We start from the raw sequence: 144,179 nt of genomic DNA on the forward strand, positions 1-144,179 counted from the left end.
CTCACTCTCAAACCATTCCAAACTCTCACAAACCATTCACTAAGCTTTCACAATATCTCATTCTTCATCAATCTATACTCCATCCCTCCTTACAGAAGACAATCAGAACAAAACAGACCAAAACAAAACAAAACAGACCAAAACAGAACAAAACAGAAGGTCTACAGAACCATTCAGAACCTATCAGAACATCACAAAACCATCAACAAACATCATGATCTTCCAAAACACAATCATTATCATCTAAAACACTCTCAAACCACTTCCAAATCAATCAATCATCCCTTAAAATCAACCATTCAGCTCTCAAAAACAACAAAAATCAGCCAAAAAACAAGTCATTTCAACACTCAACATATTCCCTATCAAAAAAGAATTGGATCTTGGAGCCTTCTTGAGGTGTGATGAACCTATCAATGTCTAGTGGGTTCCTTTGATGACTTTATCATCATTGTCTAGTGGGATTCCCCTTTCTCCTCCCCTTGCCTAAAAGAGTGCACTTCGTCCTAGGATTATGGAGGATGAACTATGAATTTGTTGATTCACTAGTGTGTATTTTTTGCATTTGATGTGTGTAATGACTTACTTATGCACAAGGGAATATGGTGCACACCTATTTCTATAGCAACCAATCATAAAAGCAATGGTCATATTCAAACACCATGTAGTGATTCATGTCATGTCGGCATATACCAACATGTATCGTGTAGGTAGAACATGGTCCAAATGTGGGTGGAGCATTATGTTCTCCTCTAATGGTCGATTCCAAGTCAAGATGGACACTCAAAATGACATAGAGAAAATGTAGGTAGGGTCATACTCATTTTTTATTTAATGTAAGATGTTGTATGTAAGATGTTTTTAGCATTGGTCACTATCTAATTGTTGAGGCTTTCTCGTTGCGTATATAGGCTTAACCATTTTTGTGAGAAGATAGACTCAGATAGATGATCAAGATCTGCTAAGTCCTCCAATGTTATTTCTAGCTGACAACTTTGTTTGAAAGACGTAATGAAGCATCCCTTCAGAGCTCCTCTCACAAGTATGATAGAGGCTTCACATATTTGATTGTACACTCATCCAAGAGACCTAGATCTAGCCTTCCATAGCTATGCTGGATTCCATGATGTTTTGTGATGGATTCCGTAAAACTATATTTATTTTGCCGAGGCTTGTACATAAGGTGGACTCCTTGTGCGAGAAGTTGACGGGGATGCCTGTCCTTTTCGAGTGTTAGATTAATTTAATGTGCACTTGGGTGATTCCACAACAGGTGATTCCACAAAATACATATTTAAATTAATGGACGTTTATGAGTTTAGAGTGCACTCATATTAAATTAAGGTTAGGACAGAGTTCCAACCTATTTATTTATTTTGTAGTTGATGACTGTTAGGTATTCACTTTTGTCAGTTTAATTTTATTATTTTATAACAATTGTGAATACTTCAATTGATGTGTAGACCAGGCAGCGGTGGTGTTGGGAAGCACTAGGCGATTGCGTGTATTCAAATTAACTAGAAGAAATTATCATTTTTTATAGGCGCGCGTCTTATCATTAAAGGCATGGTGCTGCTATTTATTTAGGTGTGCCTATTTATTGAAGCACTTGACATACATTTATTATTTTGTATGCACATAGGTGCTCGGTTAAATATTTCATTATTGGACATTGTAAATAAAAGCCATGAGTTTTAAAGTTGATGATTATGTTTGGTTACGCATTGAAAAGAGAAGATTACAAAGTGTTGAGAAACACCCTATTGTTAAGTTAGCCCCTAGATTTTATGGACCTTTCAAAATCATTCACAAAATCAATGACAATGCATTTAAATTAGAACTACCCCAACACTAGAAATTCATAATACTTTTCATATCAGTTTGTTATTACCTTTTAGAGGCCAATTACCTATTCACCCTCTCTATGAAAACCCTCCTTTGTTAGAAGAAGAAACTGAAATACTTGAACCTGAAACTATTCTAGGTACAAACTTCATGACCACCAAAACTGTTGGCCGTAGATACATTATTGGTGCCTCTATTTTAGTCAACATGAAGCAGATTTCCATGTTCATTTAACACGAGTAGCCTATGTGTTTTTGCAGTCAACTTTGGGAATCCACTTTTTGACGGGTTGTGGTTGGTTTGGTCAACATGCTCACTAGTTCTTGTTGGTATGCATGTGCTTGGACTAGTTTTGTGAGGAAGGTTTTACCCCAATCCTTAGGGTTCATAATCAGTGAGGTTGGTTTGGTTAGTTTGCTCTAGTTCTTGGTGGTTTGCATGTGCTTGGATGACTAGTTTTGTGAGCAAGGTTTTACCCCAATCCTTAGGGTTCACACCAGTGAGGTTAAGGAAATTGGTGGCATTTCCCACTTTGAAGAAATAAGTGCACCCTTGTTGAAAGCTGTAATAATCTTTACACTAGGCAGTGCTAGGAATATTATTTGTATATCATAATCAACCCTACATTTGGCATGTCGTTTGAATGCTCAACCCAATAAGGCTTCTTTCAAAATCCTTTTGCATTAGACATCATGTAAGAAGTGGTAGGAAGATATTTAGTCTTGACAGTCAACATCACCTTGTACTTTCCTAGTAGGGTGTAAGGTGTACCCCATATGGGCTGACTTTGGCAATGGTAGAGATCAGTCGAGATTCCTCAATTTTGGCCCAATCCTTGTGTGTCATGATATTGTAATTGACTCCCTTGTCAATCAAAGCATGATTTATATGCTCTCTTTTTGCAATGAGCTTGACCCTAATGTAAGTCAATGGTACCAGTTCATCATCTTTAGAGTCAATCTCCATGATTTTCATAGTACATATGGCAATTGGTAATAACATAATCAAATGTTCATGCAATGTGTATATTGGTGGATAATATTTTCTTATGTGGCTTCTGTTAAAAAATCCAGTGCCTTTTTCCTCGAGTGTCTCCAGCTCCACATTTCTCATTCTCCTAATTCTGTTAAAAAAGCCAGTGCCTTTTTCCTTGAGTGTCTCCAGCTCCACATTTCTCATTCTCCTAATTTGGCACACATGGAACGGACCAAGACCTCCAAACTTTATTTTCTACATGTGGCCTTCAATGGAGTGGAGCAATACTAGATTACCCTTCCCATAGTCCATCTTTGACATGTTTGTAAAACCATGCCTTTCATCTAGTTCTCTTGCATATTAAGGCATTTATTGCTAGGAGTCTCGTTTCTAATAGGCATTCAATTTCCACAAAGCAATTGGTTACACCTTCTCTATTGTCCCTTTGTTCTTGCACCAAAACTCTCAAACTAGGAACAAAGAATTAAATTGGTAAAATTGCATTAATCCTATATCTAAGTTTGAACAAATTATCCGATTTCCATCTTATAGGGCATTCGATATAGCAATAAGGTTGCCATTAGCTTGTTGTCCTACTCACTGTAAGAGACTAATACTATTTTTATTAGCATTTTGATCAATATTTTGTTCATGTATTCCATTTGGTTGCTTGCTAGAGGGTAGTAAGGAGAGGACTTCAATGGAGTGGAGCAATACTAGATTAACCTTCCTAAAGTCTATCTTTGACATGTTTGTAAAACCATGCCTTCCATCTATTTCTCTTGCATATTAAGGCATGTGTTGCTAGGAGTCTCATTTCTAATAGTAGCCATTCAATTTCAACCAAGCAATTGGTCACACCTTCTCTATTGTCCCATCATTCTTGCACCAAAACTCTTGAATTAGGAACAATGAATTAAACTGGTAGAATTGCATTAATCATATATCTAAGTTTGAACAAAATTTATCCAATTTCCATCTTATAGGCCATTCAATATGGCAACAAGGTTGCCATTAGCTTGTTGACTTGCTCACTATAAGAGGCTCATACTAATTTTATTAGCACTTTGATCAATATTTTGTTCGTGCCTTCCATTTGGTTGCTTGTTAGAGGGTAGTAAGGAGAGACTTTGTATGGATACTTATGAATGTAAATGATAGATGAACATCATCAAGGTTACACTTTAAGAATGAGATGGCAAAGTTGTGCCTTTTCAATTGGCCTATTGTGTACTCCTTTCTTTAGCACCTATATGATATCATCGGCTCCATGTAGAGTAAGGTTCACTTAATATAGATTCTCCACTCTAGAAAACTTCGAGATGTGTACATAAAAAATATCATTCGTAATGCCATTTTCTACTGGTTATCTATTAAATATGCATGACAAATAGTCAGCCATGTAATGATTGTTTTAATTTTCTTACAATTATTAATAAATCAAATTCAAGGAAAACCAATAACCATTCAGCTATGCATCCAATTGTATATGGTTTGTTCACTAAATAAATCAAAGCTTGATAATCAACAAAGAATGTAAAAATTGTGTCGTTAACAAATAGTATTGAAATTTTTCATAGTAAACACCATTGCTAAACCCTCTCTCTTAGTAGTGGAGTAATTCATATTAGTATTCGTGAGCTAGTAGCTAGTGAAGTTCACTGCATAATCTAGATTATGCTCTCTAGGCCAACACAATACCCCTCCTATGGTGAATTTTGAGGTGTCAATGAGCACATGGAAGGTTATGTTCCAATCTAGGGCTTGTAAAATGGAAGCTATTGAGCCTTTTTAACTCCTTTTTAAGCACATTGGCACTTCTCTATCCACTCAAATATGATTAGCGACTTATAACATGGTCAAACAATTAGTGTGTAGCTCAATACAAATTGTCGATCATGACAACCTATGTGTGGCAAAGAGAGCAATGGCTCCCTTGTAGTTTGTTGGTGACAACAAGTCAACAATCACCTTGACTTTCCAAAAGTCAATAGCAATGTTGTTCTTTGAAACCTAGGATATAGCTATGTTTTACCCAAAATTGGCACTTCAAGGGGTTCAACCATATTGCCTACAATGTTCAAAGAATGCTAAAGTTTCTCAAGATGTTCTTCCTAGTTGGTGTGCATAGGACATTTACTTACATTTCTAAGCAGTTTTGGAGCATACCCTTGAAAATTGCACACATGGATCATTAAAAGGTAGCAAGGGCATTAGTCAACCCAAAGGGCATGGCTATATGTGCAAATACTCCCCACACATTGGCGAATGGTGTCTTATGCATGTCATTCCAATCAACTTATTCTTGATTGTAGCTTGAGAAGTGGTTGAGGAAACTATAATTACATTGACCTTTTTATAGTTCACACACTCTCTAATTTTTCTATTTTTCTTCAATACTATGACAATCACTAAAACCGAGTCCATGTTCTCAATATCATAGATGAATCCTACGTTCAAGAGCTTATCTATCTTATCTTGATTACATGAGCATGCTTCAGATTCATTGCATACAACCATTTCTTTATGGGTATTGCATCAAGCACTATGGGGATGTTATGTTTGAATATGCTAAGGTCTATTCATTTAAGCTCTTCCAAGGACTAGGTAAACATGTCCTTGAACTCCTTTAAGATATTCATTCGCTTGGCTTCTTCATCTTGGTCAAGTCGTCAACTATGAACAAGGGATAAGACTTCTCCCCCCTTCACTAGCCAACTTGATTTCCAACATTAACTTATAATTCTCGCTTCAGAAACTCTAGGATTTTCGTTAGCTATACATAGATTGCACAATAAGCTTGGGCTTTGTCAACATTTTCTACCATCATGCAAATTGGAACTAAGTGCGAGGCATTGTTTTAAGTGTCAATTGTTTTTTAATTTTTTCTTTCCACGATTACTATTTATCAACTTCTCATTTATAATCGTCCTCATCGTTTGAGAACGGTAAGTCAATGGTTGCAAGGGTATGAGTTTGAGATGCGTAAGTCAATGGATGCAAGGATATGTGTCTGAGAAGGGCAAGTCAATGGATGCAACATGGATGTGCATCCAATATCACTTATCATCTAGACAATATGTATATACTTGGTGATCATGAGGTGGGTTAGCAAGCTTTTAGAATATCCTTTTAGCATAGCCAATATTGCATCTAAGTTTACATGCGAGGTCTTCTATGTGTCCATCTCTATTCATGCTACCTCTATGCGATTTCCAAAGAGAATTAGGTCATTGCTCCAATCCTAAATCAAAAGTATGTTCCTTGTCCATGGTCTATGTAGCAGGACATTGCAATCAACTCCCTTCATGATGATAAAGTGGATTGAGAATTGGATACTTGCAACCTTAATTGGCTAGTCCTTCAAGACTTTGAATGGTCTAACCTTCATTCTATTGGCCAATGTCATTACATTAAAGCAAGCACTTTCAATAAGTGGGGTGTCCCATACCTATAAACCTTAGCTAAGGATGGTAACTCCTACCCCATTGTTGACAATTCCTTTCCAAGTTGTGTCACCTAGAGAATTACATGCATTTCAGTTCCTTCCCTGAAGGCATTGATTTGTAATATTACTAACACTAGGTTGAGGGTTAGGCTAAGTATATGCATTTCAGCTTTGTATTCTTGTGTGACTTCTACCTCAAGCTGCTCTTGCCCTTGAATCCACTCCTTCGAGGCTTCCCACTATGTAGGGCTTTCTTTCAGTATCTATTTGAGAGATAGAGAGTGGAATGGAGGTTAGGGTGGCTAATAAATTTGCATCCATCATTTCACATTTGTGCATTGTATCAGCCTATCTACAATGTTCATGGTTTGTTGAGTTGCATTAGCGACGATTGGCTCTCAATTAGATATGTTAGGTATTTGATTTCCCCCCTTGATATAATGCAAGTGGAAGAGGAAGGAAAGATCATGCTCATCAGTTCATGTAATTCATTGTCTAATAGTAGTTCTATATCCTAAAGATATACATGTGCTTCTCTTACCTAGCTTCTAACCTTCTCCACTATTTCTAGGTATTGGTTGTGATCAAGATACTCTTCAATTTTAGCACTTGTTTATTCATGTTCAAACTTAGCTTTGCTTCTTGAGCACATGAATTACCTCAATATGACTTTACAGTTTCACTCCTTGAGACGAGTTGCACTTAAAAAGTAGTCTAGAAACTCTACTTGTGGACTTAAGAGTGAGGAAATGACTTCATTAGCACAAGTTACAATTATTGAGCTCTTTATATGTGGTTTAGAAGTAGTTGGGGTTTGTGTAAGGCCTATAAGCACTTGATTGCAAGAAGGTGTCCCAATGCCTTGAGTGTCTAGATAATGCTACCCCTATGATGGGCTTTTTCTAGAAGGTTGGATGTGTAGTCTAGGTTCTCATTGGTGGTGTGATGTGGAATCCCTAAGTTAGAGTGTGCTACGCCTTAGTGTGACAATTTGTGTTTGCCCTCCTATTTGGCTACAACCTCTTTCTAACAAGAGTGTTAAAACTTGTGCATGAGTTTCTTATTGAGTTAAAGTTTCTTCCCTGTTGTTCAAGGTCTTCATTCCAAGATAGCTTTCTTGTTGAGCATTCCAAGGTCACGGGTTCTCTTCCTAAGCACATGCTTAAGAAGCATTGGTAAATTTTTCCTTAACTAGTGGTTCTCTCACGAGTTTTGTTGGTCCTTGGTAGCTTAGGTGGTTATGCCTATCTCTTCAATCTTAGAGATACTTGAGTGATGACTTTATTGCAAGTTGAGGTAACGGCTCCCCACTCTGATGGGACAAATGGTCACTTCTTTATGGGGTGCAATAGGAGTAGAACTCTAGGCATCTTGGAGATGTCCACTCAGAGTAGGGCTCTTGACTATAAGTCATTTTGACAGCTCTCTTCCTAGCAAATTTGTGGGGAGGTTTATATGGTATTCTTAGCTTGAGTATTTGCTTAAGTGGCAAGTTAATGGTAGCTCAAGCTCATTAAGCACAATTAGAGATGAGTGCCTAATATCCAACTCACGGCAATACATTTTTGTTCACTTCTGGTGTTTTGTGGAAGCTACTCAGGTGAAATTAAATGCTCCTTATGGCTCAACAACTTAAGTGATTTGGAGGCTATGTTGCGAGAGGCTCTTGAACCATTGGAGAATGTGATGAGTTGGTGATTAAGTGTTCAACCTAGGGTATGGTTCAAGTATTCTAGTTCTATAAGAATGATGACAAGATTCTCCTCCCACAAAACCAAAGTGTTGCAAGTCTCTAGTTCATGGTGCATGCCATCACAAAATATGTTGTTAACATTTGCCAAGTCAATGATTCAACCTAAGATAGTTATGTTGACAATGTTCTAGGTGACTTGTCATTAGGGTGGTCTAGCTCTGGAGAAAGTATTTTGACTTCACTTTTGGGTTAAGACCTTTGATGTTTCCCTCTAAAGTAGACTCATAGACTACATGATTGACTAAGTCCATGCATCTTATAAGGTCTAGATTGTGTTGCTTGTGGATAAGCATCTAAGAGACTAGATACCTTAAAAGACTATGTATTTAAAGTCCAAAAGTGGCTAGAACGGTTCATTTTGGTGCAACCTAAGCTCCTCATCTCCTATCATATTTTCCCATGCTATCCAATGTTGCTTGAGCTTGAGAGTGAGAGATATCACTTATATCTTCTCTTGTCCCCTTCCTCCTTGCTTCTCACTCATGGGTGGAGAATGAATGGATCAAAGGTTGTAGACTAAGGAGATCTTGGAGTAGTGCTTGCGAGGATCGGAGACCATCAAGAGCTTCTACCTACCTAGTGGACTACAATGGTAGGAAAAGGAGTCATGGTGGCTTTTCCTTCCATCTCTTAATCTCCTTTTTGCTTTATGGTTGCCTATTCGAAGAAGAGGAAAACCTTGCTTGAAGAGCTTGAACATGAACTTCAATTCAAGAGCTTCCCCTTCTCTTTTCCTCTTCCTTTCTTGTTGTTCGTGGATTGAGAATAGATGAATCAAAGATGGTGGATTGAGGAGAGCTTTTATTAACCAACTCAACTACAATGGTAGGCAAAGGAGTCATGATGAGTCTTCTTTTTACTTTATTCTTCCATGCTAAGCTTAGATTAGAACCTCGTTTGAAGAGCTATGAACATGTACCTCTTTAATTAATATGTGAGTAATCAGTGAAGTCTAAAACATCATTTGGGATAGACAAGGCCTCTAATTAGCACCGTGCACCATATCAAAGATTGTCTATTATAGAAGCCTCGAATGTCATGGCTTTGTGCTATCAAGATGGAATTCTAGCATTTTGGAGAAGAATCCCCTTGTTACATTAATGACTTACAATGATTTTAGAGGATGGTTTGGTTAGAGTTGATTGTGAATATTCAATTAATATGTGGTAGAAATGGCTAAAAGGTGGGAGAGGAATCATAAACTGCATAATAAGAATAAATTGTGATCACTAATAAGGTGGGAAAAGAATCATAAAGTACATAATAAATGTATGGGACAAAGAAGCCTTGGTGGTTCAAAGTAGTGCACTTTAAGTTCGAAAGCCTCAAATGAGCTTTATGTGCAGCAAAAATTTCTACAAGGTGGGAAAGTGGAAAACCCCAACCCTAACTGTACAATTTTAATGCCTAAAGGGCTTGTCTTAATATATAAGTGATTTTGTATTGTAGCTTGCACATATTTTATGGTCTTTGCTCTCTTGTGTGCTATATTAGAGGCATTTTTGTCCACTCCTCTCTTGTCTCGCTTTGTCTCTTTTTTGATTCCATAGCCATGGTAGTGAGTGAGACATAGTGTGCTCTCTCATTGCTTTCAAATTTTAGGTTGTTTCTTGAAATTCTACTTCTCCATTATGCATTGGCATTGAATGAGTGTGAGCTTGCTCTTGTACACATGAAAGCATCAGGAGGAAGTTCCTTGCATTCAAGTGAGTGGACACTATGACTACAACACCCACAATTGATGCAAATGCCTAGAGTGACAATAATGTATCTCAACCAATTACACATGACTGGTTAATGAATTTAAAACAAAATTTGCTTGTCTTGGCAATCCGAGAAGATGAACCATAGCTTGGTTTGGATGAGTGTCCATTCCATGCTTAAAAGAAAATCTTCTATTATTTATGCCAAGTTTTCTTGATTTTTATGAGAGTTGTTTTAAGTTTATTATTTGGATTATAGAGAAGTATCTTGTTGTTTAACAAGCTATCCACCTTTTTCATATGTTGTAGAATAAAAGAGGGGGTCTCATTGAATAGATTGCGAACATCAACCGAATGCATAAACCCCTCATTATCACATGCAAACTTGATCCACAAATTGTTCATCTTCCACGTATAGTCATTCATTAGGGTTGATAACTCTCAATGCTTTGTATGACTTCGTTAGACCTCCTGGACGTAGCGTTGTGAATGTTATGTTTTGATTGGTTCGTTTTGTATCCAATGTTTAGAAAAGTTATTGTATTCGACCCATTTTTGGAGTTAGGTTCATTTGGAAATTCTGATGTTGAATTAGTTTACAATGTAAATGTTTTGTGCTCTATGTAGCAATATGGCTACATATTTCAAAGCGTACTTATATGGGCATTCTTGAGGTTTCATGGATCTTTCTCTTGCTACACTTGCATGCTTGTGATGCAACGTGTATAGGCAGCAATTTCCTGGTGACTGAGTACCTCATACAAGGCCAATATAGGAGTAAACAATGGTTTTGCTAATGAGGCTTGGACCTGATCAAATTTGTATAATGGGTGATGGTGTAACCAGAAGGCCCTAACTCAGTTAGTGTCTATCTCTCTACAAAGTTCATCCTTCCGGGACTCGCTCTGTCTCTTTCTCTGTCGCTGTCTCTGTCTCATCTCAGCAGGAGGAATGCCGAACTAACGATCGGAGAGGATGGTCTTGAAACCTTGAGGACCCCTCTCTCTCTCTCTCTCTCTCTCTCTCTCTCTCTCTCGCAGTCCCTGCTGAGCGAGGAAAACAGAGTGTAGACCGCTACTACCGCTGTCCTGGCATCGTCTTCCTCCTCTTCTTCCATCTTCCCCCTTTCGCCAAGTAGCGCCATCCCCCCCTTCGCCTCTGTCTTTTTCTTTTGTTGATCACTCGAGGAATCGATCCTCTTTTTTTCGTTGTGGGAGGCATTGACACCTCCCTCCTTGCTTTGCAGCAGGGGAAGCGGGTGGATGTGCGACGAAGAAGAAGAGTAGCAGCAGAGTAACGGGGTCGAAGTGATGATGATGGCAGGGCAGCATCAGCAACAGGCCCCGGGCGAGCCTTCTTCTTCTTCCTCTCGCCAAGCTTCGGCAGGAGGAGCTCCTACCCAGCAGCAGCAGGCACAAGCAGAGCAGGACAAGCTGGAAGAGCCCGAGCACTCTAGCTCCAATTGGTATTTCCCTCGCGAATACATTGAGCGGAGCTCTCCCTCGCGAAAGGACGGTATCGACCTCAAGAAGGAGACTTACTTTCGTAAGTCGTACTGCACATTCCTACAAGATCTTGGTATGCGGCTCAAAGTGTGAGTGCTCACTTCCCTCTGCAAGTTTACTTGTGGGTACTTAGAAGTGTTGCATTGCTGCTTTTGTCTTGCATTACAGACTGTCAAATTTTAGTTTTAGGGTTTCTTATTTCTAAGTTAGTGCTTCATGCTAGCATTGAATTCCAGCATCTCAGTGCTGGTTTGGTTTTCTTTGTTGGGCTATGGGCTCATCTGCTGGATTTATAACGAAATATCAACATATATCTTAAGCCTTAATCTTGGAAAAGTATTGTGTCCAGCATATTAAACTTGCAAATGGATGAGCAGGTACATAGGGGGAAGTTAGGTTTGCTGCAGAAGACCTGTAAGGATTATGTCTTGGATAAAATGTCGAGGAGCTTGCAGGTGTGGCTCCATTCAGTCTGCAGTAGATTAAGATATTAATCAGTGTGAAGATATGTCAGGGTTTGCACAGAGAAAACACAGCGCATGAACATGATTAGGCTTATGTTGCATGTTGGCCTGCCATGGGCTGCTATTATGGAGGCCATGTGCCGGTCGTCATTGGGTCACCGACTTCCTTAATCTTATGGCATTGGCATGCGTCAGCCCCATACATGGTCTTACAGGTCGCACATCAAGGGGCATTAATATTTAACAATATAAAAGAATACAATGATTGAAAAATTTTCAATTTAAACACGCATGCGCAAGCGAGATGGAATGCACTCACCTTGCCAATGTGAGTGGGGAGATTTGAGTCTTGAATGCTGTTACTTCATGATATGCATTTTCCCCGGCCCGCGGCGGGGGGTATGGTTTATTGAAAAGAGTTGTATCGTGAACCTTGGTTAGGCCGATATCTAACGACACCCACATGACTAAAGCATAGTGAATTTAGACTAGAAGACAAACTATAAACCGAGTGAGAAGAGTGTGTGATGAATGAATGAATATTTAAAATGAATGAGTGAAGATGAAATAGATGTGGGTGCTCAAGCAGCAGATATGTTTGACTAGTGACACTGATGGGAGCAAAGAGAGAGAGAGAGAGAGAGAGAGAGAGAGAGAGAGAGAGAGAGAGAGAGAATTAGAGGCATTCTCCATGCACCGATCCCAAGTGTAGCAATACTACAAAAAATGATGCAAATGAGGTAGATGGAGGTGAGGGTAATGCCAACAACAGCCAAGGGCCAATCCATGATGTAGAAGCTTGAAATATGATGTTGTGGATACTATAGCAGCAAAATGCAGATCCGATGTTGATGACCAACAGTTGATCAGTTATGCTTGATACAAAATGCAGCAATTGAGTGCCATGTAGCTGGCTAATAGGTTGATTGGTATGTAGCTATTTAGAGCTTGTGGATCAATTGGTGAAGGCAAGAAGGTCCATTGGGTAGGTTGATGACACCTGTTTGAGGTAGATGATAGATTGGTAGTAAGGGGCAACGCCTCTAAAGTTCGAGCAACAGTAGGATGGTAGATCTAGTAGGTGTAGACTCTCTTATTGCATTTTGTATTGCAGCCCTATCCTAGTATTACGAGGACGTGAAATTTTGAGATGCTTTAATCTTGTTGATTATATTTGATTAAGTTATTAATCAAATATGCAAGGTTATTTAGCACATGTGATGCACATGGTAGTTATTGCATGGTAACATGCCAAGGACCCTGAGGATGCAGTGGGTGTCGAAGGCAAAAGTTGTGATAAGTTATGCTAGTTGGGCTTTGGGGGTCAGTTGGTGTCACTTTTGACCCTAGGACAGTTATTTGTCCAATAAGTGTTAGTGGTGACACTAGGAACTAGCATTAACTAATTAATTAATACCAGTCTAAGGGTCAACAAAGGTTGGGAACCACTCTAGGCTGCAAATGGCCTAGCTAATTTAATTATGGATGGGCACATTTAATTTTGGGTAAGGTTGGAAGGGCTGAAATTAATTTTCAAGATTATTTAATTCTGAAAATTAATTAAATGGTTGGATAATGCTGAAAAATGGGTTTAGAAGGTTGCCACTTACATGGCAAAAATGCCCATGCAAATTGAGAAAACGTTTTTGGGTGCTGGGTCTCAACCATTCAGTTAGTTTGCAGCTTGGAGAAAGAAAGAAAGTTATATTAACGTTTACAAAAGGCCAAGTTGGCCTATTAGACCAAAACGTTATATACAAAATGTTTGGGAAACTTTCCAAGTCCTAGTAAAGCTACCATCTAATGCTATGATAAACTAATTGAGTAGGTACAAAATGGTATATAGGTTGGGTACAATTCATATGTGTTCTAAGTATGGTGTGGAATTGCTCATGGAGCTTGGTCATCCTAAAATGTCCTGCATGGGTCTATCTAACATCGAGAGGTTGGATCGGCCAGGCAGGGGCCTCCGGTGGCAGTGTAGTATTCCTTGTATCCTCGACATGTGCATCCTGCGGGGGCGAGGGCCAGTTCGGTGTGGGCGCCGTGCTTTACTTCTTGCTATGGCTATGGCTAGGGTGGTCCCTCCGTAGCCGGGAAGTTAGTAAGGCTGTTGGGGGCTCAGGGGTGGGGATGGTAGTTGGCTCTCGGTAGAATTCTGTGAGCAGACATTGGGCGGCTCCCTGTCTATGCTTCGAGGTCCGGAGGAGGTGGTCTCTGTGACATTGTATTTCCAGTAGAAAGAGCTCAAGGCATCTTTGGTCCTTGAAATCCATCACTTTGGGGAGTGGCCGGTAGTGGAAGCGTCCCTGGATCTTGTAGTACGTTGGGCACTTGCATATGTAGTGTTCTTTTGTCTTCGGCTCGAGTTGGCAGATTTGGCAGATCCGATCTTCTGGGGGGAGGGGGTGGGCCCCATATCTACCTGTCTCGACCCATAGCTGGTGTGAAGATGTATGGATCTGTTCGATGACGCTTTTGACTCCATGGGATAAGTGTGTGTCCATGTAGCTTGGGCGGGTGATTAAGTTGTTCGGAGATATGTGCAAGAAGTGCTCCCGGTAGAAAGCCTTCTTTGTTCCTAGGTCTTCTGCAGGAGTCACCCATGTCTTGGCCGTGTATAGCTGAATGATGTCCATTTTGATGATACAGTTCACCTCCTCCTGGCTGAGCTCCAAGTGGGAGCAATCTAGACTGTATTGTAGTGGGAAGAGGTGGTCCATGTGTAGGCCATGTGGCCGTAGCAAGGTCTCTGTTCGGGCATACCATCATTCAGTGTCCCCTTGCAATGCTAGTTGTTTGGACGACTCTAGCGCAAAGAGAGAGAGAGAGAGAGAGAGAGAGAGAGAGAGAGAGAGAGAGCACTATTGGTCCGTTTTCTGATCAGGAAACATCAATTTGTTGAAGAAGACGGCCATCTAGGGGCTTCAGCAAGTAGGGGACAGCAAGGAGTCACCTTCCAAGGGCTGACAACAACATTGCTAATTAGGTGACAGCATTTTGGAGGTTGTTGGCAGTAGGTGACTGCATTAAATGCAGGGTTGAGCAAGCGCCAGGCAGAATTTAGGGTTTTCTCGTGAAGAAAATTAGATTTCTCTCTTATCTTGACTTTCTCTCAACTTTTTCAACCGATTCTTAAGAGATCTCAGTATTTCTTAGCCATTTTGACCAGATCTCAGCCAAATTTTGTGGACAGCAGAGAGATCTCTGGTGTAAACCCTAAATTTCTGCAGAAATTAGTGTTTGACGGCCACCTTGAGACTTGTGCCAATGGGTGAAGGCATTGTAAACTGAATTCAGCACTTGAAATTTGTGTAATAGTCAGGGAATTCAGATGCCAGCCCATTCATTGTAATTTGGTGTACATTTGGCCAGTTGGAGGTTCCATTTGTGCAAGTCCTGAGTGAAAAATAAAGGGGGAATTGGCCCGAATTGATTGCTGATTGTTGCTACAGCAAAGAGGCTTTTGGAACAACAAAGGAGATTGTAAATCTTAGCTTGTACTTTTTCCATTAGCAATCAAGTTAAAGAAATACCGAAAGGGATGCCAATTTTGGGGTCAACAGGGTATCCAATGTTCGAGATTGTTAAGGTAATTTGTGCATTTTAAGTTATGTTCATTTGTTGATTGCTGTAATTAAGTGCTTGATCAAGGAATTACCACCTTGTCTAAGAAGAGAGATTGGTTTCACCCAGACTCATAGGTATGATTGTATTTTGTAAGATGTTGTTATCCTAGACTCATAGGTTGCACCATTAACCTTGAAACTATTTCCTCATTTTTTTTTTCTCTTTTGTTTGCAAAGAGCACTCCCACCCTTCCTTCATCATACATTAGGATAATTGACCCCATCTCACTTGGATGTTTGTTGTCTCTCCTTGCGCTTTGGTACACATGGGAGGCAAGGCACAACACACAGGTTTATGTTGAATTTTGAGGCATTCAACAACCATTCCAACATGCCATCGTGCTATTTGTGCAATCAAGGTAGAGGATGTTGTGATTGGTGTGGTAGTAGTAGGTGACACTTGTTAGTAGTATAGTTAGCTCATGAGTGAGTTCGGGCATGTGTGCCGATAGGATGGGGATTTTAGTGTTACTTAGGTATTTTTAATTTATCATTGTGGTGATTATTTTGGCATTTATTGCTGATTGACCAGCATTAAATGCGGGCTGACCTGATCACTTTGTTGGTATTATTTTGTCCTATATATTCAAGCTCCTCCTACATAGCTCAGTCACTTCGCCATTTGTAGATTCCAAGGTAGGGTTTTGTGACAGAGGGAGCTGGTGCCAGCGCCCATGTAATCTGCGACTCACTATTTTACGTGATTGTCGCGTGTTTTCCATTTCTCGAGCACATCTTTGAGTTCTCTTTTGAAGTGTTCTTGTGTTTTCTCTTTTCTCTCTCTTTTGTCGTGTTCAATAGTTGATTTTAACATTCTTCTATGCTTCCATTGTTGCATCCACTTCTGACATGCATAAAATTTTAAGGTCTATGCCCTTGTTGCTATTTTATACTGATTATTGATCATCTTTGTTTGTTGCAGCTGGGTGACTAGTTTTTGGGACTTTTCAGCGATAGATACCTGTGTTTTGCTGCTGCGATTCTACTCCAGACATAGTTGATTGCATTTAATACTCTTGTTGCCTGTGTTTACTGCTTTTCTAGCGTTATTTTAATGCTAGCAACGATATGTAATGCTTCTTTGTCTGTGTTTACTCTTGCAACATTTGCGTTTTGTAGCCTCGGGCTCCTGAAGGTTGGGTGAGTGGGTTTTTAGGCTCTTTCCATCTTATCTTGGCTGATTTTTCCCTTTTTTTGAAGATGTTGTGATTCGTCACCTCACATTGCATGTGAACTTTGTTTTGTATTGTTTGTGTGTGTTTTAGTTGTAGTCTCTCTCTCCTCCTCTTCTTTCCTTTATTTTCTCTTCCTATCCTCTCCAGATGGCTGTTCTACGGATGACAAACTTCACAGCCCTGATTACCTATTATGGAGTGTTATTATGAAAGCATGGTTTGTGCAAAAACGGTTATAGTATGTTGTTTTTGGAGCTATTGAGTGCTTTGAGCACCCTAGTTTTCTTCCAACTTCATGGGATATGGAGATGAGGGAGAGATGTTTATAGAGTTTGGCTTCATCAGAGCAAGAAGATAGTACGCAGCAGAGACGTAGAATTTAATGAGGCAAAGTTGCTGAAAAATACTACACATGGTGATCTTGACAAAAAGAAGGTCAAATTTCAGTATGAACAGCCAGCCATTCAGCAACCATTAGCTAAAAATTCTATCCCTTTTGATGCTGAAAATGAGCAGCAACCTATTGTGCTACAGCCAGAAGATCATGGACAGCAAATAGATGCACAGGATGAAATAGGATAGCAAGAAGAACATGCTGAAAACAGGTTACAGCAGCAAGAAAATGCTGAAAATCAACCACCTAGTGATGGTGTGCACATTCCTCAGGATGTAGGTCCACTGCCTAATAATACAAATCATCGAGTAAGAAGGTCTACACGTGTCAGAAGGCAGCCACAGAGGTTTTAGCCTTTTTTGGATTGCATTTTGTTGACTGATGAGGGTGAGCCTTTGACATTTAAAGAGGCACAATCATGTGAAAACAAGAGAAAGTGGGAGCTTGCTATGTAGGAAGAGATGAAGTCTCTATATGCAAATAACACATGGGAGCTTGTACCTTTGCCTAAGGATAGGAAAGCTATTCCTAATAAATGGGTTTACAAAGTGAAATGTATTGATGGGAAGCCCATGTACAAGGCACGGTTGGTTGCTAAGGGCTATGTGCAGAAGGAAGGCATAGACTTCCAAGAAGTCTTTTCACCAGTGGTGGTGAAGATGACTACGCTCCGTGTTTTGTTTGCTCTCACTGCATCCTTGGATTTAGAGTTGGATTAGATGGATGTGAAGACTGCTTTTCTTCATGGTGACTTGAATGAAGAGCTGTACATGAAGCAGCCAAAAGGATTTGTTGTTCCAGGAAAATAGCTTTGGTTTGTAAGCTAAAACATAGCTTATATAGGCTGAAACAAGCCCCTAGACAATGGTACAAAAAATTTGATACCTTTATGCTTAGCCATGGATTTAAACGCAATCATGCATATCATTGCTTATACACTAAAAAGGTTGATGATGGAAGCATTATCGTGCTGGTTTTATATGTGGATGACATGCTGATTGCACGACAGCATAAGAGTACTTTGAATGCTCTTTAAAGATAGCTGAGTTCAGCCGATGGATTTCATGTCTAGTTTAGTCATTTGTTCTACAGGTACATGCACAAAGACATCACAACCAAAGACACGCAAATGGTCATATGAAGCAGGTTTGCCAGACCAAACCTCTTCAAGAATGCCACTTTCCAATGCATGATTGGGAGAGTGATTGCATACATGAACTGCAGTTTTAAGAGCCTCTCCCCAAAACTGTTGCGGGAGATTAGCTGTGGACAACATGCATTTGATTCTCTCACAAAGTGTGCAATTAAATCTTTTAGCCACACCATTTGATTCAGGATTATAAGGGGGTCAACTCCCTCTTAATGCCATGCATCTTACAAAACTTGTTAAATTCATTTGAGACATACTCACTTTCATTATTTGTTATTATGGCTTTCAACTTAAGCCCTTTCTATGTGGTAACAAAAGCATTAAACTTTTTAAAAACACCCAACACTTCCTTTTTGCTCTTAAGTACATACACCCATGGCTTTCTACTGAAATCATCAATGAAAGTAACAAAGTAGTGTGCACCCCCATATGAATTAACAGGCACAGTGCACACATCAGAGTGTACTAAGTCGAGCATTAGACTTCTTAACGACACCAGAGTAATAAGGAGACTTCACATGTTTTTCATATAAGCAATCGTTACAAAATTCGAGACCAAAGCCTTTCAAATCTCCCTAAAGAGGAGAGAACTTGAAGGCCTTTCTGGCTCATATGACTAAGTCTTTTGTGCCGAAGCTCCATCTGTGAATGGACTTCAGCCATAACCAAGAACTTGCTAGGTAATGCTTTACAATTCAAGTAATATAAAGTCCTCCTTTTGCTGCCTTTAACAATCAGCATAGAGCCCTTATGGACCCTCCAAGATCCACCACCAAAGGTAGTAAAACACCCTTTAGCATCAAGCTATCCAACTGATAGCAGACTTTTCTTTATGCCAGGTATAAATTTGACATCTTGCAAAAATCAGTTCTTGGCCATTTTCAAGAGCCTAGTGAATGGTGCCAACACCCTCTATCTCACATGTATAGTTATTACCCAAGTAAACCTTGCCTAGGCAACTTGTAGTGTATTCAGAAAATGACTCCAAAGAGGGGGTAATATGAAAAGAGGCACCGTTGTCCACTATCCATGATTGTGATAGCCCATCATGAGCTGAAAGTAAGGCATTAATTACCTCCTTTTTGGTGATGTACATATCACTTGTTGCTGCCATAACATCTGCATCGTTACATGTGGCTACAATAAGTATCTCTTTAGTATTAGAAAGCTCTTCAATCACCACACTAGATGCAACATTTGACTTTGCAACTTCTTTTGAGGAAAAGCTGTCATCATCTTTCTTATTATCCTTCTTTCTCTTACCTTGCCATTTCTTTCTTTCTTGCTCTTTCTTGAAGTACCGACAATTGGGCTTTTTATGCCCTTTATGCCCACACTGATAGCATGTGACATCCTGTTGTTTGCCCGTGTTTTTCCTTCTGCTTTTCCCTTATTGGCTGCATTACCCCTCTTTTTAGACCTGTCTCTCATATGGTAAGCTAAGCCATTGCTTTCACCACTAGACTTCCTTTTGATTTCTTCATTAAGAATTGAACCTCTTACACCATCAAAAGTCAAAGCAGGATTTTAACTAAGTGACACAACGAAAGATTTCCAGCTGTCAGGCAAAGTCATCAATAAGAAAATAGCTTTCAATTTATCATTGAAAGCCACCAAACTAGAGTCCTGCAGCTGACTTCCTTGTGAAAGCACTCAAATGCCTAGATGCTGACTCATCCAACTCCATGTTCACAAGTTTACACATAAGGTGCACTTGATTCACAAGAGTTGTATTTTTATAAGTGTCCTTAAGCTTTTTCCATAAAGCATAATCTGTATCGAGACGCTTGATGCCTATAAGTACATCATCAGACACTGCCATCTTAATGTATGCAATGGCCTTTTTATTAAGTCGAGCCCAATCCTCATCTGTCATAGCTGCAGGCTTAGTCTCCAAAAGAGCATCTTCACAGTCCTTGAGAAACAAAATGCCTTGCATCCTATCCTTCCACAAGTTAAAGCTAGTGCCATCAAACCTTTTGATTTCAAAGAGGGATTTAGTTTCACTGCTACTAGAAGCATTTGCAGCCATTTCTAGCAATAAACCAGAAATTCAATGCTGCAATTTATGACAGCAAAGATGAGCTGAATATTCAGCTGATTACAGCCCAATTTTTTAGCAAATAATAGCAAGATTCAGTCCAAGTACATGTACAGCAGTAGAACGAATGACTTTCAGCAGCATGACTGCAATTTCAGCATACATCACTGCTAGGTAACTCCCACTTCAGCAATATCACCAAAAATACATCTGCACCAATCCCAGATCTGCAAATGATCACTAAGACTGTTGCAACATGAATAATCAGCAATACATCAACTCAATGGGAGCTGTCCAACATGTGTACTGCATACGTATGTGCTCGTATCATCTTCTGATACCCAAAACACCAAGAAATCTTTGCGATTTCTCCAAAATCGCACAAGTGGGAGATAAAAAATGCTCAAATTACTTTGCTTATAACCACAAGATTGACTCCGCAATATTCCCAAAGTGCATTTCACACATTAACTTTGCCAGAATCCATAGATTTCAGCAAAAGCCCCAAAATTTCACAGACCGATCTGCCTCGATTGCATTAATACATGTTCCCGAAAGCATAAAACATGCAAAATTAGCAAAATTTCACAAAATTTTGCAAAAGCCCCAAATTTCTCGGGTCCAATTGTGCACCTACTAAATTTCACCAATACAGCAAAAGCCCCAAATTTTATGGATCCAATGTTGAGAAATTTCACGCAAATGAGCAAAATTTTAGTAAATTTGGCGAAATCCCTAATTCAAACGCACACGTCTGCAATTTCTGACTTAGATGCCTCAATTTTGCATGAGCAGCACTCAATCTGAAAAACCCTAGATTCCTGGGCATAAATATGCACAAATTTGAATTTTGTGCTTATGCACACAAACCCTGTCAGGCCAAAGGGCAATTCAAGGAGAATTTTGAAGAGAAAAGAAAACGAATTCGTGGTCCTTTGAAAAATGATGTGACGAGGTGCGTTGACCTGCCAGTCATGTCCTATCTTTCAGCCGTTAGTCATGCAAGATGTAGGTTGCACTTGTCGGCAGTCGTAGGTTGCGCGTGCTTGTCTATTACACCCCTCAGTTGTAGGTTACACCCCTCAGTTACGCAGGTTGCGGAGTTTGGCCCGTCAGTGTCAACTATCGCAAAGCTGTCGACTAGCAGTCTCATCCAGTCATGTGTAGTCCTTCGCCTGCGCTGGTTGTCAACTGCACACTCGACTTGGAGCACCTCAGTGCCCGTCAGCTGCTCACTCGACTTGGACTTCATTGCGTGCAATTCCTGTGCATTGGTCAGTTACACTTGGCGCTTGTCAGTCAGTAGTCCCATCGACTGCTTGCTCCACGTCTGCCTTTGACCTCGGGAAGTATGCACTCTATGCTCTGATACCAGTTTGAAGGGGAGAGTGTGGAATGGAGTGCGAGATCAAGGCATGAGCTGCAGAGCAGAGCTGAGAGTTAGAGGGAGTGAATGCAGAGATAGGCGTACCAGTTTGTGACGGTACACAAAGAATAAAAAAATGTATTTATAAGATAGGGTACAAGGTACAATAAGGTTGTGTTCACACCCGTAAGACTATTTACACAGAGATGAAGGGACTTTACACCCAACACTTAGATGGTGTGTCTGGATTAAAATGCTTCACCCGAATACTGTGATCCATGCAAAATTGAGAAAAGAGGTTAGAAGAAAACTCTCCACAATGATTTGCTTGTACACCACAAACTTTGGAAGTTGTTTGCTTCTTCGCAAATACCTTTCACTTGCAGAATCGAGAGTATGCCTTGCTCTTGTACTCCAGAAAATAAGGCCACACATAACGACTAAATTTGTACACAATCAATATCAAATACTTGGCCTTCCCTAGAGAGGTTGCGCCCATAGGTCAGTGAAGGCCAATATGGACCAACACAAGCGGTGTAGAAGTCCTCCTAGTAGTAACTTGTGGACGAGGTTGCCTATGCTACTTGTCCCTGAAACAGTTAGGGCATAAATTGTGAATATGAGGGAAATTAGGAAGTTCCTCCACCATCTTCTTACAAGAAGTTTGTTGGATAGTATCAATGTTCAGATGACCATAACGAGCATGCCAAAGCAACCCCAAGCTCGTGAGAAGACCTTGTGGCTAAGACTGTGAGCGTATGAAGCCCTCTCTCTTGGGAACCTTTCCAAAGAAATGCACTTATAGAAGCATTCTCCATGGTTATTGTAACTGGGGTAAAGACCACATGGATACCAAGCCAAGTAAGACCATGAATAGACAATAGATCAAAACCCAAATCCAGTACATGGAAAACTCTAGTGGAAGAAGAGGGTAAGGCCCACCCTCTTGGGAACCTTTCCAAAGCAATGCACTTGTAGAAGCATCCTCCATGGTCATTGTATCCTGGGTAAAGACCACATGGGTACCAAGCCATGTAAAACCATGAATAGACAATAGATCAAAACCCAAATCCAGCACATAGAGAACTCTAGTGGAAGAAGATTGTTTGTTCAGCAACAAAGGATTAGTCCCCACTCCTTGAATGGGAACGATGGAGTTGTCACCAATGTTGATTGTGCCCCCTTTGGCACTCATGTCTTGAAGCCAATCTTGTCAATAGGTCATGTGAGAAGAGGCTGCATTATCCATGAGCCATGGCTTCTCGTGTGCAGAAGCAAGGGTTGTATCCTCTCGGTAATGACATGCTCAAAGATAGACTCTGTCGTAGTTGTGGCCACCTTTGAATCCTTCGAATCCTTTTGCTTCAACTTCAAATAGGGGTACTTTTGCCAATACTACTCGAGATGAGTGCCCTTCCCAGAGTGTGGGCATTTGGGCTTCTTTTCCTTCTTCTCATCCTTCTTGTTCTCCTACTTTTTTTCCTTGGTGCGTTTCCTCTTCTTCTTCCTGCCATCGATAATTCCAGTAAATGCCTTAGTTCTTCTCATCCTTCTTGTTCTCTTGCTTTTTTTCCTTGGCGTGTGTTGTGAAGGCTGTGCGTGAGCTGAGTTGAGAGTGAAGGTGCAGAGAGTTGAGAGCAGTAGAGTGAGAGAGTGAGCATGACAGTTGATGTTTGGTACAAAGACTTGTGTACCACATTTTAGGTTTTGAATATATATTAAGTACAGAAGTGTAAAGGAGCGTTCACACCCGAACACGGTAAAAGGCACGGTGAGCTTTTATTCCCAACAACCTCCCACCTAAAGACAACGTGCTTGAATGTAGAGGAAAGAATCAACTAAGTGTATGCATGTACAAAGGGGAAAGACACATATACTATCCAACCCCCATCATCTGGTGGCAATGAGCAAACCGCTCGGTTGGAAGACCTTTCGTGAGAAGGTCTGCAAGATTATCATCTATATGTACCTTGACAAGTTCAATGCCTTTGCTGTCAAGTACATCCCTGTGATAAAGTGATACTTCACCTGTATATGCTTTGTCTTTGCGTGTGAAAGATAGGATTTTGTGCTAGCATGGTAACACTCTTGACTGTCACACAGTGGAGGATAGGAACCTCCGTAATCCCAAGCTCTCTCACCCGACATGAAGGCATAAAGCCTCTTTTCATGCCTCTGTGGTAGCCACATATTCTGCCTGTGTAGTAGACAATGCAACACACTTTTGCAGCCTAGATATCCAAGAGATTCCTCCTGTGAATATAAACACATATCCTGAAGTAGACTTCCTGCAGTCAGGATGGCCAGCATAATCTGCATCCGTGAAACCAACAACATTTGACTTTTGCTTACCAAAGCAGATACACAAATCCTTTGTGCCCTTAAGGTATCTTATGATACCCTTCACTGCTTCCCAATGCTTTTTGCCAGGATATTCTATGTATCTGCTAATCACTCCCCCTGCAAATGCAACGTCAGGACGTGTTGCAACCATAGCATACATCAAGCTACCAACAGCTGAAGCATAAGGTATCTTGGCCATTTTAGCCTTACCATCATCTGATGTAGGGCTGTCGTCGGCACTAAGTTTCACATATGGAGGCAATGGTACATTGATAGCTTTCCCCCCCTCCATATTGAAGCGTTGTAGAACTTTCATAATATACTCCTACTATGGCAGATAAAGAAGACCCTTTGATTTGTCTTTGAGTATACGCATGCCAAGAATGTGATTTGCCTCACCAAGATCTTTCATATCAAAACTATTGTGTTGACTCTGCTTCAAGGAGTCCAACGCATGAATATCCTTGCCTGCAATTAGCATGTCATCCACATACAATACCAAGAGAATAAGGGTGCCATCTGTTGCCTTCATGGTATATAAGCAGTGATCAACTTGAGAACGATGAAATCCCTGAGATTGCATTAATGTATCAAATTTGTAATACCATTCTCGTGGTGCGTGCTTCAGCCCATACAAACTCTTGTTGAGTTTACAAACGATATGCTATTTTCCCTTTGCAACAAAACCGTCAGGCTCTGCTGCATATAGATTTCCTCATGCAGATCACCATGTAAGAAGGTGGTTTTTACATCCATCTACATGAGTTCCATGTCCTCAGATGCAACCAAGCCCAATATGCTCGCAAAGTAGTCATTTTGACTACAGGAGAAAAAATTTCATCAAAATCAATTCCATGTTCTTGCTTGTACCCTTTAGCAACCAAGGGTGCCTTGTACTTGGGCAGAACCAGAATTGACTTTCATTTTGTAAACCCATTTGCAAGGTAGCACTTTTTGTCCTTTTGGCAAGAGTACCAAATCCCAAGTGCCATTCTTCATGAGAGATTCCATCTCTGATAGCGTTGCTTTTTGCCATTTCTTACTATCCTGTTTGTCCATTGCTTCCTGGAAGCATGACGGTTCACCACAATCTGTTAAAATGACATAATGAGCCACATAGTTTACTCTAGGAACAAATCTATTTGGCTATTTTTGCACTCTGGTTGACCTATGGACCCAGTGGTCAATACTTGCTAGCTGTTCAGCTTGGAAATTTGCATTAACAGCTTGTTGTATAACTGCTGGTTCAGGTTGTTCCAGGTGCACATGTTCTTACTAAATTTGTGGGACATCATGGGTAAGATCCTGTTGATCATTTACAGCATCATTCTTTGCATTTTCAGGGACATTTTCAGCAGGTATTTGCTGTTGTCTAATGGGCGTTCTTTGCTGTCCTATTGGTACATCCTCCCAGAATACAACCCTTTGGACCACCTCTGTTCTTTCGGGCTGTTTGTGCATGCGATCTTCTCGGAAGATGGCATAATTGCTGCGTACCTTCAATTTTGCTGCGTTTTTCCTTGCGTATGTGTACAAATGCCTCGCAGCCAAACACTTTCAAGTGTGCATACGAACGTGGCTTGCTCGACCACGCTGCTTGGGGAACTTCCCCCGCAAAAGACTTGTTTGGTGATCAATTAATCAAGTGTACGGCTGTCATAACAGCCTATGCCCAAAAATCATGGGGTAAAGTAGCATGTGATAGCATTGTACAGACTTTGTCTTGAATGGTTTGATTCATAGGCTCTGCAACACCATTTTGGGATGGATTAAGCTCCCTCTTAATCCCTTTGCTGTCACAAAAGTCTTGAAAGTCTTTGGACACATATTCCCCACCATTGTTAGAGCGAAGGCATTTTAACATTTTGCTGGTCTGATTTTTAGCAAGTGCCAGGAACTTTTTAAATTTATCCAAGGTTTCGTCTTTTCGACGGATTGGATAAACCCAAACTTTGCGTGTGGCATCATCAACAAAGATAATAAAATACTTCTTCTCTCCTAGAGATAATCGTGGCATTTGACATACATCTAATTGTACTAACTCTAAGGGTAAAGACTTTAGACAAATAGATTTTTTGTGTGATGTTTGAGTATGTTTACCATAAATACAATGATCATAGTGTTCAAAATCAGCATACCTCAAAGACGGTAAATAACCCAAATGAGAGAGCACTTTCATTCCAGATTGACTCATGTGTCCCAACCGGCTATACCACAAAGAAACACTTGGCTGCTCAGCTATGGTGACAACATGGTCACGTACACTAGATATATGCAAAGGATATAGAGTATCACTTTTGGACCCCTTAGCAATAATGCAAGAGGCCTTACATATTTTCCATTTGCTATCTCCAAAGGTGGTGTGATAGCCTTCATCATCTAGTTGCCTTGTGCTTATCAAGCTCTTCTTGAGCTGAGGTACATGTCTCACATTATGCAAAATAAACATAGAGCCGTACTGAAATTCCGATTTTACACTGCCAATGCCTGCAATTTTACATGCATAGTTATTCCCCAAGTGGACAACACCATGCACAACACCATTGTAGTCAGAGAACCACTCATGATGTGGTGTGACATGAAAGGACGCACATGAATCAAGTATCCAAGTGTAAATATTATCCTCAGAAACTGCAATCAATGCATGTGCATTCAAAGAAGAAGCTAGAAGTACATCACCATCACTGTCATTATCATGAGTGACAACATTAACTCTTGCATGTCTGTTGCTTGTGTTTTATTGATTAGCATCTGCATGTTGGTTGTTTGCTCCTATACAGGGTTGGGCGATAGTATTTTTCGGCTGGTTCTGGTTATTTTTGGTCCATCTTCTCATTTTGAGATACACTGCTCAGCTTTAGAGCGGATTCATGTGCATCCAGTTGTTGTGTTCTCATCACTCCACTCTGGTTACTGTTGATCTTTTCTCTATGTGCTTTCTTTACTGCTTGAAACTTGTGCAAACCTCGTGAGTCTGTATTTTTGGCATACTTTTCTCCTTGAAAATCCCTTATCTTTCTTCATCTTCTTTGTATGTCCCTCCTCATGGCTCTTGTAGCATCTCCTCTTGATGGTTAGCATGTCGACATTATTTCTTCATATTGAAGTGTTATGTTGGAGACTTAGTGTGTTTCGCTTGAAGTTTCTGTGAGGATGCTATCTCTTGGTGCTTCAGAAGTTCCAGTTTTAGAGAGGGGTGCCATATCGTAGAAGATAAAGACATCTCAATGCTATTATTGTGGTAAGAAGGGATATCTCCGAAAGGACTACAAGACCTTAGCAGCTTTACAACATGAGCAGGTACGGACGGTGATGACGGGTGACGACTCTCAGCGAGTTTTATTTTTCTCCATGTCTAGGTTTAGGTTTCATCTATGTGGCCTCGACGATGGCTGTAGGGGCCTCCCTTCCAGGTTGCTAGTACATGTGATGGGGTCATCCCTCACAACTCTCCAATGCAAGAGAGAAAGTATGAGAGGATGTTGAGGTGGGGTTGGTGAACCTCATCTATACTGGTATACACGTGCACAGGTTTTAGAGAGGGGTTTTCCCGATGCTGTCTGACAGGTTTAAAATCTTGGAGCTTGGATTGATATCCAGGTTCATGATGAGCTGGTTATTTAACAAAGAGCGGGATTGGCTCCTAGCTGCGGTGGGTGGACACCCGCAAGGTCTGAAATGTACTTCGCGTCCAAAGAACTCGCACAAAAGAGGAAACATTGTGACCAACAGATAGATATGCTACGATCTTCTCTATTTTCAAGTGCCAGTACGATCCAGATTGACACTAGGTTTTCTCCTAGGACCTTGGTGGTGGCTTGCGCACCCATTGCTTGGGTATCCATGGTTCTACTTGGTGGTTCTATGTTCTATGGTTTATGGTTCATTATCATTGTGCCATTGTATTGTATCATATCACCCATGATTTAAGAGAGAGTGTTAGTAGATATGTTAGCTCATATGTGAGTTTGTGCATGCTTTAGAGTTGGGCATTATTTAGATTATTTTAGGCATTTTTTTATGGTCTTCATTTTGGTCATATTTAGCATTTATTGCTGGCCGACCAGCATTAAATACTGGCCCACATGATCATATCTGGTTGTATACTGTGTAAGGAACTGTGATCTTGTTTCCAAGATCTACAAGTTAAGAACTGGTTTATGTGTAATGGAGGAGCTTGCTCCTTGTCAATAATATAACTCCACAAGGGGGGGGGGGGGGGGATTTGGCCCGTCTTCCAGCCCCTAGTGTGTTGTCAATCTCTCTATCTCTATCTCTACATCTTTATTTTCTCTCATCTGTTCTCTCTCTGCGCTAGCATAATATTCACTATATATCTTTTAAGTATATAAGAAGGTCGAGGGTGTATCTCGGATCTTATAACAGTGGTATCAGAGCAGGTCTCTTTGCTTTTCTCAAAGCAAAGGTGATCCTTGCAAGAAGAAGGTAAAGATGGCAATTGATGAAGTGCCTACAAGTGAGCAATTACAGGCCCAATTGATAGAGTATCGTAGCTTGTTGGAGATTCCCGAAGTACGCTAGTTGATTAACAGCTTAAGGGCAAGGGAAGAAGCTACTTATGAAGGACCGGATCCTTCAAAAGATGGCGATACTGGAGGAAACACCATTGCACCAATTGATGGTGAAGGTGCAAAGCATCCAATCGCTGAGAAGCTTTCTAGAAGGAAGAAGGACTCTTGGGTCAAGAAGAGTAAAAAGATCTCACCTCGAGTGAGGCAGATAAGGAGGAAGTCATCTCCCTCAGCAACTAGCTACTCCCTTGATTACTCAAGTTCTTCTTCCTCCTCCTCCTCCTCCTTCTCCTCCTCATCTAGTTCCTACTCTCTTGGTTCTAAGTCTCGTGTAATCCGTAAACGGACAAAGAGGAACCATAAGAGGAGCAAGCTTAAGAAGACTAAGACTTTTAAGTCTGGGGATAAGGACATAAAGTTTGACTCTTACTCCGGTAAGAGAGATCCTGCTAAGGCGTTAACCTTTGTCAGGCAATTTGAAGTTTCTTTTTCTGATGGTAATTTCTCAGAAAAGTCCAAGCTCAGGCATGTAGGCATGCACTTGAAAGACACCGCTAGCAATTGGTGGTTGACTCTCATCTTGGAGGAAAGGAAACCTACGACTTGGGAAAAGTTCAGGAAGAAGTTTTATGCTCAATTCTTGCCTCCTGATTTTGAGAATGATGTCAAGAAGGAGTGGGATTGGCTAGGCCAGAAAGAGCATGAGAAGGTCACTAGTTATACGGACAAGTTTTGGTCTACTCTTCTCAAGGTTACTCCTTTCATGGAGATCATTGATGAAGAGAAGAAAATGAAGTTTGAAGCTGGTCTACTCCCTTATTTACACAGAACCATGAAGGTGTATCCACATGAAATCTTATCTCGCATGATGTATTCTGCTATCATAGTTGAAACTTTGTATACACTTGGTACATCTCAAAAGTTGGAGATGAGTTCTTATAGAGCTAGACCAAGAGACATGACTAATCGAAGAAGACCTATCTCTACCCATGACCAATATTCAAAGTTAGAGGGTAATAAGAAGAAGCACAAGTATCTCTCACCCTATGAGATACAAAAGTACAAAGAGGAAGGAAGGTGTTTTCTTTGTGGTGAGTTAGGGCATACGAAGCCTGATTGTCCTTACAAAAGGAAGGTAGCAAATGTGATTAAAGATCCTCCTTCGCCATCCTCAAATTCTATTCCGGATATGCAAGCTAACACTCATTCAAATGAGAAGAAGAGACAACTCTTAAAGGGTTGGGGGACACTCAACAATCAAGGAGTTTTGATACTCTTTGATCCAGGGTCCACAGATAATTTTGTGTTAGCAGATAGTGTTGAAAGGCTACAAATTCCACCGGATCGATTGGGAACACCAATTGGATCAGGTTTGTCATTTGAAGGACTTATAACCAATTCTACTCCTATCTAGGGAAAGTTGAATCTTAGAATTCGGGATTACCACGACCAAGAATCTTTTCTACTTGCACCCATTCGTAACTGTGATGTTATCTTAGGTATGCCTTTGCATTACAAGATTAGACCTCTACCTGATTTTGTTAAGAAGACCGTTGCATTTCAATTCAAGGGTCAGAACATAGTATGCATTGTTGATGTTGGAGATTGGCCTGTGCCAATGGTTAGTCATTTTAGCATTTCTAAAGAAAGAAAGCTATTTTTGTATACATGATTTTTGTGAGAGAGTCAACAGAAGCTAATGATTCAAGGGCACTTGATACCTCTAATGAACACACAATACGAACTAATGCTTCTAAGTCTCAGACTTTAAAAGAACCCCTCTCTTTAATTGATTAAGCCAGACATGATTTTGTTAAACAATATGAAGATTGTTTTGGTGATTCACTCTTAGGAGAGTTACCTCCTAAGTGCTCGGAAGATCACACAATTGATCTTGTTCCAGGTAGTTCACCACCTAACCAATTGCCTTACCGAGTAAGTGTAAGTCAACAAGAGGAGATCCTAAAACAAGTAAACAAACTGTTAGAAAAAGGGTTAGTTCAATCTAGCTCTTCTCCATACTGCTCTCCAATCTTACTTGTTCAAAAGAAAGACGGTTATTTCCGTATGTGCATAGACTACAGATCTTTGAACAAGATCACAATCAAGAATCGTTTTCCTATCCCAAGGATAGATGATATTTGGATAAGTTGCAAGGGGCTAGTACCTTTAGTCGCATTGATCTGAAGAGCGACTATCACCAGATACGGATAGCACCTGTCATAAAACAGCTTTTCGTACAACGTTTGGACTATACGAGTTCTTAGTCATGCCATTTGGTTTGACTAATGCACCCGCCACATTCAATCGAATGATGGAGAGAATTTTCAAACCTCACTCAAAAGTTCACAGGTGTCTTCTTTGATGACATTCTAATATTTTCACGGTCTGAAGAAGAGCATAGAAAACATCTATCTATTGTTTTTCAAGAGCTTTGTAAGCATAGACTACATGTCAATGCTAAGAAGAGTGATTTTTTCCTTTCGGAAATTCATTACTTGGGCCAAATTGTTTCTCGCAATTTGGTGAGAATGGATCCTGAGAAGATTCGAGCCATTGTTGAATGGCCTACACCTACTTCTGTACATGAAGTTAGAAGTTTCTTGGACCTATGTTCATACTACAGGAGGTTCATACGAGGTTTTGCGTATGTTGCATCTCCTCTACATGACCTTACTAAGAAGCGAATGCATTTTCGTTGGGGATCAAGGCAACTACAAGCCTTTGAAAGAATTAAGTTTCTTGTGACTCAAGAACCAGTTCTCATAGTTGCGGATCTTCAAAAACCTTTTGAATTTCACTGCGATGCTTTTGGGAATTGCATTGGGGCTGTGCTTAACCAAGAGCATCATGCAGTAGCATTTGAGAGCCGACACCTCAAAGATCAAGAGTTACATGCTCCAGTATATGAGAAAGAGCTTATGGAGGTGGTACATGCTCTTCAAGTATAAAAACACTAGTTACTTGGTGCAGATTTTGTTATTAAAACAGATCACCAAAGTCTAAGATATCTCACTTAGAAGAAGCTCTTAGAGAAACAGATGCATTGGGTAAATTTCTTATCTATGTTTCACTTTCAAATCCTTCACACATCTGGAACTAAGAATATGGTAGCAGATGCTCTATCACGGCGACCTCGAGTGAATGCAATCACAATTGTTTACCATAACGAGTTCATGGATTTGCCCAAAATGTATACAATTGATTTCGGCTTCTCAACCATATGGGATCAGCTTAACTCAAGTCAGTCGATTACACCCTACTCAATTTGAGATGGTTATTTGTATCGTTATCAAACAATTTGTGTAGCATTACCATTGCAACACAAGGTAATGGATGAAGCATATGTATCTCCATATGCTGGACATTGGGGTATTCGACCCACTACTCAAGCATTGGAAAGATATTTCTTTTGGTCCACTCTTAGAGTTGACATTGAAAGATATGTTCACGAGTGCAAGATATTCCAAAAAGTAAAGTATGACAGGCATAAACCACCTAGTCTACTGAAGCCATTACCTATTTCCAATGAGCCTTGGGAAAGTATACCCATGGACTTTGTCATGGAGCTTCCTAGCACATAAGCAAGCAACGATGCAAGCTAGACTATCATTGATAGATTCAATAAGCAAGCACACTTTATACCTGTGCGAAATACAATCAAAGCTGATTATATGGCTAAGCTATTCATTGCTCATATTTTCAAGCATCATGGCATGCCTAAGTTTATTATAAGTAATCGAGATCCCTGCATGACCAGCCTCTTTTGGCAAGCTCTCTTCGAGAATCTTGGGACTTAGTTAAAGTTTTCATTCTCTTATCATCCTCAAACGAATGGGCAGAGTGAAAGTGCTAATTCAACTGTTCTAGATGTTTTGGAATCCTATGTCTCTGATAATAAAAAGAATGGGAAAAGTATTTGCCTTTAGTAGAGTTTGCATATGATAACATGGTGCACTCTAGTACTGGTAAGACACTCTTTGAGATCATCTATGGTAAGCCTCATTTACCATCCATTCTTTTTACGAAGGATAAGATCTTTGCAATAGATGAGTTTGTTAGAGACATTGATACAACTTTCAGTCAAGTAAAAGATGCTATCCAAAGGATACAAGAGAAGCATAAATGCGAAGCTGATAAGCATCGTTACAAGTTAGATCTTAAGTTGGGACAGTATGTTCTTCTTAAGTTTGAGAAGGCTCGCTTGAAGAAGCAGAAAGGTCAAAAGGGTAAAGTGGTTAAGCTTTCTAATCACTATTATGGTCCTTTTAAGATCACAGATAAGATAAACGATGTGACTTTTTGTTTGGATCTACCAAGTCATTGGAACATTCATAATACTTTTCATATAAGTTTGCTATGCCCCTATATTGGAGAATCTCCAATGGAACCAATCAAGGAAGATTTACTTGACATAGAAAAAACAGAAGAGTTTCTTGTGCCTGAAAGAATTTTACACCATCAAGACAATACTCTAAGGTTAGGTAAGGTATTATGGAAGTATCTGGTTAAGTTTAAGAATAATCCCCCATTGGATGCTCAGTTTATGATTGAGAGAGAATTGCAAGACTTTCCAGATCTTCTTAAGGACTATATATCCCCTCTATAGTTGAGGTCAATTGTTTAGAAGCCAGAGGGATGTTACTAAATTGATTGCTTATTACGCATTTTTCTATTTAGTAAATTTATGTTAATAAATTAATGACTTACTTTTCTTTAAGTGTTGATGATGATCTAGCATGGCCATGAGACCATTTAGAGACCGGTATTCCTAGTGTATCACTTAATGTGGTGATCAGAGCACTGTGACAGGGATATCTGGTATAGGCAGTACAAATTATGAAGGGGGAAGGAAGTGTCTGCCAAGTGTAAGAGTGTACACAAGAACCAAGGAGTTATACATAAATGAAGATGGATTGAGTTCTAAGAAGAGGAAGTGCATTAGCATTGTGTATATGTATTTATGTGTGCATTCGGGGATGCCTGGGAACGTTTACTTGTGTGTAATGAGCATTGCATTCATTTGGGGTCATCCTCTCCCTTACAAGTCAAGGTTGAAGGTCTTTTCTCTCTTAATGAATTAAGGAGAGAAGTAATTCTTTCATTAAGAAAAACAAGAGAGGTAATTCTCTCAGTAAGAAAGACGAGAGACGTCATCCTCTAGAAGTGAGAAGAGAAGTGATTTTCTCTTTCTAAGGTTTAAGATGACACAAGCCTTTGTGTGGAAGTCAATCTTAAGGTTGAGGCCTAGGGCAATCTAATGAACTCTCTTTATCTATGGCTCAAGGTGGTTGCATGGACCATAAGTTAAGAATAGAGTTTAAAAAGCTACTTTTTTAAAAATAGACATGGTGAATCCATTTTTAAAATATCTTGCGATAGAAAGCCAATCTCTAAAAACAGTTCGTGTGGGTTATTAGGAACGGCAAGATCTATAACTTTTGTGTTGGCCATTTTCCATCCGAGCAACGCACTGAGAGATATTCCAAAATTTGTGTTGCAAAGTAGGTTCTGGAACAACCACATCTTGCATGAAGATGAACCTTTCCAATCTTGGCACTCAAGTCTCTCTCCAAGAAGAGAAGCTCTTGGAGCCTATAAAAGGGAGGCTTTCCTTGGGTGTGGAGGGGGTGAAGGAAGCATCACTTTGTATACATGTAAGAAGAGGAGAAAAGGCAAATTGAGTCTCACAAAGTGCTGTGGAAGCTCTAGTCAAATCAATCACCAAGAAGAGAGCCCTATACATATTGTGTAGGAGAGAAGAAGAGAAATCAAGAAGATCAAAGGAGCTAACTTCCGAGTTGTGCAAGTGCTCGCTGGTTGTATATTGTGCAAGGATTTGTGTAAGTTCAAGCTCGCCAACCCTCGAGTTATGTAAGTGCTACAAAAGCTCTACTGAAATCAAGCTCCAAGAGGAGATCCCTACACATATTATCTAGGAGAGAAGGAAAGACTCAAGAAGGATCAAAAGGTGCCAACTTCCAAGCTATGCAAGTGTTAGCCGGTTGTATACCGTGCAAGGAACCGTGATCTTGTTCCCAAGATCTACAAGTTAAGAATTGGTTTATGTGTAACGAAGGAGCTTGCTCCTTGTCAATAATGTAACTCCACAAGGGTGGGGGGGGGGGGGGGGGAACTGGCCCATCTTCTAGTCCCTAGTGTGTTGTCAATTTCTCTATCTCTCTCTCTCTTTCTCTCTACATCTTTCTTTTCTCTCATCTGTTCTCTCTCTGTGCTCTCTCTGTGCTAGCATAATACATCTTTCTTTTCTCTCATCTGTTCTCTCTCTGTGCTAGCATAATATTCACCATACATTTTTTAAGTATATAAGAAGGTCGAGTGTGTATCTCAGATCCTATAACATGTACCCTCTTGTTACCCTCAACCATCTCAAATGGAGCTTTGCCTGTGGAACTATGCATTGTGTTGTTGTAAACAAACTCAACCAAGAGCAAACACTGCTCCCACTGTGTCTTGTGGTTTGAAACATAGCACTTGAAAAGATCTTACACTGTGGAATTTACTTCCTCAGACTGGCCATTTGTCTGTGGATGGAAGGATAATGAGAATTTCAGCGTGGTACCCATATTCTCAAACAACCCCTTCCAAAATAAACTGGTCATTTGAGGGTCTCGATCACTAATGATCGACTTTGGCATACCATGATACTTAAAGATGTGCTGCAAAAACAATTGTGCCATATGATTAGGCTTTTTCTCATTGGAATAAAATGGGCTTGTTTCCTAAATCTGCAAATGATAGTCTATATCCCTTCATTTCTTGTAGGTGTTCAAGGAAGCTAAAAAAATAAAGTCCATTGCAATGCTTTGCCAAGGCCTATCTGAAATATGCAAGGGTTGCAAAAAACATTGCATCTTTTGCCTATAATGCTTTTCCTTCTGACATTGATGTATATCTTAACAAATTGTTCTACATCATGGCTCAAAGCCATCCAATAAAAGAAACGTTCTGCTGCCTTGCCCATGTCATCAATACCTCTGTGTCGTGCATATAGAGGAGCATGACTTTTAGTGATAACTCTAGGTCTTAACTACTTTGTGACACATAGTCGTCCATGCATTATCAGAGATCCATCTCTTAGCACAAAGTGTTCATGTCTTCGGCCATTGCAAAGTTGATTATACACATTAGCAAAGTCCAAGTTAGCAATATATTGCCCTTTCACGGCATCCAACTTAGTGTGATAAACTATGCTGATGGCTGAAATTTGTGACTTATGTGACAGTGCATCAATCACAACATTCATTTTACCATCAATACGTACAATTTGAAAGTGAGACATGGAGAGAAAATTTGTCCACCTCATATATCCCTGTATATGCAACTGAAGCTCTCCAATGAGCAGTGTGACGAGCTTTGCATGCCCTTTACATGCCATTTCAACTTCGTCCATGGGTCCCATCTCATCCTCTTTGATGCCTAGATGGGCTGCCATATCAACAGAGATAAAGTTGGCTTGTGCACCATTGTCAAAAAGATCAATGCATGCTGATCCCTAATTTTGCCCCATGCTTTGCTCAACTCAATATCATCGTGATTAGGCTGATCATTAACTATAGCAGGCACCAATCCACTGATGTTTTGGACTTCTTTCCTTTAGAATCTCCTTGATTTTTTGATTTTCTAGCTTGCTGTCTATTGGGACAGTCCCTTGCAATATGACCCTCCTGTTCACAAATAAAACATTTATTTGCAGCCATTAATTCCTACATCATGCTAATGTTTTTGAGCCCTTTCTTTGTTGTTTTGGCCTCTTTTTAGGCTGATTTTCAGATTTGCTTTCTCCCCATTATGTAGGAAGCTCGAATCCCTCCCATGCAGCAAAGTGCCAGCTGTAGTGGCAATCTCTATGAGGTGAGACATGCTAGACACGGTGGATTTAATGCAAAAATCCTTGATTCCTTTGGGCAGCCCACAAAACATATTTTTCCACTTGCTCATGAAGGGGTACGGGGCGACAAGAAGTAATAGGCGGCAATGCATCCCAAAACTACTTATTATGTTGCTCCAAATTCTTACATTCCTTAGTATCCAACTTATTCCAAGTTGTCAAGATGTCCACCTCAAAGGTACTTGTCAGCCAATTCGATGCAAACATTTGCTTGAACTGTACCCACATAACGGTGCTCTACCTTGCATCAAAGGAGTGGACTATCACTGTAGTGCATTTCCTTTCAAGAAAGTGGTTGCTTTTCGAATCTTTGAGGACTCAGTGAAGTTTCCCCTTGAAAAGGCTGCATCGAAGTGCTGGACGAAAGTTAAAGCTTTTAGCCTATCTTGTGCACCATTGAAGGACTCAAAACTTCACTGCTTTTCCACCCTCATCATAGTCTTTTGTTGCCCCTTTGGATGTCAAGTTGTCATACACTGGTTGTTGTAAAAGAATGCATTTGTTGAATTTACTTGAAAGGCAACTCTAAACAAAGCATTTGCATGACCAACATTCATTCCTTGAGCCACATAAGCATTCAAGGGTGCAGGTGTAGTACCAAACATGCTACTTTGTGCAGCAAGAATTAAATGAATGCTGCCATACATAGGGTTTTGCATAATTCCAGCCATACCTGAATACATTGGGCCTGCACACCATGCATTGGTTGCTGCATACCATAGGGATTTGTGCCATACATATTCGTATGTGGTCCTTGTCTAGCCATAGTATGAAAAATCGTGCTTCCACCAAAATATCATGGTTGCCCCATCATAGTATGTATGCCCAGTTGTCCAAAATCCATTGGATTGGCACTTCTGTGATGGTCTTGTATTTGCATTCCTTGCCTCGTAGGTACCAACTGTTTTGTTTCATCAGGATCATTCGAAGCTTCAAATGAAGGGTTTGGTATTATCTTCGGTGCATCTTGTTGTCTTGAAGGGGTAGAATACATTTTTTTCTTTTTGCCTTTACTGTCCTTCTTCAAAGCATTTAAAAATTGGGTAATTTGAGAATCCTTTGCCAATTCAGTAAAGAGATTTGCTGCTGTTCTCATTAGATTCTTGAACTAATAATCAAATTTCTCTTCACTTTGCTAGTCATGGGCCTCCTTATGCCTTGAAGGTTATGCATCTTGCCCAACAATAACATTTTCAGCTTGCTGTCCATGGTTTGAGCCTTGTCCAAGGTTAGGCATTGCATTTCCTTCATTCCCATGTGAATGTTTATATTGAGAGGCATCATCACTACTTGAGTCCATCTCACTGTATGAAGACATATTGTTGTAATTTCTTAGTTGATAGTAAAATTCAGCACTAGCACAAAGCTTTGGCCTGCAATCACGTGCCTTGGGTCCACCATAGCAAGGGATTGAGTGGTATCGCAACAATGGAACAATGAAACCCACCTTTTTCCATGGATGGGTGGTAATTCCTTGATTACATCTTAGTTATAGTAGTAAAATTTATTACAAAACTCAAAAATGCAAAATAAATTACAATCTTGGACAATGGATACCTTGTTGGTCCTAAAACTGGTGTCCCTTTCAGTATTTTTTAAACTTAATTGAAGAAGAAGTCGATGTACAATGGGATTCTCCCAATCCCTTTCGGTATTCCAACTCCCCTTGCTGTTTGAAATGACCAGCAAGTCTTCAATTTGATTTGCCTCTTGATTCCGACAGCAGTTGGCCATCACCCACTTTGATGGAATGAAAAATGCCCCAAATTCATTGATTTGCTGGTTCCTCCACTTGAATTTGATTGAAAACAACTTCAGCCCTATTGAATCCAAGTCTTGGAGCCTCCAATATTTTGGCATGCTTCTCGAGGCTATTGTGAAATCCTAATTTTTGTTGCAGATTAGGGTTTATAGTAGAGAAATCTGAAATTTCTTGGCATTTAGTGATCTCAATGCTGTAATCTTTGAAGCAAGGCAGTGAAAAGGTTGGGAGATGAGAGAATACTGAGGAGAGAGAAAATTCAAACTTTCTTTGTGAATAACTGAAGAAAATCAGTCATTTAGTGCTGTTGCCTTGTCTCAAGAGCATGTAGATGTTGTCACTTGCTCTTGATTGGTTTTCTCTTGCCCATGGTTGCCTTAGAAGATCCTCCAATGGTTGCAAATCAAACTAGCAGCATCTTCTTCCTCTCTCTTGTAGGTTGAATGCATTAAAATGCCTCTCCGCAGTCTCTAAAGACGTTTTTCAGTCTTTCATGGGCATTTTTGACAAGTGGCAACTTTCCCAAATGGTTTTTTGAGCATTATCCATAATTATATATTAATTTTCAGTCTTTAAATATTGAAAACCAATCTAATAATTATTTCGGTGCTTAGAAAAATAATCTGATTAGCCAATAATTAAAGTGGCCAGGCAACTTCCATTCCCGAGTGTCTCTTCGCCATCTTTGACCATTAGATTGGCATTAGGTACCATTAAACGCCACTTCTTTAGTGTCACCAACTGACACTTATGGCCAAATGAATGACCTAGGCATACAATTGGCACCAGATACCACCAAGTATATGTGTGGCATAACTTATAGCAACTTCTACCTTGACAATCTGTGATTTTCTTTGGTTCCGGGCTCATAAATTTACTCTAACCTTAGTTACACCTTACGGGAGCAACATTTACTGAACCATGTGATTAGAAATTAATCCACATGTTAAGTGAGATTTCAAAAATACATTTCCTCATGATAGCTTCTCCTCCATAGTTCATTCATTCACCATTTGTGGATTCTAGTGCAAGGTTTTATTCGAGAGAGGGAGTTGGTGCTAGTGTCCATGCAACCATTGACTCATTGTCTGTGACTGTCTCTTGTTTGGTATATGGATTCCATGTAGGGTTCTTGTGTTTTCTCTTTTCTCTATCTTCAGTCTTGTGTTTAGTAGTTTATTTCAATATCCTTACATGCTTCTATTGCTACATCCATGTTTGATAATTTCACCTTTTTCTTTGTCTTTTCTGTGTCTTGGGTAAGCTTGTTAGATGGCTGTCCAATATTAGCCTTGGGGTGATTTTTTACATATTGCTTTGCTTATCGTTGCCTTTATATTTAGAGAACATGGCTACATCACCTGAATGCATATCGATATTTTTTTCAAAGTATGTTTCTCTTGTAATAAGAGGCCTTCTAATTCTAGAAAAGTAAGGGGATGTAGGTTCCTCCTCAAAGACAAATTTAGTGAGGTGTGAAACCCAAGATAGGACTCTAGAAGTGAATTTGAAGTAACATTCACAGTTTTGCATCCAAAATAAGCTCATCAGAATTTAGTAGTTTCTCATGTAAGTTTTGCAAGTATGTGAGGTGATTGGTCATGGTGTCTCTCACATCCATATGTACATTAGCTAAATCTATTCAAAAGTAAGAGATTCTGGTTTCTATTATGAGCTGCAAACACGCCTCCTGAGACATCCCAAGCTGCTTGAGAGGTCTTGCATGACCGAGTATGAGGTATAAAAGATCTCTTCACACACAAGGCAATCAAAGATAAAGCATGTGCGTCCTTTAAATCCTACCTCCTCTGATTTGCTAAAGAAGGAGTGGGGGCAGCAACAGGAGCAGTTGCTTGTCCTCCAGCACCACGTTGAGGTATTTGAGGTGCAAGCTGTGCCGGTCTCTGCAAATCACCGATGACATAGTCCCAAATATCCTTTGCAACAAGTAGATTGTGCACTGTAAAACTCCATAGGGGATAGTTGGTACCATCTAGCTTATCCTCCTGAGTAAGACTCCCAAAATATTGCTGTGATCCATGGTGTCCTAATTTGACATTGCTACAAATTAACACACAAATCCAAGAGCCAAACACTTCCAAGCTTGAAGTGTGAAATGCACTCTTCCGCCCTATCAGTCTCTAGAGTGGTTGACTTTGGATCCGTCATTTGCAGCAACTTCAATGGCTCTCTTGAATGGCAATTGTCCTTTCTTGCTTCACTTGCTTCCGCCTATCTTTTTTGTCTCTATTACATACACCCATAGCATCACCATACCATTTTTCCTCATCATTGATATCGAGGATAGCTTGTTTTGAACGTCTTAGGTTTGACCATCCCTTATCATTCCTTTTTTAGAGTATGGATACTTTACATGGCAAAAATTGATTGAAAATCATCACTTAATGATAAATCTTGAAAACAAAACAAAAGCCCTTTAGAAAAAGAAGATAGTCTATTGTGTTTCCATTGTTGGGAATAAAGGGCCATCGTGCCTTTTATATGTGCACGGGTGTGAACACACCCTTAGCATTGTACTTGCATATATATATCTATCTAAAAACCTAAAGTGGTACACTCGTCATTGTACCAAAAACATGCTCACTCTCTACTCTGCTTGTTCTTGCTCTCTTTCTGTCTCTCACTGCGCGTAGGACAGCCTGCCTTGATCGTCGTGCTCTATCGATCCCTACAAGCTGGTATCAAAGCCAATGGCTCACTCAAGTTGTTGAGAGGTGCAGTATGAGTAGGAATCGTTGGCGGGCAACAGTCGTGACTGCTAGAGTTGTTGCTGGAGAACGGACGACCTTCTCGACGGCTCAACCAGCTGACGCGTTGCCAAGCGGACAGGATACGGCTGCCACGTGATTGACGGACGTGTGTGGTGGGCGATTGACGTATTGCCAGGCGGGCAGTGACAGGTGACGTGCTGCAATTGGTCGGGGGTCCAATCGAGCGCGCGACGGTGACGGGACCAGCGGGGCGAGTGCGCGACGGGGAGGACGGGAGACAGGCCTGATGGGTCAATGGACCTGGCATCTAAAATCTTTTTTTCAAAAAAAAACTTTTTCAAACTCCTTCCTCTAACCGGGGTTCGTGCGTGCAAGCACAAAAGGTTAAATTTGTGCAATTTTGGCCCAGAAAGTTGGGGCTTTGCCAGAATGAGCATTGTTCATGAAAAATTGAGGTATCTGCATTGGAATTGCAGACATTGTGCGCATTTGAATTGCAGATTTCGCCAAAATTGTTGAAAATTTGCTCATATGAGTGAAATTTCTCAACATTTGACCCACAAAATTTGGGGCTTTTTCTGGATTTGAGGAATGTGATGCAGGACAAACAAATTAGTCTCAGAAATTGCAGGAATTTGTGACATTTTGTCCCCAAGATTTGGGGCTTTTAATGTACATGCGCAAATTGGGCTGAAATTAACCCAGTTTCTTGACATTGAGGCACATTGGACCCCGTGCAATTTGGGGCTTTTGCAGTTAGGGCAAAATTTATGCAGCATTTGGTCATTTTATGTACATGCAGGTTGAATTCCGCACAATTTGGACATCAACACTTGGTAAAATTTGGGGGTTTTGCTGAAATTGCTTTATTTTGGCAAAATTGGACTGTCCTATGCATGATAGAGGAAATGTAGATGTGTGTTTGACGCTTTGAGCACAAAATTTTGGGACTTTTGACCGTTTGTGTCAAATTTTATGCCCGTGGGTACATGTACAACAGAAATTGCAGCTGAAATTTTGGGATTCCTCATGTAATGTGATGCACATGTCCTTGGAACAGCTGTAATCAGTTGGATAATGTTGTAGCACTTGGTTTGGTGCTTTTGAAAACTTAATTACAGATCTGAAATTTGTACTTCTGCGTGGTCATTTATTGCTGATTGGTACTTGTTTATACCTTGGTCACTTGGGTGACAGTTTGGGCCTGCATTTGCTGGTTTTTTGGTCACATTTGGGCTGAAAACCATGGCTGGCAGCAATGACAGCAGTAATTTGATGCATATAAAGAAGCTTGAAGGCGCACTTAATTTTGCAGTGTGGCAAAAACAGTGCTACAATATCCTGTAAGCAGGCAAAGCCGATCAAAACCAAAGGGGCAAAGCTTGCGGACATGGATCAGGACAATTGGGATGAGTTGAATGAGCTTGCACACTCAACCATAGAGCTATCGATTTTTGATGCCTTTCTCTTTAGCATTGAAGGTTTGGATTCTGCATATGCTATATGGACTAGACTGGAAAAACTGTATGCACAAAAGAGTGTTGCAAGCAAAGTGTACTAGCTGAAGAAGCTTATGAATTTGCGTATGAAAGAAGGTTCAACAATGTGTACTCAGTTGAGTGAGTTTAACTCCATTTTCAGCCAGCTGGTTGCCTTGAAGTTCATGATTGATGAGGAATTTAAGGCTACTTTCTTGCTTTGCACTTTACCAGGGAGTTTGGATACATTCAAGACTGTTATGAGTAATTCTAATGTGATCCTTTTGTATGTTGATATAGAGAGTGCTCTACTTATGGAAGAGATGAATCGGCAGAACAATGCATCTAGTAAGTCTTCCTGTGCTTTGCATACTAGGGACAGATCACAACAAAAGGGCAAAAATGATGGTAAGGGACGCAGTAAATCACGTGGCAAAGATGTTGAATGCCATCACTGTGGCAAGAAGGGTCACTTTAAACGTGACTGCTGCAAATGGAAGAAAGAGAAATAAAAAGGAAAGAAGACAAATGATAGCAAGGAAGAGAAGAAAGACAGTTAGCCTAAGAAAAGCAGTGTGAAAATTGAAGAGGTGAATGTAGTCACTCATGACAGTGACAGTGGGAGTGACGTACTCTTTGTCTCTTCACACTTTGGTGCACAGAGGTGAATGTAGTCACTCATGATAGTGACAGTGGGAGTGACGTACTCTTTGTCTCTTCACACTTTGGTGCACATGCTTTACTTGCAGATACAGATGATGACATGCATACCTGGATTCTTGATTCGGGTGCTTCCTTTCATGTCACCCCTCATCATGAGTGGTTTTCTGCCTATACAGGGGGTCGACATGGTATTGTCCATCTTGGGGACAACTATGCATGTGAGATTGTAGGTATTGGCAGTATGCAGCTACAGTTTCAGCATGGCTCCGTCTTTACACTTCAGCATGTACGGTATGTACCTGAGCTCAAGAAAAGCTTAATTAGCACATGCCAGCTAGATGATGATGGTTTTTATCCCTACATCCATCTGCCTTTGTAAAACTTAGTATGCTATTGGGCAATTGGCGTGTGCCCTTTGTCTGATGCTTTGCTCACTTTGGGGTGAATACTTGGGTTTCCTTGGTAACATTATCGTTACCTTTGTAGTCTTGATAGGCCACAAGGTAGCCAACGTGCATCTTTTGCTTGATGTTGTGGCTTCTTTGGGGTGGGATGCCTTGGGGTAAAAGAAAAGAAAAAGGGCTTGGGCTTGTTGGCAATCCCTCCGGGTACTAGTTTTGATCTTGAGAGGGGTTGTTGAGCTTAAATTACATTAGCCTCTTTAAAATAGTTTCAAAACATGCTTAATTAATGAAAATTACAAACCTTTATTAAAAGAAAGGCATTTGTAGAGAGTGTTTGTGTTCCATATGCAAACACTAATTAGGAAAGCCCAAAAGTTTCTATAAATAGACTAGCTGCCCTCCATTGCCCATCTCGTTTTTGCAATTTGTAGGTGTTAAAGCTTCGCTGTCCACATCTTGTTCTCAAAGGATATCTTAGTCGGAGTTGAACACCTCCCATTCATTATTCACCCTTTTCTTTCACTCACTTTGTGAGACTATCATCTCTCTCTCTTCTCTCCCTTCACTATTTCCATCCCTATTGCCATGCACCAGTTTGCAACTTCCTTGGACTGCGTTTATGGTGACAATGGCTTCTTCTCTCTAGTTGGTGACCATCCCTTTATCATAGTGACATCATCCTGAGGTGGACTTCTTGCGGTTGACATCTTCTACCCTTCTCCTTCAACTGGCGTCTACCACCATCATCCATACATTAGATTTGTAGCCTTGGTACTTTGCGTTTGCAAGTTAGGAGGCTCTACCCATTTGTGTTTGCTGCATTTGGTATCTTCACTATAGTTGGCAACCTTCACCCCCACTAGGCACTTGCATTTGGGTGTTCTCTTCTGCGTTTGGCAGCTCGCACCCTTTAGCTATTTGTATTTTGTAGCTTGGACCCTTCTTCTCTACCTGGCGTCACATCTTGCTGTTGGTGTTAACTCAAGAGCCCTCCGTTTGCAGATTTGGAGGCTTAGTCAGCTGTTTCCCTACTCCAAGCACATGTCTTCATCCTAGCATTTTCAGATTCAAAGTTTTCTTCGACAATCTCCTGCTCTAGGGCATCTTTCGTGATATGACACCCTTGTATGAGATTCACTTCATTATTTCATTCATTTATTAGAGTTTCTCCTCTTTTCTCTTCTCAGTATTTGCCGTACATACTTTGTGTTTCTCCTTGCAAACTTGACTATCTCTTTGGTTGCTCAGTCATTTCTTGACATGGTATCAGAGCTAGAGGCGCTCTGTGAGACGAGAAGATCCTTTGCATCAGTGAAGGCAAAGGTAGGCTGATTCCTTTATCAGACTCCGACTCAGATCCTCCGACCAAGGTGAAGTCCAAGGCGCGGAAGGGATCCTCTTCTTCGGATTGTGGGAAGGGCTTGGTGGCCCCTTCCTCGGCTGCTTTCTAGTGGTGGTGATGAGGTCATCCCTCACGACTCTCTTGTGCCAGAGAGGGAGTGTGAGCGGGTGTTCAGATGGGGCAGCCGTGTCTCATCTATACTTTTATACAGGTGCACAGGTTCGAGAGAGGGACGTCCCTGATGCATCGACTTCAGTCTGGCGGAATCAAATCCTAGAGCTGGGATTGACATCCAGGTTGATGCTGAGCTGGTTATCTGACAGAGAGCGGGAGGCTTTCGTCTAGAGCTCACATGAGGGGACACTTTGGCGGTCTGGCCAAAGGCGGGGAATCCATGGTCACCTATGTTCCGGGGCATTTTTGCCAGGATGGTCTTGTATGCTACTGCGAGACATTGGTGATGGACACAGAGACATTCTATGATCTTTTCTATTTTCAGGTGTTTGGTCCTATCGACATCGACATCAGGTTCTCTCCGAGGCACCTTGGTGGTGGCTTGATCACCCACTGCTTGGGTATCCATGGTTCTACTTGGTGGTTCTATGTTGTATAGTTTCTGATCCCTTTTCATTGTACTATTGTATTGTATCAGATCACCCATGATCTGAGAGAGGGTGTTAGCAGAGTATTTGTCAGCTCATGTGTGAGTCTGAGCTTGATCTGGGCTGGGCATTTTTATTAGGTATTTTAGGTATTTTTCTGGTGTGGCATTTTATGCCATTGGGGCATTTTATGTACCAGTCGGCCAGCATTAATGCTGTCCGACCAGCATTATTGCTTCCCACTTTTTCAGCCTATTTATACTCAGTGCTCCTCCTCAGTCATTATCATCATCATCATCTTCACCATCTGTAGACTCTGTGGAGAGAGGAGCCAGTGCCAGTGCCAGTGCCCACGCAGCCAGTGACTCACTGTTGTATGTGATTGTCTCGTGTTCAGATATATGGATTCCATTTCCCGTGCATACATCTGAGTTCTCATCTGTATCGTGTTCTTTTCTTTTCTCTTTTTGTCTTGTGTTTCAGCAGTTTATTTTAGCACATGTTTATGCTTCCACTGCTGCTCCACTTCTGACAAGTCCTCCATGAGTGTCGAAGCGTCGTACGAGAGACTTTAGTCGGTGAGACTGGACACTGTTCGTACCTATATATATACGGCACCTCCCATTCATTCTTCACCCACTTCTTTCAGTCACTTCATGAGACCACCATCTCTCTCTCCTCTCCTTCCATCGTCTCCATCACTATTGCTAGGCGCCAATCTCTAGCTTCCTTGGGATGGGTTTACGGTGGCACATGCTTCTCCTCTCTAGTTGGCAACCATCCCTTCATCATGGCCTCAACATCTTGAGGGTGGATGTCTTGCGTTTGATATCTTGTGTCCTCCTCCTTTAACTAGCATCTGCCACCATTATCCAAGCATAAGATTTGCAGCCCTTGTACTTTGCATTTGCGAGTCAGGAGGCTCCACCCATTTGCATTTACTACATGTGGTATCTCCACTACAAATGGTGACCTTCACCTCCACCAGGCATCAACATTTGGGTTCTCTCCTACGTTTAGCAGCTCACACCCTTTAGCCATTTGCGTTTTGTAGCTTGGACCCTTCTTTTCTACTTGGCGTCACATCTTGCTGTTGATGCCAGCTCATTAGGCTTGTGTTTGTAGATTTGGAGGCTTCTTCGATTGTCTCCTTGCTCTTGGCACATGTCTTCATACTTGTGTTTGCAAATTCAGAGGCTTCTTCAGTAGTCTCCTTGCTCCAGGGCATCTTTCATGCCATGGCACCCTTGTGTCAGATTCGCTTCATTATTTCATTCATTCGTCCCAGTTTCTCTTCTTTTCTCCTCTCAGTGTTTGCCATACACACACTGTGTTTCTCTGTGCAAACCCTACTATTTCTGTGGTTGCTCAATCATTTCTTAACAATCCAAGCTTGCATGGGTGCGCTTGCTGCTACTAAATGCCTTCGGAGGCTGCCTTGTTGAGTTTTGGGATTTGTTAGAGTATGATACACTCTCTAGCTCATTATCTCTACTTGAGTCCTTGAGACATGAGAGTTCGAGGTTCAATATTCATCATTATGTAGTGTGTTTGCTGCATTGGGCATCGTATTCTATTCAGATTTATTCATTTCATGATCCACCGTGTTCATTGTATTTGAGTTACCCTAACCCTAATTGTGTGTTGTTATTAGTTTGTGCTTTGTTGTACGATTGTATTTGAGTTTTTGTGTTAGGGCATTTCTTTACACCATCCACATCTTTATCTATGTTCTACAATGTGTAACCTCCCTTTTCTGAAGTGATGCTAGGTTTTGCATTGATAAAACAAATAATGTACAAATGCGTCTCAAACACAATAACTCAGACACGAACATAATAAAGGCAAAAGCACAAAACACAAGGAGAGAAGAAAGAGAACTTTGAAGTGAATGAATCAATGCTGCAAATGAATGTCAGAATATGCTGAATGCTCAAAGGTAAAGGAATGGGAGTAGTCGGAGAGTGACATCCGCTGGAGACGGATCTAGATATGAGGGTAGTACTCCTCCCTCACCCACATGATGGCGTCGTGGTATGCAAGTTGATAGCGTCCACCCTCTGTCTGTGATTTTCTCGTCCCTCTAGCCTTCTTGGCTTCTTGTAATTATTCTCGTGCCTTCGTTGCACTTCATAATATACATATCGAGTTACCTCATTTCCGTGTCGTGTTACCTTGCCCGTTACGTGTTACCTGCGGTTTTCCGTGACGCGTTCCGTGTCGCGTTCCGTGTTACCTCCAAAAACGCTTCCGCATTGCTGTGGGGCTACCGAATAGAGGGTGATCCCTCATGAGGCAGGCTCCATAGGGTGGGTGTTGCCTACCCAAAGACGGCACCGAGAGGTTGTCGTCACACTTGGTATCAGAGCAAACTCCTCGGCTGGTGCGTAATGACCCCCGGGTGAGTGAGCCTGGGCAAAGTAGGATGGGTAAAAAGAAGAAAGGTGCTGGAAAAGTGAAAAATGAGCACAAAAGTGTGGATAGGCCTGAAAAAGAGGCCGAAAAACTGCAAATTGAGCAGTTTTATGCTGAAAAACACAAGATTTTGACTCACTGGTCCAAAAATGAGGCCGAAAAACGGCAAAATACAGATTTTTATGAGAAAAAAATGGAAAACGAGCAGAAACAAGTGGAAAAAACTGGTTTTCAGGCCGAAAAACGGCGTTTTGAGCAGAAAGAAGCCGAAAAAACTGGTTTTGAGGCCGAAAAACTGCAAATTGAAGATTTTTATGCCGAAAAATACAAAATTTTGGCCCAATGGTTTGATTTTGAAGATGACAGAAGAGTTCTCTGGGCCACCAAAGTGAAGTGGCTGCAAAGTGGCTATCCTTTTTCGAAGCATGAAGAAGTAAACCTAGACACTCAGTTGAAGCTTGTTAAGCAACAGCAGATACATCTCAAAATCAAGCTTGAAGAAGTCAATGATAACATAATCGAGTGGTCTGAGGAACACAAGAAAAACCTGTCATTCGACCTCGTGTTGGTGGAGCGAAAATTACAAATGTTCATGACAGAAGAGTATGGTGAAATCATTGCACAGGGAGGTATGCCAGATGAGAAAAGGCAAATTGATATAATCCCAGTATGCCAGCTTACAGAAGATGCTGAAGGCTACTCCTCTGATAGTGAGTACGAGTCAGAAAGTCAGTCAGAAGAACAGTGTGCTGCTATGCATAATTCACATGCAGATTTGGAGTCAGAAAGTGCTAGAGTTGCACAAGATCTATTGAATGATCCAGATTCTTTGTCTGCAGCAGAATGCACGATAGCCATGGCCGAACAGATGATATCACAGGGCCAACTAACTCCCGAACAGCAGATAATGCTACCTCAGATGGTAGAAAGAATGAAGCAAGCGTTGGCAGCACATAATCAACAAACTCAGGATACGGTTCAGTTACCTCTCAATAGTATGCATTCAGTATATACAGATTCCGATGCCGAAGATGAGCAAAGGGTCAATCAAGAAGAAGCAGACTATGAGCAGTATTATTGGAGAGCAGAAAGTTGGCGTGACGACTCAATTTATGATCAAAACGCACAGGATAGCCATACTTTAGAAGTAAGTGATCAAGAATATTATGAGCAACCATTGGGTCCAGATCAATCAGTTGTGGGCAGTGAGTCCTATATGAAGAATCAGTATGAAGAACTCGTAATGGAACGGGCGAGTATAAATGAAACCGTGGTCCAGAAGCCTCCAGTTTACATTCAAGGGGCCAGTATGCCCAGTTACATGGTAGATGGAGTGCTTATCGAAGACTATTATGAATGGCAAGCGACCTCTGGGTCGGATTCAGATATAGAAGAGCAGCCTGAAGAACTCGTAGTGGAACGGGCGAGTATAAAAGAAACCGTGGCCATTCAAGCTCCAGTATGCTTACCAGTGGCCTTTGGGCCTAGTTATTTGTTTCATGACGTCTTGATAGAAGAATGTGCTGAAGAAAAGACGACCTCAGAGTCGCATCTATTATCAGATGGAGTGATCCTGGAACAATGCAATGTCCTGGATGAGGCAATTTTAGCCCATCCCCAACCATTTTTCCCTCCCTATGGCATGCAGTCGATTTCGTACTCGCATGATCCATTTTGTTATGAAGACTCCTTGAGCCGGGAGGATAAACGAACGGCCAGATCACAAGGTGAAGACTCCTTGAGCCGGGAGGATAAACGAACGGCCATATTCCACGCTGACATCCTTGAAGACTCCTTGAGCCGGGAGAATAAACGAACGGCCAGAAGTCAGGAAGAAAACGGAGAAGAAGAAGAAGAAGGAGAAGAAGAAGAAGAAGAAGATGAAGAAGAAGAAGAAGAGGAAGAAAACGGAGAAGAAGAAGAAGAAGAAGAAGAAGAAGAAGAAAACGAAGAAGAAGAAGAAGAAAACGAAGAAGAAGAAGAAGAAGTACAAGCAGAAGAAGAAGAAGACGAAGCCGAGCAGAATGCAAATCTTACACCAGACGAAGTCAAGTCAGAAGCAGATGAGGAAGATAATCGTCAGCAAGGGAGAGCGGTCTGTATATCCTCACAACAGATTGACATGGCAAAGGTTATGCTCAGACGGGGTGACACCTTGAAGGGAACAAGCGCTCAGACGGAGTCGGGTTCGAACTCGCGGGCTGCTGACCATCCCCTAAAGCTGCCGGAGGCCATTGTTAGGTTTGAAGAGGTGAAGGCAGAAACCGAGCTCCCAAGTTCAGATGATGAAATCCTACTGTGGAAGGAGACCGACATGGACCAGTTTATGCCGCGATGGGGTGAATCCCTCAAGGGAATAAGGGGCCATACGGAGCCGGATGCGAGTTCGCGGATTGGTGACCCTCCCTTTGGTATTGTCGGGCTGCTGGAGGTCATGTTCGGGTTTGAAGAGTATCCGTTATATGCAGATGAGGGCAGAATTGAAGACTCCTTGACCCAGGAGGATAAAGAAAGGGCCATACAAGAGATTGAGAACACATTCCTTCACTCCTTGACCCAGGAGGATAAAGATACGGTCCTTCACCATGAGCTACAATTAAACGACTCCTTTGGCCGGGAGAATAAAGAAACGGCGACATCTTCTTGTGAAGACTCCTTTAGCCGGGAGAATAAAGAAACGGCCATCCTGGATGTTGAAGACTTCTTTAGCCGGGAGGATAAACGAACGGCCACAGGTTATGTGAAAGACTCCTTATACCGGGAGGATAAACGAACGGTAACAGGTTATGTGGAAGACTCCTTATACCGGGAGGATAAACGAACGGTAACAGTTTGTGTTGAAGACTCCTTTTGCCGGGAGGATAAACGAACGGCCAAAGAGTTTGTTGAAGACTCCTTGTGCCGGGAGGATAAAGAAATGGCTATGCTTATTGATTATCTTGTCGAAGGCTCCTTCTGCCAGGAGGATAAAGAAATGGCTATGCTTATTGAAGATCTGTTCATAGACTCCCTGTGCCAGGAGGATAAAGAAACGGACAACCTTTCTTCACATTATGTTGAAGACTCCTTGCCGCGGGAGAATAAAGAAACGGGCATGTTTGCAGTTGAAGACTCCTTGCCGCGGGAGAATAAAGGAACGGGCACATCTTACCTTGAAGACTCCTTGCCGCGGGAGAATAAACGAACGGGCACATCTTACCTGGAAGACTCCTTGCCGCGGGAGAATAAACGAACGGGCACTTCTCAGGTTCAGCCTGAAAAGACACCAAGCTCCCTGAGCCAGGAGCCTAAACGAACGGCCATTTATCCAGTTACTATTTGGTACTTGAATCGAGTACATCTTCGCAGGATAAAGATCTCCCGTCGCCAGGAGTATAAAAGAATGGCTTATGTGCAAGCTGCGAGGAGAGCAGTCCAACACTCGCGGTGCCACGAGTATAAACGAACGGCTAGTTCCTCTTCACTGGATGCTTTTTGCGTCATTCTAAGGATTGGAAACTCGCGTCGCCACGAGTATAAACGAACGGCAAGTCCTATTGCACTTGGCGCTGGAGGCGTCATTACAAGAGCTGCAAACTCGCGTCGCCACGAGTATAAAAGAACGGCTGCTGCTCGGTTAATTGGCGATGTAGCTGCCAAGACGAGGGCTGAAGACTCGCGTCGCCACGAGTATAAAGGAACGGCTATCCCCCCTTTATTGGGTGCTTTATGCACCAACAAAAATGCTACCTTCGCAAGACGGCGGCATACACGAAAATATTGGGCTTACCTGGCCCAATTATTTTTAAGGGGAGGTGCGTCATCACAACGCACCTATTATCTGAACAAAGGATTGACAGATCAGGCCAATTGGGGCCTTCTTTTCCAGATGATCCAAGGATTGACAAATCAGGCCAATTGGGGCCATAATCAGAAAGTTTGGGCTTACCTGGCCCAAAGTCTTTTAAGGGGAGGTGCGCCATCACAACGCACCTCGCGCAAACACTTTCAGACTGGATTGACAGATTTGGCCAATTGGGGCCATCAACCTCAGGGCGCCTCTTCATGGGCCCTTGCATTCATGGCGTGGCACACTCCCAGCTGAGTTACGCGCCTCGCCTCTTCAGTCCACTGACAGTTTCTGCACACTCATACTGTCAGGACCTTCAGTTATTTCAAGTGAACACAACTTGTTTTAACTTGGTTATTCTCCATTCTGTGATTGTAAATCTTGTCAGCAGATGGTTGAATTGATGTGTTTCCAATATTATTTTCGCTTCCTAGTCAGCCAGATTGGGATCATTCCACAAATGTAAATTGAGTCAGTGGATGATCATCTTTGAGTCAATAAGACCATGTCTCCACACCTGTAATTGAGTCAGTGGGCATGGCACCTAGTGGGAAGACACTGGTCGGCTTGATATTGAGTCGACAAAGACCCCCAAGTTTGTGGTCATAGGTTAGGTCTAGCGGGCAGACACTGGCTGTCTTGATAGTGAGACATGTTTAGACCCCCGAACTTTTGAGTCTCAACACACCGCTCTGCGTGCAAGTCCATTCATTTGCACATTGAACACGAGGGCGTCGTTCTTTTAAGGAGAGGTGTGTATGAGGGTAGTACTCCTCCCTCACCCACATGATGGCGTCGTGGTATGCAAGTTGATAGCGTCCACCCTCTGTCTGTGATTTTCTCGTCCCTCTAGCCTTCTTGGCTTCTTGTAATTATTCTCGTGCCTTCGTTGCACTTCATAATATACATATCGAGTTACCTCATTTCCGTGTCGTGTTACCTTGCCCGTTACGTGTTACCTGCGGTTTTCCGTGACGCGTTCCGTGTCGCGTTCCGTGTTACCTCCAAAAACGCTTCCGCATTGCTGTGGGGCTACCGAATAGAGGGTGATCCCTCATGAGGCAGGCTCCATAGGGTGGGTGTTGCCTACCCAAAGACGGCACCGAGAGGTTGTCGTCACATAGAGGTCTTAACCACAAGATGAAGCTGAATGTGGAAGGAAAATAGCCAGATAACAAAACACAACAGTTTGGAGGCTAAATCTGGCAAAATGCAGCAATGTAGCACCTGAAGATAGGGACACGGAGATGGATTTGGAGGTTGGTAACCAACTAGTTGGAGCTGAATGTGGAAGGATAATAGGCTGGTAACTAAAATGCAGTAGTTTGGAGGCCGAATTTAGTAAAACATAGCAATGTAGCACCTAAATACAGGGATAGTTGGTCACTAGAGGCTGAAAACAGCTAGCTGACAACAATGTAAGAGAGTGCAGAGGTAGGGTGGCCAGGATGACCTGAAAACACAGGCAATAGGGGTGTGATGACTAGCAAATTGAAAATGCAATTGCTTAATAACTCTTGGCAGTAGGGGGTCAGCTGGGAATTGGGCGCCACGGACTGAAGTGAACGTGGCTGCAGTCAGTAAGGGCTGGACAGCTGATGGATAAGGGCTGATGGCTGAAAACCTGTGGGAGATTGATGACCTATAAGACAAGGGATCAGCTGAATGGTAGGTAGCTTGTCTATTAATAGATGAGTGGATCCTCTAGAAAGGCGGATGGATCCTCTAGAAAGGCGGATGGAACCACTTAGAAATCTCACCTTTGTTTCTTTTTGGGTTGGTTAAGATATGGTTTGCAACTTATCAAGTTTTGTGCCCTAGGGGGAGAACGAAAAGGGATGGTTACATCACAAAATAGACAAACTATCCCAACCACTTGTGGATATCGGTGACGAAGAAAAATGAAGTATGGAGGTGTGGTGGTAAGCTGGTAAAAGAATTGCTGATGGAAACAACTCAAGATTTGCACTTGTGGGGAAATTGTTTACTTGCCCAAGTGCCCTTTTACGAAGATGGGTATGATCATGCAATGCGAAGGGGAGGTACAATAGGACGGGAGACTGACGTCAAAGACATATACCAAAAACTTGTAGAAAACTAAGAAAGAGTAGGAACCCTCTCTCAACCATGGATCTTGCAAAGGACCGGAGCAAACTTGTATGTTACTCCTAGACTGAAATACAAAACCTTGCAAAAGAGATTAGAATTTTCAAAAACAAAAGCTTCATAGTGAGATACTTCAAAGAAAAGCAATACAAAACTAAAATGAAAAAAAGAGATTTGCGAATGAGTGAGTGTACATGCAGTGGAAGACAAATGAAGGAAATTCTTAAGTCTAAGTAGCATATGGGCCCGAGTCATTAGTGTAAGGAACTAAGAGTGCTAAATAATGTGGGATTAGTCTAGTGGGAGGTAATGACTAAACTAGTTAGCCATACCATAAGGCACGAATTGCGAGGGAGATCCATTATCCTCTATACTAGTGGCAAGCTATTGAGAAACATGGATACTAAGAGGGAAAATTTTTGAGACCTCCTTGGGGAAGACCCCCTTTCAACCTCCTTGTAGTGGCACTATCATTGTCGGAAGGGGTTAAAGTTGGTTTGGCAATGGAGGTTGGATTCAACTTTGGTGTAGGTAGAATACCCTTAGCGATGGATGGTGCGATTTTAAGTGTGGGTCTAATACCCTTGGCATTTGAGCAACAGTCATCTACATGGTTGGTTTTTGGGCAAAGTGTACAAAACATATTCTTTTTAGGCATGTAATGCTAGGAGGGTCTTTGTGAGGTTTAGAATTTATTTTTCTTTTAAAAGAAGGAGATTGAATATTGACGTCGGAACATGGTTTGTGTTTAAGATCAATTGGGGAGGATGGGGCTCCAAGTCCTTCAATGAATAAAGGAGATCACTTATCAACATAAGAAGAGGGTTTGTGTGTTTGAGCAACTACAGAGGGGGGTGGGACAGAGATGCACTTGTGGATGTGAAGGAGGTGCATAGTGTGTGCGTAGCCTTCTTAGCAACAAAGCACTAGGGTGCAAAGTGGTACATCTTTGAGTGTCTAATGATGGCCTAAAACCTAAATGTGTATCAAAGACAATGTTGAGCTAAGAGGGGATAACCTATGGTAGGTCTAAAATAGTAGTCTAGATTGAATATAGAGGAATCTAAATGTGAAAGTGAAAGTGAAGCACCAAACTTGTACTCAAATGAAAAAGAAGATGAAGGTTTACCTTGTGGAATATTTGTGATCACAAAGTGTTCTTCAAGTCCATATTGGCACCAAATTGGGTCCCCTAGGTGACTCATAGTCGGGTCCTTGCATAATTGAAGAAGCTTTATAGACATAATCAAACTCACATAAAAATGGATTGCATGAATTTGCCACTGGGCTTGATTGTAAAGAATTTGATCTTTTGGATATTTCATGGGTGGATAGTCTCTCCTCAACTAAGAGGTGGTTAGTCTTATCAGCAAGGTGCTCCTGCACCTTGTGAAGGAGTATGAGATGAGGAAGAGTTGGGCCTCTATGAATGATCCCTACAAGAAAGGTTAGTAGATTTAGGGTTGTCCTCCAATTCAAGACCATAATGCCTCAAGAGATGCTCCATTGAAGAAGTACTTTGAGAAAATATCAGCGGATCCGAAGATAGAGTGGTATGAGCCATCGTGAATTAGCATGTGATGTATAGTGTAATAAAAAACAAACCAAGCAATCTATGATAGCCTCAAGTAACTCTTTAGAAGAGCACCAACTTTGATACCATGTGAAGTGATACTACGGTTGGTATTGAGAAAACATAGAGTGTATGAACGCCACTCAAATACAAGAATTCAGACAAAAACATAATAAACACAAAATTACGAAACACAAACAAGAATAAGGAAAACTCTAAAATGAATGAATTAATGTTGTAAATGAATGTAAGAATGTACAGAATGCTCGAAGGCAAAACAATGGGGGTAGTTGGAGAATGATGTCTGCTGGAAAGGGATCTGGAGGTTTGTAACCACTTGTCGGAGGGTCGGTAACCAAAACATTGTGGTTTGGAGGCAGCATCTCGCAAAATGCAGCAGCGTACCACCCAAAGATGGAGGCAACTGGTCATGGGAGGCTGAAAACAGCTAGGCGACAGTGTTGAAAGAGAGTACTGATGCAGAGTGGCCTGTGCAGCTTGAAAATGCAGGCAGTAGAGGCATGATGATGACGCTAGCAGCTGGCAATGATCTGCAGGCTGAAATTGCAGCTGTCCGACAGCTCTTGGTAGTAGTACGTCAGCTGGGAACTAGGTATCGAGGGCTGGAGTGGATGTGGCTGCAGTCGGCAAGGGCTGGACAATTGATGGATGAAGGCTAATGGTTGAAAATCTGCAAAAGAGTGATGACTTGCAAGACAAGGGATTTGTTGAATGGTGGACAGCTTGTCTATTTATAAATGAGCGGATTCTTCCAAATTAGGGTTTGGCTTATGGGACACATATGTTCTCTAGGACTACACACCGTTTAATGAAACTCTAGGTAATTCACATGTTTTGGGGTTGTTTTAAAGAGCTAATAAGTTTATAATTCATTTTTTAGCTCTACACCTTTAGGTCCCTTGGTGGGCAAACCTTGTCCAACACGGGGCTTTAGCAGTTGTGGATGACATGTTCACGTTGTTCTTTAAATTTCAAGAATTTAATGCTGCTGTCTCTTTAGCCCTTTTAGAGGATGTTTATTATTCTCTCCTTCCTTAGGCTTCATTTCATATTTGTTTGAGGATCCCTTCTTGTTTGTCTTCAACATGATCCAGGATTTTAATTCCTATGATCTTCTTCAGCAATATTCAACCACCTTGACATCTTTGTGCCTTGTGATAGTTGGATCTCCATGAGTTGCTTTATTTCTTTGGTCAAAAGGAGACTATATCTTCAACTGTATTCCTTTTGTACATGTTCATGTATTACACCTTAGCTCTTTTGGCTTCTTGTTCCCTGATATGTCGCGGAGAGGGGATGTTGGGAGTATGTGCCCAACTTCAGATTAGAGCAAACTATTTTTTGTGTAGTTAGATGATTTTCACCATGTGTCAATCATGGTCCATATAGGTTGGATGAATTTGTGCATAAGTTACCACAGTTTTCGGGCAGTTTCTAGGTCTGGCAGCTTTTTCACGGTTTGCTTATCTATAGGCTTCACACTTGTTACACACACACACACACACACACACACACACACACACACACACACACACACACGTTTATTCACTATCTAGTATTTTTGCTTTTGTCTGGGATCCTTGCTTGATGCCTTTGTGCATTTGCCTTCTGCATGTTCTCTCCCTCTTTTGCTGTCCACTCTATTTACTTCCACATTGCATCTCTAGTTTCATCAAACCTACAATTCTAGGTTTCGAATCCTAGTGGAGTGAAACTTGAAAAAGGTAATTATAGCCAAGTAATTTATTTGTTTTAGAACTGAAAATAAACTCAACCAAAATTTTAAAGGTAGGAAAGCTCATTGATTGATTGATTTTATAAAGTTGAGTATGAACCTATATGATTTAGAAATCATACAATAAGTCCATGGCATGTCCTACAAAAGAATGGGAAGACATGTATCACCTTTCAGGTTTTAAGTGTGGTATATTTGAGGAGGGGAGGGGAGGGTTTGGGGGGATGGGAGAAGGTGATGACAAAATCTATCAATTGTTTTTAACTATATGTTTGTCTTTGTTTTTGCCAGACCGCAGGTTACAATAGCTACTGCTATAGTCTTCTGTCATCGTTTTTTCTTAAGGCAATCACATCTGAAGAATGATAGATATGTAAGTGTAGATCCTTTTTTTTCTGAGAAACTTCAGTTTGGATTCTCAGCTTAGAAACAATTCTTTTATGCACTGTGCCTGTCAATTGAGCATCAGAAAGCGCCGTGCCACATGGTGGGACTCCACAACATTTGAACGTTTGTAGAGTAATTTGAAAGTTAGGACAATTTTCAATGTTGAGCTACTTATTTTGCTTCATGTACAACTGTATTTATTTAGAATTATTTTAATTGTGGCGTACATCTTTGAGGATGTTCTGTCATCTTTAAGCTCTTTAGAACATGTTTGATGTCTTTGAAACCAGGTGGTACTTTCTTTGCATCGTGCAGGTGTAATGTTTTTTTAAACATCTGTAAGTGTGTGATTTTGATTACCAGGTTTTTCAATATGTGGATGTCCAAAAGCTATCTACAAAAGTGCAAGGGATATTGATGTTTACATTTACAATTGATGATGTACTGCACATATGCAAGAACTGACATTACGAAATGCACATATGCCCGCCTTCTCCCAAACCACAAAACAAAAAGTCTTATGGCAACCTAACATTCAGAGCTGGAAGGATAGGGCTAGAATCATGGGGCAAGAAATGCATCATTGCTTGGTTCTTTTGGACTATGAGGTGTAGCTATGTTATTGACCTTTAGGATGTTTCCCATTGCAGAGACTATTTTGAGGATTTAGACAAAGATCATTCACTCTTTGTGGGGAGAAGGCAGAGGCTACAAGGTGGTTTTGAGAAGACCAGGAGAAGGTGCGATGCTTTCACGTGGACATAGGATTTCGACACCTTTTTCCACCTCTGCTCATATGGTGTGACATTATAGCCCACTCGATTGGTTGTTCACTCAACCATGGTACTTATGATGTACTTAGCAACTATAGGGCTTTCTTGCTATTGTGTATATTTTACTTCGGGGGGTGGAAGGTGGGGAGTGTAAAGAAATGCTCGAACATAGAATACAAACACAACACTGATAATAGAACTTGGAGGATTGGGGTAACACAAAAGATGAATGAAGAATGAATAGATACAATGCTCAATGTAGTAAACACACTACGCATAGTGAATGCACAACCTTGAATTGCAGTGTCTCTGAAGGATTGGGGTATAAAGTATGAGCTGGGGAGTGTGTCATACTATGTACATTTCCTGACACACCAGGCAGCATTGGGATGTGATAAGCAGCTGCAAACATAGATGCAGAGTCTCAGTCAGGCCGAACACATAGTGGCAACATAGATGCAGAGTCTGGATCAGGCTGAATACACAATCGCAACATGAAATAGTGGGCCGCAAGTTGGGGAAGATCCGAAGGATGAAGGTGACAACAGTTTGCTGCAAAATGTAGCTGTTAGGTGCCCATGGAGGAGTGGGTGACTGCTGTAAACTGCAAAATAGAGGTCAAAGGGCCTGCCTGGCTGCAGCAAATGCAGCTCCCTGGAACCTCTCTGACAGTGGCTGATGGCTGGGAACAGTGCAAATAGGCTGGGAAAGCTGCTGCCTGCAGCAGAAACGGAATGTGGAGGGCTGTAGACTGATTACAAGGTGCTGAAGAAGGCTGATCACTGCCATGAACTGACGTATCCGCCATGGAGGGGTGTAGACAGCAGTGGAGAAGTTGACACGAGCTGATGGAGGACCTGAAAATACAAGATAGGCTGAGTCAATAGTGGATCCTCCTAAATTAGGGTTTGGCTTATGGGACATGGACACTCTCTAGGAAAGTTTACTAATTTAATGGAAGTTTGGCAACAAGCATACTTTGGGGCTGGATTAAAGAGCTAATTTGTATATATTGCACTTAAAAGCTCAACAAGGAGGGGAGTTTCCTGCAAAGTGTTAGTAATAGAACTTTGGTTTTCTTTAAATTTTTTAAAAAATTGTTTCGAATTTTTGCAGCAGCCATTCAAAGGTTTGGGCAATCCCAAGTTTTTAAAAAATAACTTGACATTTTCTCTCTCAATCTCTCTCATTTTGGCATGCAAGCTTGGGAAAAGCCATAATTGACTGAGAGAGGTCTGATTTTTACCATTTTGGTGGAGTAATTAGATATTTTTTGAGCAAAACTAATAATTAGATTTATTTTCAGAATTAATATTTTGAAATTAATTTAGTTGGGCTAAAATTGCTGAAAAAAGCAATTTGAAGGTTGCTACTTGGCAAAACTTGCCCATACAAGTGAGAGTAATGCTACTAGAGGCTAGTAGAGCCTCATTCCAACATTCTGGAAGTTAGGAGAGGAGGAGAGAGAGATATTGCTGCAATTTGGCAGCCATTGGTGATCAACCCAAACATTGGCGATGGTCAAAGAGTTGCCCTTGGCTGATTAGGTCATTGGAGGCAAATGACAACCCTTGTAGGTTGTCTACAAGTAGGTGACAACAATTTTGTGGTCCACAAGGGCAAGCAACTGCATATGGGGCTTGTGTTGATGGTGGATTGTAGTCAATCAGCCATTCATAGTAGGGAAGCATTGAATTCAGCCAATGTTGGTGATGAAACTTTGAAATTTCTCTCTCTAGCTTCCTCTCAATTCTCTCAATCAATTCATAGCTCCTCGTAAGAGATCTTAGCCAAATTCATGTGCAGGAGGGTGCAATTGAAGAAGGTTTGCTGATAAACCCTAACATTGAGAGCAAATTCAGCAAATTACTTGTAAACTAGCATGCAATCAAGTGCCTCGGGTCCACATACTTGAGAGAGTTGATGTATCTCGGTAATGGAACCATGAAATTGTTAGCCTACCATTTTATTTTGTTTGTCTATCATCTCTTTGTTGTGAGCTCCGTCAAAGTCTGAGGGACACATTGGAGCTTTGATTTTCATTTCCACTCAGTTTAGTGTGCGTTCCCTTTATCAGTGTGTGTTTCCTTCATTTGCCAGGTGTCATTAGTTAGCGGCAGCCCCTGTAGGCTGTGATCAGCCCTTGATTGCTGTGATTTCCCCATAGATATTTTTTCGGTGCTGTTCATGTAGTCGGACATTATAGACTGCATATTTAGGGCCTATTTTGGTAGGTTGGCCAGTTTTAGTGGAGTTTGGCTATTTATAGCCCCACTTGGCAGCACTTTGTCATTCATCTTTTGTTGCTTGCAGGTGCTGTTGGCTGCACACTCCATCCCCGTCTCTGGTGCTACCATCATCCTCCAGCCTAATCTGGTGCCCTCATTGACGCTTTGGGCTACGTGCAGGGACTGATCAGTCCATCATTGTACTCAGCATTCTTTCCAAATTCAGTGCAGATATCTCTTTCGTTCTTGCTGTCTTCTTTCTTCTCCTTTTCTCTCCATATTTGTGTTCCTCTTCCATTTTGCACTCTCACAGAAACCAGTCTTCTTTTTCAAATAGGATGGTATATAACTTGATTTACCAGCAATTACAGCAAGCAATAAATTCAAACAAAATGAAATAAACACTTTAGTGTTAAACACAGAATAAGTTAATTAAAAGAACATGGACAGTAGATAGCTGACGTCCAATTGGCCCCAAAATTGGCACCCTTGTAGTATTTCTTTAAATTTGATTCCTTGAACCTTGTAGTACATTGAAATTGGACTCCAATCCTCGAGAAGAGTCAGGCCTTGCCTTGGATTTGAGAGGATTGCTCTACGAGAATCACTTCTTCCCCTATCGATTGGTCAATCTCTGTACAAATTCAGCAATGTAGCTTTGTCACAAATGATGAGCAACAGAAATTTCTAAATTGCCCCTTGATTCGATGCACATTTGGGCACAAATTGGGTCTGCAACACTTGCATGCAGGTCCTTTCAACTGTAGATGAGCAATCATCTTTAGATTTGCTGCAAATTCTTAAATTCATAGCAATCGCTTCGATCACAAGGTTGCAACTTGTGGGCACATGTTCCAAGATAGCTGAGAAACCCTAATTTCAGCAGTAATCAGGTTTAGATTAGCAAGGTAGTGCTGAAAATCTTAAGATTTGCTGAGAGGGTAGATAAAATGTCAGGCTGATGCGTCACTTGCTGCCAATCAGATCTAGCAACCTTTGGAGTAGCCAACTCAGCAGTTGCCGAGCCTAGGACAGCCTTAACTAATCCTTCACCAGCTTGAATGGCTCCTACCAGCCTTGCATGGCATGCTCTCTCTTCACTTGACAAGTGGCATACTTATTTATGCTATTCTCAGCTTCTAAAAGAGAATTTCTAGTAATTGTTTCTCTAGCCCCAATGGTACAAGTCATTTCCAAGGGCACATTTAATCCCTAGAGCCAAGATTGTCACTAGGCACCCACTAATAGTGTCCACCATAACTTATCACAACTTTTGCAATGCCCCCCACTACCTAAGCTAGGGTTTTGATTGTCACAATGCCCAATTTAACTTGCACTTCACATCTGCACCTTGCATGTGCACAACTCAATTATGCTAAAGCAATAAGTTAGAAACTGATGTTCCCACGACACACACTCTTCTATTGGCAAAGAGCTTGCTGATCGGATGCTAAATTAGGGTTTGTGGATCAAGGATGTATTAGGGTTTAAGCTGATTAGGGCAGTTTAGAGGTGATTCATGCTAAATTGGTTGTTGCATGCTATTGGACATGCATGCACGCTTTATTTTATGGTTATGGAATCACTTTCATGGATGTATTCAGCAAAAATTGTTTTATGGACATGCAACCACTATTATCGATGCATTCAGCATTGAAATGCATTTTGGCACTCGTTAGAGTGCAATTTTTGATCAAGACTGAATCAGGGTTTTAGCTGACTAGGGCAGTTTAGAGGATTCATACTAAATTGGTCATTGCACGTGAATGTAGAGCAATGTCTGGACATGCATGCATGCAATGCTTTTTGGTCATGCAATCATTTTCATGGATGTACTTAGAAAAAATTGTTTAATGTACATGCAATCACTATTATGGATGCATTCAGCTTTGAAATGCATATTTGTTAGAGGGTATTTAGGATAGTTTTGTCGCAAGAAAAGCCAAGATTGATGTGAGTAATTGTTGATAAATGCATTTGGGCAAAATTGGACAGAGCTCTATGTCGATGCACCAAGGATTTGGAGCCAAATCAGTGGCAGGTTTACCATTGTATTTTTAGGGTTTGCATGCTGACTTCAGGGATGAGCTATTTAGGGTATCTAGAATTGGTAGAGTCCAATTATAATGGTGTAAAGGCCATTGGCTATCCATACATGGCAGTCCACAGAAAAAATCAGTAGTAAACCAGGAATTTGTATGCCGAATTGTCATCCTTCTCCATAATCTAAAGAAATTGTGCAAGGGATGCCAAGGTTGGGGCCAGTTGGTGTTGTGTCTCTAAATAGGGGCATTCAAGCTCTCATGTCTGAGGATTTTGTTTGCTGCTTTATTGTTTGAAATATTTGTGTGTGCTAAGTTATGATTGTGCTGCTCTTTAGTTATTTTCGGCTATCTTTTCAATGTTAGCTCAAAGAGAGTGGGACAAGTGTGGTTTACTCTAGTGGTGTCGATGATCTCTTGTGACATCCCTCTCAGCACTCAGACTTGTGGAAAGCATTTGATAATATGCCAACAGAGAAACCGCTGCAAAGACAACATAATCTAGGTATAAGCTATCCTCAAGCAACAATAGATGTGCCTCCTATGTGCTTTGATCTCCTCAATGATTGCTCAGAGTATGAGGGATGTAGTTGAAAGTAGGTTACCCTCTTTTAAACCTTGCTTGTCCACATGCCCAATACTTGTGTGTGTCTATCAATTTGCCTAGTTTTGTTTATATGCTCCGGCCCTAGTTGTCCACGTTTGACAGATGGGTCAACTTGTCCGATCTGTCTTGTCCAATACGACATGTCCGATGAAAATTGTTTGATTGTTTCAAGTGTCTGTTTGTGACCATTTGGGGTCACTTTTGGGATAAATTGTAGGTATTGTTTAGGCTTCCTCTCCACAACACACTTGTACACACCCCAAATCCCCCCTTGGTGCCTTTCCCTCTCTAATTTTAAATTCAAATTTCAAGCTCAACTTTTAAGCTCTCTATTCTCAAACTCTCTCCTCAAGCTCTCTAACCCCATTCCCTCAAGCTCTTCTTTGCCATATCTCCACCTTGCCTCGACTTTCAAGCTCTCCATCGGCCATCCTCTCTATCCTCAAGCTCTTAATATGCAAACTTCTAGTATAAAGTCTCTAAATGTTTAAGGTGTATTACTTTAACTCCCAATATTCAGTTTAGATATTAAATTTATGTGTACAATTTTTTTCATTGGACGTAGGTCCAAGATTTATTAGTCCGATTAGTACCATACTAGTATCAGACGTTACTAATCGGATGCTATCGGACATGACAACCTTGGCTTAGGCTATACTCTAGCTTTGATAGATAAAGGTTGGGTAACACAAGGCCAAGTCCTAGAGCTATTTGGAACCTTAGGATATCCAGCCTCCATGATTGATACTATAGTATCAATTGAGAGATTTGCAAGGAAGCCATCACCAAGGGATTTGTTGTGAATAGGTGGGCTAGGAGCGGTGACAATCACGTCTCTCCATTTGAGAGGTGCTTTGCCACCAATCCATCATGGTCTTGTGAATGGCTTGACAGATGCAAACACATCCTGTCTATTCCCACCAAGCAAAAAGATGAATTGCTAGATGCATTTTGGTCCTCATTCTTGACCTGTTGGTGCTAAACAACGAGCCACACCTTTGCACTATTAGCGCTCATAGAATCTCTTGTTCGTGACCTCAACATTGAGTCATTGGCAGACAGTAGCAGCTTTGTCTAGTTTGGTCCAAATTTGGTCATTTTGAGACTTTTTGAAACCATGCAATTTTCTCTTGGGCCCCGAACACTAGTTGAGGTCATGAGTGCTAGTTGAGAGCGAGTGAGCTTGGCAATTTTTATGATTTCGTCTTTTTTGGCAAGTGAATTGTGGCTATGTGACTGTAAGCCCTAACTCATCAAGGGTGGAAGAATACGTGACATTGGGCATGGGGACACTATGGGTGACATTAGTGGAAACTAATGTTATGGTAACAACTTCTAAATTCAAAGTTGTGGGATTTTAAAGTGCATGGAAGTAGTTGTTTGCACGTGTTATGCTGGTCCAATGCATAGAATGTGAAAATCCTGGTGCAGCCACACGTTAAGTTCCTCTTTTTCGTAACCCATAATTTTGGTAATTTTTGTTTAAAAATGAAAAACAAACTGTTTTTTCTCACAAAAAACCATGATTTTATCGAGTCTTTTTGGAAAACCTTTTAAATCTAGCTTCTTGATTTGACAATTTCTGTCATATATATTGTTTTTGGCAGGTCAAGTCACATTGGCATCTGATGATCACACTGGTGCTTGGAAATTGCACAGTTGTGAGAAATCATCATGCTGCTGCCATAAAAGCTCATGCTGCCATCTGGAACTTGCACACTGCTGTTTGGCATGGGTGCTACCTGCCATTACTTGATTCTCTGTCTCTGTCTCAGTCTCACTCTCTCTCTCCACTGGCCTGTGACTGCTGGAGATGGTGATTCTGATCCGTGGGAGCAAGGATATCGGAGGTTGAGAGTGGTAACAAAGAAAGCTTTGTAGAAGAGTTTGTAGCTAGTTGGAAGGCTGGACATTTGGGCATGAGTTTGCATTTTTGAGGATTGGTGGTCTGATCTCTTGGAAGAGATGGGTTGTAGGGCTGCATGCATTTATTTGTAGGGCTGTTACACTCTATCTTTGTCTTGGGATCTAGAGTTCTTGGCTAGTTTGAAGCACCCTGATAATCTAAGATTTGGTCAGCTTTGAGGCTGATTTTGTATCTTTCATATACTCAGCAATAAATTGAAGAAATATGCAAGAGGCACCAGGGTTTGGGGACTAATTGATGTTAGTGCCTTTTTGCAAGAGGAATGCAGCTCCCATGTGTAATCTTTGCTTTTTGATTTATACTCAAATTAAAGTATTGCATGTAACAGTTTCTTTCGTTACCCCTTAATTTTATTGAAGGCCAGGTTCATTGGTTTGGTGATGAGGATCATCACTCTCTTTCCCAATAGGGTAATCTTGTGCGTAAAACTTTCATGTCAGGAAGTGTAGTTGTTGTGGATTATTCTGAGCAGGTGTACTGCTCTTGCAGTTCCTGCCCAAACTGATTACACCTTCCAACTCTTGATGGATCTCCTGTGGCAGTCTTTCTTACAATTCTTGTAACGTTTTAACTCTTGCTCTTGTAAGATGGACTCGTGATATATGCTAGCACTATACATTATAAGACGCTCTGTGACCAAAATCCTAACTACCATAATCACTTGCAAGCCAGACGTTGGTGATGATATTAAATCTGGAAGGTTCACAGAAATCTACATAAATGCCTACAAAATTGCCAAGCAGTTGTGAACAAGCTGACAGGAAATGTCTAACAAATGAGTGGAGGCTATTGGCAAAAGGTAATGCCTTGTTGAAAGTTGAGAATAAGATGGTAAGGTATACACTTGACTCTTTGTCGCAAGCTAAGAAACAAGTGGCTCAGGGTCTAAAAATTGAAGTTGAGGGAGCATTGATGACAGGGGTGGATGTGCAAGTCATGCAACAAGCTTTGGTGAAGACTATGTGTGATGCATAGCAATCCATAGAAGCTCAATTAACTTCAATGTTGAGGAGGTTTCCTTCATTGCCGAACCTTTCGAGTTGATTATGGAAGATATAGATGTATCTTTGGAGAAGTTGGTTGGACTGCTATAGCAGAAAGATGTTTTGTAAAGACAATTGTTGACTGTAAGCATAGTTACAACATAAGAAGAGCAAAATGATAACTTGTGATTAAACAACTTGAAATGGAGGGTGAGAGGGGCCTTATGAAACCAATAATTGAGGATGTGATGATGAATGTACAGAGCTCATAGTTATTGACTCTATATAATCCTTTGCATAAATGATAACAATATCGGTGTCATAAGTGTCCCGCACCCTGCATTGTTACCCAGGAACCGAATATACATCTTTCATAGTAACAACATTCATATTCACGATGGTAATGCGAACTCTGATATTAGCTGTATCTTTTCTTATTCTACTTTTCGTCTTTTGGTTATCTAGAAGCTGATGAACCCTCCTTACCCTTTTGCTATCCACTAGATGACGAGCCTGGTTTGCCCTTTCCTCTATGTCAGGAGGCAAAGCCTTAATCATTGGTCAATATAGCTGATCAGTTCAAGGGGCTTTGTTGCTCCTGCAATAACAGTGCAATGAACTAATCAGAATAATAGAGATTAGCATTGCTTTTAGCAATGGATCTCAAAGTAGTAGTGAAGCTTACACAAGACTCAGACTATCCACCAAGCACAGTGGAAACAAGCTGACTCTTTGGCAGTCTTAACAATGTTGGAAAGTTGCTTCTTCAAATCCTGAATTGAAGTTAATATGCATCCATATTGTTGTCTTCTAGAATCTTTACAAACTCCAATTGTTTTCTTGAAGTATTCCCCACGTGAGTTTGCTCATTTGAGAACAGAATGTAATTGTGTCCCAAGCACTCTTTGCGGTCCTGCATGTCCATGTGTGTGCTATCATGCCTGCTTGATTGACAAGGTGATCAGTACAATGTGCTTGGGCATTTCAATGCAGGTGTTTTGTAGTGGGAGGAGGAATGGTTCTGGATGAAGAGGACGCAGCATGTGATGAGTTGGGAGTATTAGTTATATTTTTGCTGCATGTAGGCCTTGCATTAATCTCCAAAACCACTTGCCAAAATCCTTCTGCCACTAAACATGTTTCACATATATGTGCATGTGGGATATTTTGTGCCATCCAGTTTGTTAGAAAACAAATCATTTGCATTTGCCATGCTTCCCTAAGTACTGGCAAGAGTCTTGCTGCTTTACATATCAATTTAAAAAAAAGCGTAAAAAATGGCAGCCCAACAGGCTATCATATCGCTTGAAGGAATCACTGATTGAAGAGTTGTTGTTGTGACTGCACTTACAACTTGGGAAACCCCCAGTCTAACTTCCTAGAAACTTCTGTTCGGTGCTCAAAATTTGGTTTGGGGGATTGTTAAGCATTACCAAAATACAAAAGCTTATTTTGGTACGGGTAAACCTATCAACAAAGTGATTGAATCAACGGAAGAAGATACTCTGAAATTTTGAAGAACATGATACTGCTGTAGAAATGAAATAATGATACAAGTGTTTGGAGATAAATAATATTAAAAAAATTCTAAATCTAAATGTTGATAACAAAAGAAATGAGAGAGAGAGAGAGAGAGAGAGAGAGAGAGAGAGAGAGAGAGAGAGAGAGAGAGAGAGAGAATGTCCTTTTACGAAAAAAAAGAAGAGAGAGAGAATGTCCAGAAAAGGCCAAATCATCCTATGAGACCATACATTTGAAGTTCAAGAAACTGCCATGTTTCCCAACTGGAATAAAGAAACCATAATCTAAAAATTCTTGTTAGGAGTAATAAATAACTGAAAATACTAAAAAGCACTAGGGAACAAATACAATAGAACTAATATGGGGATGAGTATCATCTCAAGATCTCTCTCATGGATGCGTCCAACATGGAGAGGTTGATGTGTTGAGGTAGAGTTGCTTGGTGATGTGCTAGTATTCTCTGTATCCTTTAATGGTGTCTCAAGGAGGGCTGTGGACATGGCTGGGCATGGGTGGCGTGCTTTAGATCTCTTGGTGGCACTATGTGAATACGCCTTAGTGTATGTGTTAGTGTGTGAATACACCTTAGTGTAAGGTTAGAGTAGGATTTGGGTCAACTTTTGGGATCATTCCTAGGCCTAAAAACTAAGGCCCTACATTTCTACTTTCATATCAATCTATTCAATTTCTTGTATGTGCAAGAGTTCTCTCTTTCTCACACAGACACAGACACAGAGGGCAAAACTCAAACCCTAAACTCAAAACCCAAACTCAAAAACTCAAACACAAACAGAAGAAGGGAGAGAGAGAACACAACTTTGAAGTGAATGAATGTTGTAAATGAATGTAAGAGTGTACAGTGTGCTCAAGGTCAGAGCAATGTCGGAGTGTGACGTCCACTAAAGACGGATCCCAAGTCTGTGACCACCAGTCGGAGTGTGGGAGTGCTGAATAGTGAACGATAGCAGGCTGGTCACCAATATGCAGCAGTCTGGAGGCTGGAAACTGGTAAACGCAGCAGTGTACCACCGATCGGGGGCTGGAAACTGTGCACAGTCTACTATAAACAGCAGGCTGAAACAGTGTCTGAGAGTATCAGGGCCTGCAATGCTAAAAACGCAGGCTGGCTAAACCTGGAGATGATGGACAGCAGACCGAACAACAGTCTGGTACAGTTTGGAGCAGCCGCCAGTAGCTGAGAGTTGTCGCCTACAGCAATGGACAGGTTGAAGATGATGTGGCTGCAGTCGATGGTGACTGGACAGCAGATGGAGGCAGGCTATAGGCTGGAAACTGGGCACCAAAAGCAGCAGAGGGTGTGTGGGCTGGGTAACCTGCAAAACAAGGATGATTGTTGAATGGGGGCAGCCTGTCTATTTATAGATGTGGAAGGGCGCCCCAAAAATTAGGGTTTTCACTAAACTTTCTGGAACCGCTCCCCGTTTTAGGATTTCCACTGAACTCTCTCGAATCGCTCCCTGTTTTAGGGTTTTACCCTAAAAGAACATTGTTAGTGTGTTTTGGGGCTGTTTACGAGACTAATCAGCAAGTAATGTATTATTTAGCTCAACACCCTCTCTCAAGCCCAAAATTGAGCCGAAAGGTTAGGCCAGCCATTGTGATGTTGATGTACCCCAAGGCGTTCCACCCCAAAGCAGCCAAGGCATCGGACAAAGGGTGCACATCGGCTGCCCAGTGGCCTACCAAGACTACAGAGGCGATAGTTATCTTACCAAGGGAATCCAAGTAGTCATTCTAGAGAGGACATGACATTGGACAAAGGGTGCACGTCGGCTGCTCAATGGCCTACCAAGCCCTACAAAGGCAGATGGAACTACATGGAACTTTTGTGTGTGTGTGTGTTTTTTTTTTTTTTTGAATAAGAGTGTTATATTTTATGGGATGCGGCCGATTGAGGAATAGTGACCCAGAAGACGGAAGTAGGGAGGGCATACCCAACACATCACAAAACAGTATAAGCTAACCCATCCACTCAGGATGTCGATGACGAGGAAAAGTAGGTGATAAGGTATCCATGTGATGAAGAAGGATGGTGGTGTGGTAACAACAGCCACCGGTGGAAACAACTTAGGATCTGCTCAAGTGGTGCTTTGCACAATGAGATGCAAAGTATGCTACATGCTGAAGAATGCTCATGCAGCAGGTACCACTTGGACAGTGTTCCTCATGGGGAAATTGTTCACTTGCCCAAGCGCCCTAGTACAAAGATGATGAAATCATGCAATGCAAAGGGTAAGGTACAACAGGGGGAGAAGCCGATGTCAAAGACGAAGTGTTGAAGCCTGTAGAATACTAAGAAGGGTAGGAAACCCCTCTCAACCTGGATATAGATGCCGAAGAAGGAAGAGGAGCTTGATGTCGGTCTTCCTGTGGTGCCAAGAACCATAAGGAATGAAGACGAGGAAGCATCCCAGCTGGAAGAGCTAGGTAGAAGTCACCGCTATGATAGCATCAAGAGAGATGCTACATAATCCGCCTCGGGAGGGGCCTTCATGCTGGTAGAAGAGCAAAACTCCAAGGATGATGAAACCATTACGGAACGGCACACATCCCATGTCTCCAGCCCAAGTAGGACTGGGCAAACCTGCATGTTAGCCCTACACTGAAAACAAAACTTGCAAAGGAGATCAAAGTTTGCAATCACAGAGATCAGTAGTGAGATGCTTCAAAAACAAAACAAAATTAAAATGAAAAGCTAACTAAAAGAACAAGTGGAAAGATGCAAATGTGTATGTGTGTGTGAGTAAATGCAACGGAAGACTTAAAATGTAGAGACAAAAATCCTATGGGCCCGACTCTTTGAGTGTGAAAAATGAATGCTAGACTGACCTAGGGTATCCGTAGAGACATGCTAGTCTAAGAAGGTGGCCACCATCGCGTACGTCCAGTAGCAGGGCTCTGCCAAGGGAATGCCTGACGAGCCTGACGAGGTGGGGAGGAAGGTGAGATAGATGCATGAAGAGTAACGGGATCGGAACCTGTAGACCAATGAACCAATCCTTGAGGAGTAGAGAAGGATGGCCGTTGAGGCTATCCGTGTGCTACATGTTCAGCAGTCGTTGTGGGGGCTAGAGGAGCAGATGGGGCAGCAGCGGAAAGCGTAGCCCCATTCACTGGACTGTGAAGTTGCAGCGGTCTGCTGAGGCTTTTTAGGTGGAAGACCTTGGGCTTTGGAGCAACACTCCTCGTCCACATGGCCTGCTCTTTGGCAGTGTGTGTAAAACCAGTTTTCTTAGGGAGTTGCTGCCAGATAGGTCTTGATTCTTTGGTTCCATCTGAGGAAGAGGAGTCACCCTTTGATTGGCTTGCCTTCGCATCTAGCGAGTTTTTGCCACTGGTGGTTTTTTCCTCATGAAGAAGAGGCAACCAATCCCCTCTGCTCTGAATAAGGCTGTGATGAGGATTTTTTGTGGACTTGATTATGTAGCCTTACGTAACGCAAGAACTGTCACTCAAACTTGTAGAAGTTTGGCAATCGAGGTTGGGAAATGATGTGTTGAATGAAATCGAAGTATTTTGCGGGCAACTTATTCAAGAAGATAGTAACCTAATCATCATCTGACTTTGGAGAGCCAGTAGTGGTGAACTCGGCAAGTAACCACCTATAGTCAGCCAGCTTGACTTTCAGATCATCCCCTTCCTTAAGAGAGAACTCTTGAAGCTCAAAGTTGAGATTGATGTGCCGAGTACGATCACGAGCTGCAATTGAGAAGGTGACTCTAGCGCTCTGACTTGAGTGGGAAGTGCTGCAACTGAGAGCGAAACACGGGAAGCAATCCCTGCATCTGCTCAACATTGGCTGTAGCATTGCAGACTCTCCATTGACGGATGTAGTCAGGGTGAGCTAGTCGAGGGTCCGGCATAGGCTCTAGACTAATGACGAGGTCCCATAGATCTTGAGACTCAAGCACTTGTTGCATGAAATTCAACCAAGTAGTGAAATTTGACCCGTTAAAACGTATCTTATTCGTGAAGGCATTCTTGACTGTTGCAACAGGAGTGGTAGTGCTCGGAGATGGAGCGTGTGAAAAAGTGTAGTGGGTTTAGGATGGGGGAGTGGAGTACACTTGGGAATGGGCCCCAGAGTGCCCACCAGGCATGTGGATAGTGTGCAAGGTGGATCCATAGGTAGGGATGGGTTGACTAGGCATGGGCATGGTAGCCACATGAGGAACCCAAGGAGGTGGGATGGGAACACCGGGAGCAGAAGATGTGAATCCCTGCGCAGGTGTAACCCAAGGAGAGTGTGAAGACAGACCATAAGCTAAGGATGGAAACCCCTGCGTATGAGTGGTCATGGGAGATGTGAAGCTGGGTATAGTGAGGAGGATGCCCATCACAGTCGACCCAGGAGTGATGGGTGTGCTCATTTGCTGAAAGGTGAGAGGCACTGTGCTAAAGGGTGGCATTCCCCCTAAGGAAGTACCATGGTGCAAAGAGGTAGAGAATGGGGTGGAGAAGAAAAAGGTGCTAGGAGCGGAGATGGTAGATCCAACCCCTAGGGTGTGTGATGCAGATGTGGAGTATAATCCAAGATTTTGAAAAGATGATGAGAGATGATCAAGGTGTGATATAGAAGAGGGTGATGGGAGGGAAGTGAGAAGTGTGTGTAATATGCTCAAATGAAACAGAAGCTGTAGATGTACGTGAATTTCGTCTGCTTCGTGAGCCCCCTCTATTGAAGTTCACATACGCAAAGCCATCCGGATCCTGTACCTCAAAAGAAGAAACAAGCAAGGGTTTTGATTCATGCAACACAAAAGAATTGTGCAAACCTGACATTGGACCTGGCGGAGATGATGCAGATGGATCACCAGACGTTTCGAATGCCATATGTCCTCCATGATCGGAGAGGTGGCCAGCCTCACCAACCGGTCCGAATGTGGTAGCAAAACTGGTAGGAGGGGTGTAAACATCGCCATACTTGTTGCAATAGTACTCCTTAAAGTCCTCCTTTGTCATGTTAGTGAAATCTGGTGAAGGTGGAGTGTCGTCCTCCTCACCGAGTCCATAATGCCGTCTCAGGTCCTCCAATGATGGAGAAGCTTGATAAGACATCATAGGAACTGGAGAAGAAGGTGTCTGGGACATTGTGATTCGGTTACGAGTCGTATTGTGTGCCTTGCACAAAGACTAACTCTCAACAATATCCGCAGGATACTCTTTACAAGAGCACCGGCTTTGATACCATGTTAAGAAGAGTGCTAGGGTTTGCATTGAGGACACACAAAGTGTACGACCACTACAGAAACACAAAGAGACAGACACAGACACAAAGGGAAAAACTCAAACCCTAAACTCAAAACTCAAACACAAATAGAAGAAGGGAGAGAGAGAACACAACTCTAAAGTGAATGAATGCTGTAAATGAATGTAAAAGTGTACAGTGTGCTTGAGGTCAGAGCAATGTTGGAGTGTGACGTCCCACTGAAGACGGATCCCAAGTCTGTGACCACTAGTCGGAGTGTAGGAGTGCTGAATAGTGAATGGCAGCAGGCTGGTCACCAAAACGCAGCAGTCTGGGGGCTGGAAATTGGTAAACGCAGCAGTGTACCACTGATTGGGGGCTGGAAACTGTGCACAGTCTGCTGTAAGCATCAGGCTGAAACAGTGTCTAAGAGTGTCAGGGCCTGCAACGCTGAAAACGCAGGTTGGGTGACCCTGGAGATGATGGACAGCAGGCTGAACAGCAGTCTGGGACAGTTTGGAGCAGTCGCCAGCAGTTGAGAGCTGTCGCCTATAGCAATGACAGGCTGAAGATGATGTGGCTGCAGTCGATGATGGATGGACAGCAAACGGAGGTGGGCTGCAGGCTGGAAACTGGGCGCCAATAGCATCAGAGGGTGTGTGGGCTGGTGTAACCTGCAAAACAAGGATGATTGCTGAATGGGGGCAGCATGCCTATTTATAGACGTGGAAGGGTGCCCCAAAAATTAGGGTTTCCACTAAACTTTCTCGAACCTCTCCCCGTTTTAGGGTTTCCACTGAACTCTCTGGAACCTCTCCCCGTTTTAGGGTTTTACTCTAAAAGAATATTTTTAGTGTGTTTTGGGCTGTTTAAGAGGCTAATCAGCAAGTAATGCATATTTTAGCTCAATATCACCGCCCCCCCCTTCCGCCCCCCGCCCCCTTCCACCCCCCGCCCCCCCCCACTGTCTCTCCACCAATGGAGCTACATCCACCATATCTCCTCTCATCTCATGGAGCTTAATCCAATGCAAGAAAGAAAGAAAGATATATTAATATCTTTTGAGGCCAAAATTGGCCTATGAGACAAAATCATGTACAATGTTGATCGTCATTGGATATCAAATGTGATGTGCTGAAAGTGAAATACTATAAAAGAAGCTCGGGTGGTGTACAAGGCCAAATAGTGCTCGTATAGGGATACAATGGGAGGATGAGATAGTACATGTCTAGTTGTATGGCTAAGCGATACTCATATATCTAGTTTTACCTAGTGAGGATCGATGGGTATAGTATGTCATACATCCTGGATGAAATAGTACGAGGGTAGCATTTGGGTTGGGCCCTCAACTCTATTAGTTGCTGCTCATGTCATTGGTGGATCTCCCTCATCGCTCTCTAATGTAGTATCTGTGTCTGGTATCCTTGTATCTGTGGGCAATGTGCTGCTTTGATCTCCTCAACTCCCTAGACTATCACCCCTCTCTATGTAGGTGTCAAGTGGGTGGTCATTGTTTGGAAGAAGAAAACGGTAAGTTGTGGCAGACCCGACACACCCCCCCCCCCCCCCCCCCCCCCCCTCCCCCCTTCCCTTTGTGTACTGCGAGCTTGTAGTAGTGATGTGCGGAGCCTTTGAAACTCAACTAGGAACTGGCCCAAGTGGCATTGGTGTGGGGACTCCATAATTAGTTTGAGTGAGATGCCTCCTTCAAATAGCATGGGATATCTTGCTCAGACTGTGCTGTAGGCTTTGCATCTGCAGAGGTAGTGCTCCTCGCTCTCTACCTCCCCTTGGCATAATTTGCAAATCCGTTGAACTCTAGGGATGTGGGCTGCTTTCCTAGTCTTGATCTTCAGTTGGTGAGAGGGTATCCTAAGTTGGCCAATGGCTACTCGCCTCTCATGTGGCATGTATACGTCTAGGTATCTAGGTCTCTCAATGGTGCCATCTATGGTAGTCTTCATGAAGTGGTCTTTGTAGTAAGACATCTTCAGGGGGAGGGGCTGCCCTGGTGATAGCCATGTATATTGTATGTACAATTGGTAGAGATCCTATCAAGCAAGTTCGTCTCTGTGTGGGAGAGGTGTATGAAGGGGAGTTTGGATCATATCGAAAAGGGGGGGGGGGACATGGTCCATGTCGATGTCATATCCTATAAGCCATTGCTTGACCTGTGCATACCATGAAGTCTCCTATCCTACTTGAGCTAGTTGTCTAGAGGTCTCGAAGGCCCTCCTAGGTAGTCTATCCAGGTGCGTGTCACGTCCTCTTTGTATGAAGCTGATGGTTTGAAAGAGGGCCTCCATCATCATGGGGGGTGTAGTAGACTCGGCTCTAATGATCTCATGTGGTATTGATGGTTTGTTGCGGATCATCTGTGAGAGCATAATGATCTATGGGCTCTTGATTTGTGTCCATAGGTATGTAGCGAGGTTGGGGGTCCAAATAGGTGCATCTACATCATGGCTGTGTAAGCAATGTGTCAAACAACCATCTCCATGTGCGAGGTTTGTGGAATTGTGCCTGTTGGCACACTCTCTCCATCATGGTCAATGTGTATGTGAGAGAGAGAGAGAGAGAGAGAGAGAGAGAGAGAGAGAGAGAGAGAGAGAGAGAGAGAGATGGCACTTTTGCAAGCCCTACATGTGTAGTCATCCTTGGATTGTTGTTGGAAATTTTTTTATTGAAGAGACTAGTATCTCTCATGGTTGCATAGTTACCAAGGTGTCTTGGTGGCATGTATTGAATTCTACACTACATCTATAAACTTGATAGTCACTTCTCCTTATTTGATTGCCACTTGGCAAGAGATTCTTCACTTTATAATTTGGCGTCCTCTTGATTTCTGAAAGGAGGCTAATTTGTTATAGGTAGAAGTACTGGCGACTTCTAGGTTGCGCCCACACTAGAAAGTGACATTGTGTAGACTTGTCACCAATAGTGAGTGATCCTCTCTATACTAACATTATGTAAATACTCTTTGTGTGAAGTCATGTGGCTATGGCTAGTGGTTCCATTGTCTACGAATATAACAAAGAGTAATAAACACAGAATGTAGAGCTGACTCTCCAAAGATGGAATCATTCACAATTAATTGTATTGGATGCATTTGCATCCATAGAAGGATGCATATGGGGTTGCTTCTATCAATATTGATCCTCCGTATGAGTAACCCCTTGGAGGAATGGGAGCACATGATAGCACAATGAATAAACACCTAGTGAACTCTGTACTTCCAATACCTTTACTAGTCAAATAAAAAATACAAAGAGAATGCAAAGACTATAGATAGTGTTGGACAGCTTTTTCAGATCATTGAGCAAGCTGTCAAGGAGATGTGCAATCAACAAAAATCATTATTCATCAATACATTCCAAAAGGGGTATGTAAACACAGTTTGAAGTATTATAAGGATTTTGGTTGTAAGACCAATAAATGTCATTGCTCAGGTTTTTTGAGCTAGAAACATATTACAAGCTGATAAGCTCTTCAAAAAAAAGTCCCAAAACATATGAATTACCAAAAGTTTTATAAACGGTGTGTGGTTTGAAAGAGTTTTTGTGTCCCATAAGAAAAACCCTAATTTGGGAGGATCCTTCTACATCTATGAATAGGTAGGCTTCCCACCATTCAGCCTATCCTTGTTTTGTAGGTCACATCACATCTCACCCTCTTTGTTGCTGCGGGCACCCTGTTTCCAGCCGGCAGCTATCACCATTTGCTGTCCAGCCATCATCGACTGCAGTCCCTCCAGTTGGTGCATGTCCACTGCTGTTGGCAATGATTTCCAGCCATTGATGATTGCATTTACTCCCCCTGACAGCAGTGTTTACTGCTCCAGCTGGTTGCCCTACAGATCAGCCTCATCGCCTACATCAGCCAACTTGTGTTTTGTGCAGTGCAGGCCTGCACAACATCCGGCACACCTCCTTCAGGTGGCACTTTGATGTTTACAGCCTTGGTGATCAGGTTCTGGCCTTGTTTGGGTGGTACGCTGCTGTGCTTACTGAATTTCAGCCTTGAAAGTTGCGTTTTGGTGCTCAACCTATTGCCCTTCCACATTTAGCACTCTTTCAGCTACAATTGGTGGTTACAACACTCTAGATTTATATCTCCATTGGATGTCACACTTTGACTACATCCATCGCTTTGCCTTTGAACATTCTATAGGCTCTTTCCTTCATTCATAGCATTGATTCATTCTTTTCAAAGCTCTTTAGGGTTTTGCATTATTGTCTAAGTTATTGTATTTTAGTCATGTTTGTATGTTTTGTATTTTCTTAGTATACTCTAGCTTATTTTTACATGGTATTAGAGTTGGTGCTCTTGTAAAAAGTATCTCGGGGATGTCATGGAGAGCTTGGTTTTGTGCAAGATACACAAACGATACTTTTCTGACTCACAATGTTCTTGACTTCTTGGAATCCTACTATGTCTTAAAAGGCTTCTCATCATTGGAGGACTCGAGGAGGCGCATTATGAACTTGATGAGGAAGATGAGGCTTCACCTTCACCTTCTTCTTGACTAGATACGCTCTTCATGAAAGATGAGGACTTTCCAGAATTCTTACGCACTAGATATGGTCGCGGCTACCCATCTCCAACTCTTGAAAATCTTGCCCCTAATCCATCTAGATCGGTTGGTTAGGTTGGCCCATGGTAACCCTGAAACATGTTTTGCTGGCACTGAAATGCGAAATGCTTGAAACACCTAAAAGGTTTCATTGAAACACGAAATGCCCTTAGTGAAACAATTGATTGAAACATGATTTAAAAATTATATTTTCTTGTTTTTTGAGGTTTTTAGACACTTTGTATATAGGATATATATCATTTATTGATATAAAAGGATTCACATGATATAAATGATTTAAGTTGTAACTCACTGTTCATATAGAGAACCATCTCATATGCATTATCTAACTGTTTCACTTGGTGTTTTGCTTGGGATTTGCCCAAACATGAAATGTTTCGGGGTGAAACACAACTGTTGGGATATAAAGGCCTGGTAACCTCCGTGTATAGTACACGCACATTGTACATGCGAATGCACCCTTTACGTGCCCTAAGTATAAATACATTTTATTCTTTGTGTACCAACATATTGTTGGTACACTCTTATCGTCTTGTACTTTCACTATGCTCACACTCTCTCAAGCCGTCACACTCACTGGTTCACTCCTGCTCGAGCTGCGTCCCTATCGCTTCGAACAACTGGTATCAGAGCCAAGACTTTGCACCCTTTCCAAGATTCATGCGACGACTGTTGGGCTTGCAGTTTTGCTGCAGCTGATTATTGAATGGGACAATAGGAGCACTCGACAGATTGTAGCGTCGAACAGGTAGCGCTAGCAGGCACAGGCTATAGGGAGTCGCGACGACATGCAGAGCACACGTGGGCACGATGGCAGAAGATCACGTGTGCAAGTGAAGCGACCAAGCATGTTGGTTGTGGGCAAAATGGGCAGTGGCACGTGGAAGGGACCAGGTAGCAGCCAATGCAAGCGGACTGTTACCTTTGGTTGCTACCTGGTCCCCAAGCATGTTGGTTGTGGGCAAAACAGGCGGGGGCACGTGGAAGGGACCAAGTAGCAGCCAATGCTCGTCAATTCCTTTGGTTTTAAAATCAAAATTTTCTTTAATCTCCTTATTACCACTTGCCATTGACAGGAGTTCACATGCCAAAAGCATAGATCATAGATCTGTGAGGATTCGAGCTAAAAATTTGGGGCTTTTCCCAGATTTGACATAATTCATGCATGTCAGTGACTTTTGAGTCAGAAATTGCAGATATCGCGAGCGGTGACCTCAATTAAATTGGGGATTTTGTCAATTTTGTCGAAGTTTTACATTTTTTGGGTAAAATTTCTTGACATTGGATCCCAAAAATTTGGGGCTTTTCATGTATTGGCAAAACATTACTCAGCTGGGTCAGATTGACTAACATTCATGCAATTTTGGGCTTGAAATTTTGGGGATTTGCACAGAATTTGATAAATCTCTGCATCTTTTGCCTGTGCGTTGGCTGGTTAATGTACAAACAACAGAGATTTATTTCTGGTTGAGGAAAAACAGCAGGGTATCTTGCTGGTTCAGCTTGTGCTTTCGCAGATTAGTGCATTTACTCTTGTGTTCGTGATAAAATGGTTGTAACTTCTTCCAGTTCAGACATCAAGAGTTTGATGGAGATCAAACGGTTTGATTGTCATGGCTTCGACCTTTGGAAAGACCGTATGCAGGGCATTTTGTTCCTAAAGGATTGTGAGGATGCTTTGCAGGAAGATAAACCCGCACTAATGTCTGATGTAGATTGGGCGAGAGTGAATAAAAAGGCTGTGGCTTATATAAAGATGGGCGTCACCGATGACATTCTGATAGACATTAAGGGTTTAGACATAGGTTATGCAATATGGGAGAAGCTGAAAACTACTTATGAGATCACGACACCTGTTAATTAGGTGCATTTAATAGGCAAGTTGGTGAATATGTGATTGGATGAGTCAAAGCTTGCAGCTGAGTACTTGAGTGCATTTACAGGGATTCTAAATCAGCTCAAAGATGCAAACTTGGACTTTGATGATAAGTTGAGGGCGATCTTTTTGATCATGACACTGCTTGACTCTTGGGAAACCTTGGTGGTTTCACTCAGCAATAACCGCAATCTCTCATATGATGGGGTGAGGGGTTCTATCTTGAATGAAGAAATTAGACGTATGTCTAGTGGAGAAGGCAACAACTCAGCTTATAATGTAAGAGGCAGGGCTGAAAAGAAAAATGCAAATGCAGGACACAGAAACAGGAGCAAGAGTCAAGGAAAGGATAAGAGTGACATTACTTGCTATCACTGTGGTCGGAAGGGCCACAAGAAACTTGATTGCAGGTATTACAAGAAGGAACAAGAGAGAAAGAAAAATGCAGGAGATAAAAAGAAGAAGGAAGAAAAGACAGATGCATCGGAGACAACTAAAGGCAAAGAGAAGGCCAATGTGGCCTCTAGCGTGGTCATAGAAGAGCTTTCAGATACAGAGGCCTATGTATTCTGTGCAATTGATTATGATGCCCTTGTATGTCACAAGTAGGATATGTAGATTACCAAGGTTGATGTGATTGATGCACTCTTGTCAGTTGATGATGGTGTCACTCAGACTTGGATTGTAGACTTTGGTGCCTCTTTCCATGTAACTCTTTGCTTGGAGTGTTTTGCTATGTTCAATGCAGGCAGTTATGGAAAAGTGTATCTTGGAAATAACCATGCTTGTAGCATTGATGAGATTGGCATAGTACACTTGTCTTTAGACAATGTACACCACACTGTTTGGTGGTGGTTTGTGGAAAGTGAAAAAGGGTTTCTTGCTGATTGCAAAAGGAACCAAGAAGGACACATTGTATTGTTTGCATTGTAAAGCCTTGAATGGCAAGTTTCTTGCAGTTGCTGAAATTTGTAGTCACTTGGAGTTATGGCATAAGAGATTAGGCCATATGAGCCAAAAAGGACTTGATGTCCTTACCTCTCTGAAGAGGGTCGATGGAAAAGGCTCTAAACTTGATTTTTGTAATGAGTGTCAGTTTGGAAAGCAAATAAAAAATTCCTTCTACTTTGGTGTCTCTCGTAAGTCCAATATCTTGGACTTAGTGCATTCTGATGTATGTCGTATGCCCGTGAAATCATTGGGTGGTGCTGCATATTTTGTCTCCTTTATTGATGATTGTTCCAAGAAGATTTGGGTGTATTTGTTGAAAAAGAAAAGTGAAGTGTTTGCTGTTTTTAAATCTTTTCATGCATTTGCGACCACTCAGACAGGTAGAAAGCTGAAATGCTTGAGAACTGATAATGGGGGTGAGTTCACATCGATTTAATTTAAGTCATTTTGTGACTTACATGGTATTAAGAGGGAGCTTACAGCCCCTTACAGCCCTTCTTCAAACGGGGTGGCTGAAAGATAGAACAGGACTTTATGTGAAAGAGTGCGGTGCATGCTGTCCATTGCTAATCTCCCTCATGCATTTTGGGGAGAGGCACTCAAAACCATGGTTCACATTTGCAACCGCTCTCCCAATAGGTCCTTAAATAATGGCATCCGTGAGGAGGTTTGGTCTGGCAAATCAGCCTCATATGACCATTACGCATATTTGGCTGTGATGCTTTTGTGCATGTTAGGAATGAGCTGAGGAATAAACTTGACCCAAAATCCACTAAAGGCATTTTCATGGGCTATGGTGATGAGGGTGAATTTGGCTAGAGCATGGTTACCTCAGTCCCAAAAAATTATTCGCAGCCGTAATGTTGTGTTCAATGAGGCAAAATTGCTAAAAGCCACTTTAGCGTCTAATGAAGATTTGAAAAAGGTGAAGTTTCAGAGTTTGCAGCCACCTATTACTTCAGAAAATGAACCTCATGGTGCTGTACCACAGGCTGAAACTAATGATCAGCTGGTTATTTTTGAGCTAGATGATGATGGATAGCAAATAGAAGCACAAGGAGGTCATGGACAGCAAGATAGGCTTGCTGATTATGAAAATGCAGGTGCTGGAAATGAAAATGAAGGTGCTGTACAGCATGAATAGCATGCTGAAAATGGTTTACAGCAGCAAATGAATGCTGAAAATAATATATCTCCAGATGTAGACCCAATTCTTGAAAATGTTGATCATTGGGTGCGCAAGTCTACACGTGTAAGAAGTCAACCACATAGGTTTGACCCCTCCTTGCATAATGTGATGCTTACAGATGAGGGTGAGCCTCTTACATACAAAGAGGCCAAGTCATGTGAGTTCAGCAGTAAGTGGGAGCTAGCTATGCAGGAAAAGATTAAATCTCTATATGCAAATGATACTTGGGATCTTGTGTCATTGCCAAAGGGAAGGAAGCCACTTCCAACAAATGGGTGTACAAAGTCAAGACAGTTGATGGGAAACCCAAGTACAAGGCAAGGCTAGTTGCCAAAGGTTATGCACAAAAGGAAGAGATTGACTTTCAAGAGGTCTTCTCACCTTTTGTGAAGATGACCACTTTACGTGTGCTTTTTGCTCTTACTGCTGTTTTGGATTTAGAGCTGTATCAAATGGATGTAAAAACAACTTTCTTGCATGGTGACATTGATGAGGAAATCTACATGAAACAACCCGAGGGCTTTGTAGTTCCTGGAAAAGAGCAGATGGTGTGTAAGCTAAAACATAGCCTGTATGGGCTGAAGCAAGCACCACGGCAGTGGTACAAAAAGTTTGATACTTTTATGCTATCTCATGAGTTTACACACAGCCATGCAGATCATTGCTTGTACATGAAAAAGGATATAGATGGCAGCCCCATTATACTTGTTTTGTATGTGGATGATATGTTGCTAGCTGGGAAAAGAAAGACTAGCTTGGATGCTCTCAAAAATCAGCTGAAATCAGCTTTCTCCATGAAAGATTTGGGGAATGCAGAGCATATTTTGGGCATGAGGATTCGTAGAGATAGAATGCAGAAATTGCTGTTTTTATCTCAAGAAAAGTACATTGGAAAGGTACTGGACGGATTTAACATGGCTGAAGCTAAGCCTTTTGGGGTACCCTTACCTCCTTATCTCAAGCTTAGCAAAGCTAATAGCCCGAAAGATGACGTGGAAGCAAATGCTATGAAGGGAATTCCTTTTGCATCAGTTTGTGGCTCTCTTATGTATGCTATGGTTGCTACTCGTCCAGACATTGCTCATGCAGTGGAAGTTGTTAGCAGGTTTATGTCAAATCCGGGCAAAGCACATTAGGAGGCTGTCAAGTGTATTCTTCGATACCTTAAGGGTACACAAGGAAAAAGTATTTGTTATGGGCAGGGTGCACTTAGTTTGTAGGGTTATTGTGATGGAGACATGGCAGGTGACTTGGACACTCGTAGGTCCACCAACGGGTATGTCTTTACAGTTGCTGGTGGGATTGTTTCTTGGTGCTCTAGGTTGTAGAACATTGTTGCATTGAGTACCACTGAAGTGAATACATATTAGGTACTGAAGCTTCTAAGGAAGCTATATGGTTGAGCAGACTTACAGATGATCTCGGCATGTCTATGGGTATTGCAGTTTTGGGATGTGATGGCCAGAGTGCTGTGTATCTAGCTAAGAATGCCATGTATTATTCACGCACAAAGCATATAGATGTGCGATATCACTTCATTAGACAAATTCTAGAAGATGGTCAAATCACATTGACTAAGATTAAAACACAAGATAACCTTGTAGATGTTCTCACTAAAAGTCTAAGCAAAGCTCAGCACGAGCATTGCATTCGACTAGTGGGAGTTGGTCAGCTAGAAGTTCATATCGGACCTTTAAGTGGGAGGTTGTTGGGATATAAAGGCCCGGTAACCTCCGTGTATAGTACACGCACATTGTATATGTGAACGCACCCTTTACGTGCCCTAAGTATAAATACATTTTATTTTTTGTGTACCAACATATTATTGGTACACTCTTATCGTCTCGTACTTTCACTTTGCTCACACTCTCTCAAGCCATCACACTCACTTGTTCACTCTTGCTCGAGCTGCGTCCCTATCGCTTCCAACAGATCCATCTTCTTCATCATAGCTAGGCCCAATGTTAGGTTCGTCTAACCCATCCGAGTTATTTGAATACCTTTTGGTTCGTAGGATTCAGATAATGATGGGTTCGAGTATGTAAATACAAATCAAGGAGGCTCTCAAAAGAGATGTACTTCCACATATATATTTGACACTTATGTTTCATTTGATCATGGTATTTGTAGTTTTTTTCCTCAAACTCCTTCCAGTCCTCCATCTTTTGGTTAAGACATAGATTTTCTTTCTTCAGCTTTCAATAGTTTATTATTGTACTCCCTAGGTGAATGCCACTCTATACCGTGGTACATTGCTAGGAAGAATTCCATCTTTTAATGCTCTGCCTTACATACTCCTGTGAAGGAGCACATCTGTCTATCTTGGGACAATTGTGATGGGCACCCTGACTATCTCGACATCCACTCCCCCATCCATCGGCTTCTTAGACGTGGATTTTCATACTGTCTTATGATGGCCCCATCTCTCCTCCCTGGGCTACACATGTGGCTACCATACCTATGCTCATTGCTTCTTGAGTTTGGTTCGTAGATACAACATTTTCCCCTCACATTTGAGCATTGGAGCTGTCTCCTTGACCACTATGCTGCAAGAGATTGAACCCGACGTATTAATTCCAACTTTGAGCTTCAAGTGTTTTCTATTAATAAAGAGGATGACTAGAAAGTCAATTTGGGTAAATATAGGTAGTTACTCATTGAGTTTACCACTGTTGGCTCATTGAAGTTAAATGACAATCAAGTTACATTCTTTTAAACAAGTTACTTGCTAAATACTTCCACTTTATCCAACACATCATTTCATTGCTCCGATTGTTGGCTTTCTATGAGTTTGAATGCGAGTTCCTATGTTATGCAGGTTGCATAATCAAGTCCACTAGAAGTTCCCCCCACATTCTTATTCAAAGAGGGGTTGGTTGCCTTTTCTTCACAAGGGCAAAGCAGAGGCTACAAGCAGTAGATAATTTCCCTTCACAATCAGTGGCACTTTGCAAAGTAACGAGGCAATTTGGATCCAACAAGATTGTGATTTGCATCTCCTTGCGGCTCTCTTCTTGGTTTTCTCGTGTGTGATGAAGTTTAGAGTTTGGGTTTTTGTGAAGTTGTTTGGAAGTCACTCTTGTTGGATATCTACGCTAGTTGCCGTACTCGGTATGAAAGTCAAAGAAAGAGTTTTCTAAAGAGATCAAAATTTGCAAAAACAAAGGTTTGTAGTGAGATGCTTCAAAGCAAAACAAAGCAAAAGTAAAGCTAAGAGAAAGTGAATGAATGTGTGAACGAGTGAATGCAGTAGAAGACAAAGGAAAGAAAGCCTAAGGACAAAGGAACCTATGGCTTGACTCATTAGCATAAAGAACTAAGTGTGCTAAGTAGTACGAGACTAGTGAAACATACCCTAAGAGTTCTAGCCTAAGTGTGTGGTCACCATCACACACTGCCATCATCTGGTCTCTACCAAAGAAACTCATATCAAGGAGGGGACACAGTCTTAGGTGGAGTACAGGAGAATACCTTGGAATGGATGCAAAGAGTGCAATGGGTTAGGGATTAGTAGACTAAACACTTAAGGCTTCAGGAGCATTGAAAGACAAGGACCTTGGGCCTTAGTATGACACTTCTTGTCTATATGGCACGATCTTTGGTAGTGTGTGCAAAACCCATCCTTTTTAGGAAGTTGTTGTGAAATGGGTTTGATTTCTTTCTTTCCATCCAAAGAAGGGGTGCCACCCTTGTTTTGAGTTACCTTCGCATCATTATTATGTGAGTTATTGTGTTTTAGTCATATTCATACATTCTATGTTTTCTTAGTGCAAACCCTAGCTTATCTTCACAAGGATGTCCACCAATAGAGGCTTTGACTTTTGTAAATGCCAAAGCCATGTCTTGCTTTGCATAACATTAACAGAATTTCACTCTATAGCTAATTTTGCAGAGGTAGAATTCTTCACAATTGTATTGGATATCTTTGCATCCTTAGAAGGATGCATGTGGGGTTGCTTTTGCTGATATTGATCCTTTGTGTGAGTAATCCCTCAGAAGATGATTAAATCTAGTATTCCTTTCAAATCTCTAGAATTCATCGCCCGTCCTTAGGAAGCTAGTTCAGGCTAAATTTGCTCCATCTTGTTGATGTGATCCCTCATGGTAAGAGTCTAGGATGGTGACATCTATGGGAGCCACATCTCCAATGTAAGATGATGAGAGAAAGTGCAAACTTCAGAGAGAGTCTTTAGCTTGGTCCACACATGTGGTAATGTAGGTAGCTTCTTCTCATGAACAGATATACTATTGGTACAATTGTGGTAGAAGAATGCCAAAGCTCTGCATTGACCTTCTCCTGCAAATGAGCCTGATCTTGTGAATTTCCATCATCATGGATAGGGAATGGGTGGGGAATAGGCTGGGAGACAAATATCCGTATCTCCCAGATGAACATCGCTATCTCCTAGGTGTTGAGAATGTACTTGGTGTTGACCTTCCACAATCCATAATTGGGGCCATCTGACTCTTGAGCATTAGGAAGGTTGGGGAGAATAGAAATATGCATCGTTAGTGCAAGCAAAGAGAAATGTGGCTGTGTCCTTGTGGTCACCATAGTATTAAGTAGACATGTGATTGTGGTAGAGGAAGAAGATGCATCAAACTGGAAATCCAAGTTGCGAACTCACATAGAAATATATTTTATGCTGCAAACAATGAGGCATTTGACTCAGCAGCTTCAGGTGATCAGGATAGCTGTCCACCACTGAAACACAATGTCTCTTGCTGTGTAGAGGGGATGTACATCAGAAAATGCAGCAACCAGCACCATGAACAGTGAACACACACGAAGACCTCGAGAACAACAAAACACAGCTTCCCAATTGTGGAAGAACGGCATCCAGGCAGAGAAACAACAAAATGCGGGCTGGTTAGGTGCTAGGACCTACAGTGAGCCCAATAGCAGCTCATTCACACCATAGTGCTCACCAAAAACCCCCCGGCCTTGCAGCCATGAGCAATTGGCCAACCTTGACACACACAAATAATGCATTTCATAGTCCAGTTACTTGGCTAGCCTTGAACTCCAAGTAGGAGATCTCCCAAACTTAATTGGTGCTGCATAACACTGCATCACATACATGAAAGGCACCCCGTGATTGAATGTTGTGACCTCTTAATACATGCATCTTGCGTGGTCAGGGTTGGCTCCTGCCACCCCTTTCTTAGCATATAATATCATGACACAACTCTTCTCATCCTCACATATAAACCCACAAAGAACCCCACTGTACTACCACTTGGGTGTCCTGATACACACTAGGTCAAAAAGAATACAAGTGCAAATGCATCGGTTTGTGCAACATGAGACATACAATGCATAAGTGAATGGAATGTGCACGAATGATATCAAAACCAACGAGCGTGATAGTGTGAAACCATTCCTTTTACTTTTCATGAATGCATCTATATGTATTGCAGCATTGCTACATATAGTCAAGGCACCGAGCCCTATGGTCTCATGCTACCTTGAATGAAAAGATACCACATAAGCGTTCTAACCATGCTTAAAAAAGTGAAAGGATAGGGTTTGAAGGCTGTGAACAGGGTGCGAGAGACGGCCACATCAGGAAGGCAATGTGGGTGAAGGGCTGGCGATGGCGGCAGCAAGCAAAACAGTCGCTTGAAGAGAAGATTCCAAAGATGGAGAGCTTAGAAAAAGAAAATCTAATGCACTTATGGCGACAATACCATCTCAGAGCTGTGCTCTGATACCATGTGACATTGGTAGCAGAAGAGGAAAGTACAAACAGATGAACACTGAAGAGCAAGACAAAGGCAATGAATTACTCAGACTGGTGCAAATTTAAGGCTGATACAAAGAACAGCCTCTGCATGTGCTACTGCATATAGCTGCAGTGAGGGCACTGGGAGACAGAAGAAGTTTGGTGACTAAATGCATGTTGACCAATTGACTGGGAAACCTTAAGATACACAGCAAACCCTAGGAAAATCTCTAGAAAGTCATCCTGGGCACAAATCATGGGCTCAGAAATAGGGATACTAATAAAAAATGTACCAAAAAAGATCAGACATGACTAAATGCATGCTGACCTATTGACTGGGCAGCCCATAGATAGGCAGTACCCTAGGAAAAACTCTAGAGAGGCATCGTGGGTCCAAAACATGGATTCAGAAATAGGGATGTTGACCAAATGCACCAAACAATACCAAAGTAACTTAAACTGGACAGAGCTCCTAGTGACCAAAGTGACTAAAACTGGACAGAGCTCCTATCCGTCTCCCTGAATCATTGTAGGGCTCACAACCAGGAGATGAACATGGCCACTAACAATATTCACATATAGATATCAAGTTTCAACTATGTGCCTAACAAAGTGACAGATTTAGAGGGGGCTTTACTATGGTTGCCCCTGTCAAGTGTAAGCAACGTCAGGTTCCTTTTCTGGAGAGTGATCTGTATACCAAGTCTCCTAATTGTTTGTCTTTGAATGCAACATTTAAAGTAAGTGCCAAGCTACATGCCTTATGCCATGGAGTGTGAAGCCACTGCTCCTTAGTTTGTTGAATATTTTGGAGCATCTTTCTAATAGCAGATTTGTAGCTCTTAGACACATTGTAGTTGGTACATGCCAGTGATTTTTATGGCACATGAGGCCACATATCGAGTGTTGGTTATAACAAATTGGCCCACAAAAGGGTTTATTCCTATTGTGTAAGGCCATCTTGCTGTTAATTGTTCCAAGGGACTGTCCAATGACGATAAATAAAGAGCAACTTGCAAAGAAGGCAGACGACCTCACTATTGAGTTTCTGATTTCAGAACTGCATCTGAGTCTTTGTTCTATTTTTCTATAGACGACCTCACTATTGAGTTTCTGATTTCAGTACTGCATCTGAGTCTTTGTTCTATTTTTCTATTGCCAGTATGGTCTGTACAGCTTATGAGTAGACATACAGCTTATGATGACTTAATATTATCTTCCTTAATTTATTCACAGAATACTGTGAAGAATAGGAAAGTTTGTTACTCATTGAAAGCCGACATAGCAGTCCTGAAGCATGCATGTAGAAGGCATCTGATTTTCAACAGCATTTGAAAGTTTTGAATGCTTCTGAATGGAGGCAAATTGTTTGACATTATCCTTTTATGTTTGTGAGCAGACTATTGCTACCACATGCATGTTTTTGGCTGGAAAGGTTGAAGAGACTCCACAAAAACTTTGTGATGTTATATTTCTATCCTATGAGATTAGGAACAAAAAAGACCCTACAGCCATACAAAAAATCAAGCAGAAGGTGACAACTGGAATGCACATTTCTGTGCTGTAACATTCTGTTCCCTTTTATATAATGGACATGCACAGATTTGCTCATATGAGCTCATTTACAGAGGTTCTGTTTGTTATCCTTACTAGAAGTGTTTTTTTACCAGGAGGTATATGAACCACAGAAAGAGCTTGTACTGCTTGCTGAACGTCTTGTTCTTACAACTCTAGGCTTTGACCTCAATGTTCACCACCCATACAAGCCTCTGGTGGCTGCCATCAAAAAGTTCAAAGTTGCGCAGAATGCTCTTGCACAAGTGGCTTGGAACTTTGTGAATGATGGGTAGGCACTTCCAAAAGCATATGGATGTTGCATTTTCAGGTCATACCTGGAGTTCTGTGTATTTAATTGGTCTAATTAATACTCTGCAAGGGATATGTAGGCTCCGCACATCCCTATTCTTGCAATTCAAGCCCCATCATATTGCTGCGGGGGCAATTTTTCTTGCTGCGAAGTTTCTGAAGGTGAAGCTTCCAAATGAAGGGGAAAAAGTGTGGTGGCAAGAGTTTGATGTCACTCCTCGACAACTGGAAGGTAATGGTACCTGCTGTTTTACAGAAGATTCAATAGTCCTGATTTCAGATTTATGTTTTTATTTACAAATGTTCTGATTTCAAATTTATGCAAGTTTTTATTCACAAATGTTGTGTTTCTGCTTTCCATGTTAATGACATTGTTTGCTTGTCAATTTCATCCCCCCCCTTTTTTTGCAGAAGTTAGTAATCAAATGCTGGAACTTTATGAGCAAAATCGAGATGCACCCATCTCTCGTTCAAGTGATCCAAGTGCGAGTGTAAGTATACGCAATCAAAGCAGGACAGGAGGCAGTGAGCTTCCTTCAAGCTCTGTGCATACAGCAGAGGAACGTTTGACTGGGGACAACAAACAGGCGACTAGTGTAGCAAGTGATCACCAAAGAGTGACAGCTGAGGCAGCATCAGTGCCTATGCAGGTTGTTGCTGAGAACTCAGTGAAGACCCAAAAGACCACTGAGGAATCAAACACAAGCAGAGTCACCGGTAATTCTCATGCAGCCAGTGCTATACCTCACGTGTCTGAAAAGAGTTCTCTAGGTGAAGACAAGACTAATGGAGGTTTGGATAGTGCCAGGAAAATGTTAGAGGAGGTACCTCCTACTTCGCCCCAGACTGAGGTGGTTCATCAAGCCATCAGTGACAACAGAGATGGAGCAATTACAACCGTTGTGGAGGGGCCTTTGGAAGAGAAAATCAAACTGGATGCAACAGCAATGCTGGATGTTATGATGAACAGTAAAGAAAGAGATGAAACACCTACTACAGCCTCAGTTGTGACAGAAACAACATCAAGTATAATGACAGCCAGTAGTCAGCCACATCAGCATTCACCCCATCAAGATCAACCAAAAATGTCCTGGGTCGGTCTTGATGATGTGAATATTGATCGTGTGAAGGCAGCTTTGAAGCGACGTAAATCAAGAGGGGAAGTGGGAGATGCTAAGCCTCTGACTGCACGGACAGAGTTGACTGATGAGGAAGAACTTCTTGAAATGGATCTAGAAAATGGGGGAAAGGAGGCGCACTTGGAAAAAAGCCATCAAAATAAGTATGACAATGCTTATAATCACTATCAAGGTTCTACTGATGTGCAGTCCCATTCTTTAAGCGATGAGGAGATTTTAGAAAGGGATGCTCAAAATGGATACGGAGGTTTTCTCAAAAGCCAGCATCAACATGCACATGAGGAGAACCTCATTCAACAACAGCACTCATATATGCATAAGTTTGAAGGAGATAAGGACCTTCCTTTTCATCGTAAAGACAGAGACTGGCCAGAGAGGGACTCTAAGAGACCAAGGCTCGAGCAAGGCAAATAGCTGCTAATCAGCAGAAGTTCTAGTTATCATAATTTCAATATATTTCCTGTGCCTCCAAATGTGACTAAAGCTCTGCAATTTCAAAATATATATGGTATCATGATTATTCAGGAACTCTACTCAGGCAGACTTGATGTAGAAGAAACTGGCAAACCCATCTCACTGGACAGAGTTATAAATGATATCCATGGACTTATACAAACCATGTTCTGTAAAATTAGACTCTCCTGCATGTAATTGCAGTGACAATTTCGCTATTGTTTACAATTTGAATGCAACATCAAACAACGGATTGAGGTGTTGTCAGTTGGTGATGAGTTGTCTGAGAGACAGCTCCAATGATTTTATCCTTGAACTGAGTCTACGGATGCACTGTTATTGTAAGAGTGTATGACTGCACTTTAGATTAACAGTCCACTTATATGCCTTGTGTACATAGGATAATGCAAGTACAACTAATCCACATTCATGAAATCAACTGCAGTCAGCAAAATACTAGCAATGAATTTCTCAAAGTAAGAGAGGTGGGGTTGCTCATAATGTTTGCCTTAAAATAAGACATGGAGGGGCCACATGTTGTCTCACCCTACATATACTAACAAAAGACTAGGATTGATAGTAATGATTACTCAAACATTTGAAGGTAGTCTGTTTTGGGGGGGGAGGGAGGGAGGAAGAGGGATCGACTTTCTGACTGCTGGCCGAAACTTTGCATTTGATGTGTGGGCTTTGCCGAATGAGCACCTCATGAAATCCGAGGTAAATTGTGATACAAAAGTGGCATAATTGCACTAAGGGGTGATCTATGCACAATTGAAAAGTTAAGATACCTTTTAATAGGGACTCTTATCAATAAAGGGGTAGCTCTTGTGTCTAGAAAGAAATTGTGTGGCACTTTATAATTCTCCTCCTCTCCAAAAATTAAAGAATCAATTTCACTTATGTAAAGACCTTGCTTGGAAAAGTGATTTTTGCATCCATTTTTCCTTGTTTCGGTGGCGTATCTTTGCAAATGCACTCGACTTTTCAAGTTCTTATAACTTTAAAGAAGTGGGTGAAGTGAGAAATCAATCAATAGTTATTGATGTAGATTCACCATCTCTCGTAGTACTAGAGGTGCACAATTTGTTGTCTCACATAGGATAGTGCCATTTCCTAATAGAGCAAGCACAAGTGCTTGATGAAAGAATGAGAACATGTTGGAGTAGTAGATGCAATGGATGCATTTATGCTTTGAGGCTTTTTCTTGTTTTGAATGACTCGCACATCGTGCTATTGATGTTGGAAAAATATAGTTGTTCATAAGCTCACCAATTGTAGGCACCTTAATAACATGTAGATAGTTCAAACTATTACAAGTACAACATTTTTATGAAAAATCAATAATCTTTAATGCAGTTCGAAAGTGCTCTGTATGGGCGAACATGACATGTTGAGTAACTTGAAAATGATACTAGTTAGCTTATGATCTTATTAGTAGGCAATGCTTGATGAATAGGAAAAAGGAAAAAGCAAGCACCTTTTTGTTTACAAACCGGAATACCACAAGCACACTTACACATTGTTGTCTTAACGGTTTGCTGTTTGGTAGGGACAACATTCTTGATACAACTCTATTATAAGGATAAGATCTACCATTGTGATCCACTTGTAGCTAGGTAGTAAAATTCAATCAATAGCAACCAAGCTTTTTGGAGGGTCAAGGTGTAAACCTTCTTGGAGGGCAAAGGTGTAAACCTTCTTGGTGAGACGTAATTGTCACATGGAGGACTCGTGAGTCACATGGGATAACAAACCTTCTTACTATGGAGTTGGAAGGTTTAGAACAAGAAAAGTAGGATCAAATTGTTGCTGTTGTTAAAAGAAATATGTGTCTTTACATGCTTCAAGAAGAAAATAAGTAGATAAAGAAGAAGGGATTTCACTCTATGGACAACCCATGAAGAAGGAGAAGGGGTTGAATTGTTTCTCCAAGGACCCTTTGAGCATTAAAACCCATGTAGAGACCTATACTTGCATTGACAAAGTGCATGCTTAGTTCTACTCATGCAAGAACACTTTCCTTTTCTTAGCTATCAAACCATGAAAAAGATGTTCTAATGTGTAGAATGCAGTGCTTACCATAAATAGGAAACAAGAAATATGTATGCGATTATAGAAAATGCTTTTTGAATCTCCAATGCATCACTTAAACATCTGGATGCATGGTCAAGATGAGTTAGATCTAAGATTTGGACTATCACTTTACAACTTCAAGTACTATCCCTTTTGAAATTAAATTTGTATCTTCTAGACACGAGGATTAGACAATATCTCTAACATCAAGATGTGAGATATTATATTGAATCCTTAGATTTGGGACTTTAGTGGTGTGGATATAGAAGGTTAGGAACCCCTTTTAGAATTGGTAGTAGACAAGGCCATGCATTTTTGCACACTAGGTATTCAAGACAAAGCAGGAGTCCAACAAAGGTAAAGACATACCTAGAGGTGGACTTCCGATTGTCTACATGTCTAACATAATTTGAGTCAAGGTAACCCATGACTCGAGTATCTTGGCTACTATAGCAAATGCACATGTATGAACTGTCCTTAAGGTATATCATAATACCCTTTACAACATCCCAATGTTGTATGCTAGGTGTCGCCATATAACGAGCCACAACTCCCACTATAAATGCTATGTCAAGTTGAGTGGCTATCATGGCATATATCAAGTTGTCCATTGCAGATGCATACGTGATATTGGCCATCTCAACCTTCTTACTATATGATTGGGGACAATAACTAACCTTCATATGAGAAGGTAATGATGGATAGTCAATAGGCTTACCACCTTGCATATGAAACTGCTCAAGTACTTTGTAATTGTACTAGGATAAGTAGAGATGTCCCTTAAAGAGATTGTGCATAATGCACATACCAAGTATGTGTGAGGCCTATCCCATGTCCTTTATCTCAAATCTCTTCTTGAGTCGAGCCTTCAAAGCATTTAGCACATCATGAGCACTTCTAGGAATAAAGATGTCATCAACATATAGCACCAGAATGATAAGGCTACTATCACATGCCTTCTTTGTGTAAAGACATGGCCCCATATCACTATGGGAGTAACCCTATGAATGCATAAGGGCATCAAACTTATGATACCATTTCCTAGGTGCTTGCTTGAGTCCATAAAGACTCTTCCTTAGCTTGCACACTAGGTATTCCCCACCTTGTTCCACAAAGCCCTTAGGCTATTGCATATAAATGTCCTCATGCAAGTCCCCATGAAAAAAAAACATCTTAACATCCATTTGATAAAGATCCAAATCCAAGTAAGCAACCAAGGCCAATACCAATCATAGTGTAGTCATCTTGATCATAGAGCATAATGTCTCATCAAAGTCAACTCCCTTTTCCTTCTTAAAACCCTTCGCAACCAATCTTGCTTTATATGATGGCTTAGGGTGACTAAGAGTACTCCTCAACTTGTATATACACTTGCATCACAATTTATTTTTTCCATTGGGCAAAGGAACCAAATCCCATGTATGGTGTTTTTGCAATGATTCATACTCAGGCTACATGACCCTCTTCAAAAAGTGACTACCACCTCTGCACATGACCTGTTAGGGGCCTCACCAAAATGTGTTACCATAACATAATTCATAGAGATCTCAAAACGATCAAGAGGAAGAGAGACTCTAGTAGAGTATCTCAAAACACATTGTGGGGCGTGTATGGCATGCTTTTTATCCAACATCATGATCGTGCACAATAGACAGCTACTACATTGTCAACAATTGCGAGAGGTTTTCTAATTGAGGCTAGCTATATTGGAATATGAGGCTCCTCCTGAAAGATCACCATGCACACCTCAACAACTTACTCTCGTGTCATATGCATTTTTTACTCATGGAAAATGATATCACGGCTATGGATAACATTTCAAGCTTGTGAATCCCAAAGGCAATAGCACATCTCACTTGTATCACCATATCTTAGGAAGTTGCATTTGACAGACTTCTAGCTTATTGCATTTGTCTTTGGGAATATGGTATAAAGCCTCACATTCAAAGATATATATGGTTCAACTTTCCAGCTAAGATAATTCTTTTATTCAAAGTCGAGACATGACACATCATGAAGCACAAAAGGCATAACAATACCAAACTAACATCACCTATGCCAATGACATCCAATGCAGTGTCATCTCCCCTCTAATAGAACCTATAATAGTAGGATACCTACTATGAAACCAATGATAATACAAGGTAACATGGAATGAAGCCCTCGAATCAAGAAGCCAACACTAAGAGTAAGAAGATAGAGCATCAATCAATTGAGTCGCATAAAGTAATGAAGCAACAAGTATATAATTATTGGAATTGTATGTCAAGGCATTTATCTCCTCTATCTTTAGATTGGACTTAGGCACAATAGTGCAATCATTAGAAGATTTAGCATTATCATGTGCTTTCCCTTTGCCTTCCTCATTGTGTCTATCATTGTGTATTTTATGGTATTGTGGCCTAATGTGACCTTGCTACCCACAATAATGACATACCAAAGAGCTGGAAGATATTGTAAATGAGTAAGCACTTTCATTTCTTTCAGAGATATATGCCCAAGATGGTGATACCAAAGAGATCCGTGAGGAAGATTGATGACAACCAAGACATGATTAATATACCCAAATATAAGCAAAGGGTATAGACTGCCAACCTTGTCACCTCTAGCCAAAACAAGACTACAATGAGTAACATTTCATACAAAATCACCAAGAAATACATGGTACTTATCATCATCAAATTATCTAGTTGAGATACGACTTTTAGTCAAAGTTGGGACATGATGTATATCATGAAGCACAAAAGGAGCACCAACATCAAATTCCAGTCTAACATCAACTATGCAATTGATGACTAATGTAGTGTCATCTCCTAGTATAATAGAATCCATAACAATACAATTTAAAATAGCTATGAAACCAATGATGATGCGGGGTAGTATGGAATGAAGACCTCGAATCAAGAAGCCAACATTGAAAGTAAAAAGAGGGAGCATTGGTCAAGTAAGTAGCATCAAGTGATAAAGTAGCAAGTATATAATCATCGACATTGTACTCTAAGGCACTTACCTTTTGTAGCTTCACACTTGACTTAGTCACAATGCTGCAATCATTAGAAGATGTAGCATTATCCCGCGATTTTCCTTTGCTATTCTCATTGTGCCTACTATTATTGTGCATCTTATGGAATTATGGTCTATTGTGACCTTGTTGCCCACAATAATGATGTCAAAATGGACTTATGACCGTGGGACTTATTATGTGATTGCTCATGAGGCTAATGCTTGTCCCTATTGGGCTGTGAGTCTCTACCATGGTTATTATTTCCATTTCACTATTTTAGTCTCTCACTATATTTGCTTGAGAAGTGCAGGACTGCATCAATATTCTTTCTCTCCACTTCTTTTGTTAGTGAATTACTATCTACATCAATGTATTTAAAGCCATCTTCAGGAGTATTAGCACTCATAGTAGTACAGAATGTATTCAAGAATCATGTGGTGGAGGGACTTGCTTGAGTTGCTACGCCAAACACACACCATACACACAAGAGGAAGCTCACTTAAGAATACAAGAAGAAAAATGGATGCTAAAACATTTTCTTGTTGGTTTTTTCTTCTTCTTCCACACACAATACAATGTACACAAAGTATAGATAATATACAACATAAAGGAATGTGGCCTACTAAGTCAAACAGTGCATAACTGATTATACTAATTGACTAGTACTATAAATATGCCAGCTCAAAGTAATAATGCACCTCAATGTGTTTTGTCCTAGAATGGAACATTGGGTTCCTAGCTAACTATATGTTGCTCATGTTGTCACAATGAATGATAACTGGACCATCTCCTTACATATCCAAATCGCCCAATAATTTTTACAGCTATACCACCTCACATGCTGCCATAGTAGTACCTCTATACTTAGCCTCTATACTCGACAAAACAATTGTAGGTTGGTTTTTGCTGCTCCATGTAACTGTTGCACTATCAAGAGAAAACATGAATCCATTGGTAGATCTTCTATTAGTCATGCTACTACTAGCCCAATCTGTATCTGTATATCCAAAGACCTATGTCTCCTTACTTGCCTCATAAAAAAGTCCATAATGCAAGGTGGACTTCACATACCTCAATATATGTCTAATTTCATCCAAGTGAGGCTTTTTAGGCATTTGTATAAACTGACTGACAAGGCCAATAACATAGCTCAAGTCAAGCTCAAAGCCTTGTGATAGTCATGTATATCATGCTCATAAATCAACATCATACTATGAATCCATTGGTAGATCTTCTGTCTGACATGCTATCAACCCAATCTACATTTGTGTATCCAAACACCTGTACATCCTTATGTGACTCATAAAAAAGTCCATAATGTAAGATGGACTTCATATATCTCAATATGGGTCTAATTGCATCCAAAGAAGGCTTTCTAGGCATCTGCATAAACTGATTGACAAGGCCAATGATACACCTCAAGTGTGGCCTTGTGATAGTCATGTAAATTAGACTTCCTACTATCATCCTAAACATAGTAAGGTATTCTATCTCATCCCCAACATCAGCACTCAACTTCACATTTTACTCTAATGGCACTCAAAGAGGCTTACATGCTATCATATCATACTTGGATAACATATCCAAGTCATACTGCCTTTGGGACAACCATATACCATCATCACATTATTTAATCACGTCAATACCAAGAAAGTACCTTAGCTCACCCAAATCCTTCATCTCAAACTTCTTCTTCAAAAAGTCCTTAACTTCAACAATCCCATTATCACTATTACTTGTAATAATCAAGTCATCCACATATATGACTATGATGACCAAACTTGCATCTCTCTTTCTCATATAAGGTGAGTGATCAATATCAAAAATATTAAAGCCAATGTTGTGACAAGATGCTCTCCGATCTTGTTAGACCATGCTCTAGGTTCTTGCTTCACCCCATAGAACACTTTCTTTAATCTACACACATATGTGGGATGCTCTAAATCCTCATAACCCATTGCTCCATATACACATCTTCTTACAATTCAGCATGCAAGAATGAATTCTTGACATCCATTTGCTACAAACTCCAACCTTTCTTCGCTACTGCCAAATCAATCACACATCTAACAATTGCCATTCTAGCAATTGGATTGAATGTCTCTTCATAATCTATGCCATATGTTTGAGTATAGCCTTTTGCAACTAGCCTAGCCTTATACCTACTAATAAAACCATTTTCATTATGCTTGATTTTGTAAACCCACTTAGAGCTAATAGCTTTCTTGTCCTTAGGCAATGGTGCTAGATTCCAAGTCTTATTGGCTTCTAATGAAACAATCTCCTCATTCATTACTGCATCCTAGTGAGCATGACCAACATTATCCTCAAAGCAAGTGGAGTCAACATCCTCAACCACCTTTACCATATAAGCATAATGGTGAGTTGCATAGCCTTCAAAACCAATCTTTTAGCAAGGTATCTAACCCTGGTAGGCTTGGGTACCATTGGATTACTTAATGGAGCCTTTATATAGCCATGTGCTCTCTATACACCTGGTGTCTTGACTGAAGAAATACCAAGCTCATCATCCAAACTCTTTGAACCACTAGAATCTCCAACAAATTCCAATGACTAGTTTATGCATCATTACCATTTGACACTTTCTTCTTTTCTTCATCTTTACCTACAATGCTTGTAGATCCACCTGAAGATGTGGGGCTACTTTTAGTCTCGCAAAATAAGGGATAACTGTAGATGTAGTAATAGATGATGTTTCTAGTCTACTAAGACTCTGTGATTGTTTCTTTTCTTTCTATACATAACTATCATGATCATCATCATCATCCAATGTATCACCACTAGATGCATGCCAAGTACTCATCTCATGAAAAATAACATCCCTACTTACTTTGAACTCACTTATAATAAGGTTATAACAACGATACCCTTTCTGCTTTAAAGATTATCCAATAAAAACACATTTTTCATCCCTTGGATCAAGCTTCTTTCGCAGCTCATCAGACACATGAATATATACAACACAGTTAAACACTTTCAAGTGTGACACAATCAGGCTTCTTACCTTTAAAGTATTCTTCGGGGGTCATCCGATTAACTACAACTATGGGAGTTCTGTTCATAATATAGACAATAGTATGAACAGCTTTAGACAAAAAATATTTTGGCATATTCTTTTCAACGCGACAGATCAATGCCCATGCAACTTTTGCAATATGCCTATTTTTTCTTTTTGCAATCCCATTTTGCTGTGGGGTATATTTACAAAAGTAAACTGTCTCTTTATCCCATAAGACCTCAAGAAGGTACTAAACTCATTAGAGAGGTACTCTTCCCCTCCATCTGATCTCAAGCACTTAACTTTCAATCCTGTTTCTATTTCCATTGTGGCCTTGAAAGTTCTGAAGTGCTCAAATACATTACTTTTTTCCTTCATGAAATATATCCATAGATTCCTTGAACAATCATCAATGAACGTAACTAAATATTTGCTGCCACACCAAGAGATCTGTTCAGTGTAGGCTTCCAAAACATCTGCATGCACAATATCAAGCATATTTTTGCTCGCATATTTGTCATACAAAAAAGGTTGTCTTGCTTGCTTACCAAATTGATATGCTTCACATACTTTATGAAATTTTGCAACTCTAAAAGTAGGCTATGTTCATCCCCATGATCAAGGCCTTTTATTTTGCCATATTATTAGTAAAATAGGTTCCTAAATAGACTCCCATCTTCATAATAGCCCTATGTTGGGGATCTTTAATGACCACACCAATGCTCACATGTTTAGCGGGTCCTCTGGAAGCTCTGTCAAAATACAGAGTATAGACCCAAGCTTCATTGATAGGCCTCTCCAAGCTAATCAACTCACTCGTACTTATGATAATCAAAATCAAATCAAGAGAGAGGGTGTGTCACAGGCACAATTCCTCCTTCCTCGCTAAACTCAATAGGAATACTAGTCAGAATTCATTGACAACAGTGTCAATAGACCTTAATTTCCCATGTAAAGGATCCATCTTACCACTTAGTAATCTAATACTCTTTTCTCCACCGAATCACTTGACCTCGGTGGTAACGTTGCTCAAAGTACGGATGCTTCAAATAAGGAATGATGCATTCCATCTGCTCGTCTTGGTCCCTATTGCATGTTAAAGCTGAATCCTGAAGAACCTGCATAGGCACCAAGCGCAATGTCAGCCCTTACATATAGTAAGGCTTCAACTTATTAAAGTTAACTTTAGTCTTAAACTCTACCCCCTGCAAATCCTCTAGAAGGGCCATAGAGCCATTCTTTCCTAAATGTACAATCTTGTATGGTCCATCCCATTTGGGTTCTAATTTTTCTAGAAAGAGCTCCCTTCGAGCATCATAGTATAGTACTAACTGACCTTTTGCAAATTTGTACTTCTTAGCCCAAAGATCATGAAGGGATTTCATTCTCCTCTTTCCTACTTCTTAATTTAGTAAAGCCTCCAATCAAATCTCATCAAGATGTGATAGGGAAGTATACTATTCCTGTAATGCTTCTTCCTCTCCCAATGAATGATCGAGGGCAAAACGCACAATGGGGAGCTCTATTTCTAACAGCAAAACACACTCCTCCCCATACACTAGCTTGAATGGGGTGTGGCATGTGGCTCTCTTGAAGGTCGTGTTGTATGCCCACACTGCCACATATAATTTCTTATCGCAATCATGCTTGCTTTTTGATACGATCTTGGATAATATGCCTCCTAGTTGTTTATTTGTACTTTCAACCTGACCATTTGCTTGAGGATTATAGGGGGTAGTCTTGTTATGCTTAATCTTCAAATCTTCAGTCAGGGCCACTATAACCTTGTTCAAGAAGTGTGTCCCTTGATCAGACACAATCTCCTTCAGAGGGCTGAAACAACAAACAATCTGCTCCATAATGAAACTAGTCATCTCCTTAGCATCGTCCTTCACAGTTGCTACTCAAGGTTCAGACCACTTTGTAAAGAAGTCCGTTGCTACAATGATATACCACTTCCATGTAGTTGATGAAGGGTATATTGGTCCCATAAAATCAATACCCCAAAGGGTAATGTGACCATAATGGGATTGAGAGATTGTCTACAATTTTCTCTCGCATTGTGTCTTTGATAGACATCATAGTGCTTCACATAAGTGAAAGCATCTTGGAAAATAGACAGCCACCAATATCCAGCACGGAGAGATTTTTGGGCAGTAAGCCAGCCACACCAAAATGTCCCCCACATGATGCTGAATCATGGCACTCCTCAAGAATAAACGGGACCTCATCAGGTACTACACAACATCAGTAGATGTCATCTACTCCTCTCCGATACAAGACACCTGCTATGATCGAAAAACATAATGATTATTGCTTGATTCTTCTCTTTTCAATCCTGCAGATCTGCTCAGAAAAGCTTCTCTACAGAGTGCTTTGCCTTCCTCATCACGAGGTTGATGGGCGTGGGATGAGATGACATCTTTCCTCATCCTGTTGTACATGTGTACATGTTGTAATGTCTTTATTTTTTCTCTTTTCACTCCTCACTAGGGCAGATTCACCTTTAAGTGGGAGGTTGTTGGGGGTAAAGGCACCTCCGCCTAGTCGCCCATGTATTACTACACTGATAGTCACCGCCACTGCACACTGCAGATGGCGGGCACCCGTCACCGTCACTTTATTCTTTTAGTGATATTAATTTTAGCCTTTGCACATTTGTATGTCCAATACATTTGTGCCATATTTCAATGTCTGCAACAACCACTATTTTTTCTTTAGCATACATAGCATACATAGTAACATTCATCCAATATCTAAAGTGAACATGCCACAAATTGCATAAATTATCACCCATTTGTACATAACCTGGATTTTGTAAATCCTTTATCTCTTCAAACCATTCAACATGATTGGTCATATGATTAGATGCACCTGAATCAACATACCATACATAATCATGTGTCCCCTTTCCTATAACAACATTCATCATATGCTGCATAACAAATATACACTAATTTTTGTCTTCATTCTATTGTGAATACAATGTATAGTTTCCTTGCTACAATTTATCACTGCACATATTATTCTTCTTAGTATAACAATGGGTTGCAATATGACCTATTTTACCATAATAATGGCAAACATTAGCAGAATTTTCAGAACCACTATTCTACCATTCACCTCTTTCTCTGGAGCTCCCCCTACACCTAGTTTCCACACGGCCTCCTAAAACTTGCATTTCACTGAATTGTTGATTTAATATGTTTTGCTGGTTATCATTAGTACCTCCCATACCACAGCCTCAAAGAGGATCTACCACATTCTCTTTCTGAACTTGAGTAAAATGCTTGGACCTAATCACCATTTTTTTCGAATGATCCATCTTGTACATTGATCTCTTTAGTAATCATGAGAGAGAGCAACTCATCAAAATCTAGAAATGGCTTCTGTACATATACATAAGTGACAAATGATTTTCATGTCTTCCCATTATTAAGGCCATCCAAAGTAGATGGAACCAAATCATCATGATCAAGCATTATTGCATCAATCGTGCTGCCAAAGCATCTGCAATGCTTGTCACCTTCAAAACATACTCATTGACACATATTTTCACTTTTTTTAAAGTAGTCAACTTTTGCTTGAGTTAAATCTTCCATGCCTTTGTATTCACTGAAAACATATTCTCAAAAATTGCCAAGCAAGTCTTGAGCAACCTTTCACAATAAGTACACATTAATATACTAAGTAGTCTTTTTCACTGATTACTCAACAATATATGTAATTTGCAACCTACTTGTAAAACTTTATGTTTGCTTCTTGGCAAACACCTCAAAACTTATAGATTTGAAATCTGTAACATGTGCACCCACTTTTCATGACTGACACAATCAAAATTGCAACATGCCGTGAAACTACTGTTTGCAACCTTGCATGTCTAAAATGAGACACAAAACAGTCTCAAATGCCTAAAAACGCATCAGAGAAGCCTAAAAGGCCCACTTGTAGAATATACAATGCTCTATTTGCACACCAGATCTCACTACAAATTTGAGATTTTTACTCTGCTCAGCTTCTAGTGTCTCCACAAGCACTATCCAAGAGAAAGAGTAGAAGAATAAAATAGCTTCTTACATATTGCTTGCTTGCTCGAATCCTTGCTTCTTCTCCTTCACTTTAGCCTTTAGAACCAGAGCCTCTTAGTGACACCACTTTGACACTATATCAAGAATCGCATGGTGGGGAGACTTTCTTGAGTTGTTGCACCAACACACACCATATATACAAGAGGAAGCTCACTCAAGAACACAAGAAGAGAGATGAGGGCCAAAACGTTTTCTTATTGATTTTTTCTTCTTTTTCCACACACAATACTATGTACACAAAGTATAGATAAGATACAACATAAAGGAAAGCAACCTACTAAGTCAAATAGTGCATAATTGACTATACTAATGGACTGGAGCTATAACTATGCTAGTTGTTGTAGGTAGATGCAACAAACTAAATATAATAAGTGATAAGTCAGTGGCCATGTGAGGATCATAATGATCACTGATGTGCTAAGTGTAGATGTGTGGATCCATCTCAACAAGTAGTACAGAATGTATCCCATGACTTTGGTATTGTGACAAGCAAGAACAAAGACTTTGTGTTAACTTGAATATTTCATGTCAAATTTCTCTTTGAGAAGACTCTTTACATGCTTCACCTCTTGCATATTATCACCCCCAATCTACGAGATAAGCTGGTTAAAAATAGATTGAAACTGATTTAAATAAGTAGATATAGGGATGCCCTCCTTCATACAAAGGTCCATAAGCTTCTTCAACCAATACAACTAAGATGCATGACTCTTCTTGTCATAAGGATCACATACCTTTTTTCGTAAATCATATGCACCACCATTAGTCAAAATAACATTGAAGTACACTTGCTTAGATAAGGACATTCTGATAGTAAACTTGCATAACTCATCAAGCTCATCCCTCATCTTTATCTCAATATTTTGGCTTTATTCCCTTCTCTTTCAATGACCTAACTTGCTTCTTTTGCATGAATACTTGCCATATTTGTGTCCTCCAAGATTGGAAGTTATTCCCAAATCCAACTTCTGGATGTTGAAAATAACACAATCATTGGATACATTTGAAGTGCTTGCATTATGTTTTCAAAGGACTGCAAAGTACAAGAGTATGGGCTGCTATAATTATAACAAAATAGTTTTAAAATTGAGCCAAAAGAGAGGGCAAGAAGTAAAGAAATGAAGAGTATATAGCTACAAACAATAGGCATTAGAGTGCTCATACAAGGTGTATACTCTTTGAAAAATTGCCCATAAATAGTTTTTAGCATTGCTCTCCATAAAACTACAATAAATGACCATACATCTATAGACAAATGGTTAACATAGTAAACTCCCACTACTAGGAATATGGAGTAGCAAACTGAGGGATATAACATGTAGTTAGCAGAGTAGCAAATTAGGTACCAAGAACTATCAAAACATACATGTGTGAGGTACATAGACGCATACAACAATGTGTATGAAGCATGTATCCACCTTTGATAATGATAGATATAGGGCATCCAAGCTCAAAAGTAAAGCAGCCCACTATCATGAATCTCTGCACAATGAACAATGGAGCATAAATCAAAAGAGCATAAAGAGTCTCCCATTGACTGAAAGGACCAAGCTCTACAATGTAAATACAAATGGCTCCCATTGGCAGTGATTTTGATGGCTTATGGCGATCGTACAAGGCATGCTCCTCTAGATCTTGTCCATTGTGCAATATATGGACCTATGCCTTCCCAATCACTTGGTGGAGCGTCGTACTTTATGACCTTTGTTGATCATGCTACCCATCATGTTTAGGCTTTTCCCTTGGCACAGATTGAGGATGCTGCAGTTATGCTTGATAGGTTTATGGATTCTGCTGGGAGATTGTTGGGTTAAAAGGCCTCTGGGCCTGCCCGTGTACACTATGACTGCCCATTCTTTATTCATATATAATATGATAGTGCAATAAGGCTGTTAGTTCAGTTGGACAGCACCTACATTGTGTATGCTCTTTTCTCCCACATCTTCCTCTTCTCCTTCTCCACTGCCATTGCATCCCCTTCACCTAGCAGCAACATCATCCATCTGAAAATCCTAATAAGGATAAGTATTGTCACTACTGTGGAAAGTACAGTCATATTTCCAAGGGTTGCTAGAAGAAGTAGGGCAATCAAAAGGGCAAGCAACATGGACATTGTGCATCATCCAATCAGACAGATGATGCTTTTGGGGATAGACTATTTGCCATGACATATGTGAGAGACCGGGCTGTTGAGAAGCCTACTGAGGATATTATTTGGTATATTGATTTGGGGGCATTGAATCATATGACACCTCATGGTGACTAGTTTATTGACATGGTGTCGGAGAGGAATGGCTATGCATGAACAAGGGATGACACACAGGATAACATTGGACATAGAGACAAAGTGCCTTTGGTAATCCATGATGGTAAGAAGAAGAACTTACATGATGTATTGCATGTCCCTTCAATTACTAAAAATCTATTGTCTGTGGGCCATATGACTGAGCAGAATTCATAGGTTAGGTTTAATAAGCATGGTTGATTCATTGAGGAGTTTGATAATGGTTGCAAATTGATTGCTTATGGTCATAGGAATGGCAAGATGTTTACTCTTGATGCCACTTTGCCACAATTGAAATCAACCATGTTTGCCCATGGCTCTGGCATAGTTAGAGATTTAGAAATATGGCATAAAAGAGTGGGACATGTTAATCTTCAGCAGCTATAAATGATGCAGAAGAAATAGCTTGTTATATGTCTACCCAAGTTTGCTTATATAGATATTGGGAATGTCTGCAATGATTGTCAGTTTGGTAAACAGTCAAGGTTGCCATTTTTCAAGCATATAAGAAATAGTAAGCGACCATTGCAGTTGGTTCAATCTTATGTGTGGGGGTCAGCCCATAATGCATCTATGAGAGGCTCAAAGTATTATGTAACATTCATTAATGACTTCATTCACTATACTTGGGTTTATATACTGAAAACAAAGAATGAGGTGTTTACTATTTTTCGGCAATTTAAGCAACAGGTTGAAAAGGAATTTGATTGCTATACCTCTTGTTTGAGATTTGAAAATGGTGGGGAGTATGTGTCAAATGAATTTGATAGTTTTTTGTCTAAAAATGGCATACATAGGTAGCTTACATGTAGCTACAATCCACAGTAAAATGGGGTAGTTGAACAGAATAACATGGTCTTAATGGAAGCTACTCGTGCAATGATGAATGAGAAGAAGATGCTGATCTATTATTGGGTTGAGGCTGTTATGATAGCCATGTATATCTTGAACATGACTCCCACTATAGGTATTCATGATATGACACCATTTGAGAAGCTATATGGCTACAAGACTGATATCAGTCACATGAAAGTATTTGAATGTCTTGCTTATGTGCATATCCCTTATGAGAAGAGGAAGAAGCTGGATCCGAAAGCACATGAGTGTGTCTTATTGGTTATTCGTAGGAGAAGAAGGCATATAAATGCTATGATCCCTCTACTCAAGAGACACTAGTCAGCAGAGATGTTATATTTAATTAGATGGACTCTTGTTATGCATCATCAGTTGTAGTGCCATCAGGTATGCATTCTACACATGTTTTTATAATTGATTTTCAGAGCAAAGTTGATAGGCCCTAGTGGTACAATGGTATCTCCATGGACAAGGAGATTGCGAAGCTCTGGCTCACCATCCCCACTGACACCACTATGTCAGTGAGGGGGAGATATGATGTGGTGGATAGCAAAGTGAAAGAGCAGGCTTCTGATGATACATCTGGTGTGATGACACCTGGTAGGATACCAACAATTTGTATAGAGGCCATGATTAATGCATAGTCTAACACAAATTGTCGATAGTACCTTGTATGGTTGAGGAAGCACTGAACTCCCTTATAGTTGGTTGGTGGTGGAAGTTCAACGATAGCCCTAGCTTTCGTGAAGTTGTTGGCAATGCCATTCTTTGACACCACGTGCCCTAGGATGCATCTATGCTTCACCCAAAACTAGCATTTCAAGGGGTTCAATGAGCGATGATACAATCTGCATCTTTCAAAGACTTCACGAAGCTTGCCTAAGTGTGCCTTCTAATTGGAGTGGATACATAGATCATCGAGTGAATACCTCTAACTCTTGCATGTATTTGAAAATGCCACACATGAGTCTTTGAAATGCCAATGTACCAATCATTTATACTATCAACAACCACATCACTTTCTTCCTTAGAAATAGTTATTCATCAATAGCATTCATTACTTCTTCTTCATTAGTAGCATGCATTACTACTCTACCAAGACCACTTCATTGAATGTTCCTAGTATCTATATCTACCCTTGATGTTGGTGCCATGGGACTCGTACTTGTCTAGAGGGGGGGTAATGTTAACAATAAATGGAAGGTTACAATCAAAGGAAAAGTCAAAGAAAGTGAAAGATAATAGAAGCATAAGTGACACAAATATTTCTAGAACAATATTATTTTTGGAGCTTGATTGTATTATTTTTGTATATCATGGATATATTACCTTGTAAGAAGTGGACTCACAATACTCGTGCACATTGTATTATCTCATGTGGTTATATTTTTTGCATCCACAACTATTGTGTGAATTGTGCATATGAAAATGTAATTGCAATAACGTAGGTTAGGTCTATTTAGATTAAGGTCAAAGCATGCTTCAAGGATCGACAACATGGATAGGACACCTAAGAGAAGGTGCAAACCCTAGCTCAAAGTTGTGAAAACCCTAAAATCCAAAGTGGGATGCAAACCCTTAAATGCAAATGGAGTGCCACCCTAGAGAAGGGACCTAAACCTAACTCTAATTTTGGTATATATAAGGATGGAAGGTCTCCATTGTTTTTACCATTTTAGTGCACCCATGCTACAAAAGCTCTATTGATGCACTATTGAAGCCTTTCATTCACTTATTCTTCTATTATGTCATCTTGTCTCCATTATTGAGAGCAAGGGAGAGACAACAAGTGAGCGATGTGTTGAGTGAGGGACTAAGGAAAAGGTAATGCTCTACATCTTCTTCTTGCTTTTCTTCTTTTTCTTCACATTCATGTGGTAAGAGATTTGAGTTTAGAGTTCTATGTGACATTGTGAGATTATGAGGAAGTGAAACATCCAATGTGGTGAAGCTCTTCTTCATCTTCTTTTCTCATTGTTGATGTAGCCGATGGTGGATATGGAGCGACATCATTAGTTTATGTTGCTTGAGTCATGGAACCATCTCTCACTCTTCAAGATTTTGAACTACAACATGGAAATAAAAGATAGGTGAGTTTACTACACCTTAGTCTCTGTGTTTTCTGTCTTAGAATAGAGAGAAGGATGCATGGTTGGTTAGAGTGGAGTGTCGAGAAGACAAGGTAAGAGATGCCGCCAAAACGAGTGGTAACTTCTAAATAAATGGAAATCCATCCGTCTCAACTATTCTGCATCCAGGCCAACATATATCTAAGGTCATTTCATAAAAAAATGTCAAGGTTAAGCCACTTGCAAATACTAGTACAAATTGCATTAATTATGTTCTTATCTTTCAAACACACAAACATCAAAAGTATTTTACATATAGTAGATGAGGTTATAAAAAATAAAATATTACATTTTCTCATTGTGTAAGCACTTATCAGAATATATATTATTTTTTCATACATTTAAACTTCTAAAACTACAAAATGTTTGGAATAAAGGTGCATGTGCCTAAGAGCCATGTTGTATTTACTCTATACATTGTATCCATATACATTTACACACAGTATAGGTGGCGGGCACCTATCATTATCACTTTATTCTTTATTCCTTTAGTGGCAATAGAATAAAGGAAGGCATGTCACACATTGGGAGTATTGGAGTTTCCATATACCATCTTGCTCTCTCTTGCGCTTGAACCTCCATAACTCTTACTTTTGCTTGTATGTCCACTCTTACTCCACCTTTTAACTAGTAGTATTATAGTGGGCATTCAAGGAGCTTCACCAACATTGCATTCATCCCAAAAAGATATCTTGACTTATCACTTTCATGACAATCCCATTTCAATCCATTTGAGGTATGCATTGGCTTCTCTACCTTCAACATTCATTCCAATCTAGTTGAGGAGCTTTCCAAGGCTTAAATGAGCCTTGTTGAGTGCTTATTGAGCTAAGAAGTAGACATTCTATACATTTTTAATAGATAAAGAACATGCTGAAAAAGTCATGAATAGCTATGGTAGCTTGAGAACACTTTCTTATTTTGGCCATAGCGTTTACATAGGATATTGGATTAAAGTGCTCTATGGATAAAAGTGAAGAGCACAATGAGAACTACATATTTGAGTACTCAAAATAAGGATTCTATGCAATTTTTAGTTCTATGTTTTACACAGAGCATAACAATCTTGATTTGGACATCAAGCTTACAGATTATAAAGCTTTATATTACATGCTTTCATGCTATTTGTGTCTTTCATATGCTTATACTGATGCTTGGCATTGATGTTTATGCAAGGATATGTTTATGGTAACCTTTGAATCTTGGATTTGAACTCTGTTGGATGTGTTTGGGTGTTAGCCATTTGCTTCAGTGATTCTTCACTTGCAAGTTGAAGACATATTGATGTATACGATCTCGAACGTATCATTGATGTGCTCGGACTTCCTGAATGTTATGTGCTTAGCTTTATTGTACTCTTGGGAATTTCTGCAAGGACCAAGAGTAAAATCAGGGCAAGCATCAAGATCTGTAAGTGACGTAGGAGGCAACAATGAGTCTAAACGAGACAAGATCTCCATCTCTCTGTGGTGCAAATGGTCTAGACAATAATGCCATAACAATGCATGTGGTATCCGGATAATTACAACCATAGAATCTCCCACATGAGAGACATGCACTAGGTAATGAGAACCAACTCGAGAACCTCTGGCCAAAACCAAGCAACCATGACAGATCTTCCATGACCTATCAAGAAGAGAAATAGTATATCCTGCATTATGCAATTGACTGATAGAAATCAAGCTCTTATTGAGCATGGGAACATGTAAAACATCCCTGAGTATAAGAGAAGTCCCATTAGGCAAAGCTAGGTGGATATCCCTTGTACCAACAATAGCATAAGACTGCTCAAGGCCCAAATCAATACATCCATCAACCTCCACGTAAGAAGAGAACCATGCTCTATGAGGGGTAACATGACAAGATGCCATAGAGTCCAAAATCCAATCAAATGGATAGGCCTTATCACTGAGCAAGTAAGATGTAGGGAAACAGGATGACAGGAGTACATGCTCAACTGCATCATCATGGGTAACTGCATGTACCTCACCACTAGTAAGAGTGATAACACCTTCTACATTTGCTATATCTCTGACTCTTTGCTCATGCCAAGTCTGTCTTTGTCTCTGCTACTCTCTAATCCGTCTAAAGCATTTTCTTTGAACATGCCCAAGCTTCCCACAATGGAAGAAAACAATATCTGAAGTAGAAGAACCTGTAGAAGACGACAAGGAATCCAAGTCATCATGAATAGGGCTATCCATAGCATCCATGGAACTCAAGCAATTGAGGGCTATCCCAATAGAGGGAAGTTGCTCATAAAGACAATCATATGCAAGTACATTAGTGGTAGAAGCATGCTGCAAAGGCTCATGAAACCTCAACAGATGGGAGGACATAAAGGCATCAACCAAGGATGCAAAAGCTCCCACATGAAGAAGAGTCGTAGCCAACTGCATGACATAACTAACCATAGTACAGTAAAGCATAAGACATTTGTCATAAGAGCATATGGTATTCAGCCATGAAATCAACCCATAACCATAATGACAAACATGACTCTACAGTACATTAAACCACATAGTAGCATCCAAGTCAATGCAAGACCGGTAAGTGGCATAAGATCCTGCAATGGTCAAGCTCCAGGAGAAACCCAAGTATCCATACAACAACATCCAAATAAGTGGCTCTGTAAAGTACATGACAATAGAAAAAGTGCATAGTCGGGTAAGCATTAAGAGCAACTGCTCTTTGACCTATATGGGCAAAAACAACCCAACTAGCATAGAAGCTAGGCAACACAGAAGCAACAAAGCCATAATTGCTAAACCCAAGCACTATTAAGAAGTCTAGTGATCAAGGAGTAACCCACAAAGAACCAAGAATCAATGAGCAATGAAATCTTAGTAACCAACTGCCAAGACAATGGAGTAAGCATTACTCAAAACATGTATCTGAATCCAAGTAAATCCAAGATCCATAATCGGGGCATTAAGGGCCAAATAGCATCCAAGCTGCATAAGTGATAAGCCAACCAAATGCAAACTGCTCCACAAAATTCTCAAATGCAAGTCGATTCAAGTCCAAACATCTGCCATACTATAGCTGGAACCCAAAAGCATCCACATCAGACATCAGTCCCATAATGGGTAGCACGGGGCATAAACCTTGTCAAGTGAAATGCCAACTGCAAAGAAAATGACAGTGAACCAAGAATTGAGCTCTACTCTTTGCTCAAGAAGTATCTGGGAGCATAAACATCAAAGTGGCATCATCCAAATACATTAGCAAATCATCCCGAGTAGTTGGGAGCACCCGTAGACCATAAGCATAACCAAACTGGAGGTAAAATAACCAGTCAACCAAGGTAGCATAAATCCCAACCAACAACAAAGTTTTCATATCCAAATCAAGGCTCAATAGCTCTCAAATAGTATATCCGGGCATAAACCATGATGACCAAGCATCAATACATCCAACAGGACACCCGAATGTCAACAAATAGCATTATGCATAAGCCGTCCCTGATAAAATCTTGCTGCCTAAACAATGTACAATAGTAAATCCCTGCATAAATTGAGCTATGGAAGCTCAAACAAAGTCCAAAAGTATCTCAAAACATTGGAAAAACATCCCCAAAGCATTTGGGCATCAAATACCAAGCCGCGACAGCATCACATAAGCTAAGAGCATGACATTTTCTTGCTGTAAATCAAATCAGATCTATTATAGAAAATTCTATGATCATAATTTGGCAGATCTGACATCATCATTGCATCTGGAGCATGTCAAAACCCCAAGTTAAACTCTTACCTTGCCTAAATCGGGTTCCGAATGCTTGAGATATGAGAAAAAATGGGATGATTTTGAAACAGGCGCAAAAAAATGTGAGCTGCTACTGTGGGGCCTACTGGTTACGCTGAGGATAAGGGGGAAAATAGGGGCATACAAGGTGCCCAATAAAGCCAAGGAACACCCGCAAAGAGCCTATGAGGGTTGGGGAGAGGCAGGAGATGAAATCTTACCTCGGGAGGGAAGAAGCCATAGTTGGCATTGAAGCTCCAAGCTCTAGGTCTTCAATCCAGGCTGAAGTAATGCCGGGCCAAGCTCCATGATCAAGCTTTGATCCAAAGATCTAATACCAGTTGAAGGGGATGCAATGGCAGTGGAGAAGGAGAAGAGGAAGATGCAGGAGAGAAGAGCACACATAATGTAGGTGTTGTCCAACTGAACTGACAGCCTTATTGCACTATCATATTATATATGAATAAAGAATGGGCGGTCACAGTGTACACGGGTAGGTCTAGAGGCCTTTTACCCCAATACTAGGAGCCTCTACCTCTAGGGCTAGAACTCCCCCTGCCTCTGAAATTTCCACCTCCTCTTGCATTTGAACCTTGCTAGTTATTATGACCATAAGATACATTTTACTGGCCTTCTTTGCCAGAACCATAACCTCTACCAAGGCTACCACGACCGTGTTGATTCGAATAGAAGAAAATATCCTTGCTCTTGGAACTGCTAGAGCCTGTAGCCAATCCCAGTTGAACCTCTTCACATGAATGAGCAATGCAACAAGCTCATTGAAATCTGGCATTTCAGCCGGCACAGATATGGAAGTATCAAATGATTTATATTCAGATCCCAAACCATTTAATGTCACTGCAACCATGTCTTCATCCTGAACCTGTGTTCCAATGGATGCCAACTGATCTGCAATAGTCTTAATCTTTGTGACATAATCATGTATAGATCTGCCTTTTTTCTCCATACTGTTGAATTTCTACTTTAACCGTATCTTCTTGGCTCTAGTAGTTGTGCCATAATACTTGATCAATATGTTCCATGCATCTATTGCTGACTTGTAGTTCATGATCTGCATTACCATAGCATTCGAGATACACAAAGATAACTAGTGTAGCACCCTACAAGCTCTTTCCAACTAAGCTTGGTGTGCTCGTCTTTGATCAGCTGAAGGATTCCTCTTTGGAATTTCAGGTTTAGCTTCAACACCTGTCACTAAATCCCAATATCCTTTACTTATCAAGAAGTTCTCCATGCAAAAATTTCATATGGCATAATTATTGCTATCAAGCTTTTGCCCCACTATCTGGGTTATGTTGTCGGTCCTATCTACATTTTCCATATTGTAACAGACAATGGCTAGTTAGTGTAACTTCTTGCAAGCCAACACGTCTAACTGACCTACTGCAATCTTTGACTATTTATGACAATTTTTTGCAATTAACTGTTTGATGTAATCAGGATATTTCAGCCCATTAACATCTCAAAACCATTCACAAACACGTGGCATAATCTGTAGATACATCAATCAACACATAGACCATGTAGTTGCTGTAAACTCTATATCATGCAACCTCACTGCAGTCAACCAAACATGCAATCTAAAATTTGCAGACTGTCATGACCACTAGCTCTTTCAAGTGCCAAAACTGAGATGTATACATGTCATACATGCTCCAAAAACTCTCAGACATCTGCTAGTACATGCAGGAGTCCATACATGATCATGCAGGCATAGTTTAGTGCATATACATCAAGTACAATTGTTAAATACCTTGCTTGCCAGTTGCAGCCAGCCAATACTTAGTCAAACCAGGTTTATCTAGCTCCAAAATGTCCTCAAAGTACTTCATACATGTGTTATCAAATGTAGGGGTCAATACCTACATGACCATACAGACAACCATAGACACTTTGTCTTCAATGGACAATGTTCATAGAAGGCATTCGTTGTTTGTAACTAGCCAAGATAATATCAATGCATTTATTTCTAGCTTCAAACTTCAACTTTCATGAGCATTCAATGCTCATCTTAGTCCTCTAGACATTTGGCAGACATATGCCATGTCATACATTTGACAGAAGCTAACCAATATTATGTAATGCTTTAGGACGAATTAGTGCTTGCTGTCCATAGTTTTATGAGAGTTCCTAACTTGTAATGTACTTCTAGATATGAGTATTTTCTCCAAGAAATTGAAACTCAAATGCATAAGACGCAATACATATGTCTTCCAGGATGTATCTACACTTCAATGGAGCCAAGAATGCATGTCAGATAACTTCAATGCTTCAACCAAGATCCAGTGTATGCTATATATTCACTATTTATAGTAGTTCATTCTCTATTCTAGATCTGTGTACATGTAGATCAATTCATATCTCATCTCCAAGTCAAGCATTGGCATATTAGGTCATCAAAATACCTTCCAAAGTATGTATGCAAGCTGTAGATCACTCGAGTAGTGATTATTGTGTTGATTAGTAGCCATGGGAAACCATTTGGACAGCAGGCGCAATCACGTGATGCAACCTAGGGGTGTATTCCAACAAATATGTATGCAAGCTGTAGACAACTCGAGTAGTGATTATTATGTTGATTAGTAGCCATGGGAAACCATTTGGACAATAGGCGCAATCACGTGATGCAACACAATGATAATCAGTGCTCTCTCTAGTGTGGTCAATGAAGCCTCAAAATGATCTAGACGGGACCCAAGCACACTCCAATAGTAAAGAGAAACATAAATGACCTAACACTTACGCAACATGAACAATGGAAGCCTACTCCTCTTCATAGAGATCCTATCTCTTCAATCTTCAGTTCTTCTTCACTTTGTTAAGCTGCAGAGAGCCCATCCAAGATGGCTCTGATACCATGTTGACAGAGAAGTAGAGAGAAGGGTTGGAGATAATATAGAGGAGCTGTATGCTCACTTTTCTTTTTCTTCATTATTCCATATCACATATAGTTGAAGTGAATACAACACTCTAAGGTCTACAAACCATTCACACACAGCCTAAAGTCACCGACTTATTTAATGTCCCATACTTGTTGATATAGCTAGACATAGCTAAGTCACACACAAGAGGTTGAAGTCTCAACACTTGGGAAGACTATGAATTCGTTTTAGTCAAGATTCCCAAGGTAGCCGAGGAATTGATTGACAATGAGATCTCTTAAGAGCAAGCTTGCACACAATGACTAATCACATCCTATTGTAGGAGCAAAGTCTTTGCAAGAAGCCAAGAGCTAAAAGAGCTGACAAAGCTAGCCGACTCTAACTCTTTCTTTGTACGAAAATGGTAAGCTCTCGCCTCCAATGGGAACAAGAGGGCTGCCAAATTATGACCAATGCCAAGCAGAGATGGGCAATCAAAACATCCGAGTATGACCCAACCTATGTCGCTCCTACATCATTCAGAGTCTTTACCATCACGTGCAAATGACATTTAGAGGATCGAATCCTAACCAAGGAAGAACTGCATATCGTTAGCAGGATGAATTGTGGTGACTTCCTCACAGATGTCCTGACCTACATTACACACATAGGCATTAGACCTCATGATATGGACCATCATGCTCACTTGGAGTATAACCCAACACAAACTTCTACCATTGGCTCATGAAGAAGTAGAGCACAACAAGCATGCGCTTAAATGCCCTTAACCCTTCATCCTCCAATCCTAGAAAGGATTTTCATCATTCCTTGCGGGGAGGGGGTAAGATGGAAAATAAATCATGAACTTCAAAACTTCAAACTAAATTTCAAAAGAAAAAAAAGATTCAAAAGAAAGAAAAAAGGATGAATAAAGGAAACTTGTACAAGAAAATCTTTTAAGGAATTCGTGCTTGGAATGTGTGGATTGCTTGAAGTATAAAAAGTTTGCATTTTTTATTGAAGCAATCGCACCATTCCATAATGTTGGATCTTAAGATTTTTTTTTTGTTTGCAAAAAGTACTCTCAAAGGAGCTAGTTGTAAGCTCTTGGGCCATAACAAGAACTTGAGATGGCAGAACAACTTCCGTTCTTAGAGGAAGAGAACAATAGGTACCAATTGGCCACTGAAACACAAGTCTACATCCAACTAAAGTACTGCAACATTAGCAATTTGAGAGAGTTAGTGAACAAGGAAGGCACAATGAGACAAATAGTTGACCATAGTGCAATCTCCACATATACATGGAGAAGGTTAGCCAGAAAATTGACCATGGCAGATGCATAGAATTCCTAAGAGCTTTTGGCAAAAGAAGAAAAATTAACATGGTCGCCATCAAGTACCCCACCATTTGCTTGCAGGTTAGAATGGTCCACATCCTTTTCTCAAGCCAGAGATATAATGCTCTCATGAACAAAATAGGTTTACCATTGCTGGAGAGTGTATCAGCCAACGTCTTAGATGATGAAAATTGAAATGCCTATGTCCGAAAGACAATACAGACATCGACAAAGGTCCTAGCCACAACACCAAGGGTGGTAGAAAAGGAGTCTCTACCTACCATAGTAGTGGAGTCTGAGAGGAAACAACCTACCTCCAAGGCTTTGACTGTAGTCTTGACTATAGGATTTGGAGGAGTGTTAACTACCATTATTCGAGAAGCTCTGGAGGAGGCAGAAAGACAAGCAATAGAGAAGACCTTGGAGCCATCACCAATCCGAGAGGAGCATTTCTCTCCCACCCCAGCAAGCCCAACCATCTCACTTTTAGCAGCAACATGATAACAAGGAGTGGAGTTGAAGTCCACAAGGAACATCAAGACAACATGGAGAGAGTTACTAATAGAAAGGAGAATGACCAAGCATCTCAACAACAAGAGTGAGAAGACAATCAATGAGTAGCAAGGCTCAAATTGTCGAGTCAAGGGGAGAGAAAAAGATCACTCTCAAAATCCCCATAAGAAAAACTCAATCCACCTCTCCAAAGGAAACATAGAGATTTGAAGCTTTCACTGAAGTACAATCATCAAGCATTGTGAAATTTTATGCTACCATTGCTTGTGTTTTTCAACACACTACAAGTCAACTTGGTTTTACCGATCAACCTCAATAAAGTGAAGCCATTTTGAAGCTATTTCTAGCAAGAATTTCCCATCAAATCAGCAAGGAGGGGAGAAATCCAAGCATCAAAGAATCAAACTCAAGTGTCTAAAAGCATAATATCTATTGATACTTATCAAGTGTTATTTGACACTACATTCCTTGTGTCCCTTGACACAATTAAATCTTCAGCTGCTCAAATTTGAGAGTTTTGGTGCTGATTTTCTACTTCAGTATGGGCAAAGTCTCTCCGAATATTCAGTTCAAAAGAGTCGGGTGTTGAGATATCGAGCTCCACTCGTGATACGCCAGGGTGATCGTTGTGTATTTATGTCACCGACTTGTCAGTTGCAGACGCGGTTGGTACACCACCCATGAATAATAGCTACATGATAGCTATCCTTATCTACTCTAGTTCGTGGCTCAGTTAGTATGCCACCTTAGTTAGTTGAGTTTGGTTTGAGACCCATATATAGGGTTCTTCTATTTCCTTGTACTTGAGTTCTTTTTGGCTTACACAACTAAGAAGAGGAAAACTGTTTTCAGCCTCCACCCTTGTGTGTATTCCCCCATTGTGTAAGCAAGAAAGCTACAAGTGAGACTCCTTCCTTCTCCCCACAATCTTGACATGGTATCAGAGCCTTGTTCGTGGTAAGGAGCTCAAGAAAGCAAGACAAGCTCGCGGTGTTCTGGTAAGAGGAGCAGTGTTGCTTTCATTTTCTGTTTTGGGAGCAGATCTCTGCAGGTAGCACAGCCGGAAATTGCAAGAGTGCATTGTCTCAGGTTGAGACGCCCTTCGCGGTGAAGCAAGAGGGCAGTATATGTTGCGGGAGAGAGGGCTTTAGCCCTTGGCGACCTTGTTTTTTTGATTTGAGGCCATTTCGGGGCCTGTTTTGGAGGCGGAAGTTTTCTGCATGCACTCAGGAAAAGACCCAGTTTTATGCTGTGCAGCCACTGTTCTACAGGTCGGTGAAAAGTTACTGTAGAAATTGCATCGTATGCTTGTGCGCAGAGACATTGGGAATTACAGAATCATCCCTGTTGCCTGTTGATGTAAAATCGTCACTAGAAAGTGACTGTGTGGTCAAATACCACTTTCGTCAGTTTTGCAGATTTGCCTTTGTGAGGCTGAAGCTGTGTTGTTTGCAGTGACAAAATTTTTTGCAGTATTCTGTAATGGCGTCTGATTCTCTCTCACAGATTGTCACTGAAAAGCTTGACAAGAACAACTTCCAAGCATGGAAGTTTAGAATGACGAATTTCCTTATGGGAAAAGGATATTGGGAATTTGTTGCAGGAAATGAAAAAGAACCAGTTCTTCCTGATGTTCCCAATCAACAGCAAATGCAGGCATTTAAAGCATGGCATGAGAGAGCCAGGAAAGTTATGTACTGGCTGTCTATCAGCATTTCAGACTCTATGATTGTGCATATTCAAGATGCAAGTACGCCAAAGGAGGCATGGGATACTTTGTCAAAAATGTATAGCACAAATACGCAAGCCAGGAAAATGCAGCTCAAGCAAGAGTTGCACAATGTGCAAAGAGAAAGTATGAGCATCAATGACTACCACATGAAGGTGAAGAAGATTGCAGATGCACTTGCTTCCATTGGGTCGCCAGTGGAAGATGATGATTTAGTCTCAGTGACCTTGAATGGTCTAGGAAAGGATTATGCACAGTTCCGAACATCCATTTCCGTCCGTGAAAGATTTCCTGATTTTGAGGAGTTGATTGCTCTTCTAATTTCTGAGGAGCAGAGAAATGGTGGTGCATCTTCTTCAGGAGGAACTTCAAAAGAAGCTGTCTTCTACTCAAATGCTGGAAGAGGTAGAGGCACAGGTAGAGGAGGCCGATATGGAGGCCGTGGTAGAAATCAGAATATGCAGCAAACTCAAGAAAACCAGTCCTATGGAGGAGGACGTGGTAACTCTAGAGGCAAGGGGAGCCAAAGAGGTCGTGGTGGATGGAAAAGAGGCCAAAATGTAAACAGTAATGTTGAATGCTACTACTGTGGTAAAATGGGTCATATGGCTAAAGACTGCTATAAAAAGCAGAATGACATCATGAATGGAAAACTGCAACAAGGGAATTATGCATCTTCTAGTAGACAAGGTGATGACAGAAATGAGCTATTGTTTATGGTGCAGCACATGAACAATTCTGTGACAAGTGCAGAAGAAGGCAATGATGTATGGTATGTTGACTCAGGTGCATCAAACCACATGACAGGTCATGCAGAATGGATGGAGGATGCAAGGAAAATGGAAAAACCAGGATTTGTGGAGACTGGTGATGATACTGCACATCCTATTGTGCAGATTGGAAAAATTCCTTTGTCTATGCAGGATGGGAAAAAGAAATACCTGTCCGATGTATTTCATGTCCCGAATATCACCAAGAATCTGGTTTCTGTTGGTCAAATGGTTGAGCAGGGCTTGCAGGTCAGATTTAATCCTCATGGATGCTTTGTTGAGGATATGAAAAATAAAGGTCGCTTGATAGCAAAAGGAAAGAAGAAGGGTAGAATGTTCACGTTGGATGCAGACATGTCTGAATTGAGTGCAGCAATGTTTGCACATGGGACCTGTGTAGTTGCAGATATTGATGTCTGGCATAAACGCATTGGTCATGTTAATGTACATCGACTTAAATCAATGCAGGCCCAAAATATTGTTGCAGGATTGCCTAAATTCAAGGTTGCAGAAATGCATAAGGTATGTGAAGCCTGTCAGTTTGGAAAACAAGCAACGAAACCATTTCCTAGACATGTTCAAGAGAGTAAGAAGCCATTGGAATTAATCCACTCTGATGTGTGGACTACTAAAGCTGCATCTCTTGGAGGCTGTCATTATTTTGTCACTTATTGATCTAGTTTATGTCAGCACAGAGGATCAGGTATCTGACATATTCACGAAGGCATTGGGCGCAGAGAAGCTGCGCAAGTTCAGAGACCTGCTTGGTGTGCAAGAATTGGGATTGAGCTCGAGGGGGAGTGTTGAGATATCGAGCTCGACTCGTGATATGCCAGGGTGACCGTTGTGTATTTATGTCACCGACTTGTCAGTTGCAGATGCGGTTGGTACACCGCCCATGAATAATAGCTACATGATAGCTATCCTTATCTACTCTAGTTCGTGGCTCAGTTAGTATGCCACCTTAGTTAGTTGAGTTTTGTTTGAGACCCATATATAGGGTTCTTCTATTTCCTTGTACTTGAGTTCTTTTTGGCTTACACAACTAAGAAGAGGAAAACTGTTTTCAGCCTCCACCCTTGTGTGTATTCCCCCATTGTGCAAGCAAGAAAGCTACAAGTGAGACTCCTTCCTTCTCTCCCACAATCTTGACATCGGGTTTCACACTTGGCAAACCCGGGTTCCACACTTGGCAAACCCGCATCAAGCTCATCTTGATGAAGAAGGGTCTTTGGGCAATTATCAATGGCAAGGAGAAGAAGCCTCAGGATGCGAACCTTGCACTTGGCAAAATAATGCTGAAAAAGCATAGCTCTCTCTAGCAAGGAAATAAACAACTAGGTCCAGTTAATCATCGAGTGCAAGGGAATAATCTCTAGCAAGATGAAGAACCAAAGAAAATATTAAAATGAGGGAAAGCTATGGTAGAGGAGCTACCTAGTGGTAGTGGAGTTAGCCTTATAGAAGCAATTTGCATTAACGACAATGAAGCTGCTAATCTACGGGTTATTACAAGAGGACAAAAGGGTAAATGTCAAGATTGTGGGAGAGAAGGAAGGAGTCTCACTTGTAGCTTTCTTGCTTGCACAATGGGGGAATACACACAGAGGTGGAGGCTGAAAACAGTTTTCCTCTTCTTAGTTGTGTAAGCCAAAAAAACTCTCATACAAAGAAATAGAAGAACCCTATATATGGGTCTCAAACCAAACTCAACTAACTAAGGTGGCATACTAACTGAGCCACGAACTAGAGTAGATAAGGATAGCTATTATGTAGCTATTATTCATGGGCGGTGTGCCAACCGCATCTGCAACTGACACGTCGGTGACATAAATGCACAACGGTCACCTGGCATATCACGAGTGGAGCTTGATATCTCAACACTCCCCCTCGAGCTCAATCCCAATTCCTGCACACCAAGCAGGTCTTTGAACTTGCGCAGCTTCTCTACGCCCAATGCCTTCGTGAATATGTCAGCTACCTGATCCTCTGTGCTGACATAAACTAGATCAATAAGACCTAGTAAAACCCTCTCTCGCACATAGTGATAATGCACCTCAATGTGCTTTGTTCTAGCATGATAGACTGGGTTATTTGCCAAGTGTATACTACTCATGTTGTCACAATAAATGACAACTGGCCCATCTGTAGACTGATGCATATCATAAAGTAGCTTATGCAACCAAGCTACCTCACATGCAGCCATTGCTGCACCTCTGTACTCAGCCTCTGTGCTCGACAAGGCAACTGTAGGCTGTTTCTTGCTGCTCCAAGTGACTGCAGCACTCCCAAAAGAGAACACATATCCACTGGTAGATCGTCTATCAGAAATACTACCAGCCCAATCAGCATCAGTGTATCCATGCAGCTATATCTGAACCCCAGTCTCATAAAATAGTCCATACTGCAATGTGGACTTCACATACCTGAGTATGCGTCTAGCCGCATCCAAATGCGATTTCCTTGGAGCCTGCATAAACTGACTTACCAATCCAACATCATAGCTCAAATCTGGCCTGGTAATAGTCATATAAATCAAGCTTCCTACTATGCGTCCGTACATAGTAGGGTCTTCCAGAAGCTCACCTGCATCTGCGCTCAGCTTCACATTCTGCTCCAAAGGAACTGAAATAGGCTTACAGCCTGTCATCCCATATTTGGACAGCATGTCCAATCCATACTGCCTCTGCAAGAGCTGTATCCCACTTGGTGATCTAATCACCTCAATGCCCAAGAAATAACGCAGCTCTCCCAAATCCTTCATCTCAAACTTCTGCTTCAATAGCATTTTCACATGAAGGATATCTTCATCACTGTCACCTGTCATAATCAAATCATCAACATAAATGACAAGTAGCAAAATACATTTCTCTGTTTTTCTCACATAAAGTGAGAAATCTGCCTTGGAAATCTGAAAACCAATAGTGACAAGATACTGTCCTATCTTGTCAGACCATGCTCTAGGTGCTTGCTTCAAGCCATACAAGGCTTTCTTCAACCTGCAAACAAACTCAGGATGAACAGCATGCACATAACCTGGTGGCTGCTCCATATAGACCTCTTCTTGCAAATCACCATGCAAGAAGGCATTCTTTACATCCATCTGATGTAAAGACCATCCCTTTGATGCAGCCATAGCAATGACTGCTCTTAGGTTGCCATCCTTGCAACCGGACTGAATGTTTCTTCATAGTCAATGCCATATGTTTGTGCATACCCCTTGACTACTAATCTTGCCTTGTATCTGTTCACAGAACCATCTGCATTGTGCTTCACCTTATAGACCCACTTACAGCCAATTGTATTTTTACATTTAGGCAAAGGTACCAATTCCCATGTAGCATTTGCTTCCAAGGCATCCATTTCTTCATCCATGGCTTTCTCCCATTTTTCTTTTCCCATGGCTTCCTCAAAAGAAGTGGGTTCTGGTTCCTGTATCACTTTAACCATATATGCATAGTGAATGGCTGTAAATCCATCATATTTCAGCCTATCCACAGGATACCTAGCTCTCGTAGACCTGCGCAAAGTAGGTTCACTCCCAGGTGCTCTCAAAACATCCCTGGTCTTCCTTACTCCAGGTGTAACAATAGAAGGAATACCCAAGTCATCATCAATGCTCTGTTTTGAGCCACTGGATTCACCATCCACATAAGAGTGACCTGCATTCACATCAAACATGGGCTGATCAACCTTCTCTTTTCCTTTTCGTGATACCTGCATACCACTATCTGCATTACTTTGAGAAGATTCTCCTGATCTCAATCTGCCTGTCCATGGCGAAGAATGTGAACCACTACTAGAAGACGCTCCAGGTCCACTAATATTTTGTTACTGCTGCTGTGAATTCTGTGCAGCATTACCATTTTGTGCATCTACATCATCAATCACATTTACTGGTTTATACCAGCTACTCATCTCATCAAAAACAACATCTCTGCTCACTGTAAACTTACGAGTAGAAGGGTTATAGCATCTATACCCTTTTTGCTGCAGAGAGTAACCAATAAAGATGCACTTCTCAGCTTTTGGATCCAACTTGGATCTCAACTCATCTGGCACATGTACATAGGCAATGCAACAAAAAATTTTCAAATGAGAAATGTCTGGTTTCCTATCAGTATACCTCTCCTCTGGAGTCATTCCATGTATTGCTGCAGTGGGAGTCCTGTTCATTATGTAGACTGCTGTAGCAACTGCTTCAGCCCAATAAAAATCTGGCAAGTCTTTTTCATTGAGCATGGCACGAGACACCTCTCCAATATGTCTGTTTTTTCTTTCTGCAATTCCATTTTGCTGTGGGGTATGACTGCATGAATATTGTTGCTTTATGCCATGCTCCTGCAAGAACCTTGCAAACTCATTTGAGAGGTACTCTCCCCCTCCATCTGACCTTAGGCATTTTATCTGCAGGCCTGTTTCTTTTTCAACCATAGCTTTAAGAGTTTTGAAATGCCCAAAAACTTTACTTTTCTTTTTCATAAAATACACCCAAACTTTTCTGCTATAGTCATCAATAAAACTGACAAAATAATGACAGCCTCCAAGAGATGCAGCTTTAGTTGTCCACACATCAGAGTGGATTAATTCCAATGGCTTCTTACTCTCTTGAACATGTCTAGGAAATGGTTTCCTTGCCTGTTTTCCAAACTGACAGGCTTCACATACCTTATGCATTTCTGCAACCTTGAATTTTGGCAAACCTGCAACAATGTTTTGGGCCTGCATTGATTTAAGTCGCTGTACATTAACATGACCGATGCATTTATGCCAGATATCAATATCTGCAACTACACCCGTCCCATGTGCAAACATTGCTGCACTCAATTCAGGCATGTCTGCATCCAACGTAAACATTCTGCCCTTCTTCTTTCCTTTTGCTATCAAGCGACCTTTATTTTTCATATCCTCAACAAAGCATCCATGAGGATTAAATCTGACCTGCAAGCCCTGCTCAACCATTTGACCAACAGAAACCAGATTCTTGGTGATTTTCGGGACATGAAATACATCGGACAGGTATTTCTTTTTCCCATCCTGCATAGACAAGGGAATTTTTCCAATCTGCACAATAGGATGTGCAGTATCATCACCAGTCTCCACAAATCCTGGTTTTTCCATTTTTCTTGCATCCTCCATCCATTCTGCATGACCTGTCATGTGGTTTGATGCACCTGAGTCAACATACCATACATCATTGCTTTCTTCTACACTTGTCACAGAATTGTTCATGTGTTGCACCATAAACAAGTGCTCATTTCTGTCATCACCCTGTCTACTAGAAGATGCATAATTCCCTTGTTGCAGTTTTCCATTCATGATGTCATTCTGCTTTTTATAGCAGTCTTTAGCCATATGACCCATTTTACCACAGTAGTAGCATTCAACATTACTGTTTGCATTTTGGCCTCTTTGCCATCCACCACGACCTCTTTGGCTCCCCCTGCCTCTAGAGTTACCACGTCCTCCTCCATAGGACTGGTTTTCTTGAGTTTGCTGCATATTCTGATTTCTGCCACGGCCTCCAAATCGGCCTCCTCTACCTCTGCCTCTACCTCTTCCAGCATTTGAGTAGAAGACAGCTTCTTTTGAAGTTCCTCCTGAAGAAGATGCACCACCATTTCTCTGCTCCTCAGAAATTAGAAGAGCAATCAACTCCTCAAAATCAGGAAATCTTTCACGGACGGAAATGGACGTTCGGAACTGTGCATAATCCTTTCCTAGACCATTCAAGGTCACGGAAACTAAATCATCATCTTCCACTGGCGACCCAATGGAAGCAAGTGCATCTGCAATCTTCTTCACCTTCATGTGGTAGTCGTTGATGCTCATACTTTCTCTTTGCATATTATGCAACTCTTGCTTGAGCTGCATTTTCCTGGCTTGCGTATTTGTGCTATACATTTTTGACAAAGTATCCCATGCCTCCTTTGGCGTACTTGCATCCTGAATATGCACAATCATAGAGTCTGAAATACTGATAGACAGCCAATACATAACTTTCCTGGCTCTCTCATGCCATGTTTTGAATGCCTGCATTTGCTGTTGATTGGGAACATCAGGAAGAACTGGTTCTTCTTCATTTCCTGCAACAAATTCCCAATATCCTTTTCCCATAAGGAAATTTGTCATTTTAAACTTCCATGCTTGGAAGTTGTTCTTGTCAAGCTTTTCAGTGACAATCTGTGAAAGAGAATCAGACGCCATTACAGAACACTGCAAAAAATTCTGTCACTGCAAAGAACACAGCTTCAGCCTCACAAGGGCAAATCTGCAAAACTGACGAAAGTGGTATTTGACCACACAGTCACTTCCTAGTGACGATTTTGCATCAACAGGCAACAGGGATGATTCTGTAACTCCCAATGTCTCTGCGCACAGGCATACAATGCAATTTCTACAGTAACTTTTCACCGACCTGTAGAACAGTGGTCGCACAGCATAAAACTGGGCCTTTTCCTGAGTGCGTGCAGAAAACTTCCGCCTCCAAAACAGGCCCCGAAATGACCTCAAATAAAAAAAACAAGGTCGCCAGGGGCTAAAGCCCTCTCCCGCAGCATATACTGCCCTCTTGCTTCACCGCGAAGGGCGTCTCAACTTGAGACAATGCACTCCTGCAATTTCCGGCTGTGCTACCTACAGAGATCTGCTCCCAAAACAGAAAATGAAAGCAACACTGCTCCTCTTACCAGACCTGTGCGAGCTTGGCTTGCTTTCTTGAGCTCCTTACCACGAACAAGGCTCTGATACCATGACAAGATTGTGGGAGAGAAGGAAGGAGTCTCACTTGTAGCTTTCTTGCTTGCACAATGGGGGAATACACACAGAGGTGGAGGCTGAAAACAGTTTTCCTCTTCTTAGTTGTGTAAGCCAAAAAAACTCTCATACAAAGAAATAGAAGAACCCTATATATGGGTCTCAAACCAAACTCAACTAACTAAGGTGGCATACTAACTGAGCCACGAACTAGAGTAGATAAGGATAGCTATCATGTAGCTATTATTCATGGGCGGTGTGCCAACCGCATCTGCAACTGACACGTCGGTGACATAAATGCACAACGGTCACCTGGCATATCACGAGTGGAGCTTGATATCTCAACAGTAAAGAGGTCAACAAAGCTAAGGCAAATCCTGTCAAGGGAAACCCCAAACAAGATGATAAGGGGACGCAAGTCCTTAATCCCAGTATGGTAGGCAAACCTCTCAAAGCTGTGGATGGTAAAGCAGACCCCAAGCATGATATAGGGAGTCGCCAAAGAAGAAGGAAAGAGCCAAGAAAGAAGCACCAAAGCCAGTTCAAAGACTAAAAGAGAGAATGGTTTGGCGAGAAAAGCGAGCTCTTGCTAGCTATCATGAATTTGATTTAGTGAGTTCTCTTTGTGAAGTTAAGATAGATGTAAATCTTCTATAGTTGATTAAGTTATCTCCAGGAGTGCACAAGGAATTTAAGAAGATCCTATGCACTTGGTATATTATTGAGCCCTTGGAAATAGCATGAGTAGGAGATGATTGGTTTGAGCATGCTAAAAAGCATTGTCCTATGGTAGCTGCATATATTGATGGAATACTAGTGGACCATGCTATTGTGGACACAGGCTCTTCGGTCAACATTATGAGTTCCGAATTGATGGAGAGACTGGGATTAGAAATAAAAAAAGATGCCTCCACAATCCTCCGAATGGCTGATGAAAGTTTAAGACAACTCGTTGGTTGCATTACTAAAGTCCATGTGACCGTTGCCAATGTAGAATGCATTCTAGAATTTAGGGTCATTAGGTTTGCAAGGTGTCCTAGTTATCAAGTGTTGCTAGGTAGGGCATGGATGCTACAAGCAGACTATCAAGTTGATATACCCCCGTTGGTCGATTGATCTTTGGTCGAGGTGTTAGACATGTAGTAGTAGATGCCTATCCTGAATCTCCTTAGAGTGAAAGAGTTCCTTTGTCATTGTTGGAGTTTGATATGCTAGATGCTCCATCTACTAGTGAGACAACATCGAGTGATGAATCCAATGAGGGGTCCACTACAGAGGATATCTACCAAGTGATTTTGAATGAGCCAATAGAGGCTCAAGAGAGGATAAGGGATGTAGATGTAATGGAGCTCAACCTTGGTACAATGAATGATTCACGGCCAATCAAATTAGGGTCCATGCTTAGTTCGGAAGATAGAAAGGATTGTGTGTCCTTGATTCAAGAATTCCACGACATTTTCACTTGGAGTTATGATGATTTGAGAGGCATTCCTCCCAGCCTGGCTATTCATACCATTTTTCTAAAGGAAGGTAGCCATCCTGTGCGTCAGAAAGTAAGGCATATGCCTTTCGAACTGAGGGACAGGATGTTCGAGGAGTTACATAAATTGTGAAAAGTTGGTTTAATCTTTCCTGTTTAGCACACTGAATAGTGCTCACCTATTGTTATCAGGAAGAAGAAAAATAGTCAAATCCAGCTTTGTGTAGACTTTAGAGATCTTAATAAATAGAAAGTTAAGGACTACTATCCGTTGCCTTTCATTGATAAGATTTTGGATCAGTTAGTGGGTAGGAAAATCTATTCATTTATGGATTGCTTTACTGGATATAACCAGATGGACATTGCAGAGGAAGACAAATTGAAAATGACATTTATTACTATCTTCGGTATCTTTGCATATCATGTGATGGCCTTTGGTCTATACAATGTGCATGGATCTTGGCAACGAATAGCCAATAAGACCTTTGGTGATATTTACCCAGAGGAGTCAAAAGTCTTTATTCATGATTCGGGGGTAGCCACCACAAGGGAGAGACAATTGATTATTATTAGGAAATGTTTTGAGCATTGTAGACAATTGTGCATTGCTCTTAACCCTAGAAAGTGTGTATTTGGAGTGCCCTATGGGTTGTTACTCGGCCACGTGGTTAGTTTAGATGGTATTGCGACTGACCCTGAAAAGATAAAGGTCATAGTCTCTATGAGTCCACCACGCACTCCAAAAGAGGTGCACAGCTTTCTGTCACATCAGTGTGGGATATTATCGAAGATTTATCAATGCACTAGCAGAAAGAACATTGCCACTGATGAGCCTCCTGTCTTTTAACTGCCTATTTGAGTGGAATGAAGCCTATCAAGTATCCTTTGAGAATGTGAAGAAGGAATTAACGAAAGATCCAATCTTAAAAGCACCCAGAAGAGGTGAAGTTTTCTACATATTTTCAATAGCCACAATGCATAGTATCAGCTGTTGCTGTTTAGCCCAAATTTGGGAGGAGAAATGGTATCATCCAATTGCCTTCACTAGCAGGAAATTGGGGATATTTGACGTTAACTACATGGAGAAATTGTACCTTGGAATGGTCTTTGTGGCGAAGAAATTTTGGCATTATATTCTCTATATGAGAAGGTAGTATTCTTTACAAGAGGCGGAAAGACTCAAATTGTTGCTAAATAAGTTGTAGCTGCCTAATCGTTTAGCAAAGTGGTTAATCACTTTGCAAGAGTTTTGATTATGAGATTAGGAGCAAGCCACCAAAGCTGCAAGGTATTGTAGAATGCAACCACATGCTAGCTGAGGGAAGTGATATTGAGGGGTTTTTTAGAATCGATACAGCTTCCATCCCTTCCTGGTATGTGGCAATAACGTATTATTCATCTATGGGAGGATTTGGGGATGTATTGAAGTTTATGGTGGTATCTGTCGGTTATTGGTTAAAGGTGACTCGTAGTTAGTAATTAATAAGCTAAATGGGACCTATAGTGTGTGGGATCCCATCTTACAGATGTTTCGTCATGTAGCGTTGGATATGTTGCATATCTTTGAGATGGTGACTTGTCAGTTAGTTCCTTAACAACGGAGTTGCTTTGTAGATTCCTTGGCTAAATATGCTTTTGTGAATGATGTCTTTTTCAATTGTGGTCCAGGGGAGCTCTTATAACAATTACCTCCTAACATCATCCCTAGACTACTTTGGGGTCTTCTTGCTGACATGTCATATTTCGGATGCTGATGGCTAGTTTGGGTTATGAGTTAGGTAGCAAGTGAGCACCTTCTTACTCTATTATGGTCACATAGAATTGTGTATCATCATATTCATTGGACACCCCTTGCTATGTATGCAGGGGGTTAGCTAATAACCTGATGCACTTAGTGTAGGGCCCATGAGGCCTTATCCTTGGTCGATTTTATGCTTTAGTAGAGTAGCGTTAGGACTAAGGGGTTGTTTTAACAATATGATGTGTTGAATGGTGGTAAAATGATTTATTTTATAAGACCAAGAGGGCCAGTTTTGTTGGGTATGAAATGTCCTATCTCTTTAAGAAAAAAGGGCCATATTTCTGTTTGGTGCAGGTACGTTTAATAGCTTTCTGTTTTAGTGGCTACATCACATAGGTTGGATGACATGCATGGTAGGAGCCTTTGCTATGGAGAAGCTTATTGTGGCCATTCCAGGTGGTATCGTCCCATTTTCGGGGTTTTCCTTAAGCAGATAATGTTATATGTTATGTAGGAATTACTTTCTTTTTGTTTGTTGGGGAGGATCGACAATCAAGGCATGAAGTCCTAGGGTTTGTTTAGGTACATCTGGGGAAGTTTTGAGTAGTTGTCTACCTTAGGACATTGTCAGGCATTAAAGACCTATGAAAGAGGGTAGTCCTTGTGACCTTTTTCTTTCTGCTTGTTGTTAGGCAACTATCCTGGGAGTCCCTGCTAGTGTGAGGTAGTTAGAGAAGCTTGCCAAAGTATTAAAGAGTTGAGCATGTTCCGAATCTATCTAAAAATAAAAATTACAAAGGTGTGTAAGAAGGGGTTCTAACCTCTCAATAAGAAAAGAAAAAGAAAAAGGAAGAAAATTCCTACAAGTAGTTGATTATCGCCTTGCGGAGGCCTCGTAGGTTGTTGAGGATGAGGCCTTGTCTTCCTTGGGGTAAGAACTAGTAGAAAAGAAAAGAAAGGAAGGTTGGAGCGAAAATAAAAGTGAGAAAAAGAAAAAGGATTAAGTGTCTCCTCGCGAGTGCTTGGTAGGCTCTTGGATACCAAGTCTAGCAATGCTATGTTCTCCTTGGGTCAATTTACGCTCAACTCCCTCCTTTTTACACGCTTGAGTATGAAACCTTGAATGGAAAATGTTTTCCAAGAACAATATGGTGACCTGGCTATAGGAGTCCTCACCTAGTAGGAGCTCCTAGTTGAGTTCTCCTAAGTTCGGTAGATAGTTCAGACCACCACTAGGATGACCTCTTTGATAGTCTTTTTAGCTAGTCCGTGTTAGAGCATTTGGTTAGAGACTCGCTCTGGATTTCTCTCAGATTATACTTGGTCTATCCCTTATTGATTTTCATGCCTTGATTTTGTCAAGGGGTAGGGTGAGAGCTATGAAGTGTTTGGTTGTGTATTTGTTGTTTCAACTTGATGCTCTGTATGGTTATGTTTGTGCATATATGTTTGTGGGATTCGACGAGCTGAGTCGCCCTATCCCACGGTCACCAATGAGAGCGAAATTTGGCAGAATTTAAAGCCTATGAAAGTGTGGAAAAGAAGAGGAGAAGTGCAAATTCAAGGCAGGACTTGAACCTCTCGAAAGCAGCAGAGACGGATTTGGCCATTTTTACAAGCCACAAAAGACGGGATTTGAAAGCGGTTTCGAAAAGTAGTTGCGGATTTTTCATAAATTTTCTAGATGCCAGATCGAGCTAGAGCAAGTGATTGGCAGTTTGAGACCTTAAGACAAACTGTCAGAAATTTTTGGCACTTGAAATGGAGGTCAGTTGCGAGGCAGGCATTACAAAGGCCAAAATAGACAAAAGGTAAATAAAATTGGGCATGGGCATTGTGGGGGACCTTGGGCCCCCTAATTAAAAACCAAAAAATGTGATTTAGGGGGGAAAGGGGGGCACCTTTTCAAAAACAGCAACAACAAAAACATGCCGCCCCTCCAAAGGCGATGTTTTGGAGATGGAGGTCATCTCAAGCCTAAGAGCAACCCCCAAATTAGATCATAGCAAGGGATTCTTTGATTTTCTCACTCCCTATCACTACTCTTCGCTTGTGCAATGGATGCTTGGTTGAAGAGCACATAATTCAGTCTTTCTATCTCGTCCTCCTCTCTTCTCTAAGGGGCTAATCATACGCATAAAATCAAGAAGGAAGGATTATGAAGGATGCTTGGGGATTGTCTGAGATTGAAAGGAGGATGAGGCAATATCCAGTGTTGTGGGAACTAATGATGGGTTCATTGGCAGCTCGAAACCATTTCATAAAAACATGCAACACGCAAATAAGTGGTATGCTTAATTTTTACAAACAAAATTTCATGGTTTTGATGTTTGATGGCTTTAATGATGTGGGCATGGAAATAAAATTTGTATGAATCATGTTTGAAGTATGTTTGAGGGCTGTACATGATAAAATGTAGAACCCGTAGTCGAACATAGTCGTAATTAATAATTTAAAATCCAAAATGTGTCTTAAATGAGGAAAAATGAGGAGTTTTTTCCATTTCAGATTGGGGAATGAAGTTCATATGGGATAAAAAAACTGATTAAACCCATTTTCCAATCAATATGATTAGTCAAGACACATAAATAAGAAAATTTATGAACAAGTAAATGGAAAATAGGGAAAATTTTAGTTTTTGCACTTAAAAAAGTAGAAAAAATACATTTTACATTTGTGAACATATAACAAGGGTGGAGCATGAGGGTTAAGCCTTGTTTCTATATTAGAGTATACTTTTATCGATTTTTACATGAAAAACTACATAAAAATGAACATTATACCTACCCATCGAATGCAAAAGCTAAACAGTAGGAGGAAAGAGGGATTGTGAAAGTGGGTGGTCATTGAAAATATTTTAAATTCTAATTTATTTGATTATGCATAGCATATAGACTGATCACTATTTAAATTTAAGAGAGACTAGTATCACGAGGAAACTCGGTGCTAGTCTCTAGCAATGCCGCTGTTGTGCCACTACGTGGACACGATGTGAAAAACTCTGGAATGCATCATCATCCGACTTCTTATTGATCAAGAGAGTCAATGTGATCTAAGTCATTAGTATTAGTGTGAGTTGCATGGATTATAAAAAAATACTAGATTTTTGGATAATTTTAGACTATTTTTGATATTATTTATTATAAAAATATGAAAAAGTTAGAAAAGCTTCTAGATTAGGATGGGATGCAAAAAGCAAGTGACTTTTTCAGCCAGTTATGGGATTTTCATTTAAAAAAAAACAGATGGACAAAATCATGCGCATCATGATCGTTGTAAACATGGTAAAAACTGCACTTTGAACTGAAAGAAGAAGAAGGAGTGATCCGGGAGATCCGTGATTAGATGTCTTGGGGTTTTACCCCCCTTTTGAAGCCAACGGAGCCATCAGATTTGGGTTCCGAGCAGCAGAGAAGGAGCTGTAATTTTGATGCATGTTTTGGTCTATGAAGAGGCTTTAGGAGATCTAATGCCTGGAGATTGCTTCTGAGTAGTGCAAAGATTCCAGGTTCTTTCAATACATATTGATTCAATTCATTGTGCTTTGTCTTTGTCGTGTTTACCTCTTGTCTATTCGGCTTCTCTTCCATCTCCTATCTCTACTTCCTTCTACCTCTGATCCTCGGTGGATTCGACCTTTCGACAAAAACCCCTCTGACATTGGTGAACCTGACGTGAAAGGTCGTCAGAAGAAGGAAAGACAAGATGGAAGAATCTTCGAATACAATCTCCAGTGATGTTTTGCAACAGTTGGTGCAAAATAAAAATATGCTTATGCAAGCACAATAACAACAGCAGGTGATTCAAGCTTCTGCTCAAACAGAAAGTGTTGTGATGAATGCTTTGCAAGAAGTTGAGCGTGAGGTGAAGTTATTCAATGGTAGGAATGTATCTGCATATGTAAATACCTATGCTCAAAAGATGGAATTCTTTGGGGTGGCTCAATCTGCATGGAGACGATATTTTGTACTTGTTACTATTCATGAATTGAAAGCACGGATTACTGAATTATACTTGCAGGATGCTGATTAGGTAGCCTTCAAGAAGACACTTAGGGAAGATTTTTACATTGGGAACACCAATTTGATTATGCGCAAGACTTTTCAGGAGTGGGTTTTACAACCCAATAAGGGTCTTGTGGCTACAGAATTGTTAAGAGAATTTGAAAGTCGATTTGAGCAGTCGGATCTTGCAGAACAACAAGCTCTTGCAAGCTAGAAAATTGAATTGTTTCTATAGGCAGCTGATCCTGAGCTTCAAGAGAAGCTTGATGATTTGCTGGAGGATCAGACTACAAAGACAGGTTTGAAAACAGATTGGAGACATGTCAAGGAAGTTGTTACTGCACTTGTGAAGAAGCATAGAAGAAGAGAAAGACTGCATGTCTCTAGCTTGCCCACTGTTATGGGCAAGAGAGTTGATATATCCAATAAGCCACCTACTTCTGTGGCTAACCCTATGGCTGTACCTGCTATTGTTCCCTCTGTTAGGGAAGATGTCTTAGATGAATTGGTCAAAGGGATGTGGGATCTTCAATTGAAGGTTGCAAAATTGGATGAAAAAGGACAAGAGGATAAGGGACGGGCAATGGTCCCTAAGCTTGGAAAAAGATGTATGTGGTGTGATAGTTTGCAGCATGAGAGAAAGGATTGTGCTGCCTATCAGGAGGCCTTGGCACGACAGCTCATCTTTTGGAAAGATGGCAAGATCCATGCACAATAAACTGGATTGCCTCTTGCTTTGAATTTCGGAAAGGGAGGCATGCAGAAGTTGTTGGAAGACTTGGCAGTTCGAAATGCTTATGTGGTGGTACATGCTTCTACTTTTGGTCTACAGTTGGATAGAATGCATGGCCAAGTGATGGTTGGTCCAAAGGCTGAAATATGGACATATGCTTTACATACAGCTGAAAAGAGAAAGGTTATTGATTGTGAAATGTCTCATGCAGGGCAAGACATTCGTGACATAACTGGTTGGGAATCACCAGTAGATGCATATTGAGTGTATGCATATTTAGCAAAGGTACAAAACATGGATGTACTTGTGGAAGAAAAACGAAAAAGAGATGAAGATAATACATGGACATCTAAAAGAATGACAAGAAGAAGTGTGGATCAGCCTAAAGTTGCAAATCAGCCACCTCGCGAGGATGTTATGGAAGAGGTCAGTCCAGGAGCAAAAACAAGATAACAAACAAGAGGGCAAAAAGAAGGGCAAGCAGCCAGGATATAAGTTGAAGTCTGACATTGAGACAACCACAGATCTTAAGAAGGTTCTTAAGGAACGGATCCTAAACAATCGGGTGGAATTCACCTTGGGAGAGGTGCTGGGCATCGCCAAGCGAGAATTTCATGATGAGATCATTGACATAATTAAGAGGAAGCATCAGTTTCTTGGTGATACCACTAGTGCATTACTACAATTTGAAGAGGAAACTGGTTTGTTGGGTATTTGGGCTGAATATGAGCATGAAGTAAGTACATGATTGTCGATGCAGGATGCTACTAATCAGTGGACATCATGTGGAAAAGAGAAGAAAGTGGCTAAAAATGCATTGTTTTGTAGCAATATGAATGGTGGAGTAAGGCAGATGCAACAATATGGGGAAGAGACTTTAGGATTTATTCCTCGAAGTCACTACACAAGAAATCATTGGGCTAGGGCTACCACTGAAATGGTAGTGAAAATAGGGGAACATGAAATTCCTTGTGTTGCTTTACTTGACCATGGGTATGAGATAAATGTCATTGAGCATGGATTGTATGAAAATGGTGCATGGCTTGTAGATATTAATCATGGTTGATGTATGAGGACTGCAAATAATTCTTCGGGAGAGCTTTATGCTACATGTCCTAATGTAAAAGTGACAATTAGTGATGTACAAGAAGAGCAACACTTCTTTGTGCAAGATAATTCCTCATATGCAGTGATTTTGGGACAACCCTATATTATAGGAGTGCATATGGAAACAAAGGTGCTTGATAATGGTTCTGCTTATGCAAGAGTCAGAAGCAAGGATGGGACGAAAGTGTCCCAATTTCTTACTATTTGTGTTAATCATCCTAGAAATCATGATATGCTTCGAGAGTCTCCTTTGGCTCGAAACGCAAGGGAATTCAAAGACCTGGATTTTCATTAAGCACTGCTGTAATGCGGGGCTACAGTAGTGCTGTTCAAAGGATCTATTAGCCTCTTGATGGAATGAAGCATGCATTTACTATTGGTTATTCTCAGTTTATAGCAAATAGTTCATGTTGGTTTAAGCCTATGGAAGCTATGTGCAAGGTTGAATGCATATCTATGAAACGGGCTATTAAGGAACTGAAAGCATTGGGATTGTTAGCTGAAAATGAAGGCATTTCATGCACATTTTATGGGCTGAATATTAATGATACTATGGCTGAAATTTCAGCAACTATACATGCAAAAAATGAGACTAAAAACAGAGTGTTGTTAGTACGTTCTTTGGATATGTATGATGTTATAGCATTGTTTGCTCAGCAGGAAGGATTACAATGTGCTAAAGCACTTGTGGAGACAAAGTATAAGACAGTTGACAAAAAGGTGAAACCAATTTCTTTGCCACTTTCACCAGAGAGTGAGAGTTTGTATGAAAAAGTGTCAAGGCGGCCAAGCTTACAGGATCCTAAAGATATAGGTCATCAGTTTACATCTGAAAAATTATAGGAATTGAAAGTTGGTGCAGAAGGGTTTCTTTTGCCTTCTGAGAGACTGTTTTATGTGGATGTTGGCTAGGCATAGAAAGGCATTTGCATTTCAGCCAAGTAAAATAGGTTGTGTGGATCCAAATGTTGTCTCTTCTATGGTCATATTTACTGTGCCACATGTACCATGGAACTTGAGGCCTATTCCAGTGCCTAAAGCTTACTTGCCAAAGCTGATGGATTTGCTAAATGAAAAGATTTGCATGAAGATCTTGGAGCCTTCTTCAGCCCCGAACTCAAATTGTTGGTTTACTGTGCCCAAAAAGAATGGGGCTTTGATATTTATTCAAGACATGCAACTAGTCAATAAAGTGACCATAAGAAATGTGGGTGCAGGTCCTATGGTTGATGAATTTGCAGAGGCTTTTGCAAGTAGAGTGATCTATTTTTTGGGTGATCTTTACCCGGGGTATGATTGGTTTCAGCTTGCAATTGAAAGTAGGGATATCACAACCATGAAGACTCCCTTGGGGTTAGTATGGATGTGTACTCTCCCATAGGGTGCAACAAACTCAGTGGCACACATGAAAAATGCTATGAATAGGGTACTCAGGGATTTTATACCACAATTGACTATGCCCTTCTTGGATGATGTTCCAATCAAAGGGTGTGGAGTGGATGAAAAGAATGAAGAGATGGATGCTCATGGATGTAGACAGTTTGTTATAGACCATATTGTGGATTGTGAGAGGATTTTGACGCGTCTAGAAGAGGTGCATTTAACTCTTTTTGGACAAAAGTCTATCTTTGGAGTTGAAGAGGTTTTGATTGTTGGGCATATGTGTGGGCCTTATGGGCGAAGACCATCACCAGAAAAAATAGATGGGACTGATAGAATGCAGGATGTATGCATGAATGTATCAGAGGTGCGTAGATTCTTGGGTGTATGTGTGTTCTATTTGATATGGATTCCTCACTTTGCACATGTAGCCGATGCTCTATATCAACTTCTGAGGAAAGGTAAGAGATTTCATTGGGAAAGGAAGCATCATAAAGCAATGAAGAAATTGAAGCAACTCTTAAAAATCTGCTCCTACATTGAGAAAGCTTGACTATTCACATGGAAAACCTATCATTATTACTGTTGATACAAGCCCAATCGGGATTGGATGGGAAATTGAGCAAGATGATGAGGAAGGGAAAATATATGCAATACGCTTTGGTACTAAAGTATTGACTGAATGACAGAGAAGATATCCACATGTAAAAAGAGAATTATGGGGAATTGTGACAACCCTTAAATGTGATAAGGAATATTTTATGGGTGCTCATGTAGTCATTGAGACCGATTGTTTGTTGCTGGTATTGGGAATGATTACTAGTTGTGCTACCCTGGACATTGCTATGCTCTGGTGGATTGCATACATCAAATCTTTGAACCCTGAATTTCAGCATATTGCAGGAAGAGATAACCCAGTGTCAGACATGTTATCTCAAGCATGCTATGAGAATGAAGATGGGATGATGGATGAGGAGGAAGAAGATGACTTTCTTGCAGCAGCTGAAAATGATGTTGCAAGAGTGAATTTAGCAATGCAAGGTGTTGCTACAACATTAATTGAAGCTTGGACAACAAACAGAAGACACTTTAGATGTTTTGCATCTTGTGTAGAAATGTTTCTAGAAGACAAATATGCAGGAGAGTGGCTGAGAATTGGTCAATAACTCAGTACATTAGCAAAGAGAGATGAATGGTTAGATTAGGAGTTTAAGAAAATCAATAGAAAAGCATATGGGTTTTTCTTAAAAGATGGATACTTTATGGAAACATGCTAAAAAGAAACAGGGTATGCCATTGCGAGTTTTGGGTGACAGAGCTTAACAAGTAAATGTTATGCAATAATTTCATAAAAGCTTGTGGGCTGGTCATAGAGGTGTTTGGGGTACTTTTGCAAAGATCAAGAAAGATATTGGTGGCAATGTGTGTATAAGGATGTTGCTCACTTTGTGGAAACATGTACGACATGTCAAATGTATTCATCAGTGAGACATCGGGATGGATTGCAACCCACATATCCATTGTCTCTTCATTTTAAGTGGGTGGTGGATTTGGTCACAATGCCCACATGTCTTTGGCAAATGAGGTATCTTGTGCTTGCCCGTGAAGTCTTGACTAATCAAGTGGAAGGGAGAGCTTTACATAGTAAGACAACAAATGCTGTGTATACTTTTCTCTTAGAAGAGATCTTTTGTCAGTATGGCTATGTGGGAAGGGGTGAGCTCGATGCAGATGAAGCTCATGATTTCTTTGCATGGTTGGAGATAAAGCTTGCTTTAACTTCAGCATATAACCCTGAAGGAAATGGCAAAAGTGAAAGAGGTCATCCACCTATTGTGAAGGCATTGGCAAAAACATGTGGAGAGAACGTAAAAGAGTGGCCACGATTGCTCCCTTATGCTTTGTGGAGTGACAGAACAACTCATAGTGCTGTTACAGGATATATGCCTGCAAAATTGATGTATGGTCAAAAACCTATCATGCCGATAGAAGAGATGACAGTCACATGGAGTGTGCTACCTTGGGAAGAGGAGTCAAGAGGAGTTGTTGGCCTTGCGGATTAGACAGTTGGAAAGAAACTCAGAAGACATAGAGACAACAATTGCAAAGTTAAGGGCATCAAGGATATAGAACAAGAAATGGTTTGACTAAAGACATAAACTAAGACCAAGAACAATACAAGATGGGGATTGGGTATTGGTTTATGATAGCAGTTTAGACAACCAACATAGTACCATGCGTAAAGTTTCCAAAAGATGGTTTGGACCCTATGTGGTAAGACATGTGTTTGATAATGCTACTTATGCATTAAATGAACTGGATGGGACAGCCATAAAACTTCCGGTAGCAGGGAAAAGAATCAAATTATTCAAGAGGCAGGAATCTACTACCTATGAGTTGCCAGAATTGGAAGAAAATGGTGGCCATGATACAAGGGATAGCCATGAAGATATGGAATAGGCATTTGGATTCACGTCATTGCTCAGTGCTACCCAACGCTACCGTCGCCTGCTCTACACATCAATTGAAGCATTCACAATTGTTAGAAAATAATTAAATAAAACCCAAAAAAAGTGAATACCTAGTCATCTTCAGCTACAAAATAATTAAATAGGTTGGAACTCTGTCCCAACCTTAATTTAATTTGAGTGCATACTCTAAACTCGTAAACGTCCATTAATTTAATATGCATTTAACGGAATCACCTGCTATGGAATCACCCATGTGCACATTAAATTAATTTGTTGCCCGAGAAGGATAGCTGTCTCCATCAGCTTCTCGCACAAGGAATCCACTTTGTGTACGAGCCTCAAAAAATAAATAGTTTTACGGGACCATGGAATCCACCGTGAAATATGCCTCCCTGCATCAACAGTAGCAATTAGGGCAGTGTGTCCCTTTGATACTCCTGGCTATGAGGTCGTGTGGAGTTGTCTTTGTGAGGGTTAGAGAGGCACCTCCTCCCCATCCACACCAAAATAGTTTTTTAATTGGCTTGTGAAGGGTGCCCATGGCACTTGTTGTCTCGTGAGCAAGGGGCCATGGCTAGTGCCTATAGCTAGTGTCAAGCCCATTTTAAATCCCAAAAATAACACTACCACAAAGTGATGCTCCTATGCATTATGCCGAGGAGCCACTAGAGGAAGAGCCATACATGAACCCTTACATCTCAAACAATGAAGAGGGAAACCCAATTCTTATGGACGATAGGCCAATTCCAATGATGACCTTGATTAGGAAAACAAGACAAGGATCAGGAGTAATGTAATCACACAAACCAACGACTTGTTGGAATTATGGCCATCCTTTCTTTTTGATGTCCTAAACGGGAACAAGCCAACAAAGACAAAGCCAAGTTGAGATGCTCAGAGTGTGGGGTTACATATCTATATGTATATTGTCTAAGGAGGAAAGTATCGTTTAGCAACATAGGCATAGCTTTAGTACCCCTAGGTCTCTCTGATGTTGTTTTTGGTCTTGCTACATCACTAACATAACATACATCCTAAAACTGCAATAGAAAGGAGAACTATGAAACATCATGAACTATAGAACCCAAACAAGAAACACCATAGAATCCTCACTCTGAATACACAAAAAACAACAAAAAAGATGGCATAGAATAGAGCCCTTTTTTTTCATGACTTGCATTAAAACAATTCCCAAAGACCAATCAACTAGCCTATGGATTAGGTAATCTCACACACTTAAGCATAGGTCATCATCACGGAAAATAGGTGCTATGCATCCAGTTCTTCATGTTCCAATATCATGGTTGATATGCACGTGAAAAAGTGAAATGTGTCCCCCTGTCCCTAGTTGGACACGTCTTAGCAACCCATCAAGAAGGAAGTCTAGAAAGCATCACCCGGCACTCATAAGGAATGTCACGGGGTTTGCGATCAAGGTCTTCCCGAGTCTGCCACGAAGCGGAAGCAGCTGGCTATTCCCACTTAGGACCAACTTGAATCAGGGTTTTCCTAATGGTCAAGTTCCTAGGAGGTAGCTAGCATCGAGCCCCAGATGAACCACTTCGCACAGAAACATCAGGGTCGAAGTGGATTTATACTGCACTTGGTTCAAGGAGAATGGGAAACTAGAGGGATGAGAAGCTCAACCTCTCTACACGTAAGACATAGTCCCATTCCATTTCTCTAAAATAGTATAAATCAGGACTCTTGCTCTATAGATTCTAGGTCATTGTTACCGCGCTATCAATTTCCTTTGAGAAAAGTTCCCGGCCAACCGGGACCACCCTTTTGTAGGATGGACCCAGAGTCACGTCCACCACACTTTCCTTGGGTTGCTTAGTTATCTAATTACCTACCACATTTAGTTTGACAAGAAAAAACAGCTTCCTTAATTAACCAATTAAACACTGTTTTCTTCACGTAACTTAAGCATTAACACAGAAAAACAATGTCAAGCAAGTTCCTTTTTCAACATTTGATCTTTATTTATCATAGTCTTTGGAATACATCAAATAACCTGCCCAAAGGCTATCCCAGCAATCCTCAACGATTGCTATTCTAAGTTCTGCCCATTGACTAGTATGCGGGTCTCGAGATCCCATCTTGAGTCACGTCGGCCTCTTGTGCAGGATCCAGAGGCAAGGAATTTACGGCCAGAGCCTCCCCTGGCACCCAAGCGTCCTCCTGCTTCAAGTAGCACCCACAGAGAGACCTCTCGTAGTGGGTTCGGTCCATGTACTCGCTGGCGTGGCTAACAACCCCCTTGGATAGGGTCAGGCAGACAGTCGGAGGTAACTGATACTGCCTCTCCCTCCAGGCTTTTAACCTAAAGCATTAGTTGTTTTTCCTAAATTAGTGCCTTGAGCAAAGAAGTACAAACAGTGCACCTAAGTGTACAATCACGAGCATTCCAGTGGTCGTTTGTATGGCCAACTGCTAAGGTGTAATTCCTTCTCCTTGAATACTTCCAGCATTCCATCTTGGATCATTTGCGACTTGCCAAGATCCCAAGGGTTTTGTAAGCTCATTTGCTTGTTTACCCTTTTTCATTGGGTTAGGGTTTATACCCTGTTAACCCAAATTGTCATGCGTTATGGTTAATAAATCTTGGAAAACCTTGTTGTCCTAACTTGGTTGGTCAAATGGCTTCTTAGCAATTCACCACTACCCTAAACTTGACAAGACAACTCCCAAGAGGGAGTGTTGTAGTGGGGCAAATACTCAATTCTCAGAGAAGATAATTTGTAATTAGAACTCGCCAACCTTGGTCTAAGGTGTAGCGGTACTGACTTGTGATTTAGTCGCAAGAGCATGTGATGTTGCAGCTTGTTACACGAGATAGGTGTTAGTACCTAGCTTGTGGGATTATTTCTTCTCACCATATGGTATTTCTTGGTCAAGAATACCTTTGATCAAGATATAGGGTTTGGGAGTCCTATTGACCCAATCCAAAACCTTGACCCTCCTAGGCTGATAATCATTTTGGCCCTAGGGTCCCTAAATTCCTTGCGGAGGTCTAGTATTTGGTCAACTGATCCTTAGGGTGAGAACCCTAGATCATTCTTGCATGGGCAATTAGATAATCCTAACATTTCGAGAATGTGGATAGGACCTAAATATTAAATTAGCATCCTAAGTGCGATACTAGGCATAATTTCAACATAACTTAACCTAACCCAGCATATTGAGGTGTTTGTCGTACACTAACTATTCACGCCTTTATGAATCTCACGTGAGTTACAAAATTACATGCGATCTACCTAATTGATTTAATTGTCTTACGATTAAAGGTGATCTTTCCCTTAGAGATGCAAATATTTTCTTCTAAACTTGCAAGCACTTTCCCTAAAAGATGTAGGTAACTGTAGGGTGTAGGAGCTATATCATTCCATGCGGATATGCAATTTCAAGACCATAGATCTTTTGCCTTTATGCAGCTATAGGATCTATAGAGTTCTTTCTTTTCCTTTCCCTATGCGATTTTGATTGACATTCAAAGCTAATTCTTATAAACCCTACGTTTTATGTATCAAATTCAAGCTTTAGTATTTTAATGAAGATGCATCCTTTCCCAAATTCGAACTCTGATAAAAGAATTCCATGCATGGATGTATCATTCTATCATGATCAGATGCCAATGAATACATCATTGATTTAATCCTTTTATCGCTTATCTCAACCTAAAATGAAACTATCATTGCATGCGAATTGCATAATATATATGTTTTATTCTCAAAGTTCATAAATATTTTTCCTTTCAATGCAACTATTTAGACATCATTTAATGTTCGTCTACGATTATCTTCTACATGAGTCACAACCAGGAATTTATTTCATAAGTGCATTATGTGTCATAAGCCCTATCCTTTGCGAGATGCAACATGGATGCCTTCGCACAATTTCATCTTTTAACTTATGCAACATACGTTAAAAAATATGACTACCCTCGACCATGGAAATGCAAGCAAATGCAAGTATATAAATTTTCCAATGCATTTATGTTTCCCTACGTGAATTAAAGCATGCTTTATGCATCCTTTCCATGCAGGAATATTATTTGGAACCTGGGCATTCAATACAGGGCATTGTCCACTCTCGTACTTTGGGTGGAAGCTCCCGCGTGTGCTCCTCTTGACTTTTGTTTAGAAGCCATTGACGCAGTAGATTTTGACTCAGCGAACTCCCCCTTGGCACCCCTTACGAGTTTCGGAGTTGCTATTGCCTGAGACCTCCTTCTCTACGTAGGAGACATGCTTTGCAAGACACGGTTTTTAAAAAAACCGGAAGGCACGGGTGAACTTGACCTAGAGAAGCTTCAATAGAAGCTTCTCAAGCTTCTGGAAATACAAGGAGATGACTTGTGTTGTTGGGGATGATGATGGTGAAGATGACAATGAGGGAGATGATGATGATGGTGGTGATGGGGGTGGCAGCAGCTAGGCAGCGTGGCCAGTACGGCGGTGGCAGCAGTCAGACGGCGGTAGGCAGATAGGCGGCGGCAGCTTCTCACGATGCCCCTCCCCTCTTCAAGCTTGGGAGGGGGGGTTTATATGGGGTGAAGGGGGAGGGGGGTGGCCACACAAGTGGTAGGTTGCATGCCCTCCTCCCCATGCCCCTCTACACTCCAACACATACTCCCACTCCCCGCCATGCAACGGGTGAAGGGGAGGGAGTTTTAAAAAATTTGCAATTAATTCATTATCTTTTTTGTCCCTTGAAGGGGAGTTCCTGCGGAGGCCTACGGTTTTGAGCCACAATTTCCTATTCACAACGCGGGGGCTGGTATCGTTAATGCACGAGAGTGGAGCACTTAGCCCAAAGTTTTTCGTGGGAGGTTACTTTGAATCGATTTTGCACGAGATCTAGGGTCTTTGATATTTCGTTGTAGAAATGTTACATTCTCTCCCCCTTAGAGGAATCGAGATGTCCTCATTTCGAGAAGATCCGGGGATATGGTTGGTTGAGAGTACGTTCATCCATCCAGGTGGCATCCTCTTCGGGATAATCTTTCCATTGGATGAGGTATTCCCTCAAGGTCCTGGATCTCAAATGCCTCTCCCTAACATCCAAGATTCTGTCCGGCCGTAGCTCAAGGACTCCTTGGATGGGCATTACAATTTGTTGATCATCAAGCACGTGACTAGGGTTAGGTACATACTTTTTTAATAGGCTAATATGGAATACATTATGAACTTTTAGGTTTTCAGGGAGTTGAAGTCTGTAAGCATTAGGCCCTAGGCACTTGAGAATCTTGTAGGGTCCACAATACTTTGGACTTAGCTTTTTGCATTCACCCAAGGATAGGAAACTCTTCTTTGGACGTATGCGAATGAAGACCATATCACATTCAACGAAGGATTTATCTTGATGTTTCAAGTTTGCGTAAGCCTTCTATCTGTCCTTGGCGGCTTGGATGTCTTGTCTTATTGATTTGATTTGGTCATCCATGTCTTTCAGCATCTTCTTTGAAGCTTCAACCCTCAAGGTTGGATCTGAAAAGCTTAAAGGAGTACGACAATCATGCCCATACAATGCTTGAAAAGGGGTCATCTGAATGCTTTGTTGGTAAGAAGCATTGTAGGCAAACTCAACCAGTGGCAAATATTGAATCCACTTTTTGGGTTCGCGACAGCAGTGTGCCCCAAGCATATCCTCAATGACTTCGTTGACTCGTTCCATTTGACCATCGTTTTGGGGATGGTAAGAT

General features: G+C 41.0%; 1 protein-coding gene across 3 annotated transcripts; it reads left to right on the forward strand.

Annotated features, from left to right (window-relative positions):
* Positions 1–10,529: 10,529 nt before the first annotated feature.
* Positions 10,530–90,680, forward strand: LOC148012945 (uncharacterized). Of its 3 annotated transcripts, none has more exons than XM_087667471.1 (7): positions 10,530–10,858; positions 10,971–11,318; positions 57,189–57,270; positions 88,310–88,444; positions 88,581–88,756; positions 88,857–89,008; positions 89,188–90,680. In XM_087667471.1, the coding sequence occupies exons 2-7, from the start codon at positions 11,035–11,037 to the stop codon at positions 90,327–90,329; spliced, it is 1,971 nt and encodes a 656-aa protein (XP_087523597.1). In that variant the 5' UTR covers positions 10,530–10,858; positions 10,971–11,034; the 3' UTR covers positions 90,330–90,680. The 3 variants fall into 3 exon arrangements, with proteins under 3 accessions (XP_087523597.1, XP_087523598.1, XP_087523599.1); XM_087667472.1 differs by having other exon boundaries at positions 10,974–11,318; XM_087667473.1 differs by lacking the exons at positions 10,530–10,858; positions 10,971–11,318 and adding an exon at positions 11,667–11,684.
* Positions 90,681–144,179: the final 53,499 nt, after the last annotated feature.

This window comes from Lygodium microphyllum, chromosome 26 (genome assembly GCF_053477565.2).
Source record: "Lygodium microphyllum isolate KBCC chromosome 26, Lygodium_microphyllum_v1.1.10, whole genome shotgun sequence".
NCBI lineage: Eukaryota > Viridiplantae > Streptophyta > Polypodiopsida > Schizaeales > Lygodiaceae > Lygodium > Lygodium microphyllum.

What these genes read in the sequence shown, in the direction of transcription:
- LOC148012945 (XM_087667471.1), top strand. Translation starts at nt 11,035, where the DNA reads ATGATGATGGCAGGGCAGCATCAGCAACAGGCCCCGGGCGAGCCTTCT. An exon ending in ATCTGAAGAATGATAGATAT is followed by an intron (nt 57,271 to 88,309) that starts GTAAGTGTAGAT and finishes GTTTGTGAGCAG; the next exon opens with ACTATTGCTACCACATGCAT. An exon ending in TGGAACTTTGTGAATGATGG is followed by an intron (nt 88,757 to 88,856) that starts GTAGGCACTTCC and finishes AGGGATATGTAG; the next exon opens with GCTCCGCACATCCCTATTCT.